Here is a 120507-nt window from a genome sequence, read left to right as displayed (position 1 = left end):
GGTGTCGAGTATTTGGAAAACAAAGTTTGTCCCACGCGTTTAACACTGTGCCTTGAAGCAATGCTCGTCAGAAACCATTAACACAGAGCAGCCAAGAGCCAGTACAGAGCCCAGATAACCTCCCTCTCCCCCTCCTCTCCCCTCTCGCCACGCACACTGCGACAGTGTGGGCGGCGCAGTGGGTGGTGGCGTATATTTGAACCGGTCCGGGGCGTCCCCTAGGTTAACTCTGCCTAAAATGAGTACCTGGTGCGGTGTGTAAACTTCGGCAATAGGCAGACAGCGGCGGCCGGGTGTGGTTTTGGTCACCCACCCCCTCGTGTGCCGTGGCGGCCTTCATGGGTTCTAGTCGCTGACAGCACTTGCCCTAACAATTTGTTTAAGGCTATACGGGGGATCTTTGTATTTGGTGTGAACAGCAGAGCCCACCCCCCCATCATTCAAATGTCCTGCAAGGGACACAGTATACCTATCTCCATATGCCATTAGTCTATTACGAATACCTCTGCTAACATAATTCTGATGATCATGCATAAGCGCAGGAATATTTAGTATTGTATTTTCATAATGTGATATGAAGGCCCATTGAGTCAGTGCTGCACTGTAATCAATTTAAAATAAACATGTAAGAGTCCAACTACAATGAATCTTCGTTTTGCAATACGCAGTATTCAACGAGATAAGGATATCTCTTTATGCAATATTCACCACTGAATTGTGTTATAAATACAGTCCATGTTATCGTAATATATTTAAGATATTAGATTTTTTTAAATATACAATACTGTGTATACGCATAAACTATTGTCTTAATACGATTGACTGGAAAAGAATCTAACTAAATCTGAAAAAATATGCAAATAAACATGCTTGGAATTAGACTGAGAGACAGGAATAGTAACACGTTAATTAGAATACATTTCCAAATAAGACACAATATACCAACAGTAGCCAAATGAGAGATAGTGGCCAAGAAAATGACGAAAGAGATGGACTGATCCATGGATTTGCAGGCGAGATGAATTGTGGCATCACAAGACCGTGAAGATGGTGGACGCTGTGGAACATCTTCAACCAACAGTGGAGAGATAATGTCTCATGCCTATGAAGACACAGACACTAATCCAAGTGTTGAAGATAAGCCGGGTTACGACAATGCACAATAAACAAAAAAGAGAAGCAAAAGCGTTATTTATGGCAAGGCCGCTTAGACGACAATCGAAATAATCCTACATCATTGGACCTCCTTTGCCAGTATCAAAATATAATACTAGGGTTTTCATCGTGTTTTTTGTTTGCATTTGACTGCAGGTATTGTGGTTAATGCAGACACGAATCCTTGTAAAAAGATTTCAGTTTTATTGCCAGAAAAAATAGTGAAAACCCTAGTATTACGAAATAATCCTTTTAGGCAGCTGTAGATTTGTTTTCGATGCATGGAAGTCGCCAGTGGTTATGCCATAGAAACACTTCCCCCACCATAGTAATGTGGAATATTTATGGCTATCTCATTGATACTGTATATCCAGAGAAGGTGAAAAACCCACCCCAGGCTCATTTGAGTAGGGAGAGATTTTCGGATAAAATTTACGTGTACACAATTATCCCTTTGCTGTTGGTAATATGCAGGCGTCTCCATTACTCACAGGCTGGCAGATCGCCAAGTCATTATCATTATCATCACAATCCATGGGCAGATAGCCCGTAGGTGTCCACTGCACGTCTCGCCATTCGTTTCCACTTTCCTCTCTGCCTTGTGCTAATTGTGCTCAAGTAATGCGCACATCTTTGCTTCAAGACATTCTCGATTAGGTCTTCCTCTCTCGTACGTCGCCAAGTAGGCGACGCATTTTGACACCCTGATGTAGTCTAGTGGACAGTCTGGCCCTTGTCATAGGAATGTGGAAGTTCACCACTGGCTAGAGCCTTCAGTAAGAGATGTGTACCTGGTCAACAATAGTCACAACTTCAGACACAAGGCACTTTAAATGAACAATTCTAAATATCGAGCACCACCAGTTGCTGAGATATGCAGACAGTGAAAATATCTGTAAAAGTTCCACGATGTGGTGTCGTTATACCCTTTGTTCTGTCTGGCTTCCATGCCTGTCAACCCCTTATCATTGACTGCCTTATTACAAACCAATTCAGACCGTATTGGTCACCCCGTGCCCTTATAAATATCAACGTTCATCCTACAAGTCCCACCACAAGGGAGCAACACAGACACATTTGTGTTGCCCGTATTGAAACAGCTGTATGCCGTATGGACTTCAAAATGCAATTTCCCTGTACAAGAATACGAATAACCCGTATGGGTTGACACGGTATGCGCATCTGTATTAACATTTGCCTGGTTTGCACTCGTTAGCACTTTGTCTATACTGTGACCAAATTGGAATAACATGCGCTAAGGACAACATGGAACAAAACACACATTTTAATAAAATGACACGGAAATTAAATAGAATAAAATACCCATGAAATAAATGTTTTTTTTATCTGTTACCCTCCTTGTTCTATTCATCTCGATTATTCACGGATATCGATTATTCCATTTAAAAAGTTTATCCTTTCGCATTCGTATGTTTTTTTGTTCAGTGGTGTAAATCTAGTATGAATAGATTGCTGAACAGTTATTCAAGTGTAGTTAATCAACAACCCTTCTAATAATCAATTTACAATCTATAAGGCTTAGAATGCACGCGTTGACATAAGAAACAAGTTTTTACAAGAACGATCACCGTCCAATACAGACGGTATTGGCGTTAGTTACATGCTATTAATTGCAGGGTGGGATTGTGCAAACTAACAAGACCAAAAAGAAAACAGATTTTCGCTGAACACAAGCCATAATTGAGAAATATAACGAAAATTATTACGTATTATTTTTGCCATGCAGTCAATTTACCAATACTCAGAAAAAACATATCGCAGAGTTGAGAATAGCTATTTATTATATTCATATTAAAAAATAAACCAGCTGTGGTTTTCACACCTGATGATTGCTTGTGTTGCAATCGAAACATCGTGAGAATTGTATTGTTGTATTTTTATTATTTAATTATTTCTACGTGACTTTACTGAAAGAATTAAGAATATTAATCCCTGCAGTCACGAAAGCTTTCAATTGAAAAGCTATTTATGACTTTAATTATTGACTTTGTTATTGAATATTTTGTCAAGAAATGTAGCATTTTATTCAATTAAAGTGAGCAAAACCACAATACATTTATCGTGGACCTTTTATCGTACGATATATCGCGATATCGCGAGAACTCGAGTTTCCATTGTCTGTTCTCACCGGCGGTCTCATTTGCACTCTCTCCATTAATTATTCATGTATCATATTCTTTGTTTTTTCGGTAAAGTCACGTAGGTAAAAAATAAAATAAATTAAATCACGACGTTTCGGAGGCAACACAGGCTTCCGTCTTCAGGTGGCACCATCACAGTAATTTTGCTAATTTATTTTATTTTTTACCTACGTGACTTTACCGAAAAAAACAAAGAGTATGGACCCTTGCAGTCACGAAAACTTCAAATCTAGAAATATTCATGCATCGTCTGTCTAATCTATTACGTTCGTTCCGGCAAAAATAACCAAAATGTAAAATGTTCACGGACATAAAACAACCCAACGGAATCGCTACACGCTAAAAAAACAAGACAAAATCATTCATCCGCACGTGCTAAACTGCAGTACTCAAAGAAACCTAAGGATCGCGGGTCACGTGACGGCCTCGCGTGCAATTCAAATCTCCCGCCACTCTCCCGAAGCCGCCCTTTGATTGGTTCTCCCGTTCTTGACGTCACACCCCCTCCCCCACCACCACTACCTCCCCCCCTCCCACCTCACCCACCCCTCCCACCCCACCACCACCCCTCCTCCTCCCACCACCCTTCCTAAAAAAGACAAAGATCCCCCGTGTAGCCTTATCAAACTGTCGGGACAAGTGCTGTTAGCGAGCAGCACCTATGAAGGCCGGCAACGACACACGATGGGATGGCTGGCCAACACCACGCCCGACCGCCTTTGTCTCCCCAGTGTCGATGTATACTACACACCGCACCAGGTACTCATTTGAGGCTGAGTCGTCCTAGGGGATGCCCATGACCGGTTCAGATATAATCGTCACTCGGTGTTGGCCGTGAGCGGGAATCGAACCCGGGTCGCCGGATTCGTAGCGCTAACCGCTGTACCACCGCTCCCCCCCCCTCACCCCCCCCCCCTCTCCACAACAGCTGATCGAGGCCTCCCGGCGTGCATCGCGCGTCCGCGTTGGCGGGCTTCGCGGTTCGGATCCGCCGGTGCATCGCGGCGTGTGGAGGCGCTTGGAGGCTGCTGCTCAACTTAAAGGAAGCGGCTACTCCATTCTATTTATTGCATTAAATTATCAGTAATTAATCAAAGCGCCACCCCCCCCCCCCGGTTCCCCCCGTGCCTCCTGGCGAGGTGCTCCCCTCTGGTCTAAAGCCGCGTTGCTTCGGGTGAGTGCTGCGGCGTTTGCTGGAGCAGCCACGGGTTCTTCGTTAAGGCCTTCTTCGCTGCGAGGTTCATCCAAATCGTTCAACTAATTCCCTTCGTTCGGCTCATTAATACACTTACCAGTTCGCCCACGGCGGAATGCGCCAGATTTAGTCCGATATAAGAAGCTAAAACAGTGTTCAACCTGAATACGGTTTTGCTTTAATGGTCTACCACCGTGCATAATGTGTTTTATATATATAGGCAGCAGGAGGCTAATTGTTGACAGAAGGCAGTGAGTAAACTACATTGTATCGTACTAATGCTTCCATTCGCCGGCCCGCATTGACCAGCATGGTGAAGTATGGTCACACAATACACATGACCCGCACAGGTATTGGAGTGCCTCATCAAGCAGCAGATTTGCAAAAGGGACTGTCAGTCAATGTGCACGTACTTATTTGTCATTCATTTAAAATGTCATTCAATTATTTCACTCGTTTACCCATTTGTCGTTCACATTATTTTTGTATTCACGCGCATTCGTGATTCAATCACTCATTCAACATTCGCTTTCATAACTCATCGACTTCTAATAAATTAATTATTCAGTCACTCAATCGTTGTGTAATGCAGTGGCACTTTAGACACGGGCTTACCGCGCCACGGACGATGCACAGCCGTCTTTGACACGAGTGCTGTGTGCTGCGATATAAGTGACGTTCAAGTTCCTGTTGACATTGTCAAACTCGGAGCGTTTCTGATAACGGAGTCTTCGGTGGTGATGCTGCTTATTGGCATTGCTGGGCCATTTGGGGAAATACCGCATTCGTATGGTGGGAAGGAGTCCCATCCCAAATGCAACCAGTGATGTTGGCTTCCCACAAAGTGGTAATCGAATTGTGGAAGGGTAACCAGGACTGCTTACATCCAATACAATTTGGATTTTATATAGCATCTAAATGAAGCCACAAATCAAGACAATACCATCGTGGTTTTATTTTATATCAAGAGTCCATGGCAGAGAAAAAAATGCAGGGTCAGGGTGTCACAATCGCTCCAACACTTAATGATCGTGTGTGTGTGACTTCGTAGCGAGGATATGTCAAATGCAACACAGTTTGGATCTCCGTGGCTCTTAAAAATTAAACATGCAGGGTCCTTGTAAACTGTCCTGTGCATGATTTCAGAGCTGACAAGCTTGTTTTCACCTGTGCTTCCTGCCTTCACTGACAGGCGAGCTGTGAACAGTGAAAGGTTATGCCGGTGCTAACCATAGGAGGGATTCCTGTGAGCTTCCCCTTTACGCCCTACAAATGCCAGGAGGACTACATGGCCCAAGTGATCGAGTGCCTGAACCTGGTATTGTACTTTCAATATTTGAATTCGTTAATGTGCTATCAACTTTTGATTATCCAGGGTAATGGAGGGGAGGCATATGGATAAAATAAAAATGAATAGTTTACAAATTGAAAATTTGTCTTGATATGAAAATTAGGTTATAATATTTCACGCTTTATAATGTACCCGTGCAGAATAGGGTTCAATATATAACTTGTGTTTCTTTTACTTGACAACATGTTTTCCGTCAGGTGCGCACGACGAGTTGTTAATAGTGTCGAATTAAAGACATACCTGTGCAAGCCATGCACCAATTTTTTAGGATTGCCGGTTTCCAGATGAAACTTGCTTTTAGAGCTCAGGGTGATGTGGTTGTGTGTGTGTGTGGCTTGCGAAGGGAAAGAATGGCATATTGGAGAGTCCAACGGGCACAGGCAAGACGCTGTGCCTTCTCTGTGCAACGCTGGCTTGGAGGGAGCACCAAGTGGGCCAGCATGTGCGGCAACGGGAACAGCAGAACAGCTGGGGAGACGATGGACGTGAAGCCGAAGCCACAATCACCTACCCTGGTGCGGTAACATTTCATCTTAGATGTGTCCCCTGCCACACGTTTTTTTTCAATTGCAGCCAACGTGTACGATACATTATCCATGCGTAGGCTGATGGTTTGGACAGTCGCCCTTCTTCAGGGTGATAGAACGTCTCCACCCAATCAGGTAATCTGTTGCCCAATGCATTCTGGGGGTGAACCTCAGCTCAGATGAAGTCAGTGACATGGGGTCACTGAGGGCATTATTATTATTCACGTGCTCTTCGTCATTCTGTCATTGGTACCTCCAGTGAAGTAAAGCTGTTTCATTAACGTTAGCCTTTTGTATATAATCTTGTCTGTTGTAAAGTGTGTGATGAATGATTGTGCCCTGGTGTCAACAGTTATTTTTAAAATTTTCCTTCAGAAATACTGATGTTTTGAAATGTTGAAACTATTTTCGTGCATTTGTTGCTGCATGTACATTATTCTATAAAAGTGACAACGGTTGTACTCTTCCATACAACTCTAATGCCTGTTCAGCATTGCCTCTTACCTTGATGTAATAGAAATAATACCACATGTATCAAGAAAAACCCAACTGAACCTTGAGACTTTTTCCAGAGTGTTCTGCATTTAGATATTTGGCCACTTCCTTATAAAGACATTTGGCATTTTGGAAGATAACCACGGTACCCAGAGAAAAGGATACGACACCAACGGTCTCCGCACAGACGTGTTCTCAAATTCTCTTTCTGTACTGCTATCTCCTGGTCACCTCGCAACCAAGTGCATTTTGGGGTTTCACATACTGTGTGTCTACTTTATCTATCTTCCAACCCTTGCCTTTGAATGATGGATATCGTTTGACTACTCGGTGTGTGTGGTAACATCCCCAAACCGACTTCAGTATAAATTACAGAGCTTAACCAACATTCAAAGCTGCTTTGGTCACTCGGTGGATATATCAATGCGTTATTTGTATTACTGTTCAAGCGTTTTCGATTGATTGGCGACTTTGCCTGTTACAGGTGGCGTCGGCAACATTCCCAAGATCATCTATTCCTCCCGGACTCACTCCCAGCTATCACAGGCTATGAACGAATTGAAAAATGCATCCTACAAGTATGATTGCCTACACAAGCATACTGGACACATTGTAGCAAAAACATCGTTGTATTAATCATCATCAGCCATTATCTGCCCACTGCAGAACGGAGGCCTCCAAAAATCATCGCCTTGCGCCTCGCAAAAATGTGATCCAATTGCTCTATCTCTGACCTGGATGTCCTGCTGGGCATATTCTATACTTTGACTACCACTTTGTCGTCAGTCTTAACCATTAGCCATCCCTTTTCGTGATGTAACTTTCTCGAGCCCACACGCTGATGCACACATTCTCACAGACAATGCAAACATGTGTGCATAAAACAATCAATGTATTGCACTTAAAGAAGGCTGGTACATATTAGGTGGTAAGTATATGGCTTTCCATTGCTTTGAATGCAAGAAACTAAATTTAACTCAACCATTTCACATTGAGTATTGTGTGTCTTTGCATGTGTGTGTATGTATGAACACAACGGGGAGCGGTAGCGCAACGGTTAGCGCGCTGTGCTACGAACCCGGTGACCCGGGTTCGATTCACGCTCACGGCCAACACCATTGACGCGTATCTGAACCAGTCCTGGGCCTCCCCTAAATCGACTCACCCTTAAATGAGTACCCGGTGCAATATGACAACATCGCCGCTGGGGAGACAAAGGCGGCCTCGGGCGTGGTGCTGGCCACCCACCAACCCCCTCTTTTGCCGTTCCGACGTTTGTAGGTGCTCGCAAACAGCACTTACCCAAACAGTCCGTTAGGCTATACGGGGAATATTTGTCTTTGTATGCATGCATGTGGGGAATGGTGACACATTGGTCAGTGCACATCGATACAGACCTCGACCTTGAGTTAAATTCATGACTGCAGGGAACATCAGTGGCACACGGCATTTGAACATGCCCTATTCATCCCTGACTTCGCCTAAAAATGAGTAAAATGAGTGTGGTGGGTGAGACGAATGTGGCCGGGCGTGATTCTGGCTACATCTCACCTGCTTGTGTGCCATGATGGCTTCAATAGGCGATCGCTAAGAGCTCCAACAGTATGTATGGCTTTACAGGACATCTTATTGTTTGCGCGTGTGCTTGCCACAGGCCACGTGTGTGCGTGTTGGGATCCAGGGAACAGCTGTGCATTCACCCGGACGTCGTAAAGCAGGAGAGCAATCATGCGAAGGTATGGAACAACCACTTGGCATCGTTCACTGGCGCCAGGGCTATGATAAAGACTGCCTGCCAAATTTACATCGCATGGAGGAATAGGAACATTTTACAGTATCACCTTGGGTTGTGACATTCAATAAAGAGTTTTGGGAGATGCGTAGTGAATTTCAGAGGTGTTTCCAGGAAATGAGCAACAGGGAAGCAGTTCGTTAAATGTTGTTTGAAGTTCTTTACATTCGTACTGTCGAGTAATATTGAGTGTCCGCATGAGCATCGGGTATCCGCAGCATTTGTTGTGATGTTCTAATGCAGTTCATGATCATCCACTGTTGTCGACCGAGTGTGAAACCAGTAGGGTCCGACCAGAGGGTTACCTATCCCTACTTTTAAACTCCTTTACGGATGTATGTTGAACTTGTTTTGCACCGTATGTAGCCACCCGTGCTAATCGGAGCTGCGGGGAAGGACAACAAATTAAACACAAAAAGCAGTTCTAAAGAAATTAGTTTTCAAATTGAGTATATCATTGTTACAAGAACAATTAGAGACTTAAATTGTGAACTTGAATCTCTATGGTTGTCTAGTTATCTTGTTACACAATGTTTTTTTATATATATAATGTATTTTCCAGGCCTAATTAAATGTATTTTAACATAGAAAAATCTATGATCTCATAACGTGACCATATCAAATTCTGTTTTTATTCAATATCATTTAAAAGCTGCATTATTTTACAAAAATCAGTTGGCTTCATCTTGGCTTGTGCGAATATTATGTGCCTCTGCCTCATGGGGCCTGAATATTGATTGTATTTCAAACAGCCTAGTTTGCTAAAATGCTGCAGACAACACACGAAGCATATTTGTGATTAGGTATGAATTATCTTATAGTAGGCATGTAATGATTAATTCACTAAAATATTCATACACTCATAATGCAATGAAGAGTTTCTTTGAGTTGATTAGTTATGATGCATGCAAGTCATTTGCAGATGTTGCATAGACACATTGACTGAGACTGCTTACATGAGACAGAACAGACAAGATGAACAAGACTGAAAATTCAACAAATCAATAATTTAATTGAACAGTGACCCCCAAAATCATGGTAATGCTTCAGAGTGTGGAAGGGGAGTGAATCGTTATATGCCTAGTATATAGGTACTAGTTTAAGTTTGTGATGCCTTATGGGTGCTGATATTCATGCTTCCTCAGAATGTGAGATATCAAAAGTTGTGACCATTTGGAGGCTATGTGATGGACCTTTTGAGAACTGTGCACGGTAATGGGTGGACTGCATCTCCGCAGGTGCATCTGTGCCGTGCAAAGACAACCAGCAGGTCCTGCGTTTACTACAACAACGTAGAAGGTGAGTGTGCTGTCCGTTTTGAGCAAGCTGCTCTTTTACACGGCGCACCAAAAGCACTCGCGAATGCACTTTGGCGCATTGGATGAGCACTTGCGCCTTGCTTAGGAGAGATCATCGCTGCTGCCGCTGTCCTGTTAGGGTCAAGGGGTGTGATGAGATCTTTTTGAAAAGGTCTCTTTCTCATAGGGACGATGTCGACAGGAGAGAGATTGTGCCATGCTGCGTGCATAGTTATCCTGGAGCATGTGTTTTCTGCGACTACCGTAATTCGATTTGCATGTAAAACTATAAGTTGCTCAATGAAACCAGGTACAACTTATATACTATAAATATGCAATGTCGTTGGTTGCCTGTGGGAGTATGCATTTTTATGCATAACAAACATCTTATGGCAGAAACTGCACACACACAGCATTGAACTTTTGTAGTGCAGTGCATTGATGTAGTGTTTTTATTCATTATACTGCTCGTTGAGGGCTTCCCCACGTGGGGGTTACAGGTGGGAGAGAAGTGTCGAAAAACTAGATGTTTCTGCACTGCCCTCTACTGCCCGTAGCAACCTATCACACCTCTCTTTTGTTCATGGGGTTCACCCATTCAAGCGCTATCCAGGCTATTCCTGCTTCGCTTCTGAGATCTGATGAGGATCGGCTGCATTATTAGTGCTGCAATGTGCAACATTTATTCAGTTGCAGTAAACATGCGAGTGATTTATTGTGTTGCCTCTTATGGCATGAGCGCTTTGTCTTGCTCGTCGGATTTCTCCAGTCTAAATTCAGTTTCTGATTCTAAATGTGGTGTTGACAGCAGCTGATGCCACTTTTCCTTCCATTACAGAGAAGAAGACGGATTTTAGTGCCGGGATAATGGACGTGGAGGAACTTGTGAAGAAGGGCAAAAAACAACAGTGAATATTTATTGCTTAATTTAGTAATACTCAGTTGAGGAATGCGCCGCAATCATTGGCACATTTTACATGCATTACTGCACCAGGCACCCATTTAAAATTCCCAGTGTCATTTAAACCTGCCCTCTAGATAATTACGTACAATTACAACAGAATTATCCTGCAAAGTAAGCAGTATACCGTATATGTTTACATGTACGCCCCTTATCCGTCCACTACTGGATAAATGCCTCCCCACATCTTGCAGATTGCGGGGATATTTGACCTTCACGCTTCTCGCTGTCGGCTGGTAAAGATGGGGAGCATAGATGTGGGAGCATATAAATACATATTCTTAGGTTTTTTCGGTAAAGTCACGTAGGTAAAACATCAAAATTAATTAAAATAAAATAAAAATCACGACGTTTCGGAGGCAACACAAGTCTCCGTCATCAGGTGGGACCGTCACAGCCAGATGCAGCTAATCTGGCTGTGACGGTCCCACCTGATGACGGAGACTTGTGTTGCCTCCGAAACGTCGTGATTTTTATTTTATTTTTATTAATTTTGATGTTCTACCTACGTGACTTTACCGAAAAAACGTAAGAATATGAATCCTTGCAGTCACGAAAGCTTCAAATCTACATATAAATACAGTACAACAATAGATTATAGTTCACTGCTCTCTGCTGCCTATAATTTCACCCTACAGCCCAGAGGACCTGTTATGCATGGTGTTCGTGCATCCAAGCACTATCTAGGCTCAAATCAGCTTTTGAGATATGATGAGATAAGCAGCCTTCTGGGGAGATTTGGTCAAAGGCAGACATTTAATCATGCTGACCTAAATGCAGATATAGTAATTTAATGAAAACGAATATCTATTTTTTGATTTAAAGCTTTCGTGACTGCAGGGATTCATATTCTTGGTTCTTTCGGTAAAGTCACGTAGAAGGGAAATAATAAAATAATATAAATATAAAACAATAAAAAAAACAAGAATACAAATATCTATGTTTGGAATCCAACAACACAATAATAAAGAGCTTTTCGTATTAACCGTGGAGTTTTCCGAAATAGCAAAATTACAAATGACATCAACAAGCAATGCGCGTGATATGAGATCGTCACTTATGCAGAGGCTTAATGAGACGTCTCTTGTTCTCGTGGTCTCCTTTGATAAATTCAAGGGTGTGTCCATACTTCATGACCCAGGAGCTGAAGCACGATGCCGACATCGTATTCATGCCGTATAATTACCTGCTCGACACAAAGGTGAGGCACATGGAGCGTACATCGTGCAGTTTGTCAAGTGTGATAAGTGTCCACATTCCCCGAACGCTCACATTCACCAATAGTTTGCGTGTGAATTGACAATGCCGTACGTCAACTGCCTTTCGCAATCAATGAACCCGGTAATCCATTCTGCGTCTGGTAAAGCCACCTCGATGCCTTTTAACAAACTGATCGATATGGCAGAGTCGGCGAGCGCACAGCATCGATCTCTCCGGAAAGATCGTCATCTTCGATGAAGCCCACAACGTGGTACGTAAAACCAATTGCGGCAAAGAATTGCTAGTTCCTTAATCAGCGTCTGATGTGCAATGAGTTTAATTTCCGTGTTCATCTCTTGTGATGCAATATGAAAAAAAAGTTACTTGTTAACATGTTATTGTTGAGCTTATTTTGCACCATACGTACGAGAGATGTGGGGCACATGCAAACATTGTATCTGTGATGGTTTTTGCTCACTTGCAGGAGAGGCTGTGCGAGAATGCGGCTTCTTTTGACCTGACCCCGTTTGAGCTGGCGTCCAGCATCGACGCAGTGTCCCACTTCCTGCAGATGAAGGTGAAGGAGGAGGGGCGGCTAGGGTCAACGGACGAATTCAACGGCGACGGCTCATCCTCCGGCATGTGACTCCTCTTCCCTCTGTGCCCCGCCACCCCCATGCCTCTCGCCAACACATGCTGCACATAACCCAATGCCATTTTACCTAATCGGAGGTGCGATTGGCACGGTTGGCTACTGTCAACATACATACGTACATGACCTCGTCTTAGTCTCGAACACAAACTGTGACAAAATCGCCTGGAATGTGCCCAATCTAATCAGATGATTGAAGCTGAGCAGGGTTGAGCCTGACAATTGCTTGGATGGATGGCCACCACAGGTATTATAGGCTATGGGGGCTACATGGTGGGCAGCAGAGGGCGGTACATAAAAATCCATGAGTGCAATTTATCCCGATTCAAAAGGATGGTTAAATAATTTCCCAAAGACCCAAACTGTATTTTTATTCATCCTGATTATTCTGCATATAATGACAAAGCAATTGGGGGGGGGGGTGACTTCCAATTCTTGTGGCGGCCCAAAGCCAGCTGTGTAAATTCAAGTGGAAAGTGATTATTGTATTTATTTTATATCGGAAGGTCAAGGGGTCGTCTTGCTCAAATAATGTAGTGGAACTTAAACTATGAACTAAACTATATTTTTTTATCAGGTGAGGTTCACTGAGCTATATAGCTCTTTTTCAGGAGCAACCTGGCCACAAACGTTAGCTCAGTGAAGTGGCTTAGAAAAACCCACGTGACCACGGGGAGAGCATGCAAACTCCATATATGCAGGCGTCAGGGTCGGGATTGAAAACCACAACTTGTTTGCCAGACGAGGGAGATAGCATCCTGCCACCGGGGGCACCCCTTTAGGTGGCCGGAGCCAGTGGCCACGTGCTATGGTGAATTCAGATGTGCTGTCGTATTTATTTAACTTGTTTAAGTTGAACGACAGGCACCACATTTGAAACCACAGACGCTGAATTTGAAACCACAGACACTGCATTTTGAGGTTTCTACACCTGTGGTACAATACACGTGGAATAATATGGTGATCACAAGTACTTTGCTGTCGAATGAACTTGTATAACTCTTTGGTTACACTTGTTCTCACGTTTTCTTGTCTTTCAAGATGTCAGTATAGAGGACGTTGCAAATATAAAGCGTAAGTGTTTACTCAATATTTTGTTCAATTTGTTTTCTTTTCATTTCTTATTTGAATGAATATATGCCTGCACATATAAGCAGTGTGTGTTGCTGTAATAATATAATACATTTGAAATACTCCATTATTCTAAATAAATGTACTATGAAATATTTGTAATTGTTTCTTTAAGTGTGACTTTGCTAATATCGTTGTCACGTCCCCATGTAATGAAGTGGTGCCATGAAAGTATAGCTGAGCCACTAAGCAGTTTTTAGAAGATGTTGATGGAATGCAAAGATTGCCTCGTTTGAGAGGGCCTTGTGACTTAATGGTTGATGCAAAAATGTTCACAGAGCTGCTGCTGAACCTGGAGCGAGAGATTGATCTTGTGGAACTGCCAAGGGGGGGTGGCATCACCAAACAGGGCAGGTACGTCATCGCCCACCGTCCACAAAGCATACCATGCCTCTGACACCCCCTCTCTCCGCGTTGATCACACGAGGTTGATGGGGTGGGTGACATTCCGCTGGCATTCTCGCAGCACTGAGCACGTGCTGTGGGGAATTAGTGCTGCATATCACAGCATTGGGCAGCTTCCGTTGGGTCCCCCTCCCCTTGCGTTGATCACTACTGAGGCGTCAACACGTGGTGCTTGGGAGGGTGAATGTTTGAACAATGCGGTGACATTCCGCCGGCATCCCCCGCAGCGCTGAGATTGGCTGGCGATGATCTGCGCTAATTTGCGAGCACTGGGCGGCAGCTGCTGTTCAGGGAAGCATGTCAATATCCTGACGGGTTATTGATCTGTCGACATGGGTATATGGGCCCTGCCTGAAGAGCTGTAACTCAAGCAGGGGAAACCAGAATCCTCATACCCCTGTGTACTGCATACTATGGATACCAAGTGGAAGCATTGCCAAAACTTGTGAGCTGATAAAAAGGAACGTAGGGTGGAAGTTTTCACATTGCAGGCAATCGACTTGCATTGTAACAGACAATAGAGGAAATACTGTAAGGGTGTGTTTGAGTGCATATGGGCTCATTAAATCAACTACAGCATTATACATGTGCAACATTTGCTCCACTTTTGTAGTTGTTTTGAAACGTATATGAAATATAATTTAATTTATTGTTATTGAGCAATAGGTCCTGCATCTTTCATCCTTCTGTTGATGCTTGTGGCCAAATTGCCCAGTGGGTTCGATCTCATCAGATCTTGAAGCGAAGCAGGGGTTGAACCCGGGGGAAATCCTTTGACGGTTGACCACCATGCACAAACAAGTCACCATAGGGCTTGTGAGGCTACATGGGTGAGCAGCAGATGCCAGTGCAGCAAAATAACATTGTTGAGCTGTACTTCGCTGCTTCCACATTTGTTTTCTCCACCTGCACAAACCAGCAATGACCAGCATGGTGCGTTATGGTTAAATAACCCACATGGGCATGGACAGGCCCTCATTCATTAGCGGATTATACACATGCACAGAGGAGGTAACGGATTGTTCATCTGTTCGTTAAGCCTAAGAACCACACAGCTGGCTCAGTGTTGAGATTCGCCGTGCATTGTGTTTGCCCAGCTTCCTGTTTGAGCTCTTTGAGCGAGCGGGCATTGGGTCTCACATCATGAAAAACCTCATGGACGGCCTGGAGAGCATCGTGGGAGCGATCACCATCAGTGAGTAACTTGTTAACCTCTCCAATTGGCATCTGCTACACGCGATTTGCATCACTCTGATATGTTCTGCATTAGATATTAATGTGTCCAGTTTATTTGGGAATGTTCCATACTCAATGAATATGAACTGGGCTATTTGTGGGGTTCTGTATATTGGAATGGTGGTGCATAGAAGTAGCTACAAGGGGTGCTTTGTGGGGGTGTGTACTTGGGACCACCGTTTTCGTGTAAACCTGACAGAGTAAATTATCTTATGGCTGTGTGCATCCTGACTGCTGTGCTGCGTCTGGTGATTTGACAGTGGGAACTTAACAACAACGTAATATAGTTGGAAGGTGATTAGAATGTTTATTTTGTGTGCATCGGTGGCAGGTGGCTAGGACTAACAGGGCTGAGTCCCTTCGGATATATTTACCAGCTTGTCTTCACACACGTGCTGTGCAGTAAAACCTCTCTGAGCCCGACTTGGCGAGAGCGCGAGGGCTCAACGAGTGGAGCACGCGGTAGACTGACGCAGTCGGTGAACAGCCACGCCCTTCGGCTGTCAGCCTACCACGTGCTCCGCTTGTGACGGGGCTGGCAACTCGTTGGTTTTAGCAATGTCTTTAATTAAATCTCGATTTGAAGCTTTCGTGACTGCAGGAATCCATACTCTTTGGTTCTTTTGGAAAAGTCACGTAGTTAGAAATAAAATCAAATAAAACAAATCACCACGTTTCGATCGCAACACACCGCTTGTGTTGCGATCGAAACGTCGTGATTTGTTTAATTTTATTTCTAACTACGTGACTTTACCGAAAGAACCAAAGAGTATGTCTTTCATTAACTTTCCTAAATTATATCAACCCCCTCCAGAGATAATGTTTTACCCACCCACCTATGGTTGTGTGCCATTGATGGCTGCCTTATGGATCCTCGTGTTTTTTCATAGAGACGGGGATATTCAACAACACGACTGGGATACAGAATCTGTTGGAAGCTTTCCAGGCATGTGACCATTATATTTGTATTCTACTGTTGTATATTTTTGTTACATTCCAAATAGTTTGAGTTACTAAATTATTTGTAGGACCATAGCCAAATTGTACTCTGAGTTCGTGAACATTTTTTTCGAAACAATTTGTCTTTTTTTTACTCTATTGGGTCTTTGTCTTTTACTGTTATTCCAAATTCCTTTTGTAACTTTACAGATTGCATTTTCACACGAAAACCGACAAAGGACTAACATGGAGACGTATTACAAGGTAAGTTGGATGAGCACAACCAAGTGGAATTTCAGCCATAGCCTTGTGTGATGAAACCCTTAATAAGTATAACCCGTAAAAACGAAGTTTTTCACTATAAATCCTTTATATGCGTGGCAGCGAACTTAATATAAAGGATTAAAAAATATATTCGCCTGTGGAGGATGCGGGGATCGATCCCGCGACCTTTGGCATGGGAAGCGAGGGCGCTACCAACTGCGCTACTCCGCCACGGCCTGTGGAGGGGTTACGCTCTGGGCTCTTACACTGTGCGTTCTATTTGAATATATGTAAAATATTTTTTTTTGCCTAAAAAGTGTAAAATGTTGGGAATTTTTTTTCACGACCATTAATTGTCTCGCACAACGAGTCTGTGTGGAAAATGTCAGCTCGATTGGATCACGGGAAGTGGGTTAAAAAACGACCGAAAGATTTGCACGGTCGTAAGCACGCAAGCAAGCACGCAAGCAAGCACGCAAGCAAGCAAGCGAACTTAATATAAAGGATTTAAAAAAGTACATTTACAACTTAATCCCGATTAGGCTATTGGTGTCATCACGTGACATTAAGTGTCCATTTGGATTCCTTACAGAGCAGTGCGCAACCCTTCGTGTTGTGGAGGGGCTATCGCAATGCTCAGCATCCTCACCTCTAAACCACCTGGTCAGGGTGAAGCCCTCTAAGGAGCAGTTGAACCTGCGTCAGTGAGAGCAGGCCTGGGATTTTGGCTGGCACACCTGCCTGCCTTGGTGTTTTTGGCTGAGAATTGACAGTTTGATGGCTGATGGATAACCTGCAGGGATCCTTTGTATGTTATGGGTTGTGGAAACGTTTGGGACTTTAATTGGTGCCCACATGTTTCTTGGAAGACGCTTGGAGATTTATTTATTTATTTTGTTTGTTTTCAAAACTAATTATTTTTTTTGGCCCTCTTCGCCAGTCATCGGTGCTTAGTTCATTAAACAGACATCTGCAGTTTGTGGTGCAAAATTGGTGAAAGAGCTGAGACATCTGCACCCTTGGCAGGTCCACATTCGCATGGATGACAGCAACTGGAAGAAGAAGCAACAGCAGAAAGCAGACCCCTGGGCGGCGGCTTCTTCAGCCAAAAAACAAGGTGAGGTAACACGGTAGCAGAAACGGCAGTAGCAGAATAAGCAGCTCGCTGTTCTGTAGGACTCCGATATGTATGGCTATGAACAGCAGCAAAATGTCAGTGTGTGGTGGCCACAAGAATTGTACAGGGGGCTTCAACAAAATGTGAACACTTGTATGGGACTATCGTTTTTAATGGAAAAAGAACAGAATACACTGTAACATGATAACAAATGTATGTTAATCGCTTCAAAAAGTCAAAGAGTTTCCACTTGTTCGCCATCATTGTCAACACATGCCTTGAATCTTCTCCAGGTGGTCTCCAAATCCCGGAGGCACATTTCTTGTAGTATTGTTGCAAATTCTCAGAAGTGTTCTTTTTTTGTCGAAGTTCCCTGTAATGTATCGATCCCTCAATTGAAATCAATGTTTACACTTTCTAATGTTTGCATCGGATTGTGTATGTATGTTCAACTTCTTTCGCACTGCACGTAGCCAACCACACTCGTCGGAGGTGCGAAAGAATCTGTGCGTCCAAGAATCTGTTATTTATGATGTATGCAAATTATACGTCAACATACCTTTAGGATTTTGATTTGAAGCTTTCGTGGCTGCAGGAAGCGTCGATCATCCCACCTGATGATGGACGCTTGTGTTGCGCCCGAAATGTCGTGATTTATTTTATTTTATACCTACGTGACTTTACCGAAAGAACCAAAGAGTATACCTTTAGGATGGTGCAATGAATCGGACATAACAGACGGGACGGGCAATAGATACATTGAGGATGGCAGAGATGAGATGAAAAATAATTGAATCTTGATTCCAGTGGTAATCCTGAATTGATACAATTGAAAATGGGGTGAAGAATTGTTGCATGCCTCACGGCCAGACATACAAGCACACAATATTGTAATGCCAATTTAGATTAAATATGCTCGTGCAGGCGATCGCTAATTATATATACACTATGAGATCTCTTTTACCAGTGGCAAAATATAGTAGTAGGTTTTTACCCTTTTAAACTGGTACAAAACTGACACCTATATACAAGGCATCATGTTTGCAATAACCACAACACAAGTAGTCAAAAATGTAAACAAAAAGAAGCAACTCTGATAATGATAATAATATGCACTGTCCTTGAAGTTGATTGGTCCACACCCGAGACGGCTTTCTTTAGAGCCTAGTCCCCATTGGTGTTGGACCAGATGACACCAGAAGGCGTCCAACACCAATGGGGACTAGGCTCTAAAGAAAGCCGTCTCGGGTGTGGACCAATCAACTTCAAGGACAGTGCATATTATTATCATTATCAGAGTTGCTTCTTTTTGTTTGCATTTTTGACTACTTGTGTTGTGGTTATTGCAAACATGATGCCTTGCATAAAGGTGTCAGTTTTGTACCAGTTTAAAAGGGTAAAAACCTATTACTATAATTATATATAGTCAAGGCAATTGCATTCTCGAGGCGTACAATTTATTTAATGTCGCTAAATAATATCGTTAATGTAGCGTATTGATTGTTGCAGTCCGTATATTCACGATAAACTATTTAAAGGTACGTTTAGCTACGACTCTTAAAATAGCCGCTGATAATCCTTGAGTAATCATTATTGAATGTTGTACAAAGGCGGCTGCACACAATGATACATGCTATCATGGGAGGCACGACCCTTGCACTCGCGGCTCGTGTTTGTGTGAAGTCGTGTAGCCTCAGATTGCTTGGGAACTCTGCTGGGGAGAGATAAGAGGCTATAAAGCCGTGCTCCATATGACGTGGCACTCTCCTATTGGCCGTGTCTGCCAGAGCATGCTGGGTCGTCACATGGGCTTATACACCAATGGGGTGCTCTGATGGAGAGGCCACTTAGGTTGTGCTATTATTCCAATATGAATGTTGAACTTATGAGGTTACAAATAGGACCTTTTTTTGCGAGTATCAAAGTACAAACAAATAAGAATAGGTGTTACCCTTTCTGGCAATAAAACAGAAGGTATATTCTTGGTTCTTTCGGTAAAGTCACGTAGAATGGAAATAATAAAATAATAAAAGTTGTTTTCTTTTTGTATTATTTTATTATTTCCCTTCTACGTGACTTTACCGAAAGAACCAAGAATATGAATCCCTGCAGTCACGAAAGCTTTAAATTAAAAAAAAAACAGGAGGTGTTAAGATGTTCAAACACCAAATAGAAACCTTTTGCAAGGATTCGGGTTTGCATTAACCACACGTGCTTTTGGTGAACATAGTGTTCGCCTTTTGGCGTTCTCTGGTCTGACACCGGTGAGACGAGGCCCTAAAGAAGGCTGTCTCTGGTGTAGGCCAATCAGTTTCAAAGACAATCCATATATTATCAGAGCATTTTCATCACAAGTATGTGTGGTTAATGCGAACTTGATTCCTTGGTGTTTGAACATCTTAACACCTGTTTTATTGCCAGAAAGGGTAAAACCTTTTCTTATTTTTTCAATCTTGAGGTTGACTGGGATGTTCGGGGCAATAACCCTGTGTTTTATCCAAAAAAAGCAGTTTTAGAATATTTGGAATTTCACTTGAAAAATACTTGGTTTGATTGCAATATGTGAACATGTATATATTACAGGGTAGGTGAGAACGTGCGTCACAATGTAGATAATAAGTGTGAATTGAATTGGAAAATATACTACTTCTCAACACACTATGGCCATAGAGCACAGTTGCAATATTACTGGAGTTGGGGGGTTGTAAATTTACTGGTAAATATTTTTTAAAAGCATGCAAGGCTAACACGTACTACCTACAGGAGTATTGTGTGGGGGGGGAAAGAACCTACAAGTTGTTTTTGAAAATAATTTTAACGTAAAAATCACTCATCGTAGAAAGGTAAGTTGCATTAAGCGACAGGCCTAACATTTTGTATGTAAGTTAATGCGAAGTAAAGGAGTTTTATGAATTTGGGTTGCGTTCAATGGACAGAGTGCCCCAGAGCGCTTTTCTGTCAAATGACCTGTCTGCCCAGAGCGCACCGTAACAGAAGCTAACAGGTCTGAGGAGCTGCCAGGTTGAGTGCTAGGTGGGTGCGTCAAAATATCCAGCCAATCAGAGGCGCCGTACCTTCCGGCAAACTCCCGGTTGTTCACAGGCCCAGTGCGCCGCGCGCTCATTGGCCGAGCGGGTGAGTGACGTTGGCTGCCTTGACGAGACGCTCGGCTTCCGAACGCACCGTTCAATAGGAGCTACGTTCTGCCTCATATCGCCACGGCGGTGTGCCCTGCCCATTGATCGCAGCCCTTGCTCACAGGCTGCTAGTGATGCAATCAATTCAAGCAGCATCTACTACACAGGTCCTTCGATCAGCTGTTTGATGGACAAAGTCTTATTTCTTTCCCCAATGCTGTCTTTGGCTTGGTGGGCCAATCGAGTGTATTGAAACCCTCGCGCATTTCTAATGTCATGTTAAGTCGAGGGGATGAAGTTGCATTAATAATTAATCGTCACTAAAATGTTTGTAATGCGAGCAGGGGAGAGAGAGTCTGCGGTGTAACGTGTGGTGAGTGTCAGGGAGGTGAGTGCTCGGTTGGTGATGTAGAGAGAAGACAGTGGGGTCAAGGGTGATAGCGGGAGGTGTGTGTAGGTGAGGTCGCCTTGTTTGGGTGGTAGCCAAGTACTGAGGACCCTTGGGCTGAGGTCGTAGAGCAATCCACCCTTGCAAAATGTGTGAAGTTGCCCTGCAGTAATTGGTTTGGGGCGAGATGTTATCACCCTGGCAGGAGGTCGTCGTTTTGATACCGACCCCGACGCCTGTATATTTGGAGTTTGCATGTTCTCTCTCCCCATGGTCACATTGATTTTTCTCCGGGTCCTCCAGTTTTTTCCCTCCGCATTTAGAAACGTGCATTTAGAGCGTTGTCTAGTAAAAATTCCCACACATGATATAAGCCTCTTCGATGTGCTATCATTTGTGGCCAGGTTGCCTCTGAAATAGATCTAATAGCCCAATGATATTTCCCTGATCAGTTAAATGTTTTTGTTTAATAGGTGGAGGTTTAGCGCGTGTTCTCGATAATTAAATCACAAGTTTCAATCCGTGAGCAAAAGTTAACCATAGCATTGACAACAAATATTGGGTCAAAAAGACCCTCTTGATAACATAACAAAACAGAATTGCATAAAGGTGCTCCAGACATATATAAAGTAAAATGAGATTCAAATAAAGTGTCACTCTCCCCGCGTACTTGTTGATCCTATCATCTGCAGAGTTGTGGAAGATGAATAAAAAACTCTTTCAGCAGTAACCTGGCCACAAATGGCAGCTCAACAAAGTGGCTTATCACATGGAAATTTATAGCCGCCAAATCCTCTTAAACGCATATTTATAAATGTGGAGGGAGAAACCGGAGGACCCGCAGAAAAATCACCCAAAATCCAAATAAACGGGCGTTTGGGTCGGGATCAAACCCACAACCTCCCGTATACCAGACGAGGTAGTTAACATGTCGCCACCAAAGGCGTCCCGAGAACCCCGCGCCTGCGTGTGTGTCTCACTCGTTGTGCACAGGCAAGGTCGTCAGCTACTGGTGCTTCAGCCCGGGCCACACAATGAAGGAGCTGCTGCAGCAAAATGTGCGATGTCTCATCCTCACCAGCGGAACACTCTCCCCCATGGCTTCCTTCACCGCCGAGCTGCAGATGTGAGTACCTGCGGTAGACACGAATGGGAAGGAAACTTTATATTTGTTTAGGTCAAGAGGTCATCATGGCCAATGCCAATGATGCCACCACACTTGTAAATTCAGTGTCACTGCAGTTGTTTTAAAGTTATCTAACCTCCAAGCTTGACTCTTATAGTATCTTCACCCTCTAGCTTTACTTCTTACCCTTGTTACACATGAAAGGGAGTCCACAGGAGTTGTCCTTGGAAGGGAACATTTATTGTTCCAAGCAACACCAACACCAGCGCTTTGTAGGGCACAAACACGGATCCTTGCGACGAGACCTCTTCTCTCGGAGCCCATCCTCCTTTGTCTCCTCCTCCCTTATATGCCATCTCCTCATTCCCGCCACTGGGGTTTTCTCCCAATGCCCTATCCCCCACATTTTTTGCCTGCACACCCCCTCTTCTTATATCTATGGGCGTGGTCCCTTGTCTTCTAAGTGACCCCTACACTGAGCCCCAACATGCCCCACGAACTCTACGCACGGTTGCCGCGTGTGCTTCAAGGACTGCTCTCACATGGTCCGGCAAAAACAACCCCCTACCTCCTCGTGGTCCCGGGCGGCAACGCTGTGGTGGGCAGTGCCGTGGGGGGAGGGACAATTTAGATCGGCCTTTCCCCTCATGGCTTTTGTAACCACCACAGCGGCCAAATGGGGGCTGTGGACGGGTGCGAGGGGCTGGTAACCCCCCCCATCTTTAATTAATTACTACAAAACCATGACAGCCATGTAGCCCGCATGCCCAGCCACCGCATGCCTAAACAGCTTTTGTTCGGCAGGATTGAGGGGGCTAAACGATTGCGGCATGGGCTAAAGAAGAGATGGAGTGATGTGGTACAGAAGAATGTGGAGCTGAGTAGACTTGCCGATGACTGGTACCAGCAGTGTCAAGATCGGCCTCTGTGGAGGAGACTCGTGAAGGACGCTACTGGGCAGTTGGAGGCAGTCGGCCTCCAACAACAACGTAGGGCGGAGGAGTGACGCTCACAACAACGAGCGGAGCACCGGGTGGCTAAAGCACAGCAAGTTTGCGCAGTAGGGGGCACAGGTGGTGCATCAGCCAGTCGTCTCAGTCAGTCGACCTGTGGCATCTGGGTCTGCACCGTGACCTCCTGCCAGCGGGAGTTCGACACTTCACGTGGCCTCAAGGTGCACATAGCCTGGCACAAGCATCGTGGTGACGTCACCGCCACTTAGTGGCGAATGGGGGTTGTTGTTGCTCTCACATTCTCATCTTCACCACGATCTGGCTTAGGTTTTCCCCTTGGTCAGTGTCCTGTTGGTGCCACTCCATTGCCTGTCTTGTGAAGCTGCCTTCGTTCATCCTGTGCACATGCCCTGCCCCATCGCATCTTCCTCTCCTTGTTTTACATCCACAGTGGTTTCCTGCTGCATGCTTTACCCACTTGTAAATTAATAATTACACTCAATCTGCAGTGGGATATTCTCTTTAGGGAAGTACATTTTTCACTTCGCTTCAAAAAAAGAGACTTGTGAAATGGAGCATCTAAAAATACCTCCCCATCCCCATCGTGTAGTTGTTGATTGTTAGCATTAAAGGGACATGTGAACCCATTGCTTAAGCCCACTTATGCTCCGTTGGAACGTGTAATAAATACGGTTGATGGCTTTGCACAAGAAGCTTCCTCAGCTTCTAAAAGTGGCCTCCATCTGCTACTCAAAGCGCAGTTAATTGAATTTATTTTTGCCGTGTCAGCATTCTCAATGATTAGCAAACATCCAAGGGAGCCTGATACCCTAGGCTAAACTAGAGTACCGCTTGAACCTGGAGGCCACCTACATTTCCTTTGGAGTTCTCTCCTACCCGACCAGTCCCGGATGATGGCACCAATGTGAAAACACAACGTTGAAACGTGTATGCCAATGAGGCTATAGGGCAAGGCTCTGTAAGATGCCAAGCATCAGTGAGCTGACATGTATGGCCAGCCCCAAATGTTTTGGTCACCTCTGGATTTGAAAGTTGTTCACAATTAAATTGGCCCCCTCGATGGTGGAGCCAGGATTTTCAGGTAGGGGGGAGCAACCCCTCCAGCAATTATAAATGATAGGAGTTGTTAGTAAGTAAGGACTTGTCCCTTGCTTTTTATTCGACGCATGTGCGGCAATGGCGCAGCCATCGATCGAGGGTCGAATTCGAACCGTGTGTGATCGCGCTCGCTGAAGGTATGCCTTCAGGGAAGTCGTGTACTGTATATGCAACTGCGCACAATTCTGAGTCACTTATAACTGCTTTGCCGTTACTTATTGCCAATTATGGACTCAGACTATTGTCCTATCATCTCATAGAGTCCCTGGCACAATAATATGCTACACAGTGGCAATGGGGGTCGCAAAATGCCGATTTATTACTAATATACCCCAATGATCCGATCGAAATTAGGGATTTAGATCGGATCATTGGGGGGGCACGTGCCACCTCACCCCCCCCCCCCCCCCCCCCACTGGCTCTGCCAGTGGGCCCCCTCCATCACCAATGCAGTTTGGTGAAATGTGACAATTTGTGGTTATTATTTGATCGACTCGTGAATTGACTCATTTTAGTCTCATTTGTAGTTTCTGTCTTGTTGGTTCTGCCTCTTTTCCATTCGCCTGAAGGTGTGAAGGTGATAATTTAATGTTGTTTGCATAATTTGTTGAAGAAGGATTGCTTTTGCACATGATTAGATCCATCTGTCCTGAACGTAAGAATATTTTAATCAACTAATCTAAACACGCATAATTACGGCAATGTCTCTGAATAATAGCACAGATTGACAGGCACAGTTTGTGGATATTTAGAGTTGCACTAATTTATATTGTTTATGTAATAGCTTTCTTCCTCCAGTTTAAATGTAATCAGGTGTGGGCCTCAATAATCTTATGTGAAAAGATCAGGAAAATAATTATGCTGTGTGTGGCCTGTTTTTTTCATAATTTAGGATTTTCGGGCATAAACTGGAGAAATAACTCCACTTACTAAAATCTAAGTTGTCCACTTATTTAAGAGTGTTGTTGTATAGTAGTCTTGCCATGATTCACTCCCACACAGATTCATTATTGTATTCAAACAATAACTTATTGTGTCCTCTTAATGTCTCGAGTTCCATCAACTTCATTCCATTAGCCAAAATGTGACATTTACACAGAATCTGAATATACAGTTTACATGTTTTGTATATAAATTCTTACATGCAGAAGTCAATGCTTCTATCACGAGCGCAGGAATCGGTTTTAATGAAGGAGCTGATGTATGCATTGTGTTCGCAACCAATCCTCCCCCTGCCAAAGACATGTTTGCTGCATATTTATCTCCAACGTTGGCAGCTGCAGTTGGTGGAACTGCAACAGATTTTTTTCCCCGGGCACTTGAGGTTTATCACCATTCCAGTGCTAATTACATTTCCGAGCATTTGTGAACACCAGCCCTCGTTTAACACTTGCGGCGCGTGAATTCGGCACTCCGATTGGTATTCCGATGATTATGTGGCGGCTTTCGGGGCCGTCAGCGTTAGACAAATGAGGCCACGTTGCACCGTGGGATTGTAATTTCCCCGACTGTCATTAGGAGTATACTGTGGCGCCTCTGAGAGACTCGCTGTGAAGGTCACCTTCCCGCTCACATTGGCACAACAAGCTTTACTAGAAAAAAGCCACGTGGACACGGACAAATGGGAAATTAAGTTTGTAATCACCACTGGCAAGACCGGCTTTAGTTTAAAGCAGGCCTTCTGCGCCTACCTTAAACATCCATCAAATCGTTATGGTAATTGGGCATGGGCAGAAGAATGCTGAATAGTCGTGTGGGTTCTCTAGAAAACATCAAGAGGTCCCCTTTATGGTACTGTCATGCTTGTGGGTTTAGTGGAGGCAAAAGTGGCATGCTGTGTTCACTTTTTGCCTTGTAAATAATTACCTATTACAGTCCATGTCCATTATTCAAAATGAGGTGAGGTCCCACTGAGGTACATTTTCTGGCGTTCGACGATGAGAGCCAACCAACCTTGCAAAACAGAAGGGCACCTATTGTGACATATTTATAATTTGGTATATATTTTTTTTGTTTTCAGTGATTATGCTTAATGAAAATAATTCTGTGGTGCAGCTTAGCTCTCAATGTAATTTTAAAACATTGTTATGGGTAAATTGCTCTTAAAGGAAATGTCTTTGTTGTGTGCTACTGACTAAGCTGACTTATCAGCAGGCTTACTCAGCTGGCAATTATTATGTTACAGACAGCTGTAAAATGAAATTTTATCGGCAGCATTACAGTGGAACCACTTGCCTGGTTTTTGGTTTTGCTTGCAATTAAAATTGTGCTGAAGCGCAGAAAAGAGAGCATTAGCCACATAACGAAGTGGGTTTATTATCCCCCCCCACAAATGCCTTCTCTTTATTTACATACATGATGATTAACAATACCACCGAATAAATTATTGTTTGGCGAAAAACTCAAAGTCATGGATTTGTAGCGTGCCGCTGTAAATATTGACAATAATTAAAACTTGTAACACTCACAGTATTCGCTCGCTCTCAGAGAGAGAGAGAACGGCTCGTAGGCGCGAGGAACCAGGCATGCGGGAAAGGCAGCCAGGCGGTGAGACAACGCTTTCACCATCCTGCATTGACCAGCGTGAAGTATGGTCAAATAACCCCTACAACCCACCGTGTGGGGGTGCCCTCATTCAGCAGTGGATTGAGATGAAGGCTGTGCATTTACATTTGTTTCCTAAGCAAGCAAACTGGACGAGTGTTGACTGTTTGGGTCTCAGCTGATTCATGCTTGTTGTAACTTGCGATTGTGTGTGTGAAGCAGGGAGCGGTAGTGCAGCGGTTAATGCCACTGCACTACGAACTCGGCGAACCAGGTTCAAATCCTGCTCGCAGTCAACACCAGTGACAATTATTTGAACTGGTCCTGGGTTTCCCCTAGGTCGACTCGGCCTCAAATAAGTTCCTGGTGTGGTGTGTAAACGTCGCCACCAGGGAGATAAAGGCAGCCGGGCGTGGTGCTGGCCAACCAACCTCTCGTACGCCATGTCGGCCTTCATAGGTACTTGCTAACAGCACTTGCTCCTGTCGTCTGTTCAGTCTCTACGGGTGATCTTTGTCTTTCGCAGTGATTTCCCCATCAAGCTGGAGAACCCGCACGTCATTGACAAGCACCAGGTGTGGGTGGGAATCGTTGAAAAGGGGCCAGACTCCGTGCAGTTGAATTCAGCGTACAGAAACAGGTAACGTGTGGAAAGCACCCAGCCGTCCCAATTCATAAAGGCCTTTACTCACCGGTGAATACTGTACAATATGACCATCATCACAATGTCAATTTGTCTTTGGAGATGACAGTGGCTTTTGTTTGCCATGGGGTGAGTTAGCAACACCTGAAGTAGAAAACGACATGAATTTGCCACGTGCAATGCAACGCTGTTAAATGAACAAGAGATGGCGTACAGCAATAGATTATAATTTTACCTGTCTGTGTGGCGTTTTTGAGCGTTGCCCCAAAGTATTTCTGGATTTTCACCGGGTATTTCAGTGCTGTCCACCATGAAACTAAACATGTTCATGGACTTGCCCAAACATTAAAATGCTGAATACGACTTAATTCTCAGTGAGGCTTCTCTGGGTTAATGAAAGAGTTATAATTATTTCTCAACAGAAGCATTGCTAAACCAACTACTGCACAGGACAAGGCAGTTGGTTGAAGGTTGCTTCAAGAAAAGGAATGTTATAGATTGGCCTGAAACATTAAAAACGAATAACAGCATGATGTTTTTAATCCATGCATAATTCTACCCAGTTCCACATTCGATTGCTATTAACAATGTTATGCATCCGTTTGCAAAGTGAGATAGAAATACTTATCCTCCTTTTGCACCGTGCCCTTTAGATAGTTTTCCCAAGTGCATAGCAGCTTCATTTGCCGTCCCACTCTGCTCTTCACGGTGTCGGTATAAGAGGGTTGTCTAGGCCGAGCTAATGGATGGTGTGTAATGGTTGGGCGTAGGGTTCAAATCAGTAATGGATGCATGTGGGGCTGGCGCGCAACAGTTAATCATCCCACTTGAGTAGGGGAACTACTCACAGTTGAGTCACTTCGGCCATAGCACCAAGATCGACGACCTCGCTGATCAAATGTTGAGTTTCGGGTGCAGGTGCCTTCTCCGAGGCAGGAGGCCCTGTCTGAGCCAAGACCTCGCTCTTTCCCAAGAGCGCACACATTCAGAGCTGTGCCAAAGAGCTGAGCCCAGGGGCGAGCGTTATTGAATTATTCATACAAAAGGAAGGGCATTATACTGATATCTATTCCACGCACAAATCACCAGATACTGTGGTGCTTGGCCACACACACCCAACCGTCACGCACGATCATTTAGCTGCAATGATGCCCTTCCACATTGAGAAAATTACGTATGGTGTAACACTGCATGGTCCAATTTGTTTTTACATTTTCAGGCCAATCTGCCACAGTCTTCTAGCAAACTTAAACCAACTGCCTTGCAATGTAAAGCAGCAGTGTGGTCATGGTTGTGTTGAAAAATTAACCAAAAATAATGCCCCTTATTTACCACGCTGGTAATGCCAGACATGACCTCGCACTGGCCAATTAGCCTGTACACGCAAGTTATAGGTTTAGCTTATCTCGGCGATGTAGATGTGTTGGGGGAATCATACAAACAGCACGATTGTATGATGACTTAGCTTGTTTGAAGGCGTTAGCATGTCGACATGATTCTCCCATCATCCAAGTGAGCACTCAATCGTTTTTTAATAATTTGTCGCAATGAGCTGGTAGCATCCTGTTAATCTTACTACTCGTGTATTAATTTTGCGGAGCTAAATTGCAGGAAAATCACCGGCTCTCTCTGACCAGCGTGGTGATGCGTGGTCAATTAACTCCTACAACACCCATGTCGTGGCTCGGCGTACCCCTCATCAAGCAGCGGATTAACAAACTGCCAACCAAAGCCTACTTGCACCAACTGCTTCTCATCTCCCCAAATTACTTGCCTTTTGTTTGCACTCACTCACTTGTCTTGTTGATAACGCTTCCAGCCTCTCCTTAGTCACAGTGGTAAACGGAAACCATTGGAGTGGTTATCCCCCGCTCCCCCCCCCCCGTAAATTATTAACAGTGGCAAACTGCACGTGATTTCTTGTGTCATTAAGTGGCAAGTGCCCCCTCAGGGCCACTGGGATGTACCCGTGATGGCGACTTTACGCGCAGACAGGCGCTCTCCGCTGCTGAATTGTGCTCCCCTAATGGACGGGAAGCTGGAAATTGCGCCACGCCCGACGTGAACTAGATGGCCTCCGAGCGTAATTACAGCAGCGCTAGGGCACGCAAGCCACGATTGATGGCCCAACGCGAGCGCGTTCCGAGAATAAGGGGGGGGGGGCGGGGCGACAGGTGGATACGGCAGATTTCCCAACACTTTAGAGCCGAATTGTTTGTAGTGTCGCAGCTTTTAATTTAAGATAATCGCAGGCGAATGCAAAGTGAAGGCCGATCATGGTGGCTGGATGTCCCGCAACCACATGTCGCCCACGCGTTGCACGATGCCCGAACACGCCATTCTTTTACCGTTGTGCATCTGCATTGCAAACCGAAACGCTGCACTGAGTGAACACGTCGGTCGGCTGATACGCTTCCCGACTCTTGAATAAAACTACGTGTCGGCATTAATTTTTGGCTTGTAACAATTCACACCCTCGATTGGCACGGTTGGCTACATACGGAGTGACAGAAGTTCAACATACAGTACGTGCATACGAAAGTCTACGAGCGCTTTGATTAATTGTCGAGTCTGAGTGTTCCGAATTGATTCGATAGTGAATTATTTTTTGTCTTGTTTTTAGCATCGTTTAGGTTGTTTCTTGGTTTTGTCTGCTCCAATAGCCCTACATTTTACATTGGAATACCATTTTCTTACATCATGCATGGCTTCATCTCACTCACATGATTCGACGTGTGCATTGTGCGCGTAAGAATGCATTTTTAAGCCATGAATCATTGCATCCTTGCATGTAAATCTAATAAATAAGGGGAAATCTATTATCGCACATATTCCATTTAAATTACACCGCACGACTTCATCCAAGCAGATTTTTAGTTATCGATGTAGCTGTCCACTGATGGCATTCATGGATAACTTACCACCAGTGGACAGTGACATTGACTATAAAAGAAAAGGTTTTTTTTGTGTTACCGAGGCACAAAACGTTATTTCACGCATCCTTGCTCCTCAACCGAACGTGCAACAAGCGAATGCGCTTCTTACATGCCTAGCCCCTACCACAGTACCCCATTATGTGAAACAGATAAGCAGGGTTACACACACACACTAGGCATGAAACTATGAGTTGATCCATGAATTAAAATAGATGTTTTCATTGAATTATACGCACATGAGAATTGATTTAATATATTCAAACGTCGTGATTTAATTTTATTTAATTTTTTTACCTACGTGACTTTATCGAAAAAAACAAAGAGGTATGAACCCTTGCAGTCACGAAAACTTCAAATCTAGAAACATATGAACCTTTATGTGTGTGCGTGCGCAGCATGTGGCTGCAGGCACGAATACATTATTAAACGGCTCAAAGCAACGCGGCATGCACTTCCTAATGCCTCCCTTCGTTATGTTTAGTGCCCTTGTGAAGAGGCAATTAATAGGCCATCGTGCTGTAGCGCCAACATGTTTCTGTACCAGAAGTCCCTCGGTTTAGCATTTTTAATTCATTTCACGAAAACTACTGCGAACCGGAATAACTGTTAATCGAATATAGGAATTCCATGTTCAAAGCATTCATCTGATCCTAGACGATCGGAAGTTGACCTTTTTGACCCTAAAAACATAGTTTGTAACATTTAAACACTCACTTTGAATAAAAAATATTCTCAGAACATATTAAAGGATTATAATATTAACATAAACATAGTCACTCAGTCCGCAAGAGAGCTGTTTCCACTGCCAAAACATAAAGCGTATAATGTAGACAAAGCCAGTCGAGGTCTGAACGCTCATAGATGGGTGTCGCTGATTGGCTGGGGGCATGCTCAGCCCAACTTATGAGCACTCCGATTTGCCGAAATTGGCGCCCGCGTGCGTAATGTTAACATGACGTTAATCAAAATGTTAACGTTAGTCGAAACTATGGGGTCCTATGGTTGGCGAAATGGTAACCAAATAAAATCGTTAACCGATGCCACTGTTAACCAAGGAACTACTGTACATGGCACTATATCCCCTCAGGGTAACAAACCTGAAGATGGAAGAGGTTTTAGTTTTCATGTTTTTGTTCCTAATGTCCAGGTATGAGGTGGATTGAAAAAGTTCACTAAAATATATTTTGACAGTTTGAAAGGACTTCGGAAAAGGATGTCCTTTGGGATATCATTATTATGTACTCGGGAAAGCCTCACTGAGTCTCAAGGCTGTTTTTCACTCGGGTCCTGCACTGGAATATTTGGCCAATACAATGGATGAGAGAAGGAAGAAAACTGGAGTACTGCACCCGGGTAGTAGCCACACATAACACCACTGGCATCTCCTGTTCACCCATCGGCCTCATGCCTACAATTCCTAACAAGTCCTTGTGGTTCAAGCACAACAAGTTCTTGAACCACAAGGACATATTGTGGTCCAAGTGGCAACCAGACCCATAACCTTTTTGGTTCTTTCTGGAAAGTCACGTAGAAAGAAAATAAATTGAATAATACAATATACGACGTTTTCGATTGCAACATACCTGATGATGATGATGATTGCTTGTGTTGCAATCGAAACGTCGTATTCTATTATTTAATTGAATTTATTTCTACGCGACTTTACCGAAAGAACCAGAAAGTAACTCCTGCAGTCACGAAAGCTCCAAGTCAAGTTTAGACCCATAACCTGTTTAGATTTTGAGATTTGAAGACATCGGGTGCATGTTGAATGACTTAAAATGGGCATAAGGTGATCTTTGGCCCCTCCACCACATGCTCACGGTCATGTGATTTTAGCAGGGTAATCGCGCAGGCAAGTCAGCTCGGCATCTGTTTGGTAAACTGTATGCGAGTGGCAAACTAAATTTAGTACGTGTATCTGGCCAAGGTGGCTCAGCCGTAGCGTGAGCGGCTCACAATCAGAAGGTTGCAATTCATATCCTACTGTTGCCACAGCTCATTTTCCCTCCGGGGTCGAAGCAATGAGCATACATTTCAAGGGAAGTAAAACATGGTTTCCTCTGGATGGACTTGTCCCTGCCAAAGTAATGTGGAATTCAGACCACTGGCTCAGAGCTGTAAATAAGAGCGATGCTAATTTGAGCAGGAAGTAGGGGAGACTAGGCTAGGATCATTAATTATCTACTAAGGTCACTCCATTTCAACCTCTTGAGCTTGTAGTTTAATCACGAATGATTGTTTGAATTCAGACCCAAGGTCTGAGTAGCGCCGACTCAGACGTGACCCCCGAAGCAGTGACCCCGGAGTCACCTGACCAGTCCTGTGGAGCGGTTTTTATTTTAAGTAATCAATACAAACATAAAATGCATGTTTAAATTTGGATGTCATGTGACCCTTAATATTTCAACGGCTCTGATTGTGTGTAGGCGGAATTAAGACCATGGCCTAATTTTAAGCAGGGGAAAATACACCGTCCAATTTACAGTATGATAACAAAAGCATTTGGTCCCTTGGGTGGCCCAGCGGCAGCTGTCGGATGAATAATTTAACCCAACTTAATGCACGTGTGGTGAGCCCATGCACGAACTGCTGAGAGTAAGGCATGCATTGCCTGCCTAATAAGCCACAACGGCTGCTGTGCTGGGGCTCATCGTCCGATCGAAAAAATGTGGTTTTATTTTAAATGCTCAAATGTCGCTTTTCACCGTTGTTGCATTTTGGACCATTAGTATGGGGCCACTTTCGTGCTTGAGTTCATTCATTGATAGCCCCGTGGCCTATTGTGGATTTCTGTGCAGCTATGTCGATGCCTTGTAAATGCAAATAACTTGTTTACTGGGAAGCTTTGCGCACAATTTTTAGAAAACACAAATGATGTAATCTTGATTTGAAGCTTTCGTGACTGCAGGAATCCTTCAACATGCCACGCTATTTATTACCTTTACACTATAATACCCCATTAACACTACTTCGGCTACCTTTGTTCTCAAAAACGTATGTAAATTCTTGCTGGTAACAGCTTCTCTTCACAAGGCAGCAGACATCGTGCTGCTCGCAGCAGACATCGCTGCTATCGCGATTTTCACCTGAAGACGATGGTTTGTGTTGCTATCGAAACGTCGTGATTTATTTCGTTTTATTCCTACCGACGTGACTTTGCCGAAAGAACCAAAGAGTACAAATGGTGTAGTGTGTGCATTTGCAACAAGCTGTCATGAGGATTGTATCTCAAGCCATTGATCGATCTTTACAGTCGTTTAAATAATAATTATCGTCGCCAGTGCTTGCTGTAAAGAAGAAATCGGTGTCAACTTGAGGGCGAGACAGCTTAGATCAATTTCCATTAGATTTTTATTATTCTTTTGTCTGCTAAGGTCACGCCAGTGCGGCCCGCTTTTTTAAATTAAATTTACTGAGATGTCGTCAACCAGCGCTCACTTCCCCTGGGTTGCCCGGTTCATGTGGACGTTTGGGAATGTTTTCACTTGCATTCTGGAATCGAGGCTCACCAGAGAGACTCGCTCTTAATAAGACGCAAACTATAATCTGCTCTTTTGTTTAGACATGCTCTAGAGGTAATTACTTCATCAACATTTGAATGCGGAGCTTTCAATGGCACATGATTGTCGCTCATTTGAGAACATTTCAGGGCTGTTTGCTGCTTAATATTTACGTGAATACCGCTAGTTATTGAATACTTTATACAGGCAATGATAGACTGAATATTATTTAGCTGGATGACAGTGGTTATGGTGTTTGACTCACAATCAGGAAATTGCATGCTCAAATACCAATCCAGAATCAACCCATCATCCTTCTAGAGTGTTCCACCTTACGAGAACTAAACTTGTTATTCTAATATTGAGGCTACCCCGTGACAATGGGGAATTTCCACCCTTGGCTCTGAACAGTCAATAGAGATGAGTTAGTGCTTACAAATGTTGCATATTGGCCAGGACAGTCCCAGTTTTAAAAAAAAAGTTTGTACCGGTGTCATCAGGGAAAAGGGGCGGTGCAACTGTGAGTAGTTGGTGGGGCTGGAACATGAGTAGATGGAACCTATGGCCAGTAGATGGAGTCAATTTATGAAAGTAGGGGGGCTGATAGAGGGAGCGACTGTCAACTCGAATTTCCCAGTTGAGCCTCCCAGAAATGTGGTAGCGCATAAAATGAGTGCTCCCCAATTCTGGGGGAGACACAAACTAACTGGACTTGTCGCGTACAATTTCTACACAACGCACGTACAATCCAAAAGAAAAACATATTTGCGCTGTAGGACTGCTGCAATGATGATGATGATGATCATGATTTGGTTTATTGAGAAGCTAATAAACGTGGTGGGTGTGTTTCAGGTCCTGCCCGGCGTACATGTCGTCACTGGGAAAGACGATAGGTGAGTCGACTGCGTCACTGTGCTCACGCCACATCACGCCGCTGCAGAGTTTCGAGCTGCCCCGCTATTTACACAACACGCAGCTGTTGACAGTGATGGTTGATGCAACGCTTAACTTTAATGAGCCGGCAATGATTGCTCGTGCCCCTGTTTCCGCCGCTGTAATTTACACAGCGCAGTTTTAAATGTGTCAAATTTTGTTTCCTTTGTGGTTTTATTGAGCACTGGGTCTGTTGCATGGACCAGCACAGTGACGTTTGTACCCCAGAAGCCACACAATGAAGGGGTCGTCAAGACCATTCAATTCATAATTATTGTTATTATTAAGCTTAAACACTACGTAAGTGTATGCTTACAACACTGACTATATAATTGTGCATACAGTCGATCGTGACTGAGTGAGTTCTTTGAATTATGATTTAGTCGGGGATCAGAAAACTGAAATTTTCCAAAATATTGTCAAGGCAATGCTCATCACTGGACAAATCCAAAAATGAAATTGTGAAAATATGGGCCCTCAAAAATTATTGTCAAGAGTTCGATTGGCTTTACTCATAGGGCAGGCTCAGCCCGTCCTGAATGGCTTCAAGTCTTACGATAAACACTGAGAAATGTACAGTCCTGATTATCAGTGAAGAAAGTAAGTGACCTCTCATGGAGTGTCATGCTAAAGCCCACTGGTTATTATGAGTGCATGTATGTATGTATGTACGTTGAACTTCTTTCACACCGTACGTAGCCAACCATGCTAATCGGAGGTCTGGGGGAAAGGACAACAAACTAAACACAAAAAGCAGTTTCAAAGACACGAGTTTTCAATTTAGTCCAATATATTGTATACACAGCATAAGTGCCCAAAAGCATTATTAAAAATATATATAACCTACGCTGCAGGAAAATGCTGTTTCACATTTTATTCGGTAATCAATTAAGCCAAACATTCCAATTGATGGGCTTAGTCAAAGGCAATGCTGGGACTGCTGAAACTTACCTGGTTAGGCAAAGTAAAGGAGCCTCATACATATGTCGGGGTTTGAGAGCACACGTTTGGTGGAAGCAGCTACACTGTGCTCCAGCGGCGCTTGGTGGTAAAACTTTAAATCCCGCCGCACGTCCCGGGGGGATGCGGTGGTTCGGTGAGGACGAGCGGCGCTCGTTGACGACATCGCGTCCGCGTTGGCGCTGCACCGTGGTCCCCGAGGGTGTTTTTTTTACCGAGCTAAACAGTCGCGGGTCTCGCCTGATTTATTCACCAGCGCTTGAACGGCAGAGGTCGCAACCGGGTACCTGATACCCTACCCGATACCCGGCTACCCATGCCCGGCTGGGTACGGGTAGCCGTTTGCGACCCTGGTGCGGCCTGGTACGGGTAGACCGTGAGTCACTGGTGAGTAACCGTTTGTCACTCATTTCGGGTAGGGTACGGGTACGGGTAGGGAACGGGTACCCGTACCCGGCCGGGTATGGGTACGGGTACCCATTTGCGACCCTGGTGCGGCCGGGTACGGTTACGGGTAAGGAATCAAAACCCGTTTGCGACCTCTGTTGAACGGTCAAAGTGGACATTGGTGAACAGCATCGAGCCCCACTCTGCTTAGCTTTAATTTGGTTAGAATTTTTGCATATTTTTAATTAGTTTAAGTTGTTTTTGACCCTGAGAACAACAAAAATATTACCACTGGCTTTGACGGCATGAGTTACAAGGTTAATCCTGCATAGTAGACAAGTAACAATCAATAAAAAACGATTAGTTATGCTCACAGTATCTGCATGACATTATGCACGTGAGAATGGACCTCTCGGTTGTAATTTGTGACGGGCCAAATTTTAAATTGAGGGTTTCTGATTTTGTAATTATTAGCATCGACCCGAATATATTTGTGCCAAACTTCGACTTTCTAGCCCTTCTTGGCACATCACTGTACAATTGACATTAATCGTTCACTCGGTCACGATTGTCGGTGTGATTCTATAATACATGAGCGCATTCGCAAGAGCCTTTGTTTTCTTGCGTGAATCGGCGTGTGGGACAATTGTTTCCTTGACGAAATAAGGACCAATACAGCCCTCATGATTATGCCCCCCCCCCCCACCGTCGTGCATTGAAAGGGCCCTAGCACTGTGCATCGTACATTGCTGCAACCTTGGGTAATCATTAGCACATCTTTATGGCCAATTTAAATAATTCTGTATGGTAATTGGGTCAGCGTGCAGAAGCTGTGCGTTATAATTGATAGCATCACCACGACGGGTATTTCATTCAGTCCGGTTCATTTATTATGTGTATGCCGTTGTATGCGTACGCCGGGTATGCCGTTGCGCGTCCTTGGCTGCAGGTGAAGGGTGTGCGGTTGTGTTCCTGATGAGACCACCCTGAGAGAGCCAACTCAGGTGTCGGTCTCTTCATTACGGCTACGTCACATTTCGCTACTTTGCATCGGTCCATTAGATGTGCGTTTGAGCGTGTAATTGTATTCGCCTCCGTGTTAAAGCAGGTAAAGTGCGCCATTATTACGGCGATAATAATCTTCCGTTAACTCGGTTTTATTTTGTGGCTGTTGGGTTAGAGTCAGTAGCTAGCATGTGAGGTCCCTCTTTATACCACAGTCTAATTTGCTTCTATCCATTTCTCCTTTAAAGTAAAACACAGCCCAAAACGCAAATATCTCCTATCTTGTACGTGCACACCTAAGCTTGCCCAACACAGGCTCGAAGCTTTACTCATGAGAAAGTAGACGTTTCTTTACCAGCAGTCACTGATACGAAAATACTGATCCTTTGATACCCGAGTATGCAGCAATGGGCATGTTAATGGCATCCCAAGGAGTACGGGGATGGGGGGGGGTGGTTTGGGCTCAGGGCGGGAATTGGGATTTTTCAACAGCACTGCAGTTTGGACCCTCAGTGTGGCTTTCCTATAAAAACGACTATTGTTGTTCTTATAAGCTCTCAATTATCTTGGGTAATGACGAGGTGATGGTGGATTAGGGAGAGGGGGGGAGCAGCAGCCCGCATAAACAATAACAGAAAATGCAAAACACGTGTAAATTAGGTACTTAAACAAATTGGTTACCTTCATAGAATGGGGTGAAAACGTAGAATGTGTCACGTGTTTTTTTGCTTTAAAACATAATCGGTTTCATTTTTTACGATCACATGGGCACTGAGTTTCTGACCTTGCGATGAGTGAGCAGCAGCTAATTATAGAACCCGTGTACAAGCAAACACAAATATATCCAATTTTGGCACGCACGGTTAGTCCCCAACCCAGATTATCCACCCGTGGATAATTGTGAGTTAACGGGATTTATCAGAGCGGCAGTCTTTTCGAATGCAGCACACATCCCCATTGCGCTTGACTCATGTCACTGCGATTTTACTCCCATGGATATTATACATCAATGCAGCGCTATTGTTGGGGCACTAAGACTGAGTTCTTCACTGTTATTCTAAAGTATTTTTCTCATCAGCGAAACTTAAAACCCATACCGGACAGCCCAGAACACACAGTCGTACGTATCTTCAAGATAAGAGATATTATTTGGGGTGTATCAGGTTGCTTATCCCTTTCATCATTCCTGCCCATCAGCAGTACTTTCTACGAGGCACTCCGTTGGCACGATGTGATGGTTTGATCACAAACAAAAAATATGAATGAAGTGGGCACAATTCTCCCTCGGTTAAGTGACGGGAGTGAAGCCACTTCCTCTGGCCCTCTCTCTCGTGCCCAGTGAACCTGGCGAGGATCATCCCCAATGGGCTGCTCGTGTTCTTCCCCTCCTACACCGTCATGGACATGTGCCTTCAGCACTGGAAGGTGAGGGGCACGTGGTCACACCACATAATTGTCAGTTTCTGAGGAGCGGTCGTATAATGTCGCACTTAGAGTGGTGTACAGTCTGTTCTCCTATCACGTGTTGTTTTCATAACGTGAATCGGATTTAACGCGATTAATATATTCGGGAACGCATTTTTTATGACGCTGATGCGAATTGGATATTACGCGATCGAGCGAACGGAACTACGTCACGCGAGTCGGAATAAGCGGCCGTACGGCTGCCTCGGCGTAGCATCGCACAAGGCGGGATGCTGCTGGATGCTTCTAGATGCTACCCACGCGACTGTGCTTTACCCTATATTATATCGTATTTATTATCACGATATTTTTCCATAACGCGGCGTTCTTCAGGAACGCAAACTACCGCGTAATAGGAGAACAGACTGCACGCATATCACCATCGTGCTGTGCTGCGCCTGCGTCACCATCGCAGTGTTCCATAGATGCATGACATCACACCGTCCGTACATCATCATCGCACTGTGGTAATAATACATACGTACATACATCACAAAGGGCAGTGGATATATCACCATCACACCCGGGTTGTGCTTCCATCACCAAAACGCCGTGCCGTACTTGAAACGTCGTCACACAGTACCATGCATACATCACCATCACACCCGCATCGTACCGTCAATACATCACCATCACAGAATGATGCACATGTCACCATCGCACTGCTGTTCATATATCACCATCACACTGTGCTGCATTTACATCTCGATTACACCACAATTCAAATACATTGGCACCACACTGCGCTGTACGTACATGAGCATACGCCTTGCTGTAAATGCATCACCATACAATTTTCTGTAAATACATCTCCATCGCATCTCTGCACACACATTTGCCAGGCGTGGCGAATCATGAAAATTGTAACTTTCGAGACATTGAAGCTCTCACCAGGTGCCCCTAATGGGATGGGCTTTTGCAATAACCGCCCGAGCTTTGGGGAGCATGCGCTGAAAGGTCACATGCCCTGGTGCAGCAGCGTTTATTATTACACATATGATAAATCTGACATTCAGGAACATTTACGATATATCCTGGCGCTATTGTTTCATGCTACACAATATTGTGGTGCATTATGAATAGCAATAATAGACAATACATGACTTATTAAATGATGGGGTACATCATTCAAACGGTAATATACAAGCTGGAGGGGGGTAGGCTTTGTTGCTTTTAAAGTGACGTGTCGCCCGGTTTGCAGAACGAGGGATTATCAAGCAAGATCGAAGAGATTAAACCTATGTTTGTGGAGCCCAAGCAGAAAGGGCTTTTCACAGAGGTACAACATTGCATTTCGCATTCACGTTCATGATTTCAATTATTATGATTGGTTAGTCCTTCAAGCAGAAGGTAGCTCTTCTGCCATATCTGATGTTGATGTCCACCAGGACTGTCCTCCTTTTATGTCACTGGCTTCCTTCCCCACTTAACGTATTTTAAAGTTGGGGTTGAATCCTCTAGTTGTGCCATGCTCTGTGCCAGCAGACTCAACTTAGGCAGGGACATTGGACGGTTTTGGTGAGATCAGAGCCTTTAGGTTTCGTATCCTTGAGTTGCACTTGTTTTAACTCTGGGCTTTGGGGAACGAGTGTTAGGGGAGCGGCTGCATGCTGCCCATCCCTGTGAAAGGCGCTGTCCGTCTGGGAGCCCTTGAGGCCGTGACAATTTTTGACAGTGACATTGGGTTCCTCATTAAGGCTGCCCGCCCGCCCGCCTCCGATTTACTCCAGCAGCACCTTTATATTTAATGTCTACGTGCCGTGCATTTCTGCCTTACTGCTGCGTCGTGAGCTCGATCAAAACACAAAGGGATTTGGTGTTACAATGAGAAAAATGTCGAGTGCATTAAACCGCAGCCGTGCGTGCCTAGAATGCCCGCCCATCTTTGTCTGCAAATTTCCTGGTGCCTTCACCCAACCACGGCATGTGCCCACCGAAGGATCTTTCTCCTTTTTTTCTCTCCGATAGATTGTTGCACAAGCTCCGTGCTCAGTTAGTTGCTGATCTATTGTGTCTCCTTCCATTCTAGGCAATTAATGGTTTCTACGATAAGATTAACGACCCACAGTGCAGCGCCGCGGCCTTCTTTGCCGTCTGCAGAGGAAAGGTATTGTGCTTGGAGGAGTTGCCAGACTACATTTGTGCCAAACTTCAAAACACACACCAGCAGCCAAATTCACACAATCAGTAAGCCACCCACTGGAAAGTGTAAGCTCTGAATATATCACGAGCAAATAAGGAAAACTTTTAGGCATTGCGTATATGTGTCTTGTGCGTACACACAAAGATCACCCCGAATATATGTAAGCTGCATATATATATACACATACATACGCACGCCCAGACAATGTAATTATAATAATAATTGTGGTGCAAAATTAGAATTACAATACAGTGGGTTATATGAGGTTAGGCTACGTAGTACCCAGTAGAGAGCGGTGCAGCCATATCCATTGCTGTACTCTATATCATTCGCCCCAACGTCCATGCTCTTCATTTTCATTTAACTGGCTAGGATGGTGAAGTATGGTCAAATAGGTTTCATCACCCTCACGCCAGGGAGAGGTACTTATTCTGCAGGGAATCGACAAAGGACTGTACATGTCCATGAATTAGGTCAGGCAAATACCCCATCGAACCAGAGTCTTTTCTGTGACGATGCAAGAGGTTAGAACAGGGTTCGGCAACCAAAATAACAAGAAGGGGCCATTTTTTTGAAATTCGGTAAAATATTACAAGAGCCGCAATGCACGTGAATACGAGACGGTGTTCCTTAATAAATAACGTCACGAAGAACCGCTTGCGGCTCCGGACCCGCAGGTTGCCGACGACCCCTGGCTTAGAATGTAGTCAATAGTCACCTGTGACAGACGCGCGGCGTTGACATCGAGACCACGTGATTGGAGAGAGAGAGAGAGGGGGAACGACCATCATTGCGCCCTCGCTACTCCCCCGCTCCGCTCAGGTGAGCGAGGGCCTGGACTTCGCTGATGCCAATGGCCGGGCGGTGATTATCACGGGGCTGCCATTCCCACCGCAAATGGACCCGTGGATAAAGCTGAAGATGCAGTTCCTGGACGAGATGAAGGCCAAGCGGTCGACGGAGATGCAGGTAGCGGACGGGGACTCTGCCTCGTCGTTTGCGGCGTCAATCCCGTGCTCGCGGAGCGGCGTCACGGTCACGGCCCTCGTGCGCCCGTTGCCGAAGGTTGCGGTTCAAAGCCAGCAGGCTGCACCTGGCTATTACTGCCACGGAATGAACCGTGTTATACTGGTAGGAACCACCTGGTTCCACCAGCCCACAGGGGATTATTGTGTCCGTCCGTCTTGCATCGAAAAATGGGAGGGATGGGGCTGGGTGGGGAGGGTGGGGCTGGGTGGGGGGTGGGAGGGGTGGGGCTGGGTGGGGAGGGGCTGGTCACCCCGTAGTGCCCTTATAAAACTCAACGTTTAACCTACTCACGCCGGCTTGTGCCCGCCCTCACAGTCGGGCATATTTGCGGAATACACCACGCCGCCGTTGACCCTGGCCATTGACCGAGCAACCCAACGTCCGCAGGAATGTGTTATATGCATCGTCCGCTTCGCAGTGGACGTTAAAGATCCTGCGGCATATTCAAAAAGATTACGCCACTGTGTGCCGGCATCATGCTCATAAATTTGTAAATTACCTGCAAATTACTTGAACCCGTTCCGAGACGTCTGCAAGTTGCAGGGTGGGGTCCCATTCACCGCAGAATCTCGGAACGCACAAGCGGTTAGCATTGATTTTTTTTAGAGAGGCATAGCGCCGCTGTTTTTAAAGACATTGTGCTCACCGCAAAGAACTGAAGCGACACGACCGCACCTTATGATAGCTGGCGCCAAACTGTCACACGTCTGCCAATAAAAATAACTCCTGCGCAAATTCTCATTTGAACGTGAACACCAACTGTATTAGGTGGTTGTAATGCTTTCCGAACCTTAGTTTTTGTGAATGATTTGTTTGTACTTACACAGTGGCTAAGCGTGTGCTGTCTGTCTTCTGTCACTGTGAGTTTGTGGGCCTCTCTGGCCAGGAGTGGTACACCCAGCAGGCTTCGCGTGCCGTCAACCAGGCCGTCGGCCGCGTCATACGACACCGCCACGACTACGGCGCCATCATCCTCTGCGACCACAGGTACCGCCCCCTTCCTTCCCTTCTGCCGCCGCCCACGCCCTCCTGAAACGTCTTGAGCTCGATTGCTCGGCCAGAATGTTAACGAAGCATCGAGTCATCCATTAATATCGATTGCTACGCCCACGGTACTTTCACCGGATTGTGCGCATGAGAGTCGATCGTGCGCATAAGTTCTGCAAATGATGCACAAGATGTCGCGTGAAAGCTCGTGCCGTGAAGAAGACTACAAATGAGATGGGGAAATAATGAGAAGGTACAAAAGGAGATGCAAAAAACCTCGTTGTGATGATCATAATTGGACAATTGATCACATCGCTGTGGGGATCAATCATGTATTGCACAGCAAGAGTGTCGGACTTAGACTTAGACGATCGATTGGTGTTTATGTGTGTGAATTGTATGGTCCTTGTTTCAGGCAGTGTTCGGATCAGACGATGGAATCATAGACGTAGTACGACTATGAGACCAATGATGATTCGACCCCTTAACCTGCCCGTAATACCATCAATTCACACAATTTAGGCTCGTGATTCAACACGAGAAGCTTTTCTCTTCCTTATTGTCCGCACCATATTGTTGGCGCGGTATTTACCATCTCCTTTGTTTTGTACATCTCATATGTACTTTATTTAATTTCGACTGCGTTTGGTTTGTCTTGTTCATTCCAACCTTTAGCCTCAAAATTTTTTTTTCGATAAAAGTTGCATACATTTAAAAGTCATTCATTCATATACTTATGATTCAATGCACGTGTTGATGGCATTTTAATTTTTTTTTAAATGCAAAAATTCTCCTCCTGTGGTTTTCACACCTGGTGATGATTGCTTGTGTTGCAATCGAAACGTCATGAGAATTTATTTATTATTTTATTATTTCCCTTCTACGTGACTTTACCGAAAGAACCAAGAATATAGATTATATTATGTTATTATGTGAAGCGCGATGGCTGCATATCTTATCGAGGAGAGAGTTTAAACATGTAATAGGGGTATTGAGATTCGTAAGATATGTTTTGACATAAAATGCTTTGCCTCCAGTCTTTCAGCGGGGGGTATCTGTGCAATGGTCACCATGCACTTATCGCTTTCCATCGCTTTGTGTACAAAACCGTCTGAGTTGTCCAGCGAGCCCCTTGGCCGAGACTTTCCAATGTTCTGTTCTGCTGCTAGGTTCTCATCCGCTAGCGCGGTGGCGCAGCTGCCGTCCTGGATGCGTCCTTCCGTTAAGGCCTACCCGGAATTCGGTGCAGTGGTCCGCGAGCTGTCGCAGTTCTTCCGGATCGCCACAAAAACGGTGAGATTTGGCAAAAGCCGCACGCGATTGTATTTCCACGTGTGGAGTGTTTATTGCGACAGCCCATAAGCAGCTCCTTTGCCGAGGTTTTAAATGAAGGAAGGCGCAGCCCGAAAGAATAAAAATCTCTTAAACGATAGATATTTAACGAATAGGGGTGTATGTGGTCACGGATAGTGATTTGTGATCACGTGGCCCAGATTGTGTTGAGATCTGCTTCAGAATAAAATCGACACCGATCCACGATTATATGTAATAGAGCAAATCAGTGCTTCTGATGTTTGGTTTGGATTTTAGACAAATAATAATAGACTTGCAATCATTGTACAGTAATAATTATAGTTACAAGCTAACTAATCAATAATGCTATACAATTCATAGAATAATATAATTTTTATTAAATATATCAACTTAACAAGAAACATTTAAAAAATATTTGTAAATCGTTAAAAAGTTAAAGATTGCCTCAGTGGTACTGTGCTGTATTTCCATGCAGCTCCCATGATGCTCAGCAGTATGCTTGACTCGATACGTGAATGAGAATCGATTCATCGGATTATGCATGCGTGGAATCAAACTCGATAACATGCATTACAGTATTTGTAATTAATTCGGATTTACGCGTAAATGTTTACTTTAAGGCAGCAAAGGTGGCCGAGCGACTTTGAAGGCAGATTGCTGAGAAGGCACTGCTGAGATTCAGTACTGCCTGCCTGGGAAAGTGCTGCTTCCGTGGGACACTCTCGATCACGAAGAGCTGTACTCCTCGGCGAGGGCTCTGTCGTAAGGACGAGAGCACAGTCGGGATAAAGTTAGGGAACAAAGGCAAACGATTATATCGGTTACACTGCGGTGATGTCACTAGAGTGGACTCAGGTGGCACTCCTGAAAAACACTTTCAGCCTGGGACAAATAGTATGGGTACGTATTTAAAAAGTTGATGATGTTTGTGTGTCGGCTTGTATCTTCCTTCAAGGCTGCCCATTTGTTGATGCATTATCTTGCTTGGTTGAGCTTGCTTGTTTGCTTTCATTTAATTATTTACCTCATTTTTCTAAGTGTGTTGCTCAGAAAAGCCTCTGCTCACTGATCGAATGGAACATTTTTAACAACATCTCTCATTTTCCTATCATAAAAGAAACAACAGTCCCGCTGTTTTGGTATCTAAAGCATGCCCGTAGACTTAGCCTTGCTCACTCAAGGCATTCTATGCAATTATTTCTCAAACTGAGCCTATTAGGTCGGACAAATTAATTGCAGCAGATGTGCTTGCAGTATGCTTGGGGCCTGCATCCCCACCCTCTATTCTCCCTGACTGCTTTGGTATTTTAACCGAGAAGTAAAATATTTCCATCGGGAGTTTTCCTAAAAAAAAAATCGACAAGCATCTCAGCAGTTCTCAAAATAACTCCCCACGCACCCCCCCCACCACACACAAACATCATTTAAAAAAACATGCAGTGCAGAACTTGTACAAATATTTGATAATTCGTGCACTTACATATCTGTCCACATGTTTTGAAAGACCGATTGGAGCTTGTAGGATTGCTTTGGGAAAGGGGAAATTAATTGTGAATAGTAACGTGTCACCGTGCCTCATAAAGAGATGTTTTTTTTATCAATGCTGCGTTCTACCTTCTATGACATGGTGCAGAAACGTGGTCATTTACAAACCAAAAAATCAACTAAGATGTTCAATTCTTCACTATGGGAACCTCATTTGCCAGTAAAAATATGATAATTGGTTCTTTACCCTTCTATCTGGCAACAAAACTGACACCTTTTTACAAGGAGTCATGTTTGCATAGACCGCAATACCTGCAGTCATAATACAAACAAAAGAACATAACTCTGATAATGATAATGTGCACTGTCCTTAAAGCTGTCTCGGGTGTGGATCAATCAACTTTAAGGACAGTGCACATTATCAGAGTTATGTTCTTTTGTTTGTATTATGACTGCAGGTATTGCGGTCTATGCAAACATGACTCCTTGTAAAAAGGTGTCAGTTTTGTTGCCAGATAGAAGGGTAAAGAACCAATTATCATGTTCAATTCTTCTTCAGAAGCGCCAAGAGATGGCGCATGTTTGGATGGCGCATGTTTGGATTTACATTGAAAGAGAGACAGGAACACGTGGATTAGCGAACGTGTAGGTTAAAGACGTAGTTTTGACTGTTAAGAAAAGCAAGTGGGCTTGGGCTAGACATGTCGCGATGACACGATGCTGATAACACAAGTAGAATATATTTAAATAAAGCAAACATAAAAAAAAATGTTTAACACGCTTTAATGAAATGTACCATACTCGTAATGGCAGAACTCCACGACTCCATAAAGTGGCCCCGCAGCTTGCCACAGCGTAAGGGGCTGTGGTGATTTACAGGCAACGTGAGTTGAGCGTGGACAATTAGACCCGTAAAAAAGATTGTTTAAAAATATGTTTTTAATGATAGAATATAGTATTGTCATCAGTATGACATACCTATACCAAGTTTGCAGTCGATACGACATTGGGAAGACGGTTGAAATAGAGTTCCAAAATTTGAGGATATGACAATAGATGGAGTGAGTTAAATAAAAGCGTGTAAAAAAACATTTAGAATGAGGCCACAAAGCACTCCGCATAAACACAAGATCCCCCCATATAGCTGTACAGACTGTTGGGACTAGCGCCGTTAGAAAACACCTACTAAGGCTGACATGGCGCTTGAGGGACTGTTGTGACCAACACGACCTCCCTTTGTGCCCGCACTACTGATGCTTACACATGGCACCCAGGCACCCGTTTGAGTGAACTTCGGCTTTCCTGCAGTTGGGAGTGTTTTTAGTTTTTGGGCTTGGGTCCCATCCTTGGCCGCGTTTCCCCATCCCTGACATGTGTGCCCCGGTGTCTTGCAGTTGCCTGCCCCCCAGCGAAAGGTGTCGTGCAGAGGGCAGGTGGCGTGCGGGGAGGCGGACGGGGCGGGGTGCAGCTCCTCCTCCCTGCAGGCCGCCGCCTGCGGCGATCACCGCAAGGCCAGGACCGTAGACGCCCACGTGCCCAGCCTGCGACGACTCGCAGCCGGTAAGGCGTGGGTGGGAGGGAAACCTGCGGTCTGGCCCGTGACTTCATTCCACCTCCGATTAGCAGCACGGTTGGCTACGCACGGTGCGAAAGAAGTTCAACGTACACACATACATACCCACACGCCCCTTGGTTTCTTGAGGCCTACTACCACTTCAAAACGGCACACAAACAACATTTATTGACACATTGATCGGGAACAATAGGGGAATATCTTGACCTGGCAACACTTTATTTGAACGTTATCGCTTTCAGTCACTTCCAAGTGCAATGGCCTTTTTTCTACTCGGTTGACAGGAATGATTTTTTGTTGTTGTCATTTTTGCATAATGCAAATGGTGTATGTTTATGTGTGTGGCCCCGCCATCGTATTTGAAAGTCCTGTTCAGTCCTCGGTAATCAAAAAAGGTTCCCCGCCCTAGCGATTACCCTCAGGATTTGAATGCGCAAACGAATGAACATTAATTTACAGTGAGGGAATTTTAACCCACAGCATCCAACTGGCCGCGTGTCTGCGTTCAATTCAGCCTAAATGATTTAACTTTTTTTTACGTGTGTCTATTTAAAAGTCCTCACGCAGCACCCAATGCTTTTATGTGAAAATTATAGAGCCTGACGTGTTTACGGCATGATGCAAGAGCGTAGAAATGTTCATCTGCAGTGTGTGGTGGAGGGCGCCCTCTAGGAGGAGCAAAAGCGTCGCGTTTCTGTGACTCGCAAGTTGAGCAATCGTATCCCAGCGAATACTCCACTCCAGGGTGTTACTTGGTTCCAAACTGGTGCGCCGTGAGGTTAAAGTTCTCCGGGATGAACTTGGGTATACTACTGCGATTCGGGTAGGCCAGGAAAGACTTGCGTAAATTAAATAAGTGGGAAAAGCGTGAAGAAATGAAAAACCAGCCAACCAGCTTTCCGCGGTCAATGCACAGGCGTCAGCCTGCTATGCGGTCGTCTGGCGATGACGGCGCACTCCCGTTTAGGACACGCTGAATTAATTTGGTAATAAAGTATATGTTTAACCAATTAAAATGGGTAAAAATAAATTAAGCGTGCGGCATCATCAGAAAGAGCGTGGCAGGCTGCAGGAATCAGTGAACCAGTGCACTTGAATTTCTGCCACCAGCTCTGCTAGATTTCTCTCTCATGTTTTCACTTTCTTCTTACGATTAAATAGCTGTGAATATGTTTATTTTTTTATCAATTCGCCCGTCAGGTGAGCGTCACCTTTTCACCTTGCTTCATGACGATGGTAGCTTGGTGAAAACTGCACATCATTCATTATTGACGTGGTTTTTTTTCGATGATAAACGTTAGAAGTTAGTGAATGTCTATTAAGGTAGTAAGTGTCAGTGATATGTTTCGGTAATCGTTTTGTCAAGTTCATTTGAATATATCAATTTTATCTTTTCACTTTCAATATGCTGGATGTCCACCATAAACCAAAAGGCTTTGCCCCAATAAATTTGACTTTTTTGCACACATTTTGTAACCACAAATAAATGCAGTAACACAAGACTCACAACCACCTACAGAGGTTACAGATAATATTTTCAGCAAGATGAGAATGGGTTGAGACTTGAAGTTTTTTTTTTATATCGAGTTACAAGAAAAGTAAAAGGCAATTCCCAAAACAACAAAAGTTTAGGAAAATTACCCATTTTAATGAGGTAGGATCAATTATTATAAACAATTGCACTCATATTCACAAAGTAATTTCAATGGTCTATCACATAGTATCGATCTCTCGCGAATAGAAGTTAATTGTGGAGTTCTGATAACGATCGCCGATGGATTCATTTGGGAAAATGTAGGTGTTAATTTGTGCTGGTGTGGTTCTACTTGGAGCGTTGCATATTTGGCAATCGGCCTCTGCATGAATGGGTGTCGGTCTTGCTGGACATGTCAAGTGCTAACGTTTGCAGGCGAGGGTGTTGAATGGGGTGGGAGCTCACCAGTATGTTCGCCAAGAGGCACTTGAGCAAAAGGGCTTTCATGCAGGCGTGTTGGTAGGCGTTTCGCTCGCATTCAGAAATATGTGCACTCATTTTTGTTTTAGGAGCTTTGTAAAGCGTGATGTTGCTTTCATTGGTATGGTGTTTGCATTTTAATGTATTCACACCACTTGTACATGTAGCCGTAGGCTGCGCGACATTTGAATGTTTATTTTATGAGTGCATAAGTGAGAGAGTGCTGTTTTGTTATCACTGACAGGCACATGGTGCATAATTGTAGAGATCACCTTAGGGATACGGTGGGGTCCCCATCTTTGGAATGTAGAACTTCCACCTCTGCCTCATGACCACCCAAGAAAGCTGTGCGCCATTACAATGCTGTTTTGAGCACGAGATCCCTGTATGTTGGATTTTTTAGGCATGGCAAGTGGTCACATTGCGGGTTACTGAGGTTGCTTTTCATTCTGTATACCGGGTTTTACCTGTAAAAATAAACTGCCGGAGAAGTTAACCACAGTGGCTCAGGTGACAAATGCTGTGTTTGACCACTGAGCTAGAATCATTCAGGTCTTGGCTTCGAATCTGACAAAGCTACACGTATCATTAAATCGGGTTGACATGTTATAGCTATTTTAGTATGTTTATTCTAGGCATGAGTGTATTTTATTATATTGATTATAACGGTTTTAGCAGCTTGTCGGACTTGTTAGCTAATCGGGCCAGGGCTCCCCCCCCCCCTCTTAGTGTAGCCATCCAAGAATTTACTATAGAAGTGCATGCGAGAAGTGCACCAGCTAGTGTGGAGAAGAGGAAATTGTTTATGTCACCTTCCAGTGGGTCGTTCTCATTCAGAGTGATGCTACACTACTTTCTGCCGGTGTTATTTGTTTTTAAATCTTGTGACAGCATGTCGCGAAGAGTGATACTGGGAAGTGAATAATAAAATACGAATTCTGTTCGTACCTTTGTCAATCTACTGCAAGATTAATGCCTTCCCACACCCTGTTAGTCATGCAGATTGTTGCAGCCTGCTTTGTCACACTGGTAAGTGTGGGTTGGTGAAGGTGTAGGAGCCCACCACTGGTGCAGACATTACTCATCACCAATGTCAACCCTACCTAGTACTTGAACCTGCCAGATTCATCGTGCGATACGTTTTAACCACTGCGCCCTGCCGAGACACGCATGCACACCTCAATATGTGGCTGTAAAAACAACCTGGAAGCACGGAGAGTCAGAACCTTACAACAACAAATAATGCAAAAACACGATGGGAGTATGCACAAAAAAGACCAAGATCTCCCGTGTAGCATTCAACATGCTGTTGGGGCAAGTGCTGTTCGCGAGCACCTATGAGGGCCAAAACAGTACACGAGGTGTTGGGTGGCCAGTACCAAACCTGACGTCCTTTGTCTCCCCGGTGGCGATGTTTACACACCGCACCAGGTACTCATTTGAGGCTGAGTCAGCCTAGGGGAGGCCCAGGACCGGTTCAAATAATCGTCACTGGTGTTGGCCGTCAGCGGGAATCGAACTTGGGTTGCCGGGTTCATAGCGCAGCGCGCCAACCACCACACTACCGCTTCCTAACACACACACACACACATACGTACAAAGGCTCACTGACGGCGATGCTTGGTCGCCTGCCCCGCCACGCCTTCTCTCACCCAGATCCCGGGGACTACCACGCGGGGGTCAGCGGCCTGGCACGGCTGTGTGTGGAGTTCGAGCCCGAGGACGGGCGCACGGCACGCCGGCCAGCGGGGCTCTTGGACGCCCTGGAGTTCAGCGAGCGCCGGGAGCGGAATGGCGTAAGCCACCTACCCGGCGAGGAACAGGTGGAGTGCCAGGCAGCGCCGCGTCGGGGGTGGGGGGGGGCATGGCAAACGCAATGCTTCTTCTTGGTTCTTTCGGTAAAGTCACGTAGAAGGGAAATAATAAAATAATAAAAATAAAACATAATAAAATAATTATCACGACGTTTCGGCCACAACGCAAGCAGCCGTCCTCAGGTGAAGACCAAGTCTACGTGACTTTACCGAAAGAACCAAGAAGATGAATCCCTGCAGTCACGAAAGCTTTAAATCGAAATTTAAACGCGATGCTCTTCGGGATTTGAGCATGAGGCGGAGGGGACTTTAAATTTGAGACAGAATTGCACGCTCTGCGCTGGCAGCGATTTTTAAAAGCTCGGTCTCGATGTAGTTTACGTACATACGGGTGTTGAACTTGCTTCGCACCGTACGTAAGCCGACCCTGCTAATCGGAGGTGCGGGAAATGTTGATGTCGTGCACGTCCCTGTTGCTAGACGTGTAGTGGTGCATCAATTAATTGATTAAAGTCGATGCTCGTGATGCGCGAGAGTTTTTACCACTTTTTGCCAATTTGTGAGTGTTAAAATTAGGCTAATGGAGGGAACTAAATTGCAAAATAAGACAAAAAAGTGAGAAACGTGAATAACAATTTGCACCAATTAAGACACCTTTACAAAAAAATTGACAATAAGAATTTCTTGTTGATTATTGTAACCTGGATGACGACGATTCATTACCCAAGTCGAGCTTCCGTGACTACACTTGCTTTAGTTGCAAGGCAGTGTCATTGGAATTGGCAGGCATATGGCATTCTTGGTAAGTACAACCCTGGTTTCCCCAGGCAAAATGTAAGCCACAAAATAAATCATACTCACTTATGTAGGTTTGTGTGCATTTAATGTGCGCATGTGTACACGCATTTGTGTGCGGTGTGGTGGCTTGTATGCCGCACTCAGATCCTGGCAACCTGAGTTTAATTATCATCCACAGATGACATCAGTGACAAGTGCTGTCTGAACCTGCCCTGAGCCTCCCCTAGATCACCTCGGCCTGAAATTAATACTCATCAGCACTGAGGAGACAGTCAGCTGGCTCTGGTGCTGTTTACACAACACTCACTGTCTTGTGCAGGGCCTGGCTACATAGGTGATTGCTAACATTGCTTTGTTATAGTGTAAAATACTATTTTGGTATTCTTTGTCTCTGATATTTATTTATGTCTGTATTTGAGTGGCATAGGAGATTGGTTGTACTTTGCATAGCACACTGCAGCCTGAACTCAGCGACCTGGGTTTGATTCCCCATCAGTGTCGGATATATGAACCAGTCCTGAGCCTCTCCAATCGTTGTCTCAGAATTAAATCGTTGCATGGTGCGTGAATGTGTGTTAACATCGTTACTGAGAAGACCAAAGTGACCATGCCCCCCCTCGTTGACTGCATCAGTCTAGTAGGTGCCCACTAACATGACTTGCCTATAATCTAAAAGCTGAATGGGAAGTTTTTGTCCATTGAGCTTTATTTGTGAGCGTGTGCATGTGTGCCCCAGGCGTGTGGGGAGCGGTAGCGCAACTGTTAGCACGCTGCACTACTTAACAGTGACCCGAGTTCAATTCCCACTCACGGCCAACACCAGTGACGATTTTCTGAATCGGTCCTGGGTCTCCCCTAGGTGGAGTCGGCCTCAAATGAGTACCTGGTGCGACGTGTAAAAACCTCGCCACTGGGGAGACAAAGCGGCCGGGCGTGGTGCTGGCCACCCACCCCCTCCCTCGTGTGCTGTGCCGGTCTTCATAGGTGCTACTCGCTAACAGCATTTGCCGCAACAGTCTGTTAAGGCTATACGGGGAATCTTTGTCTTTGCCCCAGGCCTATCGGCTCTCCACCCAGACGTTGCGGCACGACAAGATTCTGGATGACGAGCAGCGCGGCAGCAAGAAGAAGATGGTGGTGGTGAGCAATCATCAGGAGCGGGCGCACGCCGGCGGGGTGGCGGAGGGCAGCAGCAAGCGCTCGAATCCGACGCCGGCTAGCCACGTGGAACGCTCGCGCGCCTACATTCAGGACGTGAGGCGCACCCTCAGCCAAGAGAATCACGCCAACTTCTGCAGCGCCATGCACGAGTACAAGCGGATGGACGACCTGCAGCTCCTCTTCCAGAAGCTGGGCCCCATCTTCACCGAGGACCCCATGAAGTACCGGCTACTTCGCCGTACGTCGCTTGCCCGCTGCCTCTCGTGCCGGTTCTCGTTTCGCAAGCGAAATTAGTGACGGAAATGTTCGTCATCGAAGCGTTGCGTTTGTTGACGTTTTGAACTGAAGGTGAAATCCTTTAATGCGTCGCATCTTTCTGTCTTCTCTGCGTTTGGCAATGCGGTTATGATGACGCTCGTAATGATGATCCAATAAAAATGTCGTTTAAAGTTGTGTTGCGAGGAGGGGGCCTGGATTTAGGGATGTACCCAATAACTAATTAGCCTAATTGATAAAAAGTTAGCTCAAAACGTGGATAAATAATCCAGAGCAAAATAGTATTCTTTGCAAAATAAAGACAACTTTTGCCCTAACATTTTCCATACTGCTAATGAAATACTTGCAAAGAAAAATGCACGTTGAAAAGGGCTACAGAATCCATGCGTGTACGCATGACATTTCGCTGAGAATCAGCATTTTACAGTTATCGCTTGTGGACATTTGATGGGCTTGATGGCAACGGGTAGTGCCTTATGTTATTTACGACCATTGTAAAGTTTGCTGTACGGTATTGTAATATTAATTATCGTCGTAAACATGTCATAGTTTAAGCACACGTACAGGACCTCCCTTGGGCAGTGTGTCTTCACGGTCATTTGTCGGGTGTTGTGTAGGGTTACGTTTACACATTATCTTCATGGATAATTAAAAATATACAATGACATAGGATTTAATACAGCTACACTGCAGTAAAAAACTATTCGCCCTTGGGAGAAAAGGTGACGTAATAGATTGCTGTTCGTGACAATGAGTTTGACACTCTTTTGAGACCTAACAAGCCGAGCCATGCACTTGTTTTCTCACCTTGGTGCCACGGTCGTTCCATACAGACCACTCATTAACTTCTCCTCCTGGTCGAGAAATTTTGCAAAGCAGCTCCACTTTGCGTGATGGCTAAAATAATTGTTACACGTTCTCAGCGGGAATTGAACAGTGCTTTTTTTCCAAGGGCCAGAGTCAGTTTGAGCGGCGGGGGGGGGGGCAAGCAGCAAATGGGACATTTGTACAGGCGCCTCAAACTCCAGAAGGGCCCATGAAAAATACCAAGTTACATTTTTATTCGTAAAGGGTGGACTCTTCATTTAATTGTAACACGTAGGCTTTCACGACCAATGTCATCCATATGACAGGTTTTTTATGGGTTAGATCGTGTAAATATATAAATGTGTCGTTTAACTCGCCACCACCCGACACAGCCAACTAGTAAGGGTTGTCACGTAAACAAAACATGGCCAATTCGTCACTAGTACAGCACGCCGGTGTGTTGGAGAGCCAAGCCACAACATTTACAATCTGAGTACGACGTTTCACCAGTAATTACAACTAGCTTCATCAGGCAACAGCCAGATTACTGGCGAAACGTCGTACTCGTATTGTTAATGTCGTGTGTGGGTTTACTCTCCAACACACCGGTGTGCTGTACTAGTCTACTACACTATACACTACACTACTATAAACTACACTATACACTACACACTAGTGCTGTACACGTCACGAATTGGCACGTTCTGTTTACGTGACAAACCTTACTAATTGGCTGTCTCGCGTGGTGGCTGGTTTCATGACACATTTATACCTTCATTTCATATTATCGTTTTAATATGAACAGTATAAACAATAATGACTGTTTATCGCTTGGGGATTGTGTGCGTGTATTTGGATGTAGGTCCTGTGCCTTTTCTCGATCAACTGAGCCTTAATCGAATACTTGACGGAAGTTTATAAAACATCAGCACTGGGGAAACAAAGGCAGCTGGGCCTGGTGTTGACCACCCACCTGATGCACCATTCTGGCCTTCACAACTGTGTGCTAATAGCACTGTCAAAAAGTCGTTAACAGCTGTAAGGGGTCGGGCGGGGGGGGGGCCTTTGTCTGTGCATGTATAAGTGGAGGGCGTGGGAAAGTTGGAGGGTTTATTTTCTGCTCTGGTGTCCAGGGGTGCAATTATACCTAAAGCCAGCCCTAATCTCTCACCTCTCACATCCTCAATTCTATGTTTATCTCGCATCCCTTGCTCATCACCCTCCCTAGTGTGTATGTATGTTGAACTTCTTTCGCACCGTACATAGCCAACCATGCAAATTGGAGGTGCGGGGGGAAGGACAACAAACTAAACACAAAAAAGCAGTTAAATCTTGACTTGAAGCTTTCGTGACTGCAGGAATTAATATTCTTTGGGTCTTTCGGTAAAGCCACGTAGATAGATCAAACAATAAAAAATAACAACATCACGACGTTTCGATCGCAACACAAGCGATCGTCATCAGGTGAGAAATATCGCTGGAGAGCTGCTGAGAATATATGGTGGGAGTGCTGCTGAGGAAAGGCGTTATAAAGGCTTGGGATGGGTGTAGCCCAAGGGTCAGTGGGAGGGGCTAGAGATGCAATTTGCATGTAAATGTAAGATCGGGTAAATCTTGACAAACGAAGCTGTGGGGGTGGCCATTGTATTGTGACAGATTAGCATGTCAATGTAAGAGATTTGTAAATGTAAGCTCCGAGAGAGCTCGGCAAGAGCATCGCCGAGCTCTCTCCGAGCTTACATTTATCTACGTGGCTTTACCAAAAAACCCAAAGAATACAAAAAGCAGTTCTAAAGAAATGAGTTTTCAATCTGGATGATTTACAAGTGCATAGCTCCAGCGACTTCCTAATATCGGAAGGAAGAGCGTTCCAGACGGCCGCAGAAGCGCATCTGAAAGCGCGCAATGCGGTAACCATCTTAATTCGTAGGCCAGCCGTAAGCCGCTGCCGCGAGGATGACCAAAATTCCCGTGACGGTTTATGGCCGTGTCCCCCTTCCTTCCACCACACCACGGCAGAGTTTTACATCTTCGTCCGGCCGCATCACAAGAAGGCATTTGACGAGACTTGCCGGAGCCTGACGGGCGAGGGCTGCGGCTACGTGGCGGAGCACAGCCTGACCCGCGAGCAGCGCACGGAACTCCTCCAGCAGAACAACGCAGCACAGTCAGGTTTGTTGTCGTTTCAGCGTTCCGATTTGTCGTTGTTGTAACGTTCTGATTTGTCGTTCTAATCTCGACTATGATCACTGTTTCATTGCTTTCATGGCTTTATTTTGGTGATTTCGAAAAGTTTTTTGGTTTGGCCATGTTTGGTTGTTGTAGTATGGAGTTAGACTGATGGCCTTAATCTAAGTTGTCTTGTGGTTGTTGTTGGTTGTTTGACTTGCATCCCACTGGGATTTATGCACACAGCGTTGGTGTACGGTGTTTTTTCTGCTATATTTTGCTGTCTTTTCTTGGATTTTCTGTTAGCACTTAGTTACATAGTCACTTTAAGATGTTTTCTTGTTCATGTTTTTTGTTTGTTGTGGTTGCACCCGATTGAAGAGCCGAATGGCTCACAGGGTTATACCTAATAAATGAACTTGAACTTTTCGGCAAGATGTGGTGCTCATGTCTCCTCCCTGCAAGTGGTCTCAAAGTGTGTTGCCACAATCCCTTCGGGCACAGGAGGCCAGACCAAAAGGAAGCTCAGTCCAGAGGATGGAAGCGCACGCGGGAACCCCAAGTCGAAGCTCGGCTGCTCGTCGGCGATCTCTGCCGAGAGCTCCGCGCAGGAGTTGGACAGCAGCACCCACCTGAACAAGGGCGCCGGCCACCTGAGGCCGCTGGAGCAAGCGTCGACCTCGTGCGCCGTCGCGGCTGTGCCCGAGAAACCCACGCCGCAACTCGCCAAGCAACGTGAGGCTGCTCTCCCCCCCCCACCTCCCCGTCCCCTCCACCTTCCGGCCTCTTGTCGCTCGCTATCCTGACACTCCCCACCTGAGCGCAGCAGCACCCGCCGCCCCCACTCCAGCCCTCCGGCGCAGTCGTTTCACGAGATACTTGTCGGCGGTTTCTCAGCACATTTCGCAGGCGGGCGCGACGTTGAGAGTGTCTCGTAAAGAGGCGTTGGCGAACGTGCGTTCGTGATCGCTCGGGGATGTCGCTTACTAATGGAGCGTGGGAATACTGCTGGGAGGTTTACTTTAGTGGGCAGATAATGGATCATCGCTTCAACTCGCTTCTTATTACGCATGATGAACGAATACAGCCCATTTGTCATTTCACGGTTGGGTTAGGGACTTCGAACACTGTGCGGGTCATAGAGCGTATATGACTATAATTATCCAAGCTGGTCAGCTTGGGTTGGTGAAGGCAAAGTTGCATAAATGATGAACGCATACAGCCCATTTGTCATTTCACGGTTGGGTTAGGGACTTCAAACACTGTGCGGGTCGTAGAGCTTATATGACTATAATTATCCAAGCTGGTCAGCTTGGGTTGGTGAAGGCAAAGTTGCATAAATGTTAGTGTAGTACAATACAACAATGTATATGCTGCATTGGTCATCTGCTGACAATGTAGCCCTGCACAATTCTACAACTCCTGTTGCATGCATGGTGATTGCCCATCCATGCACTATCTACTGTCAATCCTGCTTAGCTTGTGATATTTACAAAGATTGGGGGCATTCTGCGTGAGTTGGTCCTGGGGGGTGCATATGATGTTTGAAATATGTGTTGAATCGTGTGTGTGTATGTATTCATGGAAACCTTTCAGGTTCTTGGACACCCTTCAGCCAGTTTAGGTTCTACATGAACCATAATGGCGAAAAAAATCTATTCTGGAATGAAATTGTCACTAAATCTTGGCAATTTTCTGCATTGTGTGGGGCGCATTTTTAGAATCCTTTTGCTTTTTTTTCACGGCCCTCTGTCGATCCACTGCTGGATAAAGTTCTTCTGCACATTGATGATGATGATGGGTGTTATTTTTCCATACTTCACCACTCGGGTCAGCGCAGGTGAAGACCAGGTCTGTCGGGGAGGACGGCTGCTTGCGTTGTGGCCGAAACGTCGTGAGAATTATTTTATTATGTTTTATTTTTATTATTTTATTACGTCCCTTCTACGTGACTTTACCGAAAGAACCAAGAAGATGAATCCCTGCTGCAGTCACGAAAGCTTTAAATAGAATAGGTAACTTTTTTTCCCCACTCGCGGTTATTCCTGAGCACCCAACCCCGATGCCGCACGCTCCGGTCCCACGTTCGTCCTCTGCGTGCTCGCGTATTTTCTGCCGCTGCCGCTCGTGCAGGCGACGTGGAGCAGCAGCGCTGCAGGAAAGCGTGCGCGCAGTACGTGGATGAGGTGCGGATCTTGCTCGGCGCTGGGGAGTTTGACCGCTTCTTCGGCGCCCTCAAGGACTACCGATCAAGCGGCGACTTCCAGGCCATGGTGTCCGCGCTGGCCGCCCTCTTCCTGGAGGATCCTACCCACGCGATGCTGCTGCGGAGTAAGCGCTGAAACCTTCCATCTTACATTAACATGCTAGTTTCCCACATTAACATCACTCGCCCTGCCCACTTCGTTTATGACCCTAGGACTACACCCTATACAAACAGTCTGCATTCAGAAGATTTCGTCCTCTTTCCTCCTGATGACGATCGCTTGTGTTGTGATCGAAACGTCGTAGTTTTTTGTTATTTTCTTTGAACCTATCTACGTGACTTTACCGAAAGACCCAAAGAATATGAATTCCTGCAGTCACGAAAGCTTTAAGTCAAGATTCTTCGCATTGTACACGTGTTTGTTTTGTACCACGTACAGCCCTTTTGTCAGTTCACCGCCGAATGAAGAGGGCCTTTCCATGCCACGTGGGTCCTTTATTTTCATGATACTTCACCACCCTGGATCGGTGTGGGTTGTTGAAGGCAGGGAGCACAGATGCGGAAGCATAGTACAGTACAACTGTGCATTTTGCTTAGCTTGTGCAATCTGATGAGATCAGGTGCATTCCAAGAGATCAGGTCATCGATTAAACGTTCAAGTTAGGCAGTAACAATTTACTCTACCCCACAGTTCGCTTAATTGTTGCGATTGGGGTTCAATCTGATTTTTTAATCTGTAAAAAAAAATTCTACTGATTCGTTTGTATTTTCAGTTTTGTGTGTTCTGTCCTATAATGTTTTTTTTTGGTTTCCATTCACGTATTTGTGTATTATTTGTAAAGAATAACTTCTTACAGGCACTGTTCAATGAATGTATTGCAATGGTAAGAATGGTTTTCATGAATGATGAACCGACAACTCACTGGCCCAGTGTGTGAAAATGAATTGAGTATAATAATTAAATGTGTTCCATTGTTCACAATGCACGCATCAAATCATGCACATACAAACCGATGATAATAATAATTATGTAATAATTATTTACGGGTGTGAAAATGTTCTTCGATTGGCGGAACAAATGATAGAACAGATCCAACATAACAAACACGACACGGTGCAAAAAATAAATAGAATGGCTTTTTTATTCCAATCATGTGACCCAACTTTGTTATAATTCACCCAATGGTGGGGGCATGAATTGTTAAATGCTTGTCGATCGTGTGACCTGTTACCATTCACACGCATGTGATGCCTTGGCCACCTTTCCCCTGGCTGACCGTCGCACCCTGAGGCAATTATATGGACTTTGTTAACGTCGATTGTTTAGATTTGTCATCGTTGATTTCCAAAACATTTCGTGAATTCACACTTCAAGGGAATGGTTTGTTGTTTCGGATTTAAAAACAGACTTGTCGAGAGGTACAATCGTGTATTCTCGAGTTACTGTCGTAGTGGGCTTGAGATTTCGCGTGTTTGGTTTCATCAGAAGAGGTTTACAATCGAGGCATTTCAGCGGTGTAATTTATTCTCAGTTTGTTTTACTACTAGCGTTATCTGTTGTGTGTGAGTACAGGGTCATATTTACTTTGAGGCATGTGTGCCATTCCTGAGAACGGGGCAAAATTGCAAGCACTATTATACTCTGGTGACATGCTTGTGAAAGAGCTAATGGATATAGGCTGAGTAATCTCATCAATCGCATTACTCGTGAAGTGAGAAATCCCTATTCTCTAAAAGGTGGATGTTTTTGCTTCCTAATTGAAATTATGTATTCCCTCATTCCTTATGAGAGGAACAATGCTGACCCAATGATACACATCATCGTGAATGATTGATTGGCCATTTCACTGGGATCCCATTAGCATCACCTTGGCCTTCTCAGTGTCCACTTTAGGAATCGCTGCTCCGTGCACACGTCTAGTCGGGGGCATTTTTACATTTTAATTTACCCAATTTTAACTGTAGAAATCTCTTAACTCATCCAGACTTAACATATCTGAAAGCTTTTGTACGTTTACACCAAAAAATATATATTTTTGCAATATTTTCTGATAGCAAAAATGTTGTATAAATTACAAATGTCGCGTGTATGTATAAAATATTCTACCCACACCGCATCAATCATTAGTAGGGTTAGGTTTCTCTTCTGTCTGATAGTGGAACCACTCAACTGTCACATGGGATGTAATACAATCCCTTGGGGGCATACTATACATGCATTTAGGTTTAAAGGCTAACAAAACAAACAGCGTACAAACAGATGGGCAGTGATTTCTTGGTTTGCCTTTTTCAATTAATATCAACGTATCTAACAAGCTTTTATGTGAACAAAAGAGATTAACTCACATTTATTTTGCGAGCAATGACCGAAATGAGTCCATATAAATAATCATGCATGTGGTCACGGTCAAGTTGTTCTTTGGGGAGCGGTAGTGTAGCGGTTAGTGCGCTGCGCTCCGAACCTGGTGACCCAAGTTCGATTCTCGCTCAGGGCCAACAGCAGTGACGATTATCGGAACCAGTTCTGGGCCCCCCTCCCCCCGAGGTCAACTCAGCCTCAAATGAGTACCTGGTGCGGTGCGTAAAAACATCGCCACTGGGGAGACAAAGGCGGTTGGGCATGGTGCTAGACACCCACCCCCTCGTGTGTCGTTCTGGCTTTCATAGGTGCTCGCTAACAGCACTTGCCCCAACAGTCTGTTAAGGCTAAACGGGGATCTTTGTCTTTTGTTTTTGTTGTTCTGTGATGAAGGCCCTCGACACTCGTGAGTTTAAATCCTGCATGGGGGTTGACTCATCCCCAGATATTTGTCGGGTTTATAAGATACCAAAAAGTAATAATTCCATTTATTTATCCAGGAAAGCCTCATTGATTCGCACACATATTTGTCAGGAGGGTTCGTCTTGGAATGTTTGGCCAATTCCACCCATTTAGTGTTTGGTTTGTGGGGGGAAACCGGAGTAGCTGGAGAAAACTCGCATGTATGCGAGAGGTTTAACACTCACAGGCTCGTACAGATGAATTCAAGAATTAATATTTTGTACTGCCATCTCCATTGCGGACATTTAGGAAATGTGCAACTTTTTCCTCCAAAGTGCTGGATTGGAGGCACGGCCATAACCCAACAGCACACCACTCTTTGTCGGAAGTCTTGCGCTGGCTAATAACAGAGCACATCGTTGCCTCATGCTCATTTGAGCAAGGGGGCAGTTGCCACATTGCCCATGACTTTTGGGAAGCAAGCCAGGCATGTTTGCAAACTAGGCGATTGCCACCTGGAGTTTCACAGTAAGCCTTACAGCGCGAAACCAGCACCAACTGGGCTCTTAGCCTGTCTGCCCTGGGAACCAATTGTGGATGTGATGGAATCGTCACGGATATGAGATATGCAGTCAAGCATTCCTTGCTGAGGTCAAGAGAAGCTGCACTAAATGAATGGATAATAGTATTGTGATAGCATAGCCTAACAAAAACATGTGTTTTTTTTACCATCTTGTCTCTCCTGCCATGGGAGGGGGGGTCAGGGGGGAGGGAGCAGGAGGGGTAGAACCCATGAACTGACTCGTGAAGCGTCGAGGAGCATGAACCATCACGCGAACTCGGTCATCCTCGCAGTGGCCTTTAGCTCGCCATCGAACAAAGATGGTCACTGCGCACTTTCAGATGCGCTTCTGCGGCCATCTGGAACGCTCCTCCCTCCGATGTTATCTAGATTGAAAGCTCATTTCTTTCAAACTGCTTTTTGTGTTTAGTTTGTCGTCCTTTCCCCGCACCTCCCATTAGCACGGTTGGCTACGTACGGTGTGAAAGAAGTTCAACATGCATACAATAAAGCTGTGCGAAGGGCAAGAGCTGAGCTGTGCGGGGCCGCACCTGGGCCAACGAGCCTTATTTGTCTCGCATTCATGGGCGAGCATAGCATCGCACGTCATAAACGTACGTTCTCAGCACTGCTTTGAATAGCCGTGCGTTTTCCACCGAGTAAACGACGACCTTATCTGTGCCCCAACCGTGCGTGCGGCAGAGTTCTCGGTGTTCATCCTCCAGCAGCATCGGGAGAAGTTTGAGGGAGTGTGCCGTGACCTTACGGGCGAAGGCTGCGACTGGAGCCACAGCCAGGCAAAGAAGGCTCGGTCAGATGGAGTTGGTGCCCCGGCCTCCACAGGTAAGGCATTGACTGGCCTGCCCACCCTGTCACGAGTAAAGGCATGGGATGGCAATCCTTGACAGTCTGTGATGATAAAAAAAATTCACCTTGCTGATTCTTATGGTGCATGGGCTGTGTAGACCTGTTAACAAAAACGTGAAATAGAAAGGTGTGGCCCCGCAGTGACTTGCTCATGCCACTGCTGATAGAAGGGCCTCTCACGAGAGGATGATCTCGAGTTCCCCTCTGGGAGGATGTTTGGGCTGCTCTTGAACGCTGGGCAGGTGTTTTGGAAGAGCTCGGTGGACCCACAGTTGATCCCACCACACCCGAACCAGCTGATCAACTTAACTGGTGGCTTAAGAAAGCGGTCCAATTGTCTCTTCGCCCCTTTGCACGTCCCGTGTGTAAACCATTACACCACAGCAGCTTCCCCCCCCCCTCCATACATCCATGTGTGGATATAAAAGTATTGATTCTTATACACGACGTCTGATGCATGAGCTTAAGAATCAACAATTGACTGATGAATTGATGCTTAATTACAGCCGTCCTGTATTTAGCTGCTGTGAGAAAAGAGCCAGCATTTCCACAGTGGGGCAGCTAAGGTCTTATTTTCAAAAAATAAGAAAGTGTATGCCTTTGTTAACAAATGTTTTTACTGTTGAAATTACACGTCACACATTAAAACATGTTTTTCAAGTGCCTTATCCCGTCCCCTCAGATAAGATAGTCCAATCCCCTCAGCTGCAGTGTGCCTCCTCAACAATGCTTCTTTTTGTTTTACTTAACATGTGTGCCCTCACCGTATCTCCCTGCCCCCCCACTCTTCCCCCCCACCTCCCACATGGAGCCAGAGGTCATGTGCTGTGTAGATGGGGACGTCGCTAGATCGTGACAACATGAACATCTGGTTCAATGCAGCAATGTTATGATAAGTGTTTCCGCTCTTTAGCTCCTCATATCAATGTGTGTAATGCCTTGGTGTTACAATGTTGGAGCACTTACTAACTTGTTATGAGAACATTATTTAAGAATGGGTAAGCATAATTTTATTCTCAGTAATGTTATATATTTTTTTGCTACAACCGCGAGTGATATGTCTAGTAGTTATAGCACTAGCAGTTAAATATTTGAAGTCTTTCAAATCGTCGTGGCTCTGTTTTATTCGTTTAGAAATTAGTGCGTGACTAAAATCTGACGTTTTTGAGTCATTCCCCTTTCCAGCGTCTCAGAATGCTGGGAAAAGGGACACCATTTCAGGTCAGAGCAAGATTTCGTCGTTCTTCGGCGGACCCGACAGGAAGGCCGAGGCTCTGGGGTCGAACCGCGGGGCGGCACAAACGCAGGGTGGCGGCAACGAGCAGCCAGGCTCATCCGCCCAGTCTGGCCTCACAGTGCAGCAGCAGCAGCAGCAGAGCAGCAGTGCAGCTCGAACTGCAGATGTCAAAAGCGGTGCGAAGCAAGCGGGCCACCCTGTTGCAAAGGGTTTGGACTCACAAATCAAATTTCTGCAGAACTATGAGGATCATTATCATGAGAGTGAGTGCCTTTGAACAGTTTGAATAAACGTTGTGTGTTTTTATGCAGTTACTGCATTGTTTTTTTCATGGTCCAGTAATGTACACGCAGCAACGCAAAAGCAAAATTCAGTTTTCTATGTTTTATGTTTTTATCACTGAATGTCATTTGTAACACATAGGAAGGCATGAATGCTTTGGAACAATACTACTTTTATATTGCAAATATCACGCTGAAAGTTCCGAATAAAAGAACACAGCGTCATTGACATCCTTAAAGGATTCGTTTCTAAAGTCCAATTTCTTCAGCACACGTTTAAAAAAAGAATCCCAAATTTATAGCGATTGTGCTAACAGTGTCATATCACAGGACGAAGAAGAAGCATCCATATGGGGATCTCTTGCAGAACATTGCAACTCTTTATGTTGAGTTCTCTTCAAGTGACGTCTGGTTCGCACATTTGGGAGCAGCGCTTTGCCAATTGTTGTCCTGCAACTGGGACAAATGTTTGCCATATGATAGTGAAACATTTTTTTTTTCTTCTCAGAGCTGGAAATGTAGCCACATTGAGTATAGAACCAAACGTAATCTGATTCGCTTTTTTTCGTGCCGTCATTGGTGATCAGGCTGAGACCATCACCTTGGGACACTTTGAACCTGGTTTCATCGCTGGCGTTTGCCTGGAGTTGAACCCATGTTCTCAACAGCGCCCGCTCAGTGTGCAGACCTCTGAGCCGCCCAGCCAATTGGCAGACCAACACGTTATTATTCTGCAGAGGGTTTTAACGGCAATCTGTTTATCACACAATGTAATGTTCGTAAGATCCTTCAATGAAATTTAGACTCTTAACAATTGCGAGTGGTTTCACTTTATATTTAGCGTATATATCTTTGTTTTTACGCTTTCGAAGTGATTGCATCGTTTGTGACGGTCGTGATTCGCCTTGTCTGTGTGTCCGTCGCTAGGGACCAAGTGTGGGATGTGCAAATTAAAGGCATCGGCATACTTAGCGTGCCCATCGTGCAGTGTCGTCGGCTGTGCTCGATGCTGGCGGTTGTGGTGCAAGGTTAGATGACCTGACAATTCATTATTTTGTCTTTGGAGGGGAAGCCTTAGCCGACTTCTTGAGGAACACATGGTAGCGATTTTGAAGTTGGGGAGCAAGTAGTCGTGGAGACCCCCCACTGAGTAGCCAATGAGGTCCATGAAAGTTACTAATCGAGGGGAAACAGCATTTGGCCTGCCACTACTCCCCTGTCCAAAAGTTGTTGGGGCTGTTGCACACTCTCCACCACCTCCGTTCATTCGCCAATGTGAGTCTAAAACGTGTTTCTGAGTGTTACTGCTTTTTGGGGGTATTAGGCCAATTCCTTCCTGGGGGAGGAAAGCACAGCACCTGGCTAAAACGTACTCATTTGTGGATAACAATGATACATCCATATCGGTTAACATGATGCTTGGTACAGTGCCTTTTGCAGGACATGGTGTAGCCCTGAAATTTAAAGTCTCGTGTACATGATGTCTGCGTGATCTCCTAAACCACATCACGAACACACGAGAATGCAGAGGTGCTAAATAACTAAGTCGGATAACTCCATGTGAGGGATAATGTATCTCTTTAGCAGACGATATCTGGGGAATTACGCATTGGCTGTGGTGTTAAAAACTATTTGTGTTACTTTAATTGCATTAAAACCGTGTCCATATATGATACAATGTGCTCCTGGGTGCCTTTAAAGTATAAAACTGCATAGTATTCACATTTAATTTGTATGTGTATATATAAGTAATACAAATTTTGTCCCGTTTTAAGCATGTTTTTTTAAAGCATGTCACTTCAGGAATAATTTAAGGTCAAACTGAAATGTCAGTCGCTCTTCGTGTGACAGTAAGACGTGTGGGCGTTGTAATTTTTTGATGGCTGCCATCCACAGGATGAAAGTCATCGCAGGTGATAAGTGGGGAGACACCTAAAAGTAATATAATTGTCAGGTTTTTTTATCGACGTCACAGCCACACGCAGCCTCGCATGCATACGTATATACGTACATACGTACGTGGGTGCGTTGTGTGCGTGCGAGTGTGCGTAGGTTTTGATGCCGAGCAATGTGGTTCCTGCACCGTCGCTACTCACTGCGTCATAATTGCCTATGATATTGTAACAGGGTGCCACGCAACCCAATTCATTCCTGGGAGCTGTTAGTGAAGCGACCTGAAGAGCTTTCAAAATAATCGGTCACTTATTGGGGAGATGTTGACTTTTCCTTCATGTGCATGCTGGGAGGAGGCAACAACCCACGTGTTGATTTTCACTTTCTCTCCGTTTTACAGATATTAATTAAAGCGATGGTCATTCACCTCGGCAGCTCTTCGAGGTGTTTTCGAGTTCTTGTTGCTCAGATTCATGTCCGACGTTTCACTCCGCGTGCCGGAAGCTTCAGGAACTGACGCTCGGGGTGCTGGAAGACGCTCCGAGCACGTGTATCAAAATGTCAGACATAGCACCAAACAACTCGCAGTGTATCCAAAAAGAAAACGCATCGAGAGAGAGCTAGCACAACCGCGACCAACCTACACATCAGTGGCATTCACTGTAACAGAGCTATATTAAAGTCATCTCCATTGCATAATGTCGAATTTTTTGGTGATAGTACAATTCCAAAAAACAATGCAACAGCATTCTAATGGTTCTGCCGTATTTTTTTATTTTGCGTGTGGATGTGTGCAGCTGACCGGGACCTGCCCTGATTGCTCGGGAGGGATTAGGTGGAGAAATCTGCTCCCTTTCTTCCATATGTTTGAAGAGGAATGTGAAGACCTATAATGCGAAATCTGCGACCGTTATTAATTGGGAGATCATTTGTAGCTAAGAGTGTATTAAGGTCCTTCTAAGATCTTGGCTACGTGTCAGAGTTCCTCTTGTAAGAGCGAAGCGAATCACGAGTATGATTGAGGACATTGCAAGCTACATTATGGATCAAATCAGTGTTTTCCGTCACGTTTATCTCCGTTGCGTCTTGGGAATTTCCATGGTTGGTTACAATCACACCCGCTCTGACCTCACCGGCCGCTGTACGTGACACGGCTCAATAGTTTCCACCACGAGTACCGCGTTCGTGTTTATGGTGAAATCGAAAGTTCACGCCAATTACGTCTGTACATAGTTTCATGATGATTTTCTAATGTTTTGACCCCCCCCCTCCCCGTTCGGAGCAGTCGTCTGCTCTTATACATTGCCACCGACTCACAGTTACCTCGGCCTCATATTTTCTCTCTCGTCCCTCGTGTGTTCTTACAACGAGTTCCTCTCGGAGGGAGAATGTACCATTTTTCTCGGGCGACCTCTCCACTCTGTCAGAAAACGTGATTCTTTCGGGATGCCCCCTCTCCATTACAACTGCAAAAGGTGCCAAACTCGCGCCGATGGGGCCTGCGAGCGCGATTGGCCCCGCCGCATCGCGTGGCTGCGCGCACGCTCAATTGGAGAAGGGGGTGAAGAAGATACGACTTCTTTTTTACGTTTTCTGATGAGCTTTTCGGGTCGCACCGCGTGTCGTTCGGCACGATGTCCGACGTTTTAGCCGCACGTGCTGGGAGCTTGAAGCTCTGAGCACGTGGAGTAAAACATCGGATACCGCGTCGAACAGCACGAGATACAGCCCAGCCCGAGAAGACACATCTGAGCTGTAACAATGATCCAAAGTCCGTAACTTAGAGCGCATGCAGTTTATATCCCCTCAATTGTTTATTGTAGTAGCTTTAACTACGCTTGTATACACGTTCCCTTTTGACCAAATATGATGGCGTTGTTACACAAACCAACTTGCAATCAACTTCAATTGTTTGCTTTCTGGGCACGGTTCTGCCACGTGCGTTTATTTAAAGGAGGCTGGTTTTTCGAGAAAATTGTTATGTTTTATTTTGCATGCTTTGCTCATTGTTGTTTTTGTCATTGGATAGCCTTCTTATTTCAAGTTTCCACTAGAGTGTCGTGTATATAATGAATCCGATGTGTATGTGTGTGTACAGAATATATGTTGAGCTGCTATGTGTTCGGTTTTTTTGTGACAAGTGAAATAGAATGGTGGAATGTTTTTGTGGGAGTGATACTCGTGTTGCGCGATGACAAAGAAAACATCTCAGTCTGTGGACGTATGGAGTAAGAGCCCTTGGTTCAACTTGGCAGATGTCTGTCTACCCGAGGAAAATAATATAACACGCTGCCTGGCATGTTTATTTTTGACATTGTTATTGCCGTGACAGTAGAGCATCTCTATTCTTCTGTTATACATTGTCGAACAATACTACATAGTGACTCGTTCTAAGTTTTTCACTGCCATGTGTGAATCGCGTGACAATCATGAGCAGCGGCAACTACTTCTGCATGATGAAGATATTCCCATGCCATTGGCATCCCTTGCTCACACTCCTACAATGCTGCAATCCATCTGTACGTGTGTATGTTGGACTTATTTTGCACCGTACATAGCCAACCCTGATAATCGGAGGTGAACTTTTCTCATCGCTGGGTGAACTGATCTCATCACTGCACCTGCCTGATAGACTTCCTGGGTGCATTTTACTTTTTGGCTAACATTCCATCACCAGTCTTGCCAGCCTTCTATCAGCCATGTGTCCTGCCCAAGCACACGTGGTTTTTTTTCTGAACGTGCTTGTTTTCTGATTAGAATGTGCTGCTTCGTGTGAGTCGGTGTAATTCCAAGCCTTATTCATAACCAGGTGGAAGCTTAATGGGACGTATGAATGTAACTATGTTGAACATCTTTCGAACCGTACGTAGCCAACTGCTAATTGGATACGGGAGACACTTTGGGGTGCACATGGAATGTGTAGAATTAAGCAAAAGAATGCGGTTTTATTGCAAAAAAGTTCGGGAAAACATTTTAATAATATGCAAAATATGTTAAGATTATGGAAAATACCACTCTTAACCTTCAACTACCTTGATACGTTTTCACTGTCAAGTTTTATTTTAATATCGTGTATTAACCTTGTACTACAGCAACTGATATATAAACGTTTTAATGTATATCGTTTTTTTTCGAAAACATTTACATGCTATAAAAATAAATGTACTGTGGTTTTTTCAGGAATGAACCTATGTTTAAAACCTGTTCCGTGGAGAGTTGATTGTCGTGCCTTCAATGACCAAATCATCCGGAATGTGCCCGATCTTATCAGATTGCGTAAGCTCAGCAGGCTGTCATTGGTGTGTTTTGGGCAGCAGAGGAACCCGCAACTAAATCCATTCTGCGCTCCCCTACCCTTCACCAACCCGCATTGACCAGCGGTCGTGGATTCTTTGTCACGTGTCCCTTGTCGCTCTCAAGGTGTGGGATGGCCCTCATCCAGCAGTGGATCGAATCGGGCCGTACGTCTTCGGTCGTAGTGAATTGTGGTTGAGCTGCTGCCGTTACCAACACGGCACAAGAAGACCTTCATCGTATACAGGAGGGCGTGGTAGATTTTCTCCTGCTTTTCCGGGTTTTCTTCCATATTTAGAAACATGTTTTTAAGTATTTTACTGCCAAACATTTCCACGTGATAAGCTTTTGTGTTCAGGTTGCTTCTGAAAAAGATTCATACAGCTCGGTGGGACTTTCCTGGTAAAATAAAATAAAAAAAGAATTTTTAAAGCTTTCATGACTGCAGGGATTTATATTCTTGGTTCTTTCGGTAAAGTCACGTAGAAGGGAAGTAATAAAATAATAAAAATGAAACAATAAAATTCTCACGACGTTTCCATTGCAACACAAGCAATCATCACGTGTGAAACCCACATCAAGGAAATATTTTATTATTTTATTTTTATTATTTCCCTTCTACGTGACTTTACCGAAAGAACCAAGAACATAAAAATAGAAATGGTTTAGTAGTCTGTTGACAAAAGGGCTGTACATTTGATTGCGTTTGTTTTGAGTTGTGGCATGGATGCCTTCTACTGAAGACGGTAATGCTGATGAATCCGATAGTGGTTCCAACAGGTGTATGCACGCCCTTTTTGTGTTAATCTTCAGGCATCACTTGTGCCAGGCCCTGCACATACGTCACACACAAACAAAAGTTTGTATGCATGTGTTCTGGTAACACGCTGATCCAGAACATATTTTTTAAAATGTATATGTCGTACCTTGAGAGAGTCGAGACGAAATTAAAATAACGATTTATGGGTCTGTGGGTGGCCACTCCCTGCTATGACTCAAGAGAGAGGTCGCATTTTATGGTTTATTTCAACATTCACTCATTCATCTACCTTCATCCACTGCTAGATGAGAGCCACCCGTACAGATGTAACTGACGGTATGTGAATCAGCACATTTTTCCGAGTTTTTTGCATTTCAAGTATTGCAGGTAAAGATGACTTGGCAATTATAAGTGTTTTTTTTTCACACTAATCAAGAGATCGTGAATTACAAAAGACTTGCTCGAGATAAGTGAATGGGCTGAGAGGTCCAGTGCACCAAGCCAACAGCGACACTTCAGCCTTGCGACGTCGATGGCAGAATTGGACCAAAAATGGGAAAGACGAGGCGTAATAAAGTTACTTGTGATAATATTCGACGCATTTTCAAGCAGTGTTAATCAAGATAATGGAGTGTACAGGCGAGTGTGATTCAATTGCTTTATGAGCAGACATGCGATGGATAAATGTGGTGTGACACTTGCCCTTGACACATGGAAGTGAATATCGCAACTAAAATTTCCATGGGAGAGGATAAAATAGTTCGTCATAATTCCACTCACTTTTTTATTTGCATTTTACCTTAGAACCACAATCCTGGTGCTTTAAAACCCCCTGTTGTCGTGGAGCAAACCTCCGCCATATGAGCGCAAGACCTGTCAGAATGTATAACCTCAGGATCCGCATGACGATCGTGGAGTTGTCAATGGTGCGGAGCGATCTACTTGAGAGTAGCATTCCTTCTGCATGGTGACCCGATTGTGTCCGCTGACTGGTCGTTGCCGGGATGGCGTCTCGTGGTGCCGCGTGACTTATATGTCCCCTTTAACAATGCAAGAGAGCTGATCAATCGGTATGCTTGCCTCCGAGCTAGTTAACATGCAATTCACGGCTTCGGTTCCTGTTACGTCGCTTGGAATTGTTCTGCTTTGTGGAAGATGGTGCGTTGCCTCGTGTAAGGCGCGTGTTTAAAGATGTTATCGCTCTCGCCTGGTACGCAAGATGCCCACGAACATTTGTTCGACACTACTGTACGGTATCTTATTTCAAAGCTTCTTAAGTCTGCAATGTGCTTCATTTGCAATGCCATTGGGGCACCATGGTAGCGAAATGTTAACTACCTCGCCTGGTATACAGGAGGTCCATGGGTTCGATCCTGACCCTTCCCCATGGTAGGCGTGGATATTTCTCCGGCTTCTCCGGGTTTGCCCTCTAGATTTTAAAAAATGCTTTTAGATTCTTTGACTTCTATAAATTCCCACGAGATGATATAAGCCACTGTGATGAGCCATTGTGTGAGCAGGTCACCTCTGAAAAATAGCTCTCAGCTCAGTGGGCTTTACCTGGTAAAATAAAATATTTAATTCGAATATTTGGCCCGTGAATGCCATTGCGCAAGCCAAAAATGTCCAACTTTTAAGATTAACTCACCGCAAAGATTACTTTGATCACAAAATGTCACGAATTTCAATTGGCCGCACCTGTTGAAACAAAATGATATTGATGGATTTGCCTTCGGGAGCTTCACTGTCAGGCCCTTTCCCCGCACCGAACCCCCAAGAGCCATCCTAACCCCCTCCGGTCACCTCCCACATTTGCCCCCTCCTACCCCCTCCAACACCCCCACTACGTCTCTTGCATCACAGACGAGGGCAGGGACGCTCACTCCCGCCTCCCATTGGCCCTGACTGAGCCAGTGGGTGGATGAGTTCTATGGGAGGGGGGGAGAGGGAAGACGGTGGTGCTGGTTTTAAAAAAAAGTAGCTCAGCGCACACAGGAGGAGCCATTTCTCACAGGTCACACAGGTGTGTGTGTGTGGAGAGGACTGGGACACGGCCATCATAGGTCACAGAAGCGGATCGTCAAATCTCCGACTCGGCTGCCCGAAGGTCAGGGTGACATCATTCAATGGTGTTTGTTGTTGTTGTTCACGTGCAAATTCTAAACCTTCGTTGCAAGTGTCTTGTCCGCAGTGTGCATCGCTGGGGATTTTGTTGTGGTTTAAATCTCCCTGCAGTAGTACACAATTGTGTTCCTCGACTTTGGGGTTTGTATAGAAGGCTAACAATGTTGTGCAAAAAGTCTTGAGTGAGTGTTTTTTTATGGTAAATGTCGTCTGACCAGGTCTGTGTGGGTATTCTCCCACATGGACAACAACAACATCACAAACTCAAAAAAGAAGAATTGGCCAAAATATTCCAAGTAGGATCCACTCCCCTACTTCCACCGAAAAAATGTTTTTTTTTTCTACGTGAATGTCTTTCAAATGAAATATCTTTACGACTTGAGCATTGTGATTGCCCCCATTGAACGTTACGAGACAGCCTTTGAATGGAGGTCATTTGCAGATTTGCAAACAGAACGCGACCGCAATTTCCTCCGGATGGATTTAAATAGTCTTTCTCGTACCAGTCATCACGACCCCACAGCAACCGTGTGCTGTCATAAAATGTTACTTCTCTTTTATAGTCCGTATTTAGTCATGCATGCATGCATGTGTGATGGCACGCGTGTTCTGACCCGCATATTCTTATCTGTTGAATTCTACGTAATGCAGTGAACTGCACACACGTACGTAGCATTGTAATATTGTACTATTGTGTGTTTGTGCTGTACATGCGAATTGAATGCTTACCATTCCATGTATCGGCATCATCAACACGTTGGCTATGTACGCTGCGAAAGAAGTTCAACGTGCATAAAAAGCCTGTCACCCAACGAGTCGGAGGCAAGGGTTGGTGAATGACATTTGTGCGGCTCCCACAGCCAGCGCGACTGCGATGATGGCCAGGAGATGGCAGTAAAGTGGCTTGTGAACCCATGTTTTGATTCTTGAGTGCTATTCCCTCGAATGAGTGGTGGGTTTTCTCAAAGTGCCACTTTTTCTTCTCACGCAGTAAAATGCAACGTTAGGCCATGGTTGGAACCTTTAGATCAACAATGGCCAAGCGTTTAATGTTTATACTGGGTCCGTACGGAGGGTTGAATAGGACATTTGAATACCTTTTACGGACGAAGACAAAGACCGCCCCCCATTCCCGTGTAGCCTTAACAGACTTGCGGCAAGTGCTGTTAGCGAGCACCTATGAAGGCCGGCACGGCACACGAGGGCGTGGGTGGCCAGCACCACCCCCGACCGCCTTTGTCTCCCCAGTGGCGAAGTTTACACACCGCACCAGATACTCATTTGAGGCTGAGTCGATCTAGGGGAGGCCCGTGACCGGTTTGAATAACCATCACTGGTGTTGGCCGTGAGCGGGAATCAAACCCGGGTCGCCGGGTTTATAGCGCAGCGCGCTAACCACTACACCACCGCCACCACTCCCTACACCACCGCCACCACTCCCTACACCACCGCCACCACTCCCTACACCACCGCCACCACTCCCTACACCACCGCCACCACTCTCTACACCACCGCCACCACTCTCTACACCACCGCCACCACTCCCTACACCACCGCCACCACTCTCTACACCACCGCCACCACTCCCTACACCACCGCCACCACTCTCTACACCACCGCCACCACTCCCTACACCACCGCCACCACTCCCTACACCACCGCCACCACTCTCTACACCACCGCCACCACTCCCTACACCACCGCCACCACTCTCTACACCACCGCCACCACTCCCTACACCACCGCCACCACTCCCGACACCACCGACACCACTCCCTACACATTAACGGACACAAACCCCAGTCACTTCTGTGCCTACAAGAGGCAGTGGAGTGGCTGAGAGCGCGGGGGTAACACTATACACAGCTCAAAAGTATTCCCCTCCAGTGCGGCTGGTGTGCTTGCAATGAGGGATTCATGTAGTTTGGGGGAAATTTTGAAGTGGTAGCCACATAGGCTGGTCACCACCAGTGCACTTATGGGAATTGTCAAAAACTTCCCAATGCCGAGACACTGCTAAAAATAGTTTTGAGACTCGCTGAGACTTTCCTTGATAATAAATAAATGGCATAATTGTTAATGTACGAAAGTAAGTTGAACTTATTTCACGCCGTACGTTGCCAACCGTGCTAATCGGCCTCTCGCGCATGAAACGTAAATTATCCTGCGATGCTCATTGCAGAGAGAGGGCAAGGTACAGAAGATTGTGTAACGGCTGTCTCATAATCAAGCAGTAAAGTTTGATTTGTACACATTAGGCTTGTGATGGTTAAACCCGGTCGGTGGCTCTGTGAAATCTGGTGCAATTTGGTGTTCTCAATTCTGTTCTGGAATTATTCTTTTTGTATTGCTGACAATGGGGAGTGCCCGCTAGTGGCTACAGGAGGTGACGGGAACCGCTCGCCTATAACGTCTGCTGATTGCAAATGATCAATTACACATTGTACGCATGCATCGTAAGCTTAAGAATCGATGCATTTACATTGCTTCTCCAGCATACACCATGAGACTCCATGGGCATTAAATGGAATGTCTTGCATGCAGGGTTGCCTCCGGCTCGTCATGTGCAAAAGAGGGGTGTAATAGGCGTTCAGGGCAGCGGAGGGCAGTACACCTAAATACATTGTTGTACTGTACTCCGCATCGACCCCCCTCTGAGCAGCGCGGTGTTGTGCAGCACAGCAGGCGCTGTCTTCTGCTTCCTTCCACGCGGATGTCGTTCTATTCCTTAATGCCAATGGCCATATGCGTCGCGTTGGTGAACGTAAACACCCACCCCCGGTTTATGTTCTCACGAATGCCATCGCCGTTCCGTGCGCGGTTGTGGGAATTCAAGCGCCGGTCATCCTGGGCCCCCATTGTTTGATTGTTTTAGGTGAAGAAATTGAGCTCGATTCACCGTGTCTGTCGTTCAGACTCACGGTTCATTGCACACGAACCCACCCCACCACCTCCCGATTCGAATTTCCTCCGCTTGTTTTTTCTCCTTTTGTTTCCTCGTGTTCGCTTGAGCCATTAAAGTCGCCAGGCTTAGGGGTTGTCAATCGCCGACGATGGATTGAAGCACTTGGGTGTCAGGGCAGTGTCAAACATGACGCACAACTTCATTTGCCACCGGGCAATGTCATCGTTACGTTAAATTGTTGCAATACGATGCCATCATTTGCAGCATGTTATCAATGCTATGCGATGTCACTGGTGTAAAAATTCCAAAATAATTGTATTGTAGGGGCGCTATCCTGCATGTAAAACACAAGGAAATGCTGCCACGATCGGTCGATTCTTGGGCGGTGCCCATGTCCATTTATAGCCCTGAGCTAGTTGGTGGAAAATCCGCATTCCCATGGTGGTAGTGGCCAGCCTCGCCAAAAGTCGACCCCTATGGACTTTCCAAAGTGGTTCATTAATTGGCTTGGCCCATGAGAGATGATGACGACGATGGTGGGCTGAGTGAAACCGAATGGGAATTGAAGCTGCGATATGCTGGTTGTGAGTCGAGCGCTTTGCCACAGCGCGCAAATCCCGTTTCCTTTCAGAGACGAAACGGACCCGCAAACAGGGGTAGAGAAGTGGGGACCAGTGGTTTGCGCACAGCATTATATGGACCCAGCAACCCGAGTCTGATACCCAGCCGTGGGCGAGTGATACCTGAATCCGTTGGAGGGCTCCCTCTCATCCAATATTCAATCTGCACTGAAGTATGGTCAAATCTAGGAACGGATTTTTTTTTAAACAAATTGTTTGGTCATGCTGCTGCTGCTTCTGCGTTAGCAGTGGTCCACAAGCACAACAACAACAAAAACTGAACACGCTTGTCAATAACACTGTGGCCTTCAAAGGTTCTTCGCTTACGAAGATCGGGGAGGAATTTGAGGTCCATGTAGGTGGCGGCAGGAGCACTGGTAGCTGGGACAGGACGTCCTTGACCTGCACGCGTTGGCGGCAGGCGGTGCATTTGAACTCCTTACCAGTTGGAGCCTGGGCGATGGCCCTTCTTCATAGCACGTAGATTGACAGTGGTGTAAATTCTTCTCATTATTTTACATGTAAAATAATTTGAATAATTATTCTCATTATTAGAATAATTATTCTCATTATTTGACATGTACATGGGCCTCACATTTACATGTAAAATAATTAGAATAATTTACCAGGTGCATAATAAACATTGCTGTATACATACATACTTTTAGTTTCTTTCGGTAAAGTCACGTAGGTAAAAAACAAAATAAATTTAATTAATTTAATTTATTTAGTTAATTTAATTTATTTAGTTTTTTACCTACGTGACTTTACCGATAAAACCAAAAAGTATGGATTCTTGCAGTCACTAAAACTTCAAATCTAGAATACATACATACTGTACATGTGGTAGGTTAACGGGAAGTTTATTTGATATGCACTCGCGCACCAATGCCAACTCAATTCCTCAATTTTTGTTTGGATATTATTGTGAACAGCTCGTTGTCATTCCACTGTCAGCTTCTCCGTGCCGTGTTAGTCACGCGGATTATGACCATACTTCACCAGTGTTGGGTTCGTAAAGAGGGGGGGGGGGTTGGGGCTGCAGGACTCGTTCAGATATCACCCGCCACAGTTATCAGCCATGGCCAGTACTTTATTTCAGAACACCGAGTTTGGTGCTCGGTGTTCCAATCGATAATGCCACTCCTCCCATGTTTGCCTGGAGCACACGAAACAGCCATTTTGGGTGACGGAATCTCCGTACTGGTGCGGATCGTGAGGGTTAGTTGACCATATTTCACCGCGCTGGTCAATAATACGTACGGCGCATGTAAGTGACCGCGGACTCTCAAAAGACCGCAGACAGAGAGGATTGAACGTTTCTTGTACAACCACGGGAATCTGTTTTGTCTGCGGCGTGTGCAGGAGCTGAAAGAGAATCTAGAGGAGCTGGGAGGACACGAGATAAAGAGTGAGGGAGAGCGAAAGCGAGAGAGAGGAGGAAGAGCGGAACGGCAGCAGCAGCATCGGAGACAGAGCAGCAAGGAGAGATCGCGAGAGCCAGGCTGGTGCAGGGACAAGAGTGTCGGGGAGCCACCATGAGTTCGAAGGCAAAGCTCGTTTACTTCGATGGACGTGGACGCATGGAGTCCATTCGATGGGTGCTGGCTGCCGCTGGCATCGAGGTGGGTCAGCGTCCGAGGCCAACGTTTTGCCTACTCAAATAAGTTGCCCATGTCAATCGTGTTGAAGGTAATGCCCTTTGTTTACCCAGGGAAAGCCTCGCTGAGACTCAAGTATATTCTCGGGAGAGGTCCTGCATTGCGACGAATGGCCACGAGTGGCATGTGGGATCGAACTGGAGTATCCGGAGATAACCCACAAACGAAATGAGCTGATAATACTGATAGCTACGATCAAGCATCTATTGCAGTGCTACCATCTCCTAGGTGTGTCTCAGCCCAAGCCAACAACTACTAAAAATCTGCCTAAAGCTTTCGTGATTGCAGGAATTCATATTCTTTGGGTCTTTCGGTAAAGCCACGTAGATAGAAAAATAATACAAATAAAAAGAATAACAATATCACGATGTTTCGATCACAACACAAGCAATCGTCATCAGGTGAGAAAAGAGGACGATTGCTTGTGTTGCGATCGAACGTTGTGATATATTTTTTTCTTTCTATCTACGAGGCTTTACCGAAAGACCCAAAGAATATAACTATTAAAACTATTTTTTTTATATATATATAAAATTGTACCATTGTACGGGCCACTGAGCTACATAGCTATTTTTTAGAAGCAACCTGGCCACAAATGATAGTTCAATAAAGTGGCTTATCATGTGGAAATTTATAGCAGCCAAATACTATTAACGCAGCTTGTTTCTAAATGTGGAGGGGAAAAACCGGAGGACCCGGAGAAAAATCCATGCGACCGCGGGGAGAGAAACATGCAGACCCCAAAAATACAGCAGGCGTCAAGGTCGGGATCAAACCCACAACCTCCTTCATACCAGGCGAGGAAGATGACGTTTCACCACTGGTATTCAAAGGGAGCCTCCCATCCAAGCACCAACCAGGCCCACCCCTGTTCAGGTTCCAAAATCTGACGAGATTGAGCTTTTTCGGAGTGATTTGGCCATCCGCATTTGGTGGTCCTGAAACAAGTGGTGGGAATTCTAAATTCTCGTGGCAATAACCAATCTGTCCAGGGAGCATCCGATGTTTACTTCCCACTGAAGTTCTCGTATTTATCCAGTAGAGATGATTGACCCTCATTTGAGATTCGAACTCGCGCAAACCGGGTTTTTAATGTTCGTAACATCTCCTGTGTATATGTATATAAACATAATTGCTATTGAGTTACATTTACGTTTAACAATTTAATAGTATAAGTCGCATAGGCCCCTTTTATTAAAATTATCCCTCCATTGCCCCTAAAAATGCACGCATTTTATAGAGACGTTTACTCCGTCAATGCTACTCATTAATGCCATCAACTGCGTCACCACACGGATACTTGCCGTACTGTCATGCGGGGATGTTCACTGCCTGCATTTAGAGCTCGACAGCACATCTCAACTCGGTGAAGGCCCTCCCCATGACATCTCAGCCATGGGGGCGTTGTTTGACCATACTACATCAAGCTGGTCAGTGTGCGATGTTGAAGGGAGGGGAGCCCAAGCCTGGTTCAGATCTCACTCGCCGCCGATGTTATCCGTGGCCAAAAAAATCTAACCCGGGTCACTGGGTTCACAGTGCAGTGCCCTAAGCACCCCTACACAGCACTGCGCGACTGCCCCATTCCTATAGCAAATACATCGTCGTCAGCCTTGGCCAATCCACTGCTAGATGAGGCCTTCCCCAAGCCGCCGCCGTAAACACGCGTACCGTAGTGAAAACTGAAATATGCTCACGGTGGCTTCAAATCGCGTTCACTGTAAGGAGGAATTCCTGGGGGGGAGGGGGGTGGGGGGGTGTCGAACCCCCGTGCCAGCGCACCTCGCGGTGTTCGCGGCTCATTGAGCAGAGACAAAGGGAAGATAATTGGCGATAATTTGCACCTTCCCCCTAGAGCAGTGGTCCTTAACCCTTCACTGGGTTTGAAACAAAGTGGTCGTACTTACGTGCCCCTGTTTAATTTGTGTTTCGACGATTCACCTTCCAGCAAAAATCCGGCCGTGTCTCGCACACCCAGAAACGGCATCCCGTAACCCCCAGGGGGTCGCGTGCACGCCAGCTTGAGAACCACCGCCCCAGAGGGTCCCTGCAGCCAGTGCCCTCGATCAATAACCACTGTTTCATTGCTTTTATGGCTTTATTTGGGTGATTTTCGAAAAGTGTTTTGGTTTGGCCATGTTTGTTGTAGTACAGAGTTAGACTGATGACCTTAATCTAAGTTGTCTTGTGGTTGTTGTTGTTGTTGTTTGACTTGCATCCCACTGGGATTTTTGCACACAGTGTTGGTGTACGGTGCTTTTTCTGCAATATTTTGCTGTCTTTTCTTGGATTTTCTGTTTGCACATAGTCACTTTAAGATGTTTTCTTGTTCATGTTTTTGTTTTCTGTTTGTTGCGGTTGCACCCGATTCAAGAGCCGAATGGCTCACAGGTCTATACCTAATGAATGAAACTTGAAACTTGAAGAGAAGCGCTGCAGCTGCCGCCACCGGATGCGTATTTGCGTAAACGCTGCGCGCCGAGTAAAAACTTTCGGCTGCGTCCCCTCCCGATGGCTCGTCGTCATCGTCGTCAAAGCCGTCGCCCATCAACCAAGGGTCTTTGCGATGCAGCGATGCGTCCCACTGCCGCGCGCCGATTCTGTCGTGTGGTCTCCGCGGTGGACGTTCCCCTGGGTGCGTTCGCTCATCTGGCTGCCACTCCTTCGCCAGTCTCGACCGTTGGCTGTCTTCCCTTCTAGCCGCGACGCGTCCCGCACAGTCCACTTGAACCCTTTCCCGTTCCGAGACGTCTGCAGGCTGCAGGCAGGGGTCCCGTTCACCGCTGAATCTTGGAACGCGCGAGCGGTTCAATGTTAATTTTGTTCAGAGTAAAGACACTGTACTCACGGCAGAGAACGATAGAGACACGACCAACTTCTGACAGCTTGTGCCAAGCCGTGCCACACGCTCTCCCGTATGGCCTTGTGGGAGCCTCGGTACCGATAAAGTTTTTTATTTTAGTTTTCTGATTCCGTTCCGGAAGAACAACTGAATCCATAAATGTACGAGCTTGTCGCACATGTAAGCCATCAGAATCGGAAAGGGTTACGTAATACCCATTATGTTGTGTCTAACCTGCGTTTGTTCTCCAATCCAAGTACAAGTCTTCCTGTCACTCAGTCTAATTCCAAGCAGGGCACCTCTCCGCGCGTCTTTGAGCACTTTTCAGCTTTTGTTCCATTTTCTTTGTCAATGCCCGCGATTCTGAGTCGTGTGCAATAGCCGGTGATACGAAATGATGATTAAAAACACTCAGAGATGGCCCATTTGGACTGCCCTCCTCACCAAATCGCAGATGCCCTCCTACATTTGTGAAACAAAACACCACGGCTAAGAAATGTGGATGCCGTCACACCCCACGCACAACAACTGGTCTAGATTTACGACCGAATTACCCTGAATGTGCCCGATCTTGTCTATCTTGGGAAGCAAAGCGTGTTTGAGTCAGGTTTAGCGCTCGAATGGGAAACCGCCTGGGAATAAACAATTTTGTTCATTTGTTGCTGCGAGGTTGACGGGAGATGGTGGTCCAGCAATGGATGTTTTCATCCTATCATGCGGGCATTGTTTCCTGCAATGCTTGGGGGGGTTCTCCAGTTCTATATTTGAAGCTTTCGTGACTGCATGGATTCATATGCTTAGGTTTTTTCGGTAAAGTCACGTAGGTAAAACATCAAAATTAATAAAAATAAAATAAAGATCACGACGTTTCGGAGGCAACACAAGTCTTCGTCATCAGGTGGGACCGTCACAGCCAGATTAGCCCCCACTTGATGCAGCTAATCTGGCTGTGACGGTCCCACCTGATGACGGAGACTTGTGTTGCCTCCGAAACGTCGTGATCTTTATTTTATTTTATTTTTATTAATTTTGATGTTTTACCTACGTGACTTTACCGAAAAAACCTAAGAATATGGTTCTCCAGTTATTGTGATTACCTCCTCCATGGGATTTCACAATGCAAGGCCCTCCATGAAATAGTCTTAAAATGTATTCTCACTCAATAAGTTAACGCTAATTAATCCCCCCAAAAATGGCATCATTATTACAGTATTATCATTAGTGTGCTTTACTAAGGCTCGTGTTGTGGTGGTGATGGGTGTGTGTATGTGTGATGTGGGGAGCGGTGGTGTAGCGCTCAGCGCGCTGCGAACCCGGCGACCCGAGTTCAATTCCAACTCACGACCAACACCCGTGACGATTATCTGAACCGGTCCTGGGCCTCCCCTAGATCGACTCAGCCTCAAATGAGTACCTGGTGCGATGTGTAAAAACTTCACCACTGGGGAGACAAAGGCGGCCGGGCGTGGTGCTGGCGACCCACCCCCTCGTGTGTCGTGCCGGCCTTAATGGGCGCTCACGAACAGCACTTGCTCCTTACAATCTGCTAAGGCTACACGGGGCGTCTTTATCTTGATGTTGTGCCTGCAGTGTAATTCAGATGCTCTTTGAGATAAATCAGGACGGTGAGGTTGGGTGCGCTCAAGCATGCGCCTGCTCTTCCTGCTCTTCTTACCCTACGGGGAACCAGACGCAGCTTTGAAACCCCTGTAACAAAAAATGTTTGGCAATAACCCCCCCCCGCCCAGCACAAAACCGCAAGGCAATTGGTTAAATTCCTGCATTGTGCAAAGAGGATATTGTGACAGTGGTTCGGATTTTTTGTAATTGTGTAAAACAGGACGCCTAATAAAAGACCAATCGTAGCAGACGGTGGCGATTTTTTTGGAGTGCCTCTTTGCCACACTCGTTAAATCCGCAGCGCTCGGTCAAACCCAGTCGCCTGATTCATATATCGTTGAAGGGGAGCCGTGCCACATCACCTTGGCAGACATCCCACATTGGCGACATTTATCCATTTTTGGCAACAACAACAACAACAAAAAAGATGCTCACGCGTGAATCGTAAATGTGAATTTTTTGTAAAAAAAAAATCTGAGCCTGCGGGAGCGATTCGCACGTTGGAGAATGTTGTTCCCCCCGTCAGAAACATTTTTTGCGAACTCCGGCCAATGTGTTCGTCAGTGCGCTAGTGCAGCATTCGCGTCTCCCTCTTTCAAGGCGATGCCCAGGCACCAACCTTCTGCCCGCCGTCGTGGCGCCTGTCGCTATTGGGACACTCCATGTCAGTGTTCTTCACTCATTTTCAGAGGGGGAGGTGGGGGGGGGGCACTTTTGCCGATAAGACATCATCAGTTGCGAGGGCCGCCACACGTGTGAAACCATTTTGGGGGTTTGACAGCAGCACGATGTTGATGATGATGATGGTGGGGGTGTTGTCACGTGTTGTGTTTTTGTCGGGGGGGCCGCACTAAAGGCCCCAGTGACCGCCAGTGACCCGCGGGCCTCGCAGTGAAGAACGCCGCCGCTTCTTCGTACGTCGAAAATGTCTTCCCGTTGTCTTGCCGCCGAGCAGGGAAATCGTTGAAACGTTTCGCCTCAACGCGTGAAGCTGCACCAGAGGTCGCAACCGGGTACCCGATACCCGTACCCTACCCGATACCCGGCTACCCGTACCCGGCCGGGTACGGGTAGCCGTTTGCGACCCTGGTGCGGCCGGGTACGGGTAGGCCGTGAGTCACTGGTGAGTCACCGTTTGTCACTCATTTCCCAACGTCTTGTCTCTTCTCACAATTCAAGTTCCTAGAATCAACCCACCCGCGCCTGCAAAATGGCTTCATCCCAGAGGTCGCAATCAGGTACCCGGTACCCGATACCCGTACCCTACCCGGGTACGGGTACCCGTTTGCGACCCTGGTGCGGCCGGGTACGGGTACGGGTAAGGAATCAAAACCCGTTTGCGACCTCTGAGCTGCACCGCCTCGTCCTTGTGCTGGTGACGGCGGCGGCGAAGCGACTCGACGGCCACCGCTTGGGCTGCCGTTGCTCCCGTGGTCACTTTCTCACTCTGCCACGCGGGTGGCTTTTTCCCGAGTGCGGGTATCCAAGGCTGCGTCTCCCCCCCCCGTCTCTGTCAACAGAGATAAATGCCCTGGGGGTACGGTATTCAAAGAGCGTACTGTATGCGGCGTCCAAACAATCATAATCCGTTCCCCATTGCATTTGTTTGTGCGTGTTGATGTTATGTTGCATACATCGGGCTGCAGTGCCACTTTGCCCAATGTTACCCTGTGGTCACACAAGCCATGGAAGTGTCATACACAGCAAGTACATCCGCAAGTCTATGCCCAGCGTTGTGCGTACGCACCGCACGACAAATCCTGGAGGCTGAGTCTTGACCATTGGCCATGGACGATAAGCGTAGCAAGTTGGACTTAAGCTGTAGTAGGCCTCCCCTAGCTCGATTCGGCCTCAGAGGAGGGCCTGTTGCATCGTGTGAACATCTCCAGGGGGAGGATACAGATGTTGGCCACTCCACCAGATTGTGTGTGCCGCTGACCTCATCCAGCAGTGGATCGACAAAAGGGATGGACATGTAAAGTGGTCCGTTTCGCTACGTAAGAAATCAAATAACATTGTAGTCTGTCAGCTTATGGGCCAGCATTTGCTTTAAGCCGGCAAATCTTCGGCCAATTTAAAGTTTCTGAGCCCTGTCAGTAGAATGTGAGGTCCATTGCACGCGGAACAGGCTGCAAATTGTTTGTGGAATCGAATGGTGCAATTGCATGCGTAAATCGAACAAGACAGAGAGAACATAAACTTCCGATGTGATTGAGAGATGGGCAGTTGCAGAGTTTGTTGTCCTTCCCCAGCACCTCTGATTATCATGGTTGGCTACGTACGGTACGAAAGAAGTTCAACATACGTAGAGAGTTGATGCGTTGTTCCTGGACTGCAGATGAACAGCGCCAGTTTGTGAGAGTATTTCTCAGCGAGGCAATAGTTACGGCTCTCAATGTAGCCGAGCGTAATACACTTTTCGTGAAGACTAGATGTCTCCTAAAATCTGGCACTTCGTAATTGTTTAAACTTCCTCTCGGGTTCTTATCCCAAGCAAAGTGGTGTTCCAATAATGATGCCAAATGTATGTTAGTTGGGGTTAAGTTGATGCCCCATTTCTAGCGCGCCAAAGCAAGTTCTGCTGCCTTTGTCATCGGAATTCCTTGGACTGGTTTTAACGGACATAGTCCATTAGGGCTCGTCAACCCTGTTCACGCTCGGTCAATGCAGACGCCTAGCATCGTCATTCCAGTCGCATACACGTGTGGAATGAGTGAGCCGAGTGCAACCCGTGTGTGTGTGTGTGCAGTGGTTGGCGGCACTACGCTATGAACCCAGATGTCTGAGTTTAATTCACTGCCATGGCTAACATCAATGGGAATATCGGAACCAGTCCTGGGCCTCCGTAGGTTAACTGAGCCACCTTAAATTAGTACTTGGTGCTACGTGTAAACATTGGCACCGGGGAGACAAAGGCGGTTGGGTATGGGGACTGGCCACACCACCTCCTCAAAACACCGTGCTGCCCTTCATAGGTGCTCTCCTTACAGCACTTTGCCCAACATCCTGTGTGCGCTACACGGCAGATCTTTATCTTTGTCTTGCATTGCACAGGTAAGGGCCGTGGGCCATACCCCGGTTATGGATCGCTTCCCTGGAGTCGCCATGCTCTGCTCGTCTTCCCCTTCAGCTCTGTGATGGCACCGCGCTGCGTAGTCGGCTGTGTGCTGACGAGAGTGTCTCTCTCTCCTGCGGCGGTTGTTGTTACACAACGTGGCAGGTGGCGGAATTATACCCGTACTGATGGCACGAGATGATTGCGACATTCTTTCTTTAACTTTGTATTACGTCGCTTTTGTTTTTAAATCTCTCGCTCGCTCCCTCTCTTTCTTTCTTTCTTTTGTCCCTCGAAACAGTTTGAAGAGGAGTTTCTGAAGACGAAAGATGAATATCAGAAACTGCTCAAAGGTTAGAAGCATTTATAGATTTCTGACCTTTACACATTACGATTTTATTTACAAATGCTGTTGACACATTATAATTGCTCGTTTCTAAGTAAGAATTTGATATTTCAAACAACATAAACCAAATGATCATTGTAAAGTTATGTTTATAGATATATATTCTCTGTAAAAACATTAAATGCCAAACCACCAACACCGTTGCATTATTGCCAAGCTAAAAATAAATTCCATGTATTTGTTTCACAAGAAATGTTTTTGAAGGTCGCTTGAAGGAAGAGAGACGGGAGGAGATCGAGAGACAGCGCTAGGGACAGAAATGGCGAGAGTGGGACAGACGGGGAGAAGGCAGAAGTAGTATCGGCAGGCGGCAGTGAGGGACAGGCAGAGCAAGTGAGACGCGCAGAGACGTACAGGCAGCGGTAGAGACACAAACTGGCAAAGACACACAGGGAGACTCACACCCGCAGACAGTCGCATACACGGGGAGACACGGGGAAGATGATGATGCATTCTGAGCAAGAGACCGATAGGTTCGTCCGGAGAAATGCTGAGAGCAATTTGCATGATAATTGATGCAAAATCTTGTTCCCTTAGACACGGGGTGAGGGTGCAACTCTGAGAGAGATCTGAATGAACTCGAATCACGTCTTGTGATATGATCCCTATAGCACAACTCGAATAAAGTCGGGGGAAATAAATGGAAATAAAGATTTGAAAAAATATATATTTGATTGCGTGGCTGCCCCCCACGTATTGTCAGTGTTTGAGTTGTTGGGCAACGGGCGTTTCAAAATTCGACTTTGTTTTGAGAAGGACGGGTGATTCGGAGGTCAGAGCTCTGAGCTGACACTGCTGGACCCTGATCCAGGCAGGTTTGCCCGTTTATCTCTCTGCAGGATAATAAACGTGTTGGTCTGCGAGTTGGCCGAGCAGCTCAGAGGTTTCAGCAACTGAGCGGGTGCCATTGAGAACATGGGATCTAATCCAGCCAGTCGCCTGTGTTTAAGCCGGGTTCTCAAGTGTAGTGAAGTTGATGGTCTTAGGCTGGGTCACTAATGGATTGCAGAAAAATGTGGCTTTTTCCATCCTCTGAGCATAAAAAATGACGGTTTGACCGCCATGCAACGGGCATCACCTCTGTAGCAGGGCGGGTGGATAAGTGCTGTTCCCTTCTGTGTGAACCAGGGGTCACTTGCAGGCATCTCAGGAGTAGTTGTGTGATATCCGCTTCTGTGGGTCCATTCTTGAACACGGTGGGTGGGTGGGTGGGGGGTTGGGCTGCTCGGTGAATGGATTCTTTGTCTTGTTGTAGTTGGAATAACAATGGGGGAAAGAGAAACAAAATTGTTGGTATTTTTTCCCCATTGTGCTATTAGCGTCAACGTCAAAGAGGTGGAGCAGTGTGCCACGAGTGTCAGAGAATGACCTGTGGCAGAGATTTTGAAAAAAAAAATGTTAAAGTGGCCACCTTATCTTTTCTCGAGAAAAACTCTGCTATGAAATTGCTTGTTGCATGACAGTCAAACAAATATTGTTTCTCAATCTCAACCTTTACGGTAGAGTTTTTTTGTCCAGCCACTAGGAGCAGGGCTAAGTTACTTAGCTCACTTTGCTTGAGAATCTGGTTAATTCAGGGGCGGCTGAAACCCAGATTCCTCTATTTAAATTCCAACAGCCAAGTGTCCCTCTCATTTCACGGGAGCTCAAAATCCCGAAATCCGAAACACAAATCCAACGTGATGATAGCATCATCACGTTGGATTTGTGTCATCTGGTCCAACCCATGTGAGACTAGGCTCTAAGGAAAGCTGTCTCGGGTGTGGACCAATCAACTTCAAGGACAGTGCACATTATCAGAGTTATGTCTTTTGTTTGTATTATAACTGTAGGTTTTGTGGTCTATGCAAACATGACTCCTTGTAAAAAGGTGTCAGTTTTGTTGCCAGATAGAAGGGTAAAAAAACAATTATCAAGTATAAATGTATCGTAACCCTCCACCACCCGACACAGCCAATTAGTAAGGGATTTGTCACGTAAACAAAACGCCAATTAGTTACTACTTCAGCACACCGGTGTGTTGGAGAGTAAGTCCACAACGTTTACAATCTGAGTAGTACGACGTTTCGCTGGTAATTACATCCAGCATCATTGGGCGATGTGCCAGATAATCACTCTCCCGATGTTCATCTTGGCCAAGATTTCAACTTAGGTTAATCGCACAGTGCTATAACTACTATGCCACTGCTTCACCCCTCATTGTACGTATTCATATACATGGAATAATCTGCAAGTAACAGGGGATATTTCTTGTTTTCTCCTTTTTCTATGGGTACCATGTCACCATTTAAGCTAATAAACTCTTTTTTATTTTACCAGGTAAGTCCCATTGAGCTCTATAGCTTTTTTTCAAAAGCGACCTGGCCACAAATGATAGCTCAACGAAGTGGCCTATCATGTGGAAATTTATAGCCGTCAAATCCTCTAAATGCGTGTTTCTAAATGTGGAGGGGAAAACTGGAGGACCCGGAGAAAAATCCACACAACCACAGGGAGAACATGCAAACTCCAAATATACAGAGCGTCAGGGTCGGGATCGAACCCATGCCCTCCTGCGTACCAGGTGAGGTAGTTAACATCTCGCCACCAGGGGATTTATGCTCGTAAACACAGTTAATAGTTGACGGGCACTGCATCAACATTTCTCAGCAGAGTCCCCGTTTCGTGTCGCCTGAGCGAAATGACTCCGAGCCACTGATGCCCCAGGAATTGAACGTAACCACGAGAATGTCATACGCCCCGAGAACATCGGGGTTCAAATGCCATTGTGAGAGGGCTGCCGATTTTCTTTTAGGCCTGCTGGCATCAAGCCACGTCCCAGTGGGGCAGTGGATGAGAGGGCACAAGGCCCACAGTTGTACAATGCAATACAATTTGCATGCATATAGCGTCCGAATGCGACCATCTCAAGGCATTGTATAGAACAGTGGCCATATTTATTTCTTATCAACAACACCATTGTAGGTAGACGGGAAAAGGAAGGTTCAGAGCCTTGACTTGAACGGGGGCAATGGAGAAAATAGCCGGGCGGCGGCAGAAGCAATGCACGCCCTGTGTGCAGAAAGTGCGTGGAAGGGAAGAGGGTGAGATGAGAGGGGAGAGATAGGAGGGTGCGTGGAGGGGAGGAGAGTGAGATTGGAGGGGAGGAGAGTGAGATGAGAGGGAAGAGGGTGAGATGAGAGGGGAGAGATAGGAGGGTGCGTGGAGGGGAGGAGAGTGAGATTGGAGGGGAGGAGAGTGAGATGAGAGGGGAGAGATAGGAGGGTGCGTGGAGGGGAGGAGAGTGAGATTGGAGGGGAGGAGAGTGAGATGAGAGGGGAGAGATAGGAGGGTGCGTGGAGGGGAGGAGAGTGAGATTGGAGGGGAGGAGAGTGAGATGAGAGGGGAGAGATAGGAGGGTGCATGGAGGGGAGGGGAGTGAGATGGGAGGGGAGGAGAGTGAGATGAGAGGTAGACAGGGGTGAGTCCAAGGAGGATCTTGAAGGCAGTGCGATCTTGAAATAGATCTGGAATTAGATGGGAGCCAGTGGAGGGAGTGGGGTGATGTCCGTCATATTTACGGATGTAGGTGATGAGTCTGGTTGCAGCATTTTGGATTATCCGGAGTTTGGAGGTGAGGAATTCGATGTCAATTTGGAACGTGAGGAAATCCTAAAGCCCTTGTTGGGTTTGAACGTTCGCATTCCCAGGGTCTCCTTGCATGGGTGGGGTAGTCGGATTTGCTTTTCGAGCACGATTTGTACGTCACCAGGCGACCACAGCTGTCTCTGCTGCAGTATCAAATTCACGTCTGTCATTGCGGCACTGAGTGAAGAGTCGCTCGTGTAAGCACGCACCAGTGGCAGACGACGCTGCTTTTGGGTGAGGCTGCCAAGTCGGTGCATGATTTTGCTTGCCCAGTTTTATTTTTATTTTGTGTTCTTATGTACAGCATCGTGAGGTCTCCTCCTCTCGTTGGCCAAATCGCCCTGAATGCACTTTGCTGGCTCTAAGATGATCGGAATCTAAACGCAGTTGAGCCCACCCACGTACATGGGTGACCATTGACTGCGAGTTATCCAGGAGCTGGCTGGTTTTGCAATGTTACCCACAGGCATGCGTGGGTTTTCTGCAGGTGCTCCAATCTCGCACTGCCACATGCCACTCGTTCTTGAATGGAATTGGTCGATCACCCGAGTGGCAAAGAGAGAATTCTAAGGCTCGGCAAGGGATTCCTGGGTAATTGGGTTGTACTGGAGACCACATTTTGGAGCTGTAAAACATATGCATCTACAGTATGCAAAAAGGAGAAGAGGTTTTACCATTTCTCTTGCGATAAAACAGGAGGTGTTAAGATGTTAAAACACCAACTAGGTAACTTAATTCACCACACGTACTTGTGGCAAAAACATGCAAACACACTGGTGGTGATGGAGCGCTAATACATTGGCACGTGTGTACACCACGTGACGACGGTATGAATTGCCTCGTGTTGGAAGGAGAAGGGTGTACGACACACACCTTATTTACGCTCTCCAACTCAAAACGGACAAATCCCTCGGTACCTGATCAAAAGGTGTGACTAACTTGGATTAAAACCGCATCGCAGAATTGCCCCCCCCCCCCCTCCTGTTACAAAAAATCGTGCGAACACCAAATGTGCTCCCGATTCCGTTTGTACGCATGGATGGTGAACTTCTTTCACACCGCACGTAGCCAAACGGAGGCGATTCGTTTCCGCCGTCTCGTTGCGCGCAGACGGCGTCCTGCTGTATGAGCAGCTGCCCATGGTGGAGATGGACGGCATGCGGCTGGTGCAGACTCGTGCCATCATCAACTACGTCGCCGACAAGGCCGGCATGCAGCCCAGAGATGCGCGCCAGAGAGCACAGTGAGGAGGAGCACGGCCTTGTGCTGCCGGGGCCACTCCTTCCTGCAGCCACTCACATCGCAGCCACTCGTTTACATTCACCCCCATACACCCCATACACACCCATACAATACACTCATTCAAATAACCCCTATGCACACTCGTACAATACACTCATTCACATAACCCCCATACACCCCCCCCCCATCCAATCTACTCATTCACATAACCCCTATACACACCCATGCAATCCACTCGTTAATTTTAACTTCTACATACCATTTTTTTTCGAATTAAAGCTTCCGTGACTGCAGGGATTAATCTTCTTGGTTCTTTCGGTAAAGGCACGTAGAATGGAAATAATAAAATAATAAAAATTTCTAATAATGAAATTATTCTCACACAGAATTATTTTATTATGTTTTATTATTTATTATTTCCATTCTACATACAACCCATTAATTTCATGTTAACCTCTACATACACTCATATAACCCACTCAATGACATTAAACCCTATGCACACTCATACAATCCACTCATTTTAACCCCAATACACCCTCATACAGCCCACTCACTCATATTAAACCCAACACACACTCCAATACAGTCCACTCACTCATTCATACTAAACCCCTACACACACCCATACAGCCCACTCATTCACACCGCTGCGTTCCAAGGTGCTCGCTATCGCAGTCTTTGGCCCGGCAGTTGATGGCGACTGCTCCAGGGGGTGACGACTTTTTGTCTTTGTGGAGCAGCGTGGACATGTACGTGGAGGGCATGCGAGACCTGGGGGAGCTGATGCTGCCCCTCGCCTTCTTGAAGCCGGAGGAATTCGAGCAGAGGCTGAAACAGGTGGAAGATAAAGCCTCCAAGCGCTACCTGCCCGTCTACGAGAAGGTGCGTGCACGTGTGCGCGCGTTTAGGCGAGCGGTGGTGCAGCAGTTAGCGCTACGCTGCGCTGCGAACCCGAGTTCAATTACTGCTCACGGCCAACATCGGTGACGAATATCTGAAGCGGTCCTTGGCCTCCTTTAGGTCGACTCAGACTCAAATGAGTACCTGGTGCGGTGTGTGTAAACATCGCCACTGGGGAGACAAAGGCGGCCGGGCGTGGTGCTGGCCACTCACCCCCTCGTGTACCATGCCGGCCTTCATAGGTGCTCGCTAACAGCACTTGCCCCTACAGTCTGTGAAGGCTGTATGGGGTATCGTTGCCTGTCTTTTGTGCATCTAAGCACATGAACACGCACCTCAGTCACTTCTGTGCCCCTCTAGCCCCCCGATAAGTGCAGCCAAGACGGTCGCAGTGGCTGATAAATATCTTCACAGTGGTACGTCTCGCATGGCCGCTTGGTAGCACGAAACGAAATCGTGGGCCGCTTGCTGCCTGCAGGCCGTAGGTTCCACAGCTCTGCCCCAGGTGGACTTGGCAGTACGATGAGCAGCCGCTGTAGGGGAGAGACTGGACGGGCGGCGACAGGGAGCAGGGCTCCGAGGGGGCGCGTGTCCCAGCGCTCGTTAAGTGCGTTATTCCTGGATCAAGCCCAGGTGGGGTCCGTACTGCTGCCAGGTTGACACCTCCCAAGCGAACAACACCGGTGCCAACGTACATCCTCTCCAACCCTCCCCCCCCCCCACTTGACACCTAGCTAATTAGCATCGCACGCACGCCGTGTCTTAATCGCCTCCCACAGGAGGAGGGCTCAACGTGGACTGTAGTAGGTTGAGAAGGGGAGGGGGGGGAATAAAGTTCTAAAGAAGAGAACGGAGAGCCGTGTGTCTGGTAAAGGCGGAGAACAAAATTACACGGTGCTTCAAAAAAATGTTAACACTTCCGAGAATTTGAAATTAAAAAAAATGTGAACACTTCTGAGAATTTGAAACGATAGCACAAGAAATGTGCCGCCTCTGGGCTCTGTCGACCACCTGGAGAAGATTCCAGGCATTGTGTTGACAATGATGGCGAACAAGTGGAGACTCTTTGGCTTTTTGAAGCGATTAGCATACACTCTTTATCATGTTACAGTGTATTATCCGTTCTTTTCCCATTAAAAACGATAGTGCCATGTCAGTGTTAACATTGTTTTGAAGCATGCTGTACAATCCAGAGGACCTATTTAGAGCTTCCTCTCGCCGGAAGTGTTTCAGTTTCAGTTTCATTTATTTGGTATAGCCCTGTGAGCCATTCGGCTCTTGAATCGGGTGCAACCGCAACAAACAAAAAACAAAAACATGAACAAGAAAACATCTTAAAGTGACTATGCGCAAACAGAAAAATCCAGGAACAGAAAAATCGTGAGCAACCACTCACAGGGCTTCACCACCAAATGTATATCCACGCAGTATTATTGTTCTATGGGAAGCTCATTTGCCAGTAAAAATATGATAATTGTTTTTTTACCCTTCTATCTGGCAACAAAACTGACACCTTTTTACAAGGAGTCATGTTTGCATAGACCACAAAACCTGCAGTCATAATACAAACAAAAGACATAACTCTGATAATGTGCACTGTCCTTGAAGTTGATTGGTCCACACCCGAGACAGCTTCAAGGACAGTGCACATTATCAGAGTTATGTTCTTTTGTTTGTATTATGACTGCAGGTATTGCGGTCTATGCAAACATGACTCCTTGTAAAAAGGTGTCCGTTTTGTTGCCAGATAGAAGGGTAAAGAACCAATTATCATATTTTTACTGGCAAATGAGGTTCCCATAGTGTAGATGCTTGCCCCGAGCTCTCATACTCTGATGGTGCATTGTCTTTGAGTTGTGCGCCTTTTGGCGTCATCTGGTCCAACCCATGTGAGACTAGGCTCTAAGGAAAGCTGTCTCGGGTGTGGATCAATCAACTTTAAGGACAGTGCACATTATCAGAGTTATGTCTTTTGTTTGTATTATGACTGCAGGTATTGCGGTCTATGCAAACATGACTCCTTGTGAAAAGGTGTCAGTTTTGTTGCCAGATAGAAGGGTAAAGAACCAATTATCAGTATTATTGTTGTTGTTTTTCGTACAAAACTTGAACCGATCTCTTCCTGTGGGTTTTTTTAATGCTTTGAGTTCATGTCGTGGCTGCGAGTATCAGTGTGTCTGGTCGGGGAAGCATTCTTGGCGTTACGAGCGGTGATGTGGGTTTTAGGGTGTCATATATGGTGATGGTCACATTGTGCTGCTTGTGCTGATGCTACTCATGGAGGAATGATGTGCGGATGCTGGTTATGGAGTGACGGATGTTGTATCGACGTTGGTGGCGGCGATGAAGTGATGATTCACTGATGCTGGTGATGGAGTTTATGGTGTTGTACTGCCACTGGTCTTGCTGGCGTCAAGTTACTTCAAGTGTATTTGTATAAGCAGGTGAGAATGCAAGAGACTGGGATGAGTGTCATTCGCAAGAGTTGCATGCGTCACCAAAACGACAGAAGCAAAACAATAGAGCGTAAAATTTCGATTTAAAGCTTTCGTGACTGCAGGGATTTATCTTCTTGGTTCTTTCGGTGAAGTCACGTAGAAGGGAAATAATACAATAATAAAAATAAAACATAAAATAACATTCTCACGACGTTTCGGCCACAAGGCAAGCAGCCATCCTCAGGTGAAGAACAGGGCTGTCGGAAAGACATTTCGGACGTTGTCTTTCCAACAGCCCTGTTCTTCACCTGAGGACGGCTGCTTGCGTTGTGGCCGAAACATCGTGAGAATTGTATTTTGTTTTATTTTTATTATTTTATTATTTCCCTTCTACGTGACTTTGCCGAAAGAACCAAGAAAATGAAGCGTAAGTACCCATGTACTGGTTGTTGGTGACGGTGATGTTGCACTGCTGGTGTGGCGATGGTCAGGTACTTGGCGATGGTGGTGGTGGTGGAGGCTTCCTGGTGGGCACCTCCCTCACCGTGGCCGATGTTCTGCTGCTGGAGCTGCTGCTCGCGCTGGAGGAGAGATTCCCTAAACTTCTCTCCGGCTTCCCGCACCTCCAGGTAAAGGGACCTTACGAACACTGGCTGTCCGTCATCGACATCCCTTGAAGGCTAGCAGCTCCCGGCAAGCGATGCGGAATGTCAGTCGTTGTACTGAGCAGCATGCGACACGACCCGAAAAGCGCTTTACAAGCACAACCGTGAAAGCCTACGCAGCGGTAGAAGCCATGAGCCTCGCGACCCCCTTAACCTGGCGTTGCTCCCTCTCCCCGTGCCAGGAGTTCAAGGGACGCCTGAGTCAGGAGCCGAACATCAAGCGCTTCCTGCAGCCGGGCAGCCAGAGGAAGGCCATGCCCGACCAGGTGTACGTGGACACGGTGCGCTCCGTCTACAACATTTAACCGGGCGGCGCGTGCGGGAAAAACACTGGAACCATCGACCGCCACGGCTCCTCCGTCGCCCGCCTGGCTGCGTGCAATCAAGGGCGAGTTTGGGCTCTCGTGCTGAACAAGGCAACTGGCACGCCCGGCTCGTGATGCGAAAGGCTTCCTGCTGAGCATTTAACAAGTCAGAGCCGTGCGGTAAACCTTCGTGCTATTGGAATCAATGAGACAACACGTGGCAGAAAATAGTGCGAGTAATAGAAATTAAATGTGGTAAATGAGACGAGGAAGAATTGATTACTGAATCGAGATCCAGAATTGACTGTCCATCTAATCACAGGGGTTAGTGAATCATTAGATACCTAATTAATCATACATTTTAGTTTTGAGGCATATGATACATGAAGTTGGGCTCCAGGGTAAGCCAAGGTTCACGTTGGTTGTCACTTTGCTGTCTCAGCTTCAAAAGTCGTGCCGTGTCAAGGTCCTGTTTTAAAAGATCCTCATCACAGATGGAAAAAGCCCCCAGTCAACCTTTGGTCACTGGGAGGTCACTCATAATCCTCTGCTACCTCCACAGTGAGGAATTCCTGTCCCCCAGCTCACCATGCTGTCGACTTCTCGCTCCTGTTCAAAGTCCAGGATCAAAAGCTACCATACGTTCTGCCTGTGACCGACTCTGCCCCACTCTCTCTACAAAATGAACATCGTCTTCAGATGCCGTCGCATTTAGTTTCCATTTAAATTCACATTCCATTGTATCGTTTGGTGTTCTATTAAATTCTTTACACTAAATTCAAACGCCCGCTACGCTTGCTCGATTGTGCATTGGGGAGGCGTTCATCTCCACGGGGCACAGACTTCATACGTGCATCTGTAATCTCGCCGATAGCCACCAGAAACCCTCGACTTGTAGGAGACCCTGAGCTGCCACTGTGTGGGGAGAGCCCCCTCCCGATCGAATCCAGCTGAGGCCCTTATCCCAGACTCCCTCGGTGCCCACCCACCAACATTGACATGCTTGAATATAACCATATTAAGGCTTTTAGGTGCCTTGAACTGGCTTTAGGTAATAATTGTATTGCTTGTGGGTTTACTGCTGAAGAATGAGTAAATGTTTTGCCTTCAGGTTTACTGTTTTATGATAATGTATTCAGACTGGCTGTAACTCAATGTACTGTATACTCTTTACATGAAATACACTGATGATTATAAATGCAAAGAGTTATCTTTACTTAAAATCAGTTTCGTTTTCAATCTTGAAATTTCATGTGTAACTGTTTAAATAAACATCCAAGACCTCCAGCTGAAATGAAGTGTATTAAACTTTGATGCGAGCTCAACTACTTTACAACACCTCGTGATGGACAACATCACAAAATGGAAGAAACTCACGCATTTAGTTTTTTCAAACAGCCGAGGATGTTTGTTGAACTTCTTTCGCACCGTACAAAGCCAGCTGTGCTAATTGGAGCTAGGGGAAGAACAAACTAAACACACAAAAAGCATTTCTAAAGAAATTAGTTTTCAATCTAGATAACATCGGAAGTGGCTTCCTGATATCGAAAGAGCTTTCCAAGTGACCGCAGAATGCGCAGCGCGATGCGGTGACCGCCGCCTTTGTTCGATGTCCAGCAGCCGAAAGCCACGAGCCGACGCTGACCACCGGAGTGTTCGCGTGACGGTGGTTCATGCTGCTTGGCGAGATCAGCGAGGTAGTGAGGTTCATTTGTGGCAAGCACCCTCGGGTGCAATGAGCGCTAAAAGCTTAGGGGCCGTCCATAAATGACGTCACGCGATTTTGGACGATTTTTGACCGCCCCCCCCCCCCTCGTCAAACGGCGTCTCAAAGTCAGGCGCCCCTTAAATATGACGTCACAAAGCTCTGCCACCCCCCCCCCCCCCCAAAAAAACATGCTTCAAATCGCTTTAAACTATTGTCATTGTAGTGCGTATCTAATGTGCCGCTGCACTCTGATGTTGTAAGAGAAAACATCTATCAAAAAGTCTATTTAATTAAGTAGAACGTGTTGTCTATATTTATTAAAAGTTGCGCATTTTTATGTGACGTCACACATCGTCACAAATATCCGACCCCCCCCCCCCCTAGGTGCGTGACGTCATTTATGGACGCCCCCTTAGATCCTACTAGTGTCGACGCTTCACCAGCCAGTTCATGGGCTCTGCCCCTCCTATTCCCTCCCCGCCCTTCCACCCCTCTGGCTATGCAACGACTCCTGAGGTTGTTGCAGCCGACGTTCTACGTTGCAATCCACACGGTGAGGATTTATTCAGGAAATATGCATTGGTGCAAGATCACGTTCCACCCTCGATAATGATCAGATTCCTGCGGAGGGAGCTGGTAGGAACGTTGGGTTGCTCGGTCAATGGCCAGGGTCAACGGCAGCGTGGTGTATTCCGCAAATATGCCCGACTGTGAGGGCGGGCACAAGCCGGCGTGAGTAGGTTAAACGTTGAGTGTTATAAGGGCACCACGGGGTGAACAGCCCCTCCCCACCCAGCCCCACCCTCCCACCGCCACCCAGCCCCTCCCCACCCAGCCCCACCCTCCCCACCCAGCCCTCCCCACCCAGCCCCTCCCTGCACGATGGACGGACGGACACAATAATCCCCTGTGGGCTGGTGTAACCAGGAGGTTCCTACCAGTATCAGACCAATGGGAGAAACTGAGAAAAAGCCTTGTTGGGCACCACGTCCAAATTCTCGCTCTGACATGCGGCGAGTTTCTTCGGGAATCGGACTGAGCAGCTATCATTGCGCGGACGCTGCTGCTGCTGCTGTGGGAATTTCAACTGCATTCAAAACGGTGAGGGCACAAGAGCAAACATTATCCTCCAATATCTTCTTTAATGAGCTTCGAAGATGCGAACACACACACAGGATGGAGGACATGCCAACGAGCGAGGCTGTAAACACGGCGCGGATGGATTCAGACTTTTCAACTCCCATGTGACTGAAGCTCTCAATTTGTGAAGGACCCTCAGCATAACAACCACAATTTGTTCGTCTTTCGTGCCGTTAATATTCATTTTAATAATCCATAAGACATGCAGCTCACTGGAATGTTAACAGGCCTATTGATATGTAATAAAAGCCATGCTATGCAGACAAACTAATTAAACGCGATTGTGCAAACCAATACAGCATTTTGATGATAGAACTTTTTTGTATTGAAAACCATTCACAAAGAAAAAAAAAGTGCAAATATTTTGAATCACCTGAAGTTTTACGAGTACCAGCACCTTAAGAATGCATGAGGTTGAATAATAAAAATGCCAATTATTCTGTCAGAACGGCCTCGCCGAGTTTTTAAGACTTTTTTTTCAGGAGGATCCTACATTGGAATGCTTTGCCAATTCATTACCGAGTGTGTTGTATGTGGCAGAACCCCGCTATGCATGCACAGGGCTGACAACACTGTCATATCCAAACCCTCTCATAGCCTCAAACCGACAGCACCTGGCAAACCTTTGTCGTTACTAATTCGGGTAACAACCAGACGAAATCAAACTTCGCTTCTGAGATGAAACACGATGGGGTACATTGAGTAATATTTTTTTATGATATGCTCATCTTCACAGTAGCAAGGTGATAAACTGTTGAGTGATAAGATGACCTAGATAACCATGTTTCTTATTCTTCCTCATTGCAATCTTGCCGTTTCCACCGCCTACCGATAATCACCGTAACCTCATTACAGCATCGCAAGAGCAAAGCATCCGGCTGTGCTGATACTTCAAAGGGATTTTATTGCATCAGGCTACACTGTCTGTATTTCAATCGGAAAGTCGGTATGATTTAATGCCAATACGATTACAGTAAGACAACATTTAGTGTGTACCTACATCTGTTCGGCTTGGCAGCTAAATCCTGGCTAAATAGTAAATATTATTTTTACATATTCAGAAACCAAACCATGCATTATTGCACTTATTTACCTGTATTTAAACATGTCTCACGTAGGCTATGATACGCTTTATACAGCAGCCCCATTGAGTGTTCCTGCGGCTAAAAACACAAAGTTTATTCCAGTTAGCACCCATTAAAATGTCATCCGTAATTATTTTAAATATATATTTCCCACAATTCCCTGTTCATTCCTTTGGATTTACACATAACCGTGCATGTTTGTGATATCCATGTGACCTCAACACACACACACACACAGCACGTCCACACCACTTAGTGGCAAACAGCGGTTGTTGTGACATCTGAAGCGGTACTGGGTCTCTTCTGTTATTTGATATTTTCTTTGAACCCATCTACGTGACTTTACCGAAAGACCCAACGAGGATCAACCCAGCCTTAAACCCTCGCGAGGTGTGCACACAAAGACTGGGGAGACAAAGGCGACCGAGGACTGGCCACACCACCACATGAGTCCTACTGGCCTACATTAGGCACTCACTCAGAGCATTGTCCTCCTAACAATCTATGGAGGCGATACAGAGAAATATTTTTCTTGTTTATGTATATTACAAGTACATGCATGTGAAATTCATGTGTATGTACACACAGCATGTGTGTGTGTATCCAATGCTGTATGTCGTTGCATGTGCGTGTATAGAATCAAGAGGTTTAACAATGTCTTAGTGGTGTCAAGTGCATAGGTGTGCAAGTCATGCGAGTCTGAGTGTGCAATACCCATACACTGATCAATCGCGCTACGTATGCGATGACCTGCTCATGGCTGCCCCCTCGAAGGAATTGGAGGCTGCTGCTGCTGCTGCTTTGAGAGCTGGAGCTTGCCACACAAATGCGGGGGGTTTACAATCAGTCCCAACAAAGCACCCACACGAGTATTTTACAATCCATCCACATCAACTGTCGGTGAGAGGGCGACATTGCTGGACCACGAGTGGTGTTGTGCACATGGCCACTTGCAGTTTGGCAGCAGTGGTCTCACTCCCAACCCAACAATTCCAAAAAGAAGAGTTCTCTTTTCATCGGTTGTGTCACGCTACACGGAAGCTGCCTGGCGCCTGTTGCTCCACACAAAGATTAAGGTCTCTCCGCCACAATCAAAGCTACCTCTTCTCTATGCTTGTGAAACGACACTCCGGTATAGGCGTGTCGTGATCGGCCTCTGCGGAGAAATATCACGAAGGATGCCACCCTCCAGCGATGGAAGGTGAAGAAGGAGTGAAGCTCACAACGAGAAGAGCACCGGGTGGCTAAAACAAAGCAAGGTGGCACATTGGGGAGGGGAGAGGAAGGTGCATCTGCTGGTCATCTCCAAGTGAACCGGTAACACCTGTGCCTGTTCCACAACCTGCCACCATGCCTTTGACACTTCACGTGGCTCAATCTTGATTTGAAGCTTTCGTGACTGTCTGATGACGACCGCTTGTGTTGCGATCGAAACGTCGTGATTTGTTTTATTTTATTTCTAACTATGTGACTTTACCGAAAGAACCAAAGAGTACTTCACGTGGCCTCAAAGTGCACCTAGCCTGGCATAAGCCCTGTCGTGATATCACCATGACTTGGTGAGGAATATTAGCTGTTGTTGTGTGTGTGTGAATGTAAACAGGAAATAGTGGCGTAGTGGTGAGCGTACTGCACTAAGAACGCGCCAGACCTGAGTTTAATTACCAACCATGTCTTCAATGAGTGGCAGTTATCTGAACTGGACCACGGCCTGCCCCAGCTCGAATCGGCCTCAAATGAGACATAAAATTATACGTAAACATCTACACTGGCCTTAATAGTTGTACGCTATGAGCACGAGTCCCAACAGTCTGTATGGCGATAGGGCGATCTTTTCGTCGTGTAAACAAGTTTGGCTTATCAGAGTGTTGAGGTAATGTAACGTCCATGCGGGTGTCGTTGTGTGCGCTTGTGGGGAATTGAGGCCGAGTGGTTAGTCAACTGCACTTTGAACCTGGATACTGGGCCCGATTCCTAGCCACGAGTAACATTCATAGCGAGTGATATGTAAAACGGCCTCCCTTAGGATGACTCAGCATTATGTGTGTACCAGGTGGGTTGTGTAAACATCAGCACTGGGAAAACAAAGGCGGTCGTGCTTGGTTATGGACACGCCACCCACTCCCCTAAGCCATGCTGTCCTTTCACAGACGTTAACGAGCAGCAACTTAACCCACCCCGATAATCCCGTAATGTGTGTATGTCACGGGTCGCGGTAGTGCAGTGGTCAGCACGCTGCGCTACGAAACCCGCGTTCGATTCCCGCTCACACCCGACACCCGTGATGATTTGTCTGAACCAGTATTGAGCGTATACTAGGTCGACTCGGCCTCAAATGAGTACCTGGTGAGGTGTGTAAACATCGCCACTGGGGAGAAAAAGGCGGTCGGGCGTGGTGCTGACCACCCACCCTTTCGTGTGCCGTGCCGGCCTTTATAGGTGCTCGCTTACAGCACTTGCCTGCAAAGTCTGCTAAGCCTATACGGGGGGTATAGGACTTCATGTGTCTTATGTATGTCAAGTGTGTATATCGTTTGTATCTTTCTATTCGTGTGTTTCGAACTGAGACGTTTATCATGGTGTGTCTTTGTAATGTCATGTGCATGTGTGCAATTCATGTGGATGTCTTCCTGTGCCCCTGTGAGTGTATATATATAGGTTATAAAAGGAGGGAGGGGTCTATTTTTTGGAGTCTTTGTATGCGTGGCTCTATGCGAAACTGAGAGGTTGTGTTAAGTTTGTTGTCCTTCCCCCGCACCTCCAATTCGCACGGTTGGCTACGTACGGTGCGAAAGAAGCTCAACGTACACACGGCACACGTAACGGTCTCATCGCTGCTCTTGCCCGGATCGCTTTGACCGGCCTCGCCACGGTCCGAACGGCGCACGTGGCCCGGCCCCAAAAACAAACTTACACCGCCGCGGCCGTGCGGTCCGCGTCGCCGGCCAGGGCGGCCCGCGGCTGCCCCCCCTCCACCTGCTTGACCGGAGAACGGCCGCCGTTTGCTCTGCGTCGCGCCAACCGCGAGCGGGCCGGCGGTGAGAGGCGCATGGAGTGCAGCTGGCTGGCGAGGGGCCGGCAATCCTCCGTGGCCGGGGCGAACTCTGCGGCCGCCGCGAACTCCGCGATGTCCACCAGCGCCGCCCCTTCCTCCCCGTGCAAGTCCTTCTGCGAGATCTGCCGCTTGAACGCCGCGGCCTCCGCTGCAAACTGCGTGAGGCCGGTGACGCTGCTCTTCCTGCGGGGAGGGACAGCGCCACGGGTGGAGTCGGACACTCGACTATGATGTACCGGATAGATGGAGCGACTCGTTGTATCAGTTGAGAGTTTGTATCAGTGGGACCTTTTTTACGGTATCGAGATTTATGAAAAATAAGAAGAGGTTTTACCCTTTCTGGAAATAAAACAGGTGCTCAAACACCAAATCGATACATTTTGTAAGGCATCAAGTCTGCATTAACCACACATACTTGTGGCAAAACATGCAAACAAACATGCTCCATTTAACACGTAGGAGGCTTTCGCAACCAACATCATCCATAAGAGGTTTTTTTTTGGGTTAGATCGCGTAAATGTATAAATGTGTCGTTAAACCCGCCACCACCTGACACAGCCAACTAGTAAGGGTTGTCACCTAAACAGAACGTGGCCAATTCGTCACGAGTACAGCACACCGGTGTGTTGGAGAGCCAAGCCACAACATTTACAATCTGAGTACGACGTTTCGCCAGTAATTACAACTAGCCTCATCAGGCGACAGCCAGATTTGTGGAGAAGTCCACCTGTTTCGTTCCTTATTTAGAGGCGTAGATGTCGTGACCACACACTTCTGCGTTCTTGCGCAAAGTGTGGTGTGGGGGGGGACCTTTTTGCCTTTTGGCGTTCTCTGGTCTGACACTGGTGAGACTAGGCCATACAAAATGTAGGCCAATCAGTTTCAAAGACAATGCATAATATATTATCAGAGCATCTTTGTTTGCATGTTCACCACAAGTACTCTGTGGTTAATGCGGACCTGATTCCTTGCAAAAGGTTTCTATTTGGTGTTTGAACATCTTAACACAACTCCTGTTTTATTTCCAGGAAGGGTAAAACCTATTCTTATTTTTTTCGAACAGTTTTGCATTGACACGAGCAGTTTTACTTTGGCAGATATTGAGTAGGACGCAAACCATTATAAATAATCAAGGAAGCACACAGAACAAACACTGACTTGACCAAATTGCAGTTAAGGTCACGCGATGGTTGATGGTCCTTGCTTACCGTTGTAGCAGCTGCGGCGTTAGCAACGTGTTCTCGAGGGCATTCTGCAACAACAACAAAACCACACCAAACCCAGGGTTACTGGAACAGCGGTGGCCGGCTGCTCTCTGCTGGTGGAAACGGATCAAGGCGTCAATGTTCTGTCCTTTGCTGTGCGCTGCAGCCAACTCTCATCTGGTAAGGATGGTCTGCATACAAAATACGGGTAATGTAAATATAGGTTGAAATTTAAAAAAATACCCGAGTCACCGTTTAGCTATGTAGAATGGGGGTGTGAACGTTGAATGTGTCATCCGTTTGTAATGTTTTTCAAAGTTATCAATTTACTTGCCCACATGTTTGGGCACTGAGTCACTGACGCATTTTGTCAGTATGTTGAACTTCTTTCGCACCAGCCAACCATGATAGTTATCGAAGGCGATCGCGTCGCTATTCATTAAACCATTGTGTAGAGAAAGATGCAAATAAGCACAGTTAATCTGCAACTGGGGTAATCTGCCCACAGATTTTATATAAAGAGTTCACTTTATAATGTACCATTGACTTCATCACACGAATAGTAGGGGTGGAACGGTGCATCAATTCATTGACGATTCTTACACTCACCATACACGTATCGAATCGCACGGATGAGAATTGATTACAACTATACTGTACTGTATTTGATCCGAATGTTGTGTGAGCGTGTGCTTGCTTTAGGGTGATCCGTGAACCCACTCTAGGCGCTACGATGCACACCAATTTAACATTTAGGCTTTCACGACCAAATACTATCATTCATAATTAGTTTCTTTTGGGTTAGAGTAGGGGTGGGGAACGTCCGGCCCGCGGGCCGTATAAGGCCCGCAAAATCATTTGGTGTGGCCCTGCCAAGGCAACCGCAGGCGGGACTCGAAATTCAATAAATCTAGGAGCAAACCTGGAAAAGCAGTTGCGAGTAGCAGCAACATCATCAACACCAGCTAACATCACACGCCTCGCCAAAGAGAAGCAATTCCAGCTATCACATTAGGGGCGAGTTAATTCAATTTTTCACCAAACATAACAGGCTATTTTTAAAGTTGATAATTGTGTATGGCCCGCGAATGATGTTATAAATATCCAAATGGCCCTTGGCAGAAAAAAGGTTCCCCACCCCTGGGTTAGATCATGTAGGCATCGTGTCATTTTTTTTTACTATAACCACCACCCAACACCCGATCAATTAAGTTGTCGCGTGGACAAATGTGCCAATTGACTTGGTTATTCAGCAAACCATCGTAATGTTGAAAAGCAAAGCTGGATGTAATATCCCGCAAAACGTCGGGGGAAAAAAACATTTGTCAAGAAAATGTAGCTCGCTATTCCACATTCTGCTTTGTTTAAAAAACAAAACAATAATAAAATTTGCCCACGTAACAACTTGATTTCATTGGCTCTGTCAGGTGTTGGAGGGTTACAGTAGACAAAAATGCAATTATACCGACACGACCTAATCCAAAATTAATTACGAATCAATGCACAACGCTGTTTTTTGTCTTCCTTGAATCGATGACTCCCGAAACGTGACAATTCACTGAACCGGGACATTTCCTGCTTTCACAACTACAATTATGCTGCCCTCTCCCGGCGATTAAAAAAAAAACCTGTTAATGAATCGTTGCCATAAGGCTGGGTCACACCAGCCTTTACTGCAGTTGGAAAGGTAAAATCTTTCTTAGGCACATCGATATGTTGGTGTTTTTATAATATCGGTATAATGGTACATTGGTATATGATGCATTAGCCTGATATGAGATATGGATCAGAAACATGCACAGTGACAAAGAAAATGGGACAAAAGCGAAACATTCTGAAAAAAAAATCATCAAGCGCACGCTTAAAATTACACCAAGGAGCAGAACACCACATGGGTCAGAGAACATATGCAAGTTATAAACATCAAATTGATTGTTAATTAAATTAAGTGGTTGGCATGAGGCAAGACACGTCGCCAGGCCCTAAAAACATCCGCCATGGAGACGGAGCAATGAAATGAGCTCACGTATAGAGGTGCAAGGCAGCAGTGGATTTAACATGGCTGAAGATGATACCAGTTGGCAAAATAATTAGCCTTTTGTGAAAGGAGGCCAATTGGCTGAAAAGAACATTCCTTTTTCTCCCAGTGACAAGAATAAACCCTGCTATGAATGAATGAACCACTGTGTTCATTTTGAAAATGCGATGGAGCAGGAATTTTATACCGAAATAATTGGAATGATCATAGGACCGCAATCTGTCGAGGCGATTTCACCATTTTCTGCCTCGCCGTTAATTCGTTACTTGTGTTCGATAATCATCTTCAGCGTCGCGACTGCACACAGCGCAACATTCAGCAACGCGCAGCATTAAAGCAGAGTTGCGCAGTACACAAACATGCATGCAAACAAAGTCATTTTTTCCCCTCTACAAAATCTTACATTGTGCCCACAATCCATTCCTGGAACATCCAGATTCAATAAAATACATTTAGGCATCTCAATGCCCCTGTGAAGCTAAACAACAAATCTTATGGACAGCTTTTGTTTATAGCGAAAAAAATCCCAGCCAGACAGCTTAACGGACAGCTTACACAGCGCCTTCTCAAAGCACCGCTCCCACGAGGTTTACCACCTGTGAGTGACAGTAAAACCAGGGCATACCGTGGGAAGACGAATATCTCACAGTGCAAGAAGAGCGGAGGAGAGCTACATGCAAATGCATTGTCTCGAGTGGTTGATTTTTAAGTAACTGATAAAGAAAAACCTAACTTTTTTTACGTCCCAGAAAAATCCCAGCACAACCAGGAGGGTTGCCACCCATACAGGTGGCAATCCAAGGTCCCAAATGCCAGCCTCCAGTCCCTTAGCAGGTACTGATACAAGTGTAAACAAGCTGGCAAGCCAGCCCATTAAGAAAGCTTCCAGTCTATTGGAGCATTTATCTGTACAATTGTCTGCAGTGGAACGCACGAGTGCAAAACAAAGACAAAGATCCCCCGTATAGCCTTAACAGACTGTAGAGGCAAGTGCTGTTAGCGAGCACCTATGAAGGCCGGAACGGCACACGAGGGGGTGGGTGTGGCCAGCACCACGCCCGACGGCCTTTGTCTCCCCAATGGCGATGTTTACTACACACCGCACCAGGTACTAATTTGAGGCTGAGTCGACCTAGGGGAGGCCCAGGACCGGTTCAGATAATCGTCACCGGTGTTGGCCGTGAGCGGGAATCGAACCCGGGTCGCCGGGTTCATAGCGCAGCGCGCTAACCGCTTCACCATCGCTCCCCACAAGTGCACACACACACACGCTGTGTGCGTGTGCAAACATTAGCCACATGTAGTTATACCAATGTGCTCGTCCCCCAGCGCACATACACTAATTGTGCAAAAGCTTTTTTTATGGTGTTTGCAATCTTTCCCAAAAACTAAACAGATCTGGGCATTGGTGTTGGTCAGTTGTGTGGTAAGTTTCATAGCGCTTGCTTTAGGGGTTTTCCATTTTTTATGAACTTGTTAAATGTCTTGCAGCTCCTTTTGCAATCATCACAAAGAACTTAGGTATTGCTAGCTATGGATTTGTATGGCAAAATGATACACATGTATTACTGAATTGATGTCTTCATCGAGCATTGTATTGATACAGGGTTGTATTTTCTTCGTATTATTCCACTCACTGGTCCATATACTTAAAATACCCATGGCATCAATAGAGAAAGGTTCAGTGTTATTTGTCAGGGCTTGGGAAGGAGCTATAGCACCTCCTAAATTACTCTCGAGAAGACATCGTTTGTTTGACTTGGAACATGTATCTACAAACTGGCACGTGGTTACAATCACAGGGTGTCCATGAAAGTGTAATGTTTTATAACTATCATCATAATCATTAGCCACGATCGAACCTCTGCTGGATGGAGGCCTCCCCAAGCCGTCGTGTCATCTCTTGCGGTCCTTGCGACAAAACAATCCATCGAGCACCTACTCACGAGGGTAGCTGCCTGCCCAGGTGCGTTTTCTCTCCTTTGGCTGCCATATGCGGAATTTATCTTTACATAATCCTTTCCCTCCAATTAGCACGGTTGGCTACGTTCGGTGCAAAATAAATTCAACATACTGTATATACATTAATGTAAAGAGTAAACCAAAACAATCTGAATGGCTGAAGTGATCTTCAACAGCACATAAGCAGAAGCAATTGAAACATTCCCACCTGAGCAGTTGGCAAAACATCAGAGACTCACAAATCTTAATGCAATATATTTCGACATGCCAGAGTGGCAATTTGGAGAGTTGGATGGTTGGAGGGATGTGGCTCGTATGATAAAATATTCATCCTACCAAGTGTCTGTGGTTTGATCATCGTAGCTCAAACTGCTGTCTAATTCTTGATAATGGATGATGGCTTCATGAACACGCCGTACTGTATTTACCACCAGTGTAGAATAATTCAACAAACAGACTACGTGATATGCCCTTTGCTGTGCACAGAATATTTGTTTTAAAATGCGATATTGTTTGCAGGCCACACACCACGCCGGTGCCAACACGCACTGGCAGGGTGCTGGAAGGAAGCTCGCCACCGTATTACATTGCAGGGGGACAAAGCCTGACCCAATCCATTCGGTCAAAGGGCTAAACAAACATGCGTCGAATCTTGACTTAAAGCTTTCGTGACTGCAGGAATTCATATTCTTTGGATCTTTTGGTAAAGTAACGTAGATAGGTTCAAATATATATTTTTTTAAATAACAAACTATCTACGTGACTTTACCGAAAGACTAAAAGGCAGCCCCAGTTGTGGCCACCCCACAAGCCCTCGGGGTAAAGTGTGCATGAAAGTGACGCTCGGCAAACGTGGATGTTCTGCCGTGCGAGCGTTTGGGCTGCTTGGGCATGAATGACGGACACGCGAGTCGGTGTGAACCAGCAGAAACAGACCGATGCTCTTACGCGCCTCTGAATGCTAGGAATAATATTTTGAAGAAATGTACAACATTAATACCTCCCATTTTTCAATTTAAAGCTTTGGTGACTGCAGGGATTCATATTCTTGAAACGTCGTGAGAATTGCATTTTATAATGTTTATTTTTATTATTTTATTATTTCCCTTCTACGTGACTTTACCGAAAGAACCAAGAAGATGGACCTCCCATTTTATTTTCCTGGGAGTAATTTTCATTATTTGTAGATTGGAAAATATGGAGACATATTTCGTGTGCAATTTAAGTAACACAATAATACCTCTCACAGTTAATTTTTTACAATTCGCAATTTGCTCTTTTTTTAGGTTGGCACAGATGGAATTTAAATACCGCATTTTTGTTTTAATATAGTTTAAGCATTGGTTAAAATCATTTATACCGAGGTGATGTATAATGCTAAATATATTGTATATTTTAATAACCTCGCACTATGTTTAACTGTACCCATCATCAGCCATCATCTATCCACTGCTGGATGAAGACAACCCCAAGTTGCCACCATCTTTCACGGCCCTCCATTTTACATTTATCTTTGAAACATACTTACACAATTTCACCCCCTGGTGTAATTTTTTCTCGATGTAATATTTAGCTCGGGTCAATCTCTTCAAGAGACCTCTCTGAACAGGAATCTCGCCTGCTTACAACTTAACGCACGATTAAAAGGGACGAAGAAAAATAAAATGTCTAAGTGAGAACGCGTGAGCGCAACGCACGTCCGGGGACCGCGTTCGCCTGCTCCCTCTCTCGCACGTGGCGGCCGAAGCACGTGAGAGTTGTCGGTGTGTGCGTGTAATGGCCTCACCCCTCTCAGCCAGGGATGATCCAGCACCTGCGCTGCACTCAGCCTCTGTTTGGCGTTGCGCACCAGCAGCTTGGAGATCAAGTCTTTGGCATGGACTGACACGCCCGCCCAGTCCTTCTCCGGGAACTCGTAGTGACCCTCCTGGATCCGTGCAAATAGCATTTTCTGCAAGGGAAGACAAGGGCAGTGACAGTGATGACATGCCAAGTCACCGTGAATGCATCAACACTTTTCAGATGTAGGAAATCAAGCGGGGTTAAACCTGAGTGGTACTGAGATATGGACTGCAAGGTGGCCAGAAGGCAATGGACACTTGAATCTGTTTCCTCCCACACAAACATTCAAAGTCATTGTCCTGCTAAGATAGTCTTAAGACTCAGCGAGGCTCTCCTGGATATACTAATGGCATTATGAGTTTGTTGAGTTTAAGCCTAAATTTACTTAAATTTGTATCCGAGGACACGAGTAATTTTGTGGTTGTCTTGCCAGGTCTTGGAAAATAAGCAGGACTAAGGAGGCCAGATTGCTACTTGGATGGAATATTACTGTGGCTGCAATTTAACGAATTACAGAACTACATTGACAGATGTACCAGATCTATATATTTTTTATGATTCCTATGTTTCCGAATGATTATTATTTTTGCCAAAAAATACCTTATGTTGAGACACCGATTGAGAATGTTAAATATTACAAGTGAACAATATTTTTTAAAAATAACACACACTAATGTATGCATTTAAATTGTATGAAAAAAATAGAGGTATGAATACACCTGGCAATGTTGATCATATTTTTTTTTTAAACAGCTTAACCCACAATCTTCACTCAAGTAGCTTCCGGCCAAAGGAAGCCCGTTCATAACCAGCACGTGCCGACGTGTGGTTTCCAACTAAACGAACCCTCGTTTTATGCCAAAACAAACGTGAATAAAAGCACGTACAGCGGAAACCGCCGTACACACGCGCACCTGGCAAGGCGAGCAGGGCTGCCCGCTGTCCCAGCCGCACTTCCCGCCGCAGTTGCCCACGAAGGGAGGGTAACCGCTGAGCAGGATGTACGTGATGACGCCCAGGCTCCAGAGGTCGCAGCGTTTGTCGTAGAAGGAAGCCTCTTCCTCGTTAAAGGCTTCGACCACCTCGGGGGCCATGTACTCGGCGGAGCCGCACTGCTCGCAGCGCCAACGACAACACACGCAGCTGCTGTCGAGAGCGTCCCAGTGACCTCATCTCAAGCGTAAAATTATGTTCCCAAAATGTCAAAGCAGTGAGCTAGCTTATCAAGCGTGCAGGACGGTGCAACTGCCCTGTATGTATGTATTATGTTGAACTTCTTTCGCGCCGTACATAGCCGACCGCGCTAATTGGAGGTGCCCTGTGGCCCACTCGCAACAAAGAGGGGGTGGGGGGGGAAAGGGACAAGGGGTCCCCCCCTCCCGTTAATTCTTCGCACGAGAGCCCATGTCAAGCGTGCAACACTGCCGCTTTAGAGCGAGGTGGCCCCCGTGGCTCAAGAGGCTAATACCATATCAGAACGCTAAGCCACACTGCCAATATTAGTGATTAAAACTGGGTTGTCAAGTGAAAGAAGTTGATGGTCTCAACCCTGATGCTAATAACTGCATGAAAATCCCCCAATGAGTTTACTTTTCCACTTAATTTGTCGAATTTCAGCTAAGATATGTTTGTGTATATATTTTTATAATCGAATAAACACACCTATGGGTATTACTTCAGACGCAGATCTATGATGTAATTTTCCCTGGCCATTCGCTGACACAAGGTGGTGTACTCTTAGCTTGTGACAAATTTTGAATGGAGATGTCAATGTCTCATGCCCAGAGCATAAATTGTATTTGGAGAAACTAAACAAAAACATCTTCTTGGTTCTTTCGGTGACTTTACCGAAAGAACCAAGAAGATGAATCCCTGCAGTCACGAAAGCTTTAAATCGAAATTTAAACAAAAAAACTTTCCAAAGTTAAAATATACTCCTGCTGAAACAGACCGAGAGTGGTGCTCATATAAAATTGAGTCCTCGGCCTATAATGGAAATTCCACTATTTTATGACAGGGACTAGTATTTGCATAATATTTCCGACTGCACCAGAATTAGTCCTCATTTTATAGACTTGGAGAGACGGTGGGATAATTTGACACCCGAAATAGATTTGAACTCACAACTTTACAACTGCTGAGTTTGGCACTCTGCTACATCTTAACTATGAAGTGAAAATGACCAAATGTAATTGTATATATTTTTTTAGTCTTAAAAATGTCTGACAACAATAATTAGTCATATCAACATTTGAAAGGCTCTATCCAGTAATCCAGTAAACAATGCTGATAAAAACTCACAACAATAATTATGCAAGTAATCCTACACCCTCACTTAATACAGTATAACAAAAAGGAGAGCATATAAAGTAATAGTACCCCACCTACACAGCCTCAAATAAACAGTGTGTCTGTAGTAATCGCTCGAGGGCTCGATTTCTCACGGCAGAGCTGAAGACTACTTGTTGGCGGCATGTGTGCTCGTAGCCACGGCGGTGGCTCGAGGTGTACTGGATCTGGTGGACCGGTTTCGAAAATATTTTCTGAGTTTCCGACCCGTTACAGACCCAGATGAAATTAAGCCGCGTGTGTGTGTGTCTTTGTGTTTCTTTGCGTGTGTGCGTGTGCGTATGCACAGTAGGGGGCACAGGTGGTGCATCAGCCAGTCATCTCAGTCATGTCAGTCAGTCGACCCGTGGCACCTGGGTCTGCGACCTCCTGCCAGCGGGCTTTTTACACTTCACGTGGCCTCAAGGTGCGCATGGCCTGGCACAAGCGTCATGGTGACCTCACCACCACTTAGTGGCGAATGGCGGTTGTTGTTGTGTGTGTGTGTGCGTGTGCGCGTGTGTGACACATGGTGCGAGTGAGCTGGCTACCGGTGTGGCCAGCTCTGGTGTGGAGATGGGCGTGCTGCCCACCGGCACTCCGCTGCCAAGATCAAAGTCACAAATCCGCACTGGGGTCACCTGCACAGGTGACACATCACCCACCGAGTCATCGCGTGTCACCATCACGAGCGTGTCACCACCGCCGCCAAAATCTGCATGTTACACGTATTTCTGTATACTTGTCCAGAGAACTCCTCCCAGACCGCTTTGCCAATTTCAGTGAATAAGATGTAACGTAAAAGACGACGGTCAATATATTTTATAAGAGGTCGAAATTCTTAAAAAATCTCTGCCCTAATGATTCGGCTTTTCGGCCCTCATACTTCTGATCCACTTTATCGTTAACAATAGTTTGGTGTGTGCCATGAACCTCTTGGCCCGGTTTCAAAATTATACAATTATACAATGCATAGACATGTGCCATTGGTGTGTGAGGGGGAGATGTTGATCTCAATGGGCTTCTCACTGCAGTAGTGTATATTATAGTCTATAGGGCCTAAGGAAATCTATGGGCCTTATGTATATCTGTGGTTCCAATGCGTGTCTCTTCATCCAAAGTGAGAATAATAGGTCATTACGGCCAAGGAATTTAAACAATGCCCAGGGTAGCCACTAAGGCAGAGTGGGAGAGAAGACAGTCTAAAGAGAAAAGGATGGATTATAACCACCCATAAAAAAAAACCATTAATATAAAGCAGAACATGCAATCGTGTTTCTCTGAATATTCTAGATATCTATACAAATAATCTGCAACACACTAAATTCTCAGCAATGAGTTACCTTAAAATTCTGAGTGCATAATAATTGTTCGTGTTCGCCAATATACGGGAAAGGCCGAGTGATGGTCTGTGTATCCGAATCGGACAATAGGCATGAGCCGTCACCTGGTCGGCAAACTCGCACAGGATGTTTTCCGGCTTGAGATCTCGGTGAGCGATTCCTTTAAAAATATGTCACATATTAGTAAACAGAACATTTGGGCCAAACCATGAAACATTATTAGTAGAATTATTACAAATTCGATAAATCGGAATCATATTTTTTTTTTATGTCTTCTCCATTGCGGAAAACATAGCGCCTCCGATGACTGTAGGGATTAGACAAACCAATTGCAATATAAATAAAAACAAAGAATACATTTTTAAGTGTAATTTTAAGCGTGTATCACGAGAATAAAGGTCCGTGTTAATTGACGAACCAATGTGGCATGACATGCTTCATATCTATCTTCTTGGTTCTTTCGGTAAAGGGAAGTAATAAAATAATGAAAATAAAACATAATAAAATAAATCTCACGACGTTTCAGAGGCTGTCTCCCCGACAGACCTGGTCTTCACCTGAGGACGGCTGCTTGCGTTGTGGCCGAAACGTCGTGAGAATTATTTTACTATGTTTTATTTTTATTATTTTATTACTTCCCTTCTACGTGACGACATTTACCGAAAGAACCAAGAAGACGAATCTCTGCAGTCACGAAAGCTTTAAATCGAAGCTTCATATCTATGCAAGAATCTTACATGACAGAGTGTTGAAAACAAAAACAAAAAAGCCTGTCGGCTATCTGAATTGCATTTCGTGAGACCGACCTTTGTTGTGCAGGAAGTGAAGGGCGGTCGCAATATCTTGCACAACTCGGCTAGCTTCCTTCTCGTTGAAATGCTTCCGCATCTGGATGTGCGTCAGTATTGAACCTGCGGCAAACACCGCAAAATAACACTGGTCAACGCACTTTTCCTGGCACGAGGTTTTCCAACGGTTGTAATGTCATTTTGGGGGTGCCGATTCCAAATCTGGCATCAGTTTTTGTCTATCACGTCGGGTTTTTGAGATATCAAATATTGCATTTTCAATTAAAACTGCAGAATAAAAATATTAAATGAATGTGGATATCTACATAAAATGATATTATAAACACACTATCCTAAAAATACAGCACCATATTTTAACACTAAAGCAGTCACTGACTCGCAACAACTTGCAATCATAAGTGACAGAGTTTATTTCGGGTGAAAGCAATGAAAATGGGGTATGCCAATAGCATAAAAATTATGTGATAGAGCAAATCTGAGATCAGATTTGGAATCAGCACCCTGAAATTAGTCTAAAACAGCTGCAAAAGTCCAGGCCAGAAAAAAATGTTTTTTTTTTTGTTGACCAGTGTAATCAATGCTGTAAATGATGATAACGAAAAGCCCCATCGTAGAAAACGACGAGAAAATCCATCATAACAGCAAACAAGCCGTAGATTTGTATTGGAGCGAGTGTTCATTTGTCGACAATATGAGTGATGAAAACATTTGCCATTGAAGTGATTTAAATTTTAGTCGGCGATGACTACGAGCGGAGGAAAATCACAGCGTGAAGATGACTCTGAATGCCCACCCTTAAGACCGACCCAAGCATGACTGACTAGGTCGAGATGAAATTAACTCGCCCGCATAAAGATGCAGACTAATATAGAGCAGCATTATTGGAGGCAGCAGCGCACCGAGGAAGACCAATATATATAAAGTTTTTTTACAGAATGCACTCTGGCTCAACTGATAATACTAGCCAGGGAGGGAGGGGGGTGGGGAGTGGATTGTGTGCCCCACTCACACCAACATTTAATAACTACGAGTGAAGTATAATTTAGACGGCTTTAGTCAGAATCAGAATTTATCCTTTATTTATCTTGGAAGAATCCGATGAGCTAGGAAGCTTTTTTTCGCACATGTCCAGTATGGGCGGGTCAGCAAGTTACATCAACTTGACTAAGAGAATTACTAAATTATATTTCTACATGCTAAGACTTCATTAACGTTCCACAAGGTGTTGTTGACTAGATCAAGCCTCAAACAAAACAATAATATCTAAATGAGCACCGATTTCACCATGACTGGAGTCCACTTACAAATGTAATTCCGATTAAAATGTAGAACATCTAAATGCAACTGCATTTCAAGATTGCACAGGAAAAGGGTGCATACATATCAGGGAGATCAGCAGCGATAAACACTTTTAAATATGGTCAAAATTCTACAGTGCTTTGGATAGATGTATGAACTTTATTTATAACCTCGTTATAAATAATGGAAATCCATCTTGATGCTGTAGATATCGCGAGTGACTCCTGGATCCGGTCATTGACTGCAATCAGATTTTATCCACCAATGCATTTACACTGCCACGAAACGTTGAATATTCTTCCCAAAAGCTAAATGGAAACCCACTTTTTTTTGGCGAATGGAAACACGGAGGAAAGGTTTACCCAACATACACCAACATCTTGTGGTGAGATATTGCTCCGTAAAAAATCACACGTGCCAAATGCGTTTCTGGACGCCAGTTATCTGATAATGACTTTGCATCCGCATGAGTCACGTCTGGTGCATGTGCACTGCATCAACACAGTGGGGATAGTCAGTGTTTTGTGACAATACAATTTGGTTTCCTACCTCCATGCATCTTCTCAAACACCAAGTAGAATGCTTTCTCATCCTCAAAGAACTCAACCAGCTCTAAGATGTTCCTGGAATAAATGTAAAAAAGAAAACAGAAGCACGGATGTCATTTAACGTAGGCAATTGCCACCTTCACATACAATTAACCGAAAAATAACGTTACAGATTATAAATCGCCTGCATTTGCCAATCAACAGGAGTTGAAAACATGAAGTTGACCTCACTGAAAGATGCACAAGACACCATCAGCCCTGAGACCAGCTGCATGCAATACAATGCAGAAGGGCCAATTGACTTGTAATCCAATTCTACGACAAAAATGTAGTGATGCGCACAATTTGCACAAGGAATTCACGGTGTACTTGTGTCCACAAGTCCACCGTGCACACTCTTTGAAGGTGATTGGGGCCGTGACGTGGCATGTTCCGAGCGCATTCGCCGTTTGTTGCAGACGTTTACGGTTCAAACCCGGCAGGCCGCCCTGGTTAACACTGCGGGCGCATTAACAATAAGTACTACAACACCGTCCGCCTCACAGTGGGGCGTTAAAGATGACGTAATGTCATTTGTAAGGAGGCAATTGTGTGCTGGCATGACAGTCCATTTATGAGAAATCAGTCGCAAATTTACTGTTTTGGGAAACAAATCATCGCCCCTTGCTGCGAAAACATAGCAGGACTCTCCTGACAATGGACTCGGCGAGGCTTTCCTGGGTAAACAACAACAATAACAACAACAACAATAATAATTCAGCAGTCACCTACCTATGGCCTTGGCACTGGTAGAGCATTTCCACCTCGCGGAAAACTCGATCCCGCCTCTGTCCTTGACACTTCTCGATGATCTGGACCACAACATCGACATCGAAAGCAATGAATGCAACGGGCGGGCACCCAGCATTTTTGTGCGTGTGTTCATTCAATAAATATAACATTTCTGCAGCACTATTACCAGCCGTGATGATAACAACGTATCAGAAACGCGGACATTGATGAAGAGGATTAACGAAAAGCTGAGGAGTGCCTTGTGAAGAAGCTCGGCGAGGAGGCATGCTTGGGATTACACAAAGAAGAACAGGGACGCATGTGTAGTGGGTTAATACTCGGTGGCAGCACTATTTATTAACGCATAACAACCAGGGTGGTGACCACCGTTCCTAATCTCACTAACACTCGGTGAGTACGAAACAGCGTGACCAGGGCAGGTGACGGGCTGCCTGGTCACAAATGATGATCGGAGACTCGAGGGACCGCTGATGGCATCTTCACCCCAGGGTTGAACAGCCCAGCTCCCTGTTCACACCCCGCGTATAACTCCCGCAGCGTGGCCGGCTCCGCCCCAGGCCACGCACCCCTTCTCGATCCTTCGAGAAAGTCCGGGCTCACAACCACGTGACCCCCAAGCTCCCCCCTGGGGCCCCTAGCCCCCCTTTATCGGGTCACGTGTCCTGTTGGGTTCACGCAGAGCGTCACACGACCCCCGTGACACCCGCCTACAGCGCCCATACCGAGCCAACACAAGTAGTGACGTCACATGTCCCTACGCTCGTACAGTCCCGACACAGTAGTGACGTCGTATGTCACTACACGTGAATGATAAAAACTTTGGCACATTCTAGAAAACATTTGAAACTGTTAAGAAAAGCAAGTGGGTGTGGGCAGGACAAAGTGGGCGAGAGTAAAGATGGAGTGACAGCCGAGGCAGGTGAAGCAAACAGTTACATGCGCTACATAAACATTGTTATTACATTTGTAAGTGGACCCCAGTTATGGTGAAATCAGTGCTCATTTAGTTATAATTGTTTTGTTTGACGCTTGATCTATTCAACAACACTTGGTGGAATGTTAATGAAGGCTTAGCATATAGATATAATTTAGCAATTCTCTTCGTCAAGTTGATGCAACTCACGGACCCGCCCCTACTGGGCATTTGTGAAAAAGAGCTTCCTAGCTCATCGGATTCCTCCAGAATAACTAAATAAACAACTGTCGAGATGGAGTGATGACATCAGCTCGTGTGCAGGTGGTACGTGGATTGTTACATCTCAGGATGGCTTTGGGAAGCCTTCATTCAGCAGAGAATTGATCGTGTCTTAAGACAACGTTGTTCTTTTATCGAGTACCCAACTATTTCACTAACTCACACCAGCTGCCAGTATCGTGATAAATGTTGCAAGGGCAAGTGCCATTATAGTAAACAGCATGAGGGGGTGGTTGGGATGTAGCGAGCGCAAATGCGATCCCAAGATCTCTGGATTTTGTTGATAAGAACTCCCGTCTCATTCGATCAGAGATGGTGTTCTCTGCGTGTAGAATGTGAAGGTCCAGGGTCATGGGTGTGACCAACAACTCTACGCGAGTACAAAAAGGAACGCTAGAGGAATCAAATAGTTAATTGAGGTTCTCCACGGGTGATGTCTGGAAGTGCAGCTGGCACAGGAATTTGTGCAGCTGATTGGCACCCACTTTTAGCTGCCTCCTGAAAGGCAATAAAAAACATCACACCATCCTCGGCGGATGATAAACCTTTCTCGCCGATTGCTTTTCAAAAGGCCATTTGACAGCGTGCTGTAAGACGAATCCGACTCGCACTTTGCGAGCAATCGGCTCCCTATGCAAACAGCCTCGTCTGTAAGTTGGTGAAATTAACGAGTGGCACGCAAATAAGGAAATCACGCCCTGGATATCCACCACGGAGATCGGGCTTTAAAATTAGCTCGTGAGTAAGAGTTTAGTGAATTGTTGCATGGCCAAACTGTTAGAAATGGTGCAGACTTGGATAGGCATTCATCCAGCAGTGGATGGATCATTGCTGGTTGTTGATGATAATGATGATTAAGTTATGGTAGTAGACAACAGTGTCAAACCTTGGCAGCAAACTCCTTGCCATTGAGAAGGGACACGCAGCACTCCACACGTGCATATGACCCTTGACCCAGGACCTCTCCCGTCACATGGTACACATCTGTGGACGGAGAAAGGTCACACGCCAGGCCCAGTGGACATCATCAATCCTCCCCGAAGCCAGCAGCAGTTTGCACACAAGCAGCAATTGCCAGCATTCGCAGTACCACTGGGCAGTTTTGCAATTAGAACAAACTTTAAATGTTTGCAAATGTGTGGAAGTTCCTTGTTTTCATGCTTAATTCCACAGTTAAATCTCAAAATTAATCACAAATAGGTGTAGCGAAATGTGATGTGTAGCCGAGAGAAATGGGGTGGCTGGGTAGCTTATAGGTCAGAGTACCGAGGCATTACTGCTGAGATTCTGGGCTGGAATGAGGGCAGCTACACCATGGTTCATCTGGGTTCTCAAGTATAGAGAATTGGTGGTCTCAGCTCAGTTATCCAATGACTTCAAAAAAATCCATCGGATTAAATTTGCTTTTGCGATTGATTTGACCAACCTACTTTACGAAGGGAAAAAAAGGTCACTTGAAGAATTTGTGTCGATGTCTCTTCCACGGGCTGTTCCCTGACACACTGGAATTGCTGCTGTGAGATTTCCGATTTGTTACGTGAAAAAAATAGCGAGGGCACAATTGGAAGAAATTGTTTAAAGTGACCGTTCCAGAGCCCTGCTGCTTTTACATCGCAGTAAAAAAATTCTACCGCCAGAGCGCAGAAGCGTGGTCACCACATCTACGCCTCTATATAAGGAACGAAACAGTTAGATTTCTCCAAAAATCTGGTTGTCGCCTGATGAAGCTAGTTGTAATTGCTGGTGAAACGTCGTACTCAGATTGTGAATGTTGTGGCTTGGCTCTCCAACACACCGGTGTGCTGTACTAGTGAAGAATTGCCCATGTTCTGTTTACGTGACAACCCTTACTAGTTGGCTGTGTCGGGTGGTGGCGGCTTTTAACGACACATTTATATATTTATGCGATCCAACCCAAAAAAAAACCTCTATTATGGAGGAGATTAGTAGTTGGTAGGGAAGGTTGGTGGTAATTAGGTAAAGGACCTGTATGGTAGAGGTGGTATGGGTTGGTGGTTAGTGGGGGATAGGTCGTGGTGACCGGGTGCGTTGCTGACACGGTGCGTTGCCGACACATTGGTCTAGGTTGGCCTCCCTCGGCCCCATCCACGTGTTTCCGAGGGTCTCTGCTGATGCTTGTATTTTCGGTGGCTGTTGTGACCTGCTGCTGTGCCTATGTGGACCATCACTTGCCACTGTCTGTAACAGTCTTTATTAGTTGTTGCCCTGGTGATGTATTGCTGTTATGTTGCGTAAGCTGCTTTAAAACGAGCGCAATAAATGATAAAGCCGTATCTTCGAGAGAAAAAAAGAATTCCGAAAATCAAGGTAATCGGATAGATGAGTGTGTGGTTAATAGGCCATTCCACAGATGAATTTGAGTCACTTGTAAGAGGAGGATAAGCAGATTACAGAGAAGACGAGTTTCACTAGAATATTGTCAAATGTAAGAGCCTAGCGTTCCGCATCCTCCTATCCATATCACCCGGAATTCAAAACGATTAAATAACTTTCCCATAACGAGTCAACAAATAAAGCGTGCAACTGGTAACGCCAACCGTTGGCCAATGAATACAACAACGGCAGCTGTGAAGCAATAACTCCGACTCACCTGAAAAGCTGTCTTTACGCGCCTCCTTGAAATGCGACCGCCTTTTCTTTTTGCGGTGCTTCTTTGCGTCCGTCATTTCAGCAGAATTTTCCATTTGCGCTTCTGCAGAAACGTTCCCAGCAGGGACAAAAAAAAACCCAAGACGGCAAAAAACCTCCGTTGTGTAAACGCAATACGAGAATCTCTTTAAAGCACCCAGCTGAGCTCATGTGTTTGGCCTCAGCGGCATACAGTCGTCGTCGATTCCTCAAGAGTGCAGGGTTGAATGTTTCACCGCCAAATTGTCTCTGACATAGCTGGGAGGCATTTATGCCGCATGTAAAGTCAGCTTTTTGCGAATGCGTTGACAAAACCCTTCAAGGGAATTAAAATAATGCCGACTGTAAAATTTGTATTGTTAACCAATTATTATTGACAGACTATTGTCCATTGCTGGTCTCCCCGTCGGGTCAGCGCATGTTGGTGAAAGGGGATCAGGACTGGTTCAAATATCACTCGCCACTGATGCCAACCGTCCGCCAGGAATCAAATTTAGATCACCGAGTTTGCAGTGCTGTGCGCTAATAATTACACCATTGCTACAACCCCAGTTTTACCGATAATTCCTCAGAAGTATAGCGATTTTAAAAGAGCCTCTTTCCTTCTCACAGTCAACTATACTTTCTTGAATGTTTAACAAGACCACTATTTCATATCCATCTACTGGTGCAGCATCTAAGAAGAGCACTGCTCCATAGAGGAATGTCTGCACACAGCAGACTGTCGGCAGGAAGCCTGGGTGTTAA

The 120507-nt window shown here is 45.7% G+C and overlaps 3 protein-coding genes across 5 annotated transcripts in view; 2 read left to right on the top strand and 1 right to left on the bottom strand.

Moving 5' to 3' along the window:
• The first annotated feature begins 4282 nt into the window (after positions 1-4282).
• On the top strand, positions 4283-67183 carry LOC144717930 (regulator of telomere elongation helicase 1-like). Of its 3 annotated transcripts, XM_078593739.1 has the most exons (36): positions 4283-4491; positions 5705-5830; positions 6207-6378; positions 7370-7463; positions 8540-8621; positions 9916-9976; positions 10814-10883; positions 12053-12137; positions 12342-12407; positions 12621-12774; positions 13830-13862; positions 14198-14273; positions 15422-15519; positions 16451-16506; positions 16710-16763; positions 17790-17880; positions 22399-22531; positions 27674-27787; positions 35082-35122; positions 38854-38939; positions 40180-40257; positions 41008-41085; positions 41944-42090; positions 43016-43137; positions 44307-44430; positions 47331-47496; positions 51120-51286; positions 53132-53474; positions 56339-56491; positions 56993-57223; positions 58622-58819; positions 62720-62860; positions 64070-64384; positions 65330-65430; positions 66696-66855; positions 67093-67183. In XM_078593739.1, the coding sequence occupies exons 2-35, from the start codon at positions 5729-5731 to the stop codon at positions 66810-66812; spliced, it is 4149 nt and encodes a 1382-aa protein (XP_078449865.1). In that variant the 5' UTR covers positions 4283-4491; positions 5705-5728; the 3' UTR covers positions 66813-66855; positions 67093-67183. The 3 variants fall into 3 exon arrangements, 2 of the variants coding, with proteins under 2 accessions (XP_078449865.1, XP_078449866.1); XR_013585162.1 differs by lacking the exon at positions 67093-67183 and having other exon boundaries at positions 65330-65677; positions 66696-66784; XM_078593740.1 differs by lacking the exons at positions 66696-66855; positions 67093-67183 and having other exon boundaries at positions 65330-66110.
• A 5060-nt stretch (positions 67184-72243) lies between these two features.
• Positions 72244-96049, top strand: LOC144717931 (glutathione S-transferase A4-like). The gene is made up of 7 exons (XM_078593742.1): positions 72244-72456; positions 77364-77623; positions 85478-85529; positions 90320-90452; positions 91195-91336; positions 94284-94421; positions 94640-96049. The coding sequence occupies exons 2-7, from the start codon at positions 77537-77539 to the stop codon at positions 94760-94762; spliced, it is 675 nt and encodes a 224-aa protein (XP_078449868.1). The 5' UTR covers positions 72244-72456; positions 77364-77536; the 3' UTR covers positions 94763-96049.
• A 1543-nt stretch (positions 96050-97592) lies between these two features.
• LOC144717929 (MAP kinase-interacting serine/threonine-protein kinase 1-like) overlaps positions 97593-120507 on the bottom strand; it is a 26832-nt gene continuing 3917 nt past the window's right edge. The window contains exons 3-13 of the mRNA XM_078593738.1: positions 119723-119824; positions 117998-118095; positions 115896-115975; positions 115126-115199; positions 113275-113379; positions 112573-112628; positions 111677-111766; positions 109712-109909; positions 108742-108906; positions 102959-103002; positions 97593-101933 (exon numbers count right to left, since the gene is read on the bottom strand). Of these exons, the coding sequence (XP_078449864.1) occupies positions 101606-101933; positions 102959-103002; positions 108742-108906; positions 109712-109909; positions 111677-111766; positions 112573-112628; positions 113275-113379; positions 115126-115199; positions 115896-115975; positions 117998-118095; positions 119723-119824 (1340 nt within the window). The 3' untranslated portion in view covers positions 97593-101605. The remainder of the gene's footprint in view (positions 101934-102958; positions 103003-108741; positions 108907-109711; positions 109910-111676; positions 111767-112572; positions 112629-113274; positions 113380-115125; positions 115200-115895; positions 115976-117997; positions 118096-119722; positions 119825-120507) is intronic.

This window comes from Lampetra planeri, chromosome 4, assembly GCF_965212315.1.
Source record: "Lampetra planeri chromosome 4, kcLamPlan1.2.h2, whole genome shotgun sequence".
In the NCBI taxonomy this organism is placed as follows: domain Eukaryota; kingdom Metazoa; phylum Chordata; class Hyperoartia; order Petromyzontiformes; family Petromyzontidae; genus Lampetra; species Lampetra planeri.
This window is presented reverse-complemented; position numbering and strand designations above follow the sequence as displayed.

Coding starts and splice junctions, on each gene's coding strand:
- LOC144717930 (XM_078593739.1), top strand. CDS start 5,729: ATGCCGGTGCTAACCATAGGAGGGATTCCTGTGAGCTTCCCCTTTACG. Junction 58,820..62,719: donor CCACGCGATGCTGCTGCGGA/GTAAGCGCTGAA, acceptor TGCGTGCGGCAG/AGTTCTCGGTGTTCATCCTC. Junction 65,431..66,695: donor GCTGGCGGTTGTGGTGCAAG/GTTAGATGACCT, acceptor TCCGTTTTACAG/ATATTAATTAAAGCGATGGT.
- LOC144717931 (XM_078593742.1), top strand. CDS start 77,537: ATGAGTTCGAAGGCAAAGCTCGTTTACTTCGATGGACGTGGACGCATG. Junction 85,530..90,319: donor ATATCAGAAACTGCTCAAAG/GTTAGAAGCATT, acceptor CGTTGCGCGCAG/ACGGCGTCCTGCTGTATGAG. Junction 91,337..94,283: donor ACCTGCCCGTCTACGAGAAG/GTGCGTGCACGT, acceptor GGCGATGGTCAG/GTACTTGGCGATGGTGGTGG.